This window comes from Nycticebus coucang, chromosome 23 (assembly GCF_027406575.1).
Source record: "Nycticebus coucang isolate mNycCou1 chromosome 23, mNycCou1.pri, whole genome shotgun sequence".
NCBI classification, from domain to species: domain Eukaryota; kingdom Metazoa; phylum Chordata; class Mammalia; order Primates; family Lorisidae; genus Nycticebus; species Nycticebus coucang.
In genome coordinates this window covers 27,706,898-27,851,076 of record NC_069802.1, presented here as the reverse complement: position 1 = coordinate 27,851,076, position 144,179 = coordinate 27,706,898, and the positions used below count along the sequence as shown (strand labels likewise).

Below are 144,179 nucleotides of genomic sequence, written 5' to 3'. Positions count from 1 at the left end.
ACTCCTGTATTCAGATCATCCTCCTGCCTCAGCCTCCCAAATAGCTGTAATTACATCTACTTGCCACAGTGCTAGGCTAAATTTTTTTTTTTTTTTTTTTTTTAGTGGAGATGAGATCTTGTTCTTCCTCAGGCTGGTCTCAGACTCCTGAATTCAAGCAATTGCAATCTTCCCCGAGTGCTGGGATTATAGGTGTGAGCCACTGTGCCTGCCCAGGTCCTACTGTTAGTTTTTGAGGAATGTTTATACCATTTCCCATCATGGCTACACTAATTACATTTCTAACAGCACTGCACAATGTAAGTTCCCTTTTCTTTGCATTCCCACCAATCCTCATAATCTGTCATCATCTTGACAAAAGCAATCCTAACAAGTATGAAGGATATCTCATTGGGGATTTTTCGTTTTGCTTTTTTAAAATAAAAATTAGAGATAGAGTCTCACTGTCATCTCAACTGTAGTATAATCACATGTTCATGGTGCACTGTATCCTTGAATTCCTAGGTTCAAGCCCCCTGAGTAGCAAAGACTCTGAGTGTGTACTATCATGCCCAGCTAATGTATTTTATTTTATTTTTCATAGAGGTGAGAGTCTTACTATGTTGTTCAGGTGGGTCTTGAACTGGCCTCAAGCCATCCTCCCGCCTTGGCCTCCCTGAGTGCTGAGATTATAGGCATAAGCAGCATGATCAGTGCTGCTGCACATTTGTTCATGTACCTGTTGGCCATTTGTATGTCTGCTTTTGAGAGATGCCTCTTCTGGTCTTTGGCTCGTTTTTAAGTTAGATTATTTGTTTTCTTGTTATTACGTTTTTGAGTTCCTTACATATTTTGAGTTGCAAACCCTTACCAGATGTATGGTTTACAAATATTTTCTCTAATTCACGTGTTTATTACTTTATTTTTGTTAAGGTATGAGTTCAAAGGACAAAAAAGAAATCAATCATTTGAGATGGTAAATACATCATTTTTTAAAGTCTGGTTTTGAAATAGGAATTATCATTTGCTGAGCATCCACTACGTAGTGGGCATCAACTAAATATTTTGTGTGAATTATTTCATTGAGGTCTGTCATCTATCCAGAAAGGAGTGTGTTTTCCCATTTCACTTTCGGCTGGAAACATGACAGGAAGAAACAGCATAGGGAAGAGAATTAGTCTATAACACAGCTGGTGACTGGTTCTCACCCATTTTTCAATAGAAGGATTGTAGTATTACTATATAATGCCACATTTTCCCCTTTGCCGTCAAAGAATGAACCACGGTGCTGCATTTGATTCTCTTGAAGAATGAATTTTTCTTAACAGTAGGAGTTTTAATTCTTCATTTCTTATAAAAGATATTCTTTAGCCCTTAGCATTTCTTTCTTTACATCATCAATAAAGAGCTGGATAAATGAAGACTTTTTTGTCATGTAAAATTCTAATAATTAAAACCATAATAATTCTTTTTATCTTTCGCTTAATGCAGGCTGGATAAATAAAGTTGAAGAGCATTTCGTATATAAAAGCATTGTTAAAAATGCTTCCTTTCAGGAACATGAACTGATCCCTGGCAGATGAAATGAGCCAGGTGTGATAGCTTTTAGTTGTGATGATAACGGGCATATGGGAAATAGCACAAATATTTTGTGTTCTATCTTGAATTCTTTTTGCAGTTTTTGGCCTGGGCTGGATTTGAACCTGCCACCTCTGGCATGGGGGGCCGGCACCCTACTCCATTGAGCCACAGGCGCTGCCCTCTATCTTGAATTCTTAAATAAGAAGAGAGAGAGAGAACCTGACTACCTCAAGGATAAAAAGATGGAATTCTTTATGCCGTTGTGGTTCACCTGTTGTCTTCATTTTATTGTAATTTTTTAGGATTTATTTTTCATAGAAGAGAAACGACAAACTTGTGTGTACGCAAGTACATGTATACGCACATAAGCATGAAACTAACTACATAAAAGAATACAGATGCCCTCTTTTTCAAATTCACATTTTATTTTTTTGTTGATGCAGGTGCGGTTAAAAACACAAAAAGCATTCAATTCTCAATTATGATTTTCACAGAAATTGCAACATAGTTCTATCTCACATGTATTTGTATTTTTATAAAACATATAACCATTTCCCAAACCCTGGGTATAATAACATATTTTAAGAATACCAGCACAATTACCAGGCTGAAAATGAGCACTAACTAGTAGGCATTTCCCCCAATGAAAACCATTTCACAAGTCTACTGAGAATTGCATATTAAGCCGGGAATTTTATATTCCAAATATACAAAAGAAAAAGTGATCGTTTCTTTGGGGGTTGTAACTTTAAATTTTAGACTTCTGTCCGTTTAACACTTCAGATGTACAGCATTTATGTGTGATGTTTTTTTGGAAGGGTATTGAATATGTGAGCTTTGATAATAAACTGGCTTCCCTCCATGTCCTTGAAATCAACACATAATTACATACCTATTTCAATATGTGTTCAGCTTCCTGTGTACACACAAAGCATCACTAAACAATCCCAACTGTGCGTTTTAAAAAATCAGCACAGTTCAATGTTTTCCTCATTCTCTGAGTCTGGGGAACATAAATAATCATTTTAATTCCCTGGTAGACACTGAATTACATAGTCAATTATATCAATCCTAGGAAAACTCTATTTTTTACAACTCATATATTCATTTTATATGAAGAATCTGAGCTGTGATTTAACTTACATGATATTTAAAGTTTTGACTAAAATTAACTGTAGCACTTAAAATGATTCCTACTATTTAAAGGAAAAAGCTCTGGAGACCATTTTTTAAAAGGGACTAAATTGAAGAAGACAAAGGCAGATAGAGGAGAGAGAGATAATTATTAGGATATCCTAGAGATGAATAACTAAATGAAAATATGCAGATCTGTCAGAGCCTAAAGCAGTCGGAAAAGTATTAATCAAATCCTATTGTCTCTTAATTGGAATAATTAGAAAACATTCTTAGTCTGCTTGATCATGTTGGCATTTTAATTAAACTTTCTTGGATCCCAGAGAAAACAATAGTTCTTTTTTGTTGTTGTTGTTGTTGGAACTCTTTTTGTTCAATTGTTACCAAAAATACTTTTGAAGGTAGTAACCAAGTAGTATAATTGGGGTCTTTATGTACAGTAACAAGGCAGAACAAGTTGCCATAGACTCCCAACTTTGGCTTTTCAAAAAAGTTGTCTGTAAATCTGCAGCTGCAAGAAACCCCAACAGTGAACTGTGGATTTAATTAGAACAAACTTTCCACATTTTCAGAGATAATGCTGTGGTTATTCTTCTATAGCATGTACCTAATAGAACAGTTCTGGTCTAGTGGAATAAAGATTTTCAATAAATAAATAGCTGACAATTTAATATATATTTATATAGCATGCTAGGTGCCAAAGGCAATGTTCTCGGTCCTCAAAAAATATTAACTCACTTAATCTTCATAACTACCGTCTAATATTGCTACTATTTTTATTCCCATTTTAATTACGAGGACACAAAGGAACAGAAAGGTTAAATAATTTGGCCTAGATTATATAGTTAACTAGCTGCAGAGTGAAGATTTAAAGTAGGTAAAGATTTCAGGGTCTCCGTGTTCACTCCCCTGCGCCAAGTCTGCTCACATTTCTCTGAATGCCTTTCTCACTCTGATTCAGCAGTAAGCACGTACCCCTTTGTTTCATTCCCAAAATAATTCTGCAAAGTAAATATGATTATCATCATCTTACAGATAGGGAAAATGTGGCACATGGAAATTCAGCAATTTCGTCAAGTTTACACTATTAGGAGAAAGACTGTAAACCCATTTCCATCTGGCTTTGAAGTATATACTCTTTCCAACTTTGTCCCCATGTACTAATGAGGTTTTTAAAGATTCAGGAATTTCATTAAGGCAACTCGCACTTTTAATAAAATTAAGATATTGTATCAGGTGAATTGAAATGTATCTGATCATGGGAACTTATTCAATCTTATACCACATACGGGAGAACCTCCATAGTTGAGCACCTCCCTACGTTTGCCACCTACTTAAGTTGACCTAGTTTTTATAGACTGGACAAGCACCACATGTACTCGATGGAAGTTCCTTATATTGACCACCTCTGTATATTGACCCATTTGTTATAGTCCCCTGGGTGGCCAACTTACAGAGGTTCTAGTATATTGACTGACCGTCCTTTAGGGACATTTCCGAGCTTTATGGGGTTAGAACCTTATATAGTGTTGGAGACCTTCTTCAGCATAAAGAATATAAGTAGTGCATGTAAAATTAGGTCTGTAAGTAACTTTACATTATGAATGGAAAAAAAACCTAGCAAATTATAACACCATCACACCATGGTGCAGGCTTCTATCCTGACCATCATATTATCAAGCTAGATAAATTTGGATAGTGGACATAAGTTATTTCACTGTAAAGTTAACAGAAGCTTAATTGTGTAGATGGTGAGGGCTATCCTAGCCTTTTGAAATAAATCTGTGCAAGTGAGGGGTCATGAAGACAGCTTCATTAGCTATCGGTAAATCTAGATGTGCAAGACATCTTCCAGCAAGAGCTCACCATCTTCTGGTAAGCAAGCAATGTGAATTTCCAGCCTAAAACAACACTAGGCCAGTATGTGGAAGATGTGCATCTAGTGGGGATAGGAAATGTAGTTACCAAGAGGGAGAAAACTATGTTCTTCATTTTTGATTCTCTAATCTGGAAACATTAGAGAAAATCTGTAATCATAATGTTTCTCCCCTCAGTGTCTCATGCAACACACTCTGCCCCTTTCCGTCCCCCTTCTCCATCACAAAGAACATTGATCGGTAGAAACCCTGCTTAAGAACTTGATGTAGACCAAGAAAGAAGAACACATTTCCAAGCTTCTCTTGAGGCTTTCTAGAATTAAGAATGGTGAGCAAAAGTAAGAAAGTCATTGTACAGGTCCCTATTTCTTTTTCTTTCTTAATTTTATTTGTTTAAATAGACAAATAATAATTTCACATACCCAAGGGGTAAATAATGACTTTTTAATACAGATAACATATAGTGATCACCTCAGGGCAATTAGCATGTCCACCATCTCAAGCATTCATCATTCCTTTGTGTTGGAAACATTCAGTGTGCACCTTCCAGCTAAGAACCCTCCATTTTAGTTGGAGAAGGAAGAAGAAGTAATCAGAACTGAAACTCTCTGCTTCGTCATGGAAAAACATAATCTCCACTGTGGGCTGGGAACGCTTTGGAGATTCTCTTGCTCTGTACGTAATTCTTGTTTTTAATATGTGGTGATTGATTTGCTTATGTGCTTCATAGAGTACAAAAGTCATAAAATGAAGGAAGTATGAAAGTCCTTTTCCTGGGGCCATTTCCCTGTCCGCTCAGTATGTATTTGCATTGGCTGTGGGAAACCTGAAGACTTTAGGGGAAATGGACAGTTGTTCTCTCACCTCACACTGGTCTAGAGACAAGAAAGAGAGCAAGAGCTGTCCTGTCCAGGGGAGCACTAGGTTGCTCCCAATTTCTCCTCCAATATTTCTGGTTTAGGGGCGCATGGCAGTGCTAATCTTTGCTCCTCTAACATGTGTAGAGCCTGAGGCACAAGCACAAAAGGGGCCCAAATACCATTTGTCCGATTATTTGAAAGTTGTAAATCAAATAACAAATCATTAAATAAAAAATATAGCTTTTCCTACCATGAAAAAAAACCATGCCTTTATAATGACAAAATGGAAAAATATGCATAAAGCTATGAATTTCAGATGACTGAAAGTTGGCCAAATGTATCAAAGATAACTGATTTTATTATTTTTGCAAATGACTGGATGTTCTGTTGATAGACCAAAGATGTGTGGGTAAGTAATAAATATGCACCTAATTTATACCTGGTATGCTTATTTTATAAAATTGATTTGTTTTGCCTACATTTCAGCAAAAATCACTATGTTGTTGTAATTAAAATTTCACAAAATTTGTGTTCTCTTGGTAAGAAGGATCTAAGGAAGAGGATGGCAAATATCTCAAAGAAGCAGATACTAAATATTTTAGGTTTTTCCAACTATCTTGTCTCCATCAGAAGGGCTCAATTCTGCCATTACAGTGCTGATGCAACTGTAGACAGTATCTAAATAAATGGAGTAACTGTGTTACAATAAAACTTTATTTATTCATGCCATAGTGTGTTTACCCCAATCTAAAGGCTGTAATAGTAAAAGGAAATTTAACTTGAGTAGAAAATCAAATATATTTTTATCAAAACTGTAAAGTAAAACAAATACTAAAAGAAATATTAAAAGAAAAACTATTTATACATAGTTATATTTATTTATACATAGTTTTTATATGTATAAATAGTTCCTCCCTAAAAAACTAAAATTATGCATTTAATTAAAAATCAAATTATGTTCATTAAATTATCAATGACATCAAATTTATAAAACAGATTAAATTAAGCTTAAGTTTTTAATTTACTCTTTCAACATTTAATTTAATTTTATTAAATATGTTTATACAAAATACGTATATTTTTTCAGTTCTGGTATTCGGTGTCCATCTAGTTGCCAAGGTAACCAATTAGTAATGCTATTTATAAATGTTATATCTAGATGTGTACTTAAGCAAATTTAAATATATCATAACTGTTTAATATTATGGAATAATCTTTACTTACCTTTTGCAACAGTTGCAAACACTGAGATAATTCAGAAGTACGCAGGAACTATGAATTGAATCTCAAGGAGAAGCAAAACAATAATTTAATAGCATGAACTATGCCTTATGATTTTTATTGCATTCATTTTAGGGAAGAGAAGAATTTTCCAAGTAAATTAATTGGTATTTTCCTCTGCTGAATTTCTTCTTTTGGGAGGTATTTGTTCATAACTTTGTCCATTTAAAAACAACTAGGTTATTCATTTTTCATTATTGATTTGTAGGAATTCTTCATATATTTTGTTTACAAATCCTTTGTCTGATATATGTATGGTGCATACTCTGTGACTTGCCTTTTCATTTTCTAAATATCTGATGATAAATAGAACTTTAAACTTTTGATGACCCATGTGTTCTTTTTTTTTTTTTTTTCCAAGTTACACTGATTGCATTTGTTAGGTAAAGTCCCTCTTACAATCCTGTCTTGCCCCCAAAAGGTGTGGCATGCACCAAGACCCCAGCCCCTTCCCTCCTTCCCTCCTCTCTCTGCTCTTCTTTTCCCCACCCCTCCCTCCTTCTTTCTCTCTCTGCTCTCCCCTTCTCCCACCCCCACCATGTCATTAATTGTCCTCATATAAAAATTGAGTACATAGGATTCATGCTTTTCCATTCTTGTGATGCTTTACTTTAATCATTGCTGTGAGGATGAGTTTACGCTATGCCGGGGTCCCTGAAAACTGCTGGTGAGATTCGCATTCCCTCTTGCCCATGTTTAACCCTGCAATGGCTCTTTTATTTATTTATTTATTTTCAGTTTTTGGCTGGGGCTGGGTTTGAACCCGCCACCTCCGGCATATGGGGCTGGCACCCTACTCCGTTGAGCCACAGGGCTCTTTTATTTATTGATGATGGCTCTCAAAGGAGATTCATCATACTGTTGAAATTTTTCAAACCCTTAATCTCTCTGATCTGTGCTCTTCACACTAATTCTAAAGGGCCATGTTACACTCAAGCCTTGTTGAACGACCTGGATTTAAACTGCCTGGGTCCACATATGCAGATTTTCTTCCACCTCGGCTTCTGCGTCTCTGAACACAGTAAGCCCTCTCGCCTTCCTCCTCCTCTTTAGCCTGCTCAGTGTGAAGATGACCAGGATGGAGACCTTCACGAGGACCCTCTTCCACTCAAGGAATAGTAAATGCATTTCTTTCCCTTATAATTTCCTTGATATTGTTTTCTTTTCCCTAGCTTGCTTTATTGCGAGAATGTAGTACATAATATATGTAACACACAATATATTAATTGACTTTATCTGTAAAAAGTAGGTTATTAGCAGTTAAGTTTTTTTGGGGGGGTCAAAATTATATACAGACTTTTGACTGTATAGGGGCCAGGGCCCCAAATTCCTGCAAATTAATTTCCAAGGATCCACTGCATTTAATTTACCAGAATATGAATGGGGAAGAAGATAGAGTATTTCTTGCTGTGATGGCTTCTTAAAGACAGCGTGTGTTTGAATAAGACAAGTTACTTCAGGCCTCATATATGGGCTATCATTTCTTTAGAATGAACCCAAAATATGTTTTGGGCCCCCATATCTGTGTCCTTTAAATTTAATAAATAGTTTCTTAGTACTCTCTGGACCTGTTCTCTACAGAAGGCTAGATGTGAGTCTAACAGATAGGACAAAGTAGTTTGGGGTAGGTACTTCAATGGTTTTTTTTTAGTACCTTTCATCCCTACAGTCCTTGCCAGAGCATTTGTTCCATGGACACTGGTTGCAAGCCCTTTGAACGGGTCTACACACATCTGAGATCCAAAATTAGAGTTAGTTTTATATTTATGGACTATAAATCTGAGTTTTGCAAATAAATAGATAAGAATTAAAACAATTAGAACGACAAATCCTTGACTCCTTCTACCCCTTGCTTTCTAACACTGACCTCCTTGGATTTTTCCTTGTTTGTAAATACATCATCATTTCTCTCATCTCAAGATATTTACACATCTTCCCCCTCCTTTTCTAAAAATCTCTCCACCTTCTCTTTACTTAACTAGCTGGAACTGTCTCCAAACAACTGCCTTTGGTCTTTATTTCAATTTTTGTAAAACTGACATGAATGCTGTTGACATAGTAGAGTAGTTTATGAGAAGTGGCATTTTATTAGGACTTCATCACACTGCCCAGTAATTGCTTCCTTAATTGTCTAACTCTCCTGAAAAATGACTCAAGCTCAGGTACTAGTACTATGTTTTGTTTATTAGTAAATCCCAGCACCTACCACCTTGGTATGATCAGAGGGAGAGATTTTGAATTAAGCTTCCACCAGGACAGCGACACTCCTGCCTAAGGCTCCACAGTCATTTCATGTCCTGGCTGCAGTGTTCACATCTGCACTGCGATTCATAATCAGGACTCACTGGAGCTCTCAAAGAATCCTTCCATCTCCCAGGGTGCCTGAGAGTCTCAGATATTGTTTTTAAGGTACCCATTCTATGCATTTTTTTTTTTTTTGAGACAGAGTGTCACTATGTCACCTTGCCCTCTGTAGGGTACTGTTATGTCACAGCTCACAGCAATCTCCAACTCATTGGCTTAAGCGATTCTCTTGCCTCAGCCTCCCAAGTAGCTGGAACTACAGGTGCCCACCACAATGCTTGGCTATTTTTTGTTGCAGTTGTTGTTTAACTGTCCCGGACCAGAATGGAACCTGCCAGACTTGGTATATGTGGCTGGCACTATAGCCACTGTGCTATGGGCACCCAGCCGAGTCTATGTATTATTTATTATTTATTTTTTTTTGTAGTTGTTACTATTGCTGTTATCATAACCCAAACAGACTAATACAATTATCATCCCCATTTTATAGATGAAAAAACTGAGGCTTAGAGAGTTTGTAAGCAGATTGCTTGTAATCATTCAGCTTACATGTCGTGGGGCAAAGATTTGAACCCCAATCTTCTGATTCCAGAGTGTACGCTTTTAATCACTACTTATATTATCGATATTCTTATTTCTCTCTGTTCATCAATACTGAAAATCCTTTTGGCTGTCATGAGTGAAACTAGTTATATGAATGCAGAAGACTGAGAGGGAAGGTTGGCAAGGTAAAAGTCTGTTGAATAATTTGGGCTCCCCGTTTTGAGGAGAGATGTATCAATGCGGGTGATCTAGAGTTTGGGGAAGGGAGAGGTGGAGGAAAGGAAGTAACTTATCTTCTATCGTGTGTGGCTCTCTGATCTCTAATTCCTTTTGGGGGGTTTATTAGGGAAAGATTCAGGAAGTAATAAGCAAGAAGGATCATTGATGTTCATCTTTCTGCTCCCTGTTCCTGAGAACTTCCAACAGGCCATAGCCCTGCTGGTCTGCACGCCCCCCAGGCCACCCGACTGTTATTTGGGGTCCTATGTGTTGTCGTAGGGCCAAGTGAGCCTTGCTAAAATTCCTATATGTGCTTCCAGGGGACTGCGGCGTCGTTTGGGAGGATAAAAAGTGGTCTTCACTCTTTTTGCTTCCCTTCCCGCCTCTTAGGCCAGTTGCCAGGCCGACTGGGAGTGGTAACTCCTCAGAGCACGCGCAGTAGTGTGGGCATGCTACAACGCAGAGCAGAATTAGAAAACGGGAGGATAAGGGGGGAAAAGGGTTTCACCTCCCACCAACCAGGAAAGGCAAAGGTAAAACTTGCCTGGCAAAGCTAATGACGTGCTGTTGTTCATCTAAACATCTTAGATATTTGGGGAAAATGAACACAGACATGCAAGTTCCCACAGGCACCACAGGAAATTCCACCCTTCATTAGCTGTGTTTTCTAGCTTTTATCTCTCATTTCACTCCAGATTCCTTTATTCTCACAGCTACGCTTTCCAGCAACCAATTAATATTTTCTCTGATAAATGTTCCTTTTTAAGTGTAATCTATCTTTGATGTTAAGCTTAACATTCCTCTTCTAACTTCTAAGAGACTAAGAGATATATAAAAGTAAGGGGGTGGTATACCATGTGTTACCTGACCAGATCCTGAAATATCAGTTCCAACTCCTTGGATTTAAACACTTGCAACTTTTCTGTCTTATTCATGTCAGTACATTCATAAAGTCGGTTAGGATTTTAATGTACGTCCACATAGGGGAACATAGGAGGGACAAAATTTGCGATCCGTATTCAAACCTGATTTTACCCCCAAAATGATGAACTTTTAGTAATGCTCAGTGTTCTTCGAGATAATTTAAATACCAAATAGAAAAAGGATACTTGACAGGATGCATCAGACAACACTGTGTTGAGTGTTAACATTTGAGCAGGTTGCAAGGGAAATGGTGGGATATAATATGCGTCTATCTATTTAAAAAAAAAAAAACTTATGGTTGTTGAATATATCTTTATATTTTTGTAGATTGAATATATCTTCATATTTCAGCTTCTAATTCTCAAAGGAATTGTGAAAAACAATCTCCAAAATAATTCTGAGATTTTGTCTCCTTTTTGAAAATATATTTGTAGTTTTGCTTTCGTTTCATGGGTGAAGTATGTACTGATCACTACTTTACTAGGCTGGGTTTTGAAGATGTTAGCTAAGATGGAAGTACGGAACTTCATTCTGGGTGGCTTGTGGTGCTTCCTGATCAGAGAAAGCAATGATGCCACCTCGTTCACCACTTCATTGCACATGGCGGAGCATGGCGGCATTCATTCTGTCCTTCGATGATACATTCCGGAAGTTACGACGACTTTGTAAAAATCTATGCCCTTCCTTGCTTTTCATTAATTTTTCGGTTTTCACATACAAGTATGACCTAGAAAAAGTGGAGTTAAAAAATAAAAAGAAAACTCTGGAGTTAAATGCATTTGTCAGCCTGTGGGACCATCCAAACAGGTCTGATGATGTGGACACAGAAGGGTTCCATTCCTTTGGGACACATTCGATCATTTCCATTTCATCAGATACTTCCTGACAGAGGTTCTCAAAGGATTCAAGGGTGAAATCCCCACAGTATTGACATGGGTAATGTTAGTCTCACGTATGATCTGGCAGCTATGAGGCTATTCTCACACTCTTAAAATTTGATCAGCTATTTGTATATTTCCAAGCCAAAGTGTATATATGTGTGTGTGTTTGTGGGGGAGGCCTACCTAGGCCTTCTTGTCTTTTTTTTTTTTTTTGTGGTTTTTGGCCGGGGCTAGGTTTGAACCCACCACCTCCGGCATATAGGACCGGCGCCCTACTCCTTGAGCCACAGGCGCTGCTACCTTCTTGTCTTCTTGTTTGTTCCTTTCACTTTCCATTTTGAAGGCCCAAATTAAATACTGCTTTTACATCTTTAATGATATGAGCATTAAGGACACAATGAAAAATAAAGGACTTCCTACCTCATAATGTGTTTGGAATGGAGCATAATTACATTTGGTTGATTAGCTAGCTATAGTCATCGCAGGACCATAGAAGGGAGGGTTGACATTAGAAATGCAAAAGATACATTGGGTATCATTATCTTTCTTCCTGTTAAGGCAAGATTGTATTTTCTTTTTTTTTTTTTTTAAGTTTTTGGCTGGTGTCAGGTTTGAACCCACCACTCCGGTATATGGGGCCAGTGCCCTACTCCTTGAGCCACAGGCACCACCCAAGGCAAGATTGTTCTCCGAAAGTCAGTGTGTCTATGTCTGTGTGTGTCCTACATTTCTCTCTTAGCTATATAAATTCACAATTTGATACACTTGTTTAGCTAGAAACAGTAAAATGTTGAGGAAAGGCAAGGAAAAATAACCACAGTAGTAATATCAGTAATAGCAGCAGTAGTTAAGTGTTTTTGGAACAATACCTGTATGCCAGACATTAGACTTATCTCCAAGATAAGCATCATTCTAATAATATCCAATCAGATATTATTACCCCCATTTTGTACAAAAGAAAATGAAGATTAAACAATGATAGATGATTTGCACACGATTCCAAAGCTATAAGAAATAGATCTCACATTCCAACTCTGATCTCCCTACCACCACGCCTTCTGCATTCCCCCGGCCATGGAAGTGAGGGGAATGGGATGCCTGCACATGGCAGCTGCTGACTGCCACAGCTGCTGGGAAGTTCCACAGTCTAAGGCAGAGCAGAGAGTTTACCTGATGAAGTCTTGCTCCTTGACTAAATTGGAATCAGATTCCTCTGAGTCCTCTTCTTTACCAGTTCTAGACCTGGGGCTCTGTTCTTCATCTGCTTAGTCCAGTTTTAGCAAGAATCTTTCTGGGCTGGTCTAGCAAAAATTCCTTGGCCCTCCTGAGCTCAGGCAATCCACTCTGTCCAAAAAAAAAAAAGACTCCCTCTGCCCTGATGTCTCTTGCCAGCAATTTCCATCCTCTGACTACCCCTCTGCTCTTTGCCTATATATGATCCATGCAAAAGTCAGGCTCTCTCCCAGACTGCAACAGCCCCAGCCCATAGTCACCCTTCTTGAATAAAGTCTGACTTTCCATCTTTAATAAGCATCTAAATGTTTTTTTCTTTAGCAGATTTGTGTCCCAGGGGGCCAAAATTGTACCCAAATGGGCTAAGGCTGTGGTTTTACCAGGAAGGCATTGGCAGGTTGGATCTTGGGGAGCAGGGTTCTTATGGGTGGGTTCTTTGGGAAGGGGTGGAGCAGAGATGTGAGGCTGTCAGCAGCTTAATTCTTCCCCGCTTAGTGCAGGGTCAGAAGTGTGACCAGAGGGAGAGGCAGCTGCGGGAGTGCAGCGCAGCCGCCCTGAGTGGGGTGAAGCACCTGTCTCCACTCACACATTCAGGCCTGGCCCCGCTCATGCAGGCTGCAGAGGGGACGGTTCATGGAACATAGCTCTGGAGCAGCCATTGCTGGGAGGCTTTCCTAGATCAGGAGGAAAGATGGTTCTGAGACTACCACAAAAATTCAGGTCAGCTATGAAGCACTCTAGGGAGTTTTGCACAAAGTTAGCTTTAAAAAATTACTTTCAGGCTCAGCGCCTGTAGGTCAGTGCGTGTGGCGCCAGCCACATACACCAAAGCTGGCGGGTTCGAGCCCAGCCCGGGCCAGCTAAACAATAATGACAACTGCAACCAAAAAATAGCCCGGGATTGTGAGGGGCACCTGTAGTCCCAGCTGCTCGGGAGGCTGAGGCAAGAGATTCACTTAAGCCCAAGAGTTTGAGGTCGCTGTGAGCTATGATGCCACGACACTCTACTGAGGGCGACATAATGAGATTCTGTCTCAAAAAAAATTACTTTCAAAATCATCCTAATTTTGGCTTCCATTTCCTATCCCTCTGTTCTCATGAGAAATCCAATCTCCACTTCTTAGAGACCTGGGGAAGAGGGGCTCTTGCCCAGGGCCTCGGGCTATAGACAGACCCACTCTGACCTCCCTATGCTATGTCTGAATACCTTGTTGGGTGGGGAAGCTGGAGGTGGCTACCAAATATCTTGGACTGAAATTTCCCCTCATGGATCGTGTGTCCTCCCTTTGTAAACGTGCTCCATACCCCGGGCCCTCAGAGTCGGCGCCTCCGGTTTGCTGGGCTTGGTGGGAATCTCCTTCTGGTCAGTCTGTCTGGGTGTGCTATCTGGCCAGTGTGTGTTGTGAGAATAAACGCAGGCCACCCAAATGAGAAATGCCAAGGCTCTTTTTCAGAGCTTGCTAGAGCAAAGGAGCCAGCGCCCATCACTGGGTTGGGCAGAGACACAGAGGCAGGTGGCACAGTGGGACAGCTTCACAGTGGGTACAAAGGGAAGGCTTCTGGTGTCCTCAGTGGAAGGCTATTGGCCTGGGGAAGCTGGAGAAGCCAGAGGTGGCTAACTAGAAGCCGATAGCCTATGTGATTGATTAGGGGGACAAGACTGGCTCCCTCTGGTTTGCCTTAAACAGACAGTGACGACAAAAATTAAGGAAGCTGTCAGTTGTGAGTCAAGTCCTGGACTTTGTGGGCTGATTGTTATAGGAGTTACTGTTTCGCTTCTTAGGTTTGCAATAGAGATAGTGCTCTGGCTTCCTCCAAGGCTGACTTCCGGGGCTATTTATTGTCCAAGAGTGGGGTGGTTTCCTGGGAAGATTGCTGTTGGTGGTGGATCAAAGTTCTACTGTTACATATGGCTACCTGCTATGTGCTTTAGTATTTAGTGTTTACATCCATGAAGAAGCAAAGGGTGGGGTGTTTGACGGTGTAGGTAGAGCTTGAATGTGGTGTCTACATGTGCTGGCATGAGGCCCTGTTAGTATGGAATGAGCCTGTAGGTGTAAAGAATGTGGGAGCCTGACATAGCTGGGGATTAGGTGCCAGGAATGCTAATTCCCATCTCTGCACATCCACAGCCTGGAACAGAATTCTGAGAAGTCTTAGATTTTTAAATTTGCATCTGGCCTTCCAGTTACAAAGAACTATTTTTTTCAATGTGAAACAGCAGAAAATATTTCACTTTTTAAAAGAGTTTGTGAACATGTTGTGCATCTTCTGATAGTGTTTGTGACCTTCCATTTGTCCTGTGCTCTGCTAATGCAGGGAACTGGGCTTAAACACAAGTCCGTGGTGTGAAGTGTAACCAAGAGAGTGGGATAGCCATTCTGCTTATCAGTATCTGACTTCACTTGTCCTACCCGAGTGCTGTTGTCTGAATCAAAGTGCTTCAAGTCATGGCCAGCCACGAACTTGTGAGGTCTGGTGCAAAATAAAAATGCAAGGCCCTTTGTTGAAAAAGCTGGAAACATTTGTTAAATATGCTTAAATAAAGTTTTCTCCTGTCTCCTTTATAAAGTTTTTAAGGGGCCATTTCATGTTATTTTAAGTTAAAAAAAATTAAATTAGCATTGACTTAACCATTTGTCTTTATGTTGTCAATGCTAATTTTAGATGCAACTCTGAGAGCATTGAATGCATACGTGGAATCACTAAAATGACATAATTTGTATATAATAGTTCATACATGTATATCAACAAAGGGAGTTGGACAACAAAAGAAAGAACATAGTTGATTCCACAAGGTAAGTTTGAGCCAAGAGTCCAGTTTATGAGCCCAATGAGACACCCACCTGGACTTCTGGGATTAAGTATGGAAAACTTTGCAGGAAGCAGAAAATCCCATAGCAATGGATGGTTCTAAAATTAGGAAATTTGGGCCATCTGTTAGTATGCTTTTTACCTACGGGATATTGAACACTGTGGTAATTTGAGACAAATATAAAATTAAAAACTGAGATAATAATCACTTCCTTTTATTTCTTCATAGATTCACCATCCCCAAAGTGTGTGTGAGAGAAGCACAGCCCACTGCTCACTTTTTTGCATGCCTTGAGAATCTATTTTTTAAAAGCTTTATGGAGGTGCAATTTATATGTCATAAAATATACCTGCTATAACTGTACAACTCAGTGATTTTTATTAAATTTATACAGTTGCGCAGCCAAGTACCACAATCTAGCTTTTGAAACTTTTTGTGAAGCTAAATTAGTTCCCTTGTGTCTCTTTGCAGGCAATCACCTGTCCCAAGTCTAGCCCCAGGCCACCATTAATGTGTTTGGGGTCTCTATGAATTTACTTTTCTGAACATTCCATGTAAATAATACAATGTTTGCCGTCCTTTGTGCTGGCTTATTTCACGAAGCATGTTTTTGAGGCTCATCCACAATGTAGTATGTAAAAACAATCATTCCTTTTTTTACTGACTACGTATTCCACCGTATGAATGTATCACATTTGCTCATTTGTTCACCATGCGATGGATGTTTGGGTTGTTTCCAGTTGGGAGCTATTAGGAATAATGATGCGTGATCATTCCCATCTTTGGGTGGATGTATGTTTTCATTTCTCTCAAGTAAATACCTAGGAATGGGCTTGTAGAGCAAGTTTAAGTTTTTAAGAGAGTGTAATACTATTTTCCAGTGAGATCAGTTTTTCAGCATCCTGGTTAACATATGGTAAATTTGGGTCTCTCGATTATGGCCATTCGGGGTGCTCTGTATTTGTATCTCCTTGTGATTTTAATTTGCTTTTCCCTGATAATTACTGATGTTGAGTGTCTTTTCATTTGCTTACCAGCCATGTTCATATCTTCTTTTACAGTGACCCAAATCTTTGGCCTTTTTTAATTTTAAACTCAGGATGTTTGGTATCTCATTGAGTTATAAAGATTCTTTTCTTTTTTTTTTTTTTTAACTGTGAGTATAGGTCTTTTGTTAGATAAATATGTTACAAGTATTTTATCTTAGTGTCTTGCCTTTTCAGTATTAGATTGCATATTTTGAAGGGCAAAGATTTTAAGTTTGATGACATTTATGAAAAATATCCAATTTATCAATTTTAAATTTTATGAATTCTGCTTTTGGTGTCACATCTAAGAAATATTTTTTATTCCAAGGTCATAAGGATTACTTTCTTGTTTTTCATGAGAAGTTTTATAGATTTAGTTTGGATATTTAAATTTGTTATCCATTTTTAGTTAATTTTCATAGCTGCTATGAGGTGTGAATCAAAGTTTATATTTTTGGCATGATAATCCAATTGCCTTGGCACTTACCTTTACCCAAAGATGATGTGACATTGAGATCTTTGCCAAGAATCAATTGACAATAAATGTAAGGATTTTATTCTTTGTATATTACATTTATTCTCCTTTCTTTTATATCAAGAAGTGATTGGAGGACAAAATGGACAATCTAATAGTAATGAACTTGGGGAAATTTAGGAAGGCCGATTTGTTCAGATGCTTCTTGGCCTCTGAGTATAGGGCAGAACCCATCTGGAATGAGGGTCTTATGATATATTTTCGGGGAAGTTAGTTGAAAGAATTTTTTTATGATCTCAGGGGAGAAAGGTGGGAGAAGATCAGAGGAAAAGAAAGAGAAGGTCATAGAGACTTATCTTCTTCTGCAGTTTACTCAATTTCCTTCTGTTAGGATATGCTGTGTGCCCAGGTCCATATTTTGGGGATAGCATTTCCTATACTTTATTACCAGTCACCTTTAAAAGTGATGCCCCGAAAAGCTGACTAGAAGCTTTGGGTAAGAGTGAAGCTTCTCCAAGAGGAGCTCCCCTGTCATGTGATGGAATTGGGCTGTTTCACCAAGGAACCCAAAATGCCATTATCTACCATATTTTATTTTCAGTTCCCCCCCAGAGAGACTCTCCAATCTTTATCCAAACACAGTTCTGAAAGTCAAAAGGCTGTCTGTAAATATATTTCCATGTCTTCTCCCTTTTCCTGGTGTACCTCCTTTTTCTTCTTTTTTTTTAGTTAAGTCAAATACACATAGATCATGAATACATTTATGCATATGTGGGGTACAATGTGTTGATTTTTTTTTTAATACAATCTGACATGGTTAGATCAAACCAATCAACATAGCTTTGACAAGGGTACAAGTCAAATTTGTCAAGTGTAGAACACAAATGTCTTAATACAATAATCAAGTAAATGAGGTGAAAGCTATGTACCTGCTACTTAAGTAAGCCTCACGTCCCTGAGTCCTGTGTCTCTCTCTGAAATTTCTTCAGAGAATAAGTAGCCATTCTTTGGCTACAGAAGAAAAAGAGTAATTGCCCTACTGCTTCACAGAATTGAAGAGTTGTCCTGCAGCCAGTTTGAGCCAGTTCTCTAGAAGACATGGTGTGTTCATGCTTTCCTAATTCTGTGTAGCTTGAAATTGCCCAGGCTGGAATATTTACACCATAAGAAATTGACAAACAGGACTTTTTATTGAGGGGTGGGGGCGTAGTTACCACACAGAGTTTGGATTTTGCTGCTTGTGAGATACATTTTCAACAAATCTTTCACTTATGATTATATTGCCTTACCTGCAGTCTCGTCTTCAGAATTTAGAGTTCCAAGGGCTAAGTCAGTTTGCCAGTGTTTCTAGGCCATCTCCCACAAGCAGCTTTAGTTTTGTTTTTCTCTTTTTTTGATAAATCTGTTACTACTTGTCCAAATGCTTTCCATATTCTCAAAATTTTTTGCTCTTCCAATTATTTTTGATCTTGTGAATTTATTATAACATTATTTTAATGGAGTATCAGAAACAAGAATGAGTTGAACAGGACGTATAGGCAGGCCTCGAGTTACGAACATTCGACTTGTATATAACTTGTACTTATCAATACAGGCTATTACAGGCAATAGGTAAATGTACCTGTTCCAACTTACATACTAATTTGATTTAAGAGCAAATATACAGAATCTGTCTCATTTGCAGAGTGTTTAATTTTAAGTACCTTTAAGTTTTAAACAATTCTCTTGGACTCTCTATACGTGAAAATGTGTACAGATGTGTTTTTCCCTCCTTTTTTTGCTCCATTAGTTCTAGTTTACATATATTAAAAATATGGGTGGTGCCTGTGGCTTAAAGGAGTAGGGCACTGGCCCCATATGCCGGAGGTGGCGGGTTCAAACCCAGCCCCGGCCAAAAACTGCAAAAAAAAAAAAAAGAGTTTAAAAATAGCCATTCGTGTCATACTGAAGAACATAATGAAGAATGATGTATGATGTAACACAAGTAAGATGGACTTCCCACGTTTTAACAAATAAGATACGACATGGTAATCAACAGGATGTACTGTCAAGATGTTAGATGTTAATTACTTCTGGGAGTGGGGTTCTTAATTTTTCTTTTTTTTTTTTTTGTTTTTCTAGTCTTTCTAGTGTATCTACGATAGTTCTGTATTACTTTAGAAATAAAAAGGTAAAAAAAAATCATAATACTTACCTTACATTGAATAAAACTCACAGATGAAAGAAACTCAAAAGTATTCAGATAAAATTATTTCAGAAGTCTCCAATTTACTGAGTTGGGAAAGGCAGACGTAACATCTGAACATACCCTAATTCTAACAGCTAATTCCAAGGCATGTTGTTTATTTCTGGCATATCATTCCTCAGACATGTATACTATTTGGGGTTTCTAAAAGTAGGATTTTGTTGCATAGATTGTGTTGGGAAGGGGTGAGTTGAAAACTGTTGTCACTTTGAGTTTTACATTTCTCTGTGTAATGGAGAAAGGCATTGCTCTGCCTCACCAAGGGAAATATTCTATAAATCCTGAGCACACACATGTGAACAATAACACAAAGGCATTCATTTGTCATTATATACTCCTATGGTGGCAATTCCACTATCTCCTTTTTTGTTTGCAGAAGTGTTGGCTTTGGAAATTCAAGACCTTGTTTCCTATCCTGAAGGAAAATTAGGGGAAAAAATTAAAAGGACCCTCTAGTTTCCTGTATATTTCAATTTCTTAGCCCTTGTTTTAATAGTAACAGACTTGTGAGGCATCCCTGCTAGCTACTGATCAGCCCACCAGTGACCACCACTGACAGATTTCTCCTCACTTGTTAGTGTTAGGAGCTCCAAATTTGAGCCCATTTGGTGCTGGATTGACCAGGGCATTAGTGCTAGAGTACATTTGGAGTGAATTGTAATGCTTTTAAATTCTTCTGAAGGCATAAAACTCAGACATAAAAGCAGGTAGAATTTGTAGAGATTGAGGAATACAGATTTATATGCCAGGGTTCCCAGAGGACCCATCTCTGGCACACCTGTCCCCAGAGGACGAGTTGCTGACATCCTACTTTGACTATACTCCTGAGTCCCAATGCTCAGTCAACTAGCTCTGAGTAGCACTGGCAGGAAGAGAAGTGTATTTCAAAGAATCTGCACAGTCTGCTAAGGATTCCAAAAGCAAGGATCTTGACATAGGGTAAAATTCTCAGTTAAAAGTAACAAATCTCTTACTTAAGTAAGAGGTGGTTGAGATGGTTACTTTGGTCTCAGCACATTTCTAAAGATAGGAAAAAAAAAAAAAAAACAATTCGCCAGATCTCTAGGGGCAGAATTAGGCTAAATTCCATATGCTGAGGTTAGGATCGAAGCCCTTAGTGGCCGAGCAAGACAAGGCAGAAAAATCACATGACTAACAGAGGACCTCCAGGCTCTGAACGGAAACATGAAGCTTAGTAGAATCACTCCTAACATGGGTGTGCTTGGCCTGAGCAGGCTGACCAGGCTCACCTGCGTAGCGATCGTGATCTATCATGACAGATGCGGTCAAGGTGAAGACATCGTGTTGTAGCAATGAGCAGCCGTCTTCTGCCATTTTGATACGGGTATCGGAGGGGTCCCTTTATTGGACCCCAATCTTAATCTTTTCTTTTTTCTCTAAGCTTTTAATATCTTCTTTAAAGTCAATCTTAATTGCACTTTTTAATCAGGTTGGCTTCTTTTCTTTGAAATTACTTCCCTTTGACAATATCTTAATAGTAACTAAGGCATCCATGCAGAAAATTAGAAATGCATTGCCTGTTCACCTCCCGTTCTCATCCCCCACACAGAAAGCTGGGGATGGTGAATGGGTACTGCTGGCTGGAGCTCGAGGTTTTGTGAAGAAGGGAGATGGCTTCCACAAGAAGAAGTGTTATTGCAGTCCTTCTGAATCCATCACCCCTCCTCATTTTTACTCCCTTTCTTTCTTCTCTTCCTGTTTCTCATCCTCTTTTTCTTCCTCTCCTCAAATATCTAGTAAGAAGCTACCAGGCAAAAGGCTCTTGTTCTGAGTGTTAGGAAAAGATATACGAATTAGAGCAATACACTGCTGCTTTTCTACAATAAGAGCCAAGCTGTTGGAGTCACTGCTAAGATATAGAAAGTAAAGATTTAGCATTTGCAGTCAGAAAAAACTGAGCACTGAGTTCCAGTCCTGGCCATCTCTGGGAAATTATATGTGCTTACCAAACTTCTATTTTATCATCTGTTAAGATGGGGTTAATACTAATAGCACCTTTCTTAAATGATTGTTTTTAGAAGATTAAATGACATAGAATACCCAATACATAATGAAGAATTCTTAGCTGTTTTTAGGGGGAGATACAATAAAGATAAAAATCACTTAAATAGTTTATATGGAATTAACATTATATGAGTAAATAATGATGCAAAGACATTTGTTATTATGAACATTTTAAAGAAGGCCATAGAAGCAAAAATTCTGTAAAATGGGTAACTCCTGTAGCTCAGAAAATTCAAAACTAAATTAAGTGTCCTAAAAGCTCTACCAAGGAGAATCAAACATCTTACAAGGGTACATGTGAAACTTAGTAAATGTAGAATATAAATGTCTTAACACAATAATTAAGAAAATGCCAGGAAGGCTATGTTAACCAGTGTGATGAAAATGTGTCAAACGGTCTATAAATCCAGTGTATGGTGCCCCAGGATCGCATTCATGGACACAGCTATGATTTAATAATAATAATAAAAAAAAAGAAAAAATCTCAAATGAAGCCTCCTTAAAAAAAAATAAAATGATGCTTCATTTCCTTCTTTTTAATACCCAAACCCACTGTCACCTTTAATGCTGACATATTCAAAGTGGGTTGACAGACGTGTGTCTGAGATAAAGTGATGCTGAGAAAGACATTAGAACCGGAGAAGGTGATGCTGTTGGGCCGTCAGCAGCATCCATGAGATAAACGACCATCACTCACAACACGGCCGATGGAAAATGCCTTGCCTGTAACACTGGGAGTTGAAATTGCATACATTGTCTTGCAATGCCTGGAACACTGGGGACCAGAAGACTCCACTCACAATGGAAAACAGTGGTCCAGAATAAAAATAGGCTGTTTTCTGCTTTTCCTCCCCCGCCATAACCTTAATTGTCATTAATTGTCTTCACATCAAAATTGAGTGCATAGGATTCATGCTTCTCCATTCTTGTGATGCTTTACTGGAGGGAGAGGGGTGGGGCCTTGGTGTGTGTCACACTTTATGGGGGCAAGACATGATTGCAAGAGGGACTTTGCCTAACAATTGCAATCAGTGTAACCTGGCTTATTGTACCCTCAATGAATCCCCAACAATAAAAGAAATAATAATAAGTAAACTATTAGGATACAGAATGGATATTTGAGAATCTAGTGTTATTTGTTGTTTTCTCGGATTGAGAGAAACAATAAAATATATTTGCAACTAAAAAAAAAAGTAAGTTACTACAATTACTGACAATAATTCCCTAAATAAAAAAAATGATAACGTTTTGTAAAAAAAAAAATAGGCTGTTTTCAGCCTTAAGCCATCAGGGTCTGATTCTACTCAGTAGCTCACTTTCTTCCTTATTTAATTTAAAAATATTTGCTGCACATTCTATGCTTTTTATAGGAAAGAAATATACCTCAGACATCCTCCTTTCTCCATGGAATAATGCTGACCAGGAAGATTTCTTAGAATACGGTTGGCCCTAAGTTCTTGTTCTACAAATACTAAATATTAGACTTTCAATTAATGTATGTTTGTTGACTGTGGGGGCTGAGAAAGGTATTTAGGAAAAAGAATCTTTAGAAGATAAGATCTGGCATTCTTTGTTTTGACCCACAGATGTCGCTGATAAATGATTTGGCCTCTTAGGTAGATTATCTCATCACACACACAAAAAAATGGATAATTATTGAGGGATATCACATTTCACCATTATAAGAGTGATACAATTTTTTTAGCTGAATGATACAGTTCTAAATGTTCTCCACAACTGAAGTGACTTAATTGTAATAACTCTCCAATGTAGGCACTGTCCCTATTGTATAGATAAGAAAAGTGAGACATAACTTGCCCCTAAGTACCTACAGTTTATTGAATGTTGGAGCCTGGATTTGAGGATTCTTGGAGTAGAGCCCATGCCCGCAAACTTGTAACAACTTCCTCTGACTATTTTTTGTCAAGAGCAAGAGATTTGGGGGGGCTTGGTTATGTTTAAAGATAATTTTAAGACAAAATACATAATAGCATTTATTTGGGTATTAAAGGATTCATGGATTGGGCAACACTCACAAGTGGAAGAGGTTCAGAGAGCTCTAGGTTAGCAGCATGAAAAGCAGGATTTTGTAGGATGAACATGGAACAAAATAAAGAGATTACCTGAGTGGCTGGAAATTAGATTTTAGAGCTGAAATAATTACATCAAGGCAATAATCAAAATAATTATTCATATTTGTATAGTGCTTTATAGTCTACTCATTTCTTCATTCAAGAAACATTTATTTAGCCTTCTTTAGGTTCTATAATTAGTTACTAGCATTACAAATAAATAACTGTCATATTTAGAGAAGTTGTATGTCCTAGATTTTTTCCCAGGTTATAGATACTCATCATATTCTTATGACAACCTTCCCATTAGTTAATATTATCCGAATAACACAGGTAGTACAATTTAGGCATAAAGAAATAAAGTATCTTCCCTAATGTCCCATAGCTGGTAAGCTACAGAGCCAATTCAACCCAAGTGTCTATTTACCTCTCAAGCTCTATGCTCCCAGGATAGCTGTCTTACAGGGCCCGTGGTCAAGAAGGAACATAAGTATAAAAGCATTTGTGACATATGATGATGGGAGGGAACGTGGAGTCATGTGGAGTATTTATTCTACAGATGTGCCACATGCTTTATTCACCACACTGCGAGTTACTGTAATTTCTCCCCAGTATCAATGTTCTCTCTGTCCTCCTCCCTCCTTATGTTTCCCTTTTTCATTTTTTGATGTATGAAGCTGGAATTTCATGACTTAAGAAAAATGTCCAGATTGGTAAATGGATGAGCTAGGATTAGATTACAGGGTTGTTACATAAACAAACAAACAAACAAAAACCATTATACCGTCTACTGATTCTTGAAGTGTCCAGTGTCTGTTAGGTGCTGTGAGATTGTGTGAAGAATCTATCTCCCCTGCCTTAGAGAGTTCTGGCTGAGAACATAGCACTTGGACTGAACTTTGTAGGATGGGCGGTTTGCTAAGTGAATTAAAGGTTGGAGGGCATCTTAGGTTGTAGAGACAGAATGTGCAGACACACCTGGGATAGAAAAGTAGAGTGGATTTGGGGAAGAGAGAGTAATTTGCTATGGTTGCTGACACACAGTGGCATGTCAGATGAGCTTTGATTTCCCGTGATATTTTAAATAAGGCTCTAGTTCAGAGAATGAAAAAATAATGTTGACTCTAGGGAAATTAGGTTGGATCTCACAGGAGTGATATTTGAACCTTGAAGGATGTGTAAGAATTGGACAGATAGAGATGGAGAGGAAAAAGCATTCCACCTGGCAGGAATAGCTTTAGAAAACTAATAAATAAATATTCAGTCTGTGACCAGGAATCATGAATAATTGTTCAGTTTGACCCGACTTGGGGAAATATGTCTAGGAAAGGATGCTTTGCTAGATCCAGAAAAGCCTTGACTTCTAGGCTAAAGAATTTTATTTTACTTGTAGGAACTAGTGATAGAGAACCACGATCAAAACTGTGCTTTAGGAGGTTGGAAGTTGATACAGAATTACTTTACAAGAGACTTTGATAAAAACTATATTGCATTAATTTTGGTCGAAATCAACACTAAGATAGATAGCCAAATTTCCTTTTGTATTATGTTTTTCATTTTACCTTATAAAAGGTAACAGGTTAAGATTTATTTGATCCCTAAACAATTATGGAGGTAGGCAGATGAGGAACTGTGAGAAACCACAAATGTTGGGAGGTGCTCCCAAGCCCATGCTGTTCAGCCATGGCTATTCACATTTGACTCGAGGCTTGCAATATTCTGAGTATCCTTATGGTAGGTAAGCCCTGGAAGGGTACATTTCTTAGTTTTCTTCTTTATGTCATCTAGTCCTTTTTCCCACAAGGAAACAGATAACAATGTGAGGTATCTGTTTTAACAAGAATAATGATCGCTAATGTTACGATGCATATAAATTCAGCATAGTTCTAAATGATCTCTGGGAATGAAAATGACTTAATTGAACAACTCTCTGAAGTAGATAGCATCACTATTTTATACCAGAAAATTGAGACATAATATAGTTTGTCCCCAAGTACCTATAGCTCTTAAGTGACAGAAAATGGAATTGAATTCAGAAGAAGGGTACATGTTTGTAAGCTGTCACCAGAAGACCCTACTGTTTTTTGTCGAGATTAAGGGTCTTTGAGGAGTTTGGTTATGTTAAAGGAAAAATTTTAGACAAAATGAATTGAACAGTTTATTTGTTCACTAAAGGATTGATGAATTTGTTAACACAGCCAAAAGAGGTTAAGAACTCTGATTAAGCAGTGTGAGCTACAAGTTTTTAGGCTGAACACAGAAGCAAAGTAATTACCTGATTGGCTACAGGTGGGGGGTGTTTGCCTCATTTTGGTATGACTCGATAGAGTATCTTTAATTAGAGGTTAGTTGGCTATTTCTGATTGGTTAAGCTTCAGTTTCATTTTACTATTTATACTGGGTCTTGGTTTGTTTATGCAGAATTCCAAGGCACTGAAATTGTTTCAGTCTAAAAGCCTGCTAATTAATTATTGTACCAGTTAATATAAATGCAAAATAAGTGGCATTTTTAAGACAACAGAAGTATTGCTGGGCTCGACCAGCTATACATTGTGATAGCAATCACAATGCAAATCAGTACAGTGATTTATTTGAAAGTGATAATTCAAATTTACTGGCTTCCCAGTGGTTGTCAAGATGACCTTTATAGCATTCGAATCCCTTTATGAGCACCCTGCAGCTGACCTAGAGCTGTTCATGTTTAGAGCAACTAGAAAACAATGAATTCTGGAACTGACTGTCAGCAAGTGTCTTAAATTCTCATTTATAAACTAGAGCAAGCAGAATTAATCTCAAAGAAATTTTCTGATCTTAAATAAGAACAACCAGTGTTCTCCCTTTCTTTGCTTTCTCTTCATTACTTCAAAAGGCTCATCCACTGGCTGATGCGATACTGTTTGTCCTTTAGCACAGAAGAAGAGAGCCCTGGGTGTCAGGCTCAGTGTGTTGAACCATTTTATCGGAGAGACTTATCAATCATGAACAGGTCACACATCATGAGGTCTTGGGGTCTTGATTTGTCCATCAACAGAAAATAAATTTTGCTGATTGAATACATTTCTGCCACAAGCAAAGGACTGTCTATCTAATTTATGGATTTTAAAGAGATTAAAGGAGACTCAAGATAAGGAAGGAAATGACCAAGATGATTCATGGAAAATGGATTTGCAAAGATGTGGCAGAGCTGGAAAAACCTGGAGAATATTGCAGTTAGCTTGCTTGTCTCCCTCCTTCCCTCCTTCCCTCCCTCCCTCCCTTCCTTCCTTCCTTCCTTTTCTTTCCTATTGTGTGTTTTTTTTTTAGACAGATTCTTGCTCTGTTGCCCCAGGCTAGCATGCCATGGCATCATAGCTCACAGCAACCTCAGACTCCTGGGTTCCTGCGTTTCTCCTGGCTCAGCCTCCCAGGTAGCTGAGATGACAGGCACCTGCCATGATGACTGACTAATTTTTCTACTTTTAGTAGAGACAGGGGTGGGGTAGGGGGTTAGGGGAGCTCTTACTCTTGCTCAGGCTGATCTTGAACTCCTGAGCTCAAGTAATCCACCCACCTTGGCCTGCCACAGTGCTGGGATTACAGGCATGAACCACCATGCCAGCCCTCTTTCTTCCTTGCCTTCCTCTCTCTCTCCCTCCCTTCTTTCCTTCCTTTTTATTTATTTCTTCACTGGCCAAGACTTACCTGTTTTCCTCTAATGCTTCCCCCCCACCCCCCTTTGTGTGTCTTAAGCAATGACAAATGAAATGCAAAGTCAAGTTCTTTGTACGTGTCAAGATAGATGAAACAGGCCATAGGTATTCAAGGAGCTTAAAATCTACCTGTTGGGGGTGGCGCCTGTGGCTCAGTGAGTAGGGCACGGGCCCCACATACCGAGGGTAGCGGGTTCAAACCCGGCCTCAGCCAAACTGCAACCAAAAAATAGCCGGGCGTTGTGGCGGGCGACTGTAGTCCCAGCTGCTCGGGAGGCTGAGGCAAGAGAATCGCATAAGCCCAAGAGCTAGAGGTTGCTGTGAGCCGTGTGACATCATGGCACTCTACCGAGGGCGGTAAAGTGAGACTCTGTCTCTACAAAAAAAAAAAAAAAAAAAAAATCTACCTGTGGAAGGAAGCATTCTCTAAGAGGTCCAGCTTTCTGCATGAAGATGTTAAGGTCTAGGAAGTCAGCTTCAGTGAGTGTCCAAAGGAAGGCGAGTTATCACTCCTAACTTTTTATTTCCACTGCTTCCAACACAGGAAAACCATAGCTCTCATAGTCAAAATGACTTTCCTTTCACCTATGGACGTGAAGACCTAATCTCCACATAGTAAGATTCCTTCCCACTCATTATTTGTTTAAAAAGTCTGAATTTTTCCTAAATGGAAAATGATGATTTTTTTTTTTTTCGTTTTGATATTTTGGAATATAGCTTCAAAAAAGTAAGAATGGGTGGGGCCTCAAGTTTTGTCCTTTTGTATAACAGTAAAGAGGCAAAAACATCACACCCTCACATACTGGAGATTAGCTTGAGTATTTAGCAGTTTAAAGAAGAGTCATGATTTGGGGAAAAGCCAACAGATTTTGTTGTCAAATCCCCATTCCACTCTTTTTTAGTTTTGAATTGAGCAAATTGCTTAACTTAGATGATGCTCCATGTCTAAGTCTTTGAATAGAAAATAAGACTTTTTGGCCTTGAGGACTGTTGTGGAGAGAGGCTGACTCAGCCTGGCATAGTGGATTCATAATGCTCGGTTACATGTAACCCTCCTCCACCTCCCTTGTAAATACCTAGTCTCACTGTGAAGGGTGGGAAATACTTAAACACAAATTGAAGTGATTGAACTTGTCCTAGACCTGTGCATTGTGAAACCAAGTCCCGTTCAAATTGTCAGCAGTTCCTACAAGAAAGACATGTTCCCATATCTGTTTTTCTGATGTGTCCCAACCCCTAAATCATCTATAGTTTATCTATGAACCTGGTGTTTGGGAAGAGAGAAAGGAGAAGACACGTAAATGGTCAAGTCTTGGGTTGGGAAACCTATTCTTGTCCAAATCTGACCTTGGGGTATAGGTCTCTAGAATCAGGCGGTGTTCTGAAATATGATGTCCAAGTTGAAGTGGAAAACTCAAGTGCTAGAGCTGATTTGATCTAAGACAGAAATGACTTTTTTTCTACCTGTTGTTGGAATTCAGACCACGATAAACCTGAGTCTGGAACCTTGGTGTGCTGGGTACTTAGACCTGAAGGCGATTGGGAGGCCCAAAAGCAAGGTCTTTGTGACCTCCTACCACTCTCCTGTCTCCGGCTCCTCTTTTCCTCTCTGAATTAATTCAGAAAAACCAAAATTCTTCTCTGTCAAAGCAGATCGTAGAAAGTAGAACTCTTCCCCAAAGCAAACCATAAACCCTGAAAGAGTCACTCTCTACCTTCCCTTCTTCCTTGAAGACCATCACTGCATCATTTCAGAGGGGGCTTGTCTCATTCTAAGGAGTGAGAAATGATACAGATAGCCCAAGAAGAACCTGAACAGAGAAGCTTTGCTGGGTCCCCTCTCAGTTTATCACCACTAGATCCTACGCTTTGGTTCAATCCCATTTTATACATCTATCCATTCTTCGGTGAATCTCAGGATAAAAATAAAAGTTTTTCCTGGGTGTTTTGGTCTTCAAAGTTTCCCATGTCATGGAAAACATGGGAAAGTTTTTTTGTTTTTTGTTGTTGAGACAGAGTTGCACTCCATCACCCAGGCTAGAGAGCTGTGGTATCAGCCTAGCTCACTACAACCTTAAACTCCCAAGTTCAAGGGATCCCCCTGCTTCAGCTGAGTGAGTAGCCGGGCCTACAACCACCTACCACAATACCCAGCTAATGTTTCTATTTTTAGTAGAGAGAGGCTCTTGCCCAGGCTGGTCTCAAACTCCTCAGCTCAAGCTGTCCTCCTGCCTTGGCCTCCCAAGAGTGCTGGGATTATAGGCATGAGTCACCATGCCTGGGTTACCAAATTATATTAAAGAAAAAATTTTCATGATTTGCTTTTCACCAGTCTGTCCTGGGTTGCTTCTGATGATGGCAGAGTCCCCTGGATCGGTGATAGCCAGTGTGCACATTCAGTAGTATTTTCCCCAGGCTGTGCCCAAGTCAGTATTTTTGGCAAACTTGGCTCAGCACTCTAGTCAGATTGCCTCAAAGCTGGGCAATTGTTGGTGCAGCTGACCAATTTCACTCTGCCCTGTCTGATCATCTTCAGTGTCTGCTTGTGCCCCACACTTTGTATTTTTCATAATGAGCTGGAGCCTCAAGTTGATCAACTTCAGGGACTTTTCATCTTTTTTGTGGCCACCATTTGACCTTAGGTGCAGGACGGCCCCCAACCAAGACCAGCAGCAGATGGCTGGGGAGCGAGAAAGCTTGTTGTGTCTTTCTTTTATTAATCTGCCTTTTGTTTTATTGATCCACATACATATAAATATATATTTATGGAGTATATGGTGAAATTTCGATACATACACTGTATAGGGCTAGATCAGGGTAATTAGCATAGGCATCATCTCCAACGTTGATCATTTCTTTGTATTAGGAACATTCAATGCTCTTCTTCCAACTATTTGAAACTCTATGATATATCATCGTTCACTATAGTCATTCCATGGTGTATAGAACTTGGAGCTCAATCCTTCTATTCAGCTGTAGTTTTTTTTTCCTATTAACTAACAGACTCCCTTTCTATCTCTGTTTCTCCTTCCCTTTCCAGCCTCCCTCTGCTCGATTTTTTTCTTTCTAAGATCAACTTTTTTTAGCTTCTGTATAGGAATGAGAACAAGTGGCACTTACTTTTCTGTTCCCGGCTTATTTCACTTAACCTCGTGTCCTCCAGTTTGTTTATTTACCTGTCCTTTGTTGTAGGAGTATCTGTCATGACTCTTAAGACCACTGAGGAAAGTTATCACACATTTTTGCCCCTGTCAAAGGCATGCTATCTTCAAAAAAAGCATTATTCAAAGCTATTTATATTAACCCAAGTAGATTCTTTGTCTTGTTTTTATAGGATCATTTAAATCATGGGAAACTTGGGGGGGGGGAGCAGTTTGGTAATATTTGGTTTTTCTTTTAAGGATGAAGCTGATCCAACAAAATGGAGTGTCAGAATTCTGATCTTATGTTGGCCTTGGCAAGAGATATTTGTCCAGAGCAAGGTGATCACTAGAAATCTCGCTCTTAGTTGGAGCCTTGGCTGGCTGTTTTCCAGGGAATATGCGACCAATTCTTTTTATGTTTGCCAGTATCTCGTGGGTTCCCTTCCTTGTGCTAAGCTCAGTGCCACGGGTATATCAACACATACTTCCAGATTTGTTTCTTCTTTTGTCATTTTTATTTTATATCAGAGAGAGAGGAAAAGAGAAGAGGGCTGATTGTGTTTATTTTTTATTTTTTTTAAAGAATGGAGTTAAGGGTTTTTGGCTGGGAGTATGATTTTTGTGATCCTCTTGGTTACTATTGGGTATACGATTTTTGGAAAGTAGACTACCAAGTAGAGATAAGTATGTGCCTACAAAAAGAAAAAAAGAATTCTCTGATATCCTAGCAAACTAAACTACCAGAGTAAATTTGAGGAACGTTCTTTTGGTATATGAACTCTAAAGAAGAAGTGTGTTCTCCCTTCCAGAATAATAACAGACTGTGTCTTCAAATGGAACGAAAATACTGGAAAGAAAGGTTGAACTTGGAAGGGAAAAACTTGGACTTGAGTCTTGGCTTTGCTGACTCGGGATGGAGCTTCTCCAGCAATCCTCTGGCTTTCTTCTCACTTTATAAATGTCACACTTTACTAAATGGCCCTTAATGTCTTTTCCATCTCCAAAGACGCTATGAACTGCACTGAGGATTCCTCTCCAAACTCCGTGAATAGGGCCTTTTTAGTTCTATGTTTTGTGATGATTCTGAATGAAGGTCTTCCTTCCACTTATCCACTGTAGAAAAAGAGAGAGAGTTGCAGAAAGGGACAGTAGGTAGTTAACTGCTATAGGTATGGCACAAAGAGCAGCTGTACTGCAAACATTTCTGCTTCTTAAAAAAAAAAAAAAAATTGCTAACGTGGACAAAGAAAAACCGAGCAGGAGAAGGGCCAGAGCCTCTGGAATGTGAGCTTTATTTAGCCCCCCATGATTGGCAGCCCCTTGTGACATTATTCCTCAATACATCTATGTTGCCTTTCCAAATAGTTGTTGCAAGTGCTCCAGGAAGAACAGTAGGCCTGTGTAGTTCTGTTTTTTCTTCTCTCTTTTAGCTGCGTGGAGAGAAATGCTCATATAATCTGCTTTGAGGATATTAGTGTTTAGAATCAGGGCCTGTTGATCTCTAGAATTTACTCCTTATGTGGTCTCATTTTGAAAAAAAAGAAAATGTCTTCCCCTTTCTAATATATAACACATACTTTTTGTAGAACATTTGTAAAAACACAAGTGTCGATGAAGATCAATATCATCATAACCTTGACGCCAAGACATAACCACGTTCTGGAAATGTATCTTGTAAGAAGCCAAAGGGGAAAGGGTGGCAGGAAATTCATACATATGGAAATTGAGATCGGGGTAGTAACCTGTGTGGCATCTACAGAGTCTTTATATTACACTACACTTCCTCTGGGGCTCAGCTGAAACATTTCAGAAGAGAGAAAGCGTTGTTGACATTCAAAAGCTACAGTATGAGCTTGGGATAAGGCAATTTTGTTCTCTGTTTCTCAGAGAAGGAAACGCAGTGCACACCAGGAAAATAATTTTGGAAACTCAGTTAATTGTGAAGGTGAAGCAGAGTCAGCTTGTGGTTAAAGGTACAAAGGAAATATTGTTCGCTTCCCATAAATGATTTCCCATATGTAAAGTGGGGCCTATTCTAGCAGGTGACTTCAGAGATGTGGAACCATTTAAACACTTATGAATAAATCTTGCAAATACATTTAAAAAAAATGCAAAGTGTAACCTTTAAAATAAAATCCGTGGCTGTCACATTTAGAGACTGAAACCTCAAAAAGCAAGGCTTGTTTATACCAACCACAAAGGCTAGGAACCTGTGGTTTTATTGAATTTCTCATCCCAAGAAAATATTTACGCTTGGAGGAGATGATGGTTTTTTAACTATAAAAGCCATACATAGTACATTTGTGGAGAATATTGCAAATAAAAATGGTTTTATTCCTTAGCCTGACAAAATTGACAGTTCTGCTTAAGGCATCAAAAAAAAAAATACGTAAAACAATCATAGTTCTTTTAGATGTGTGAAGCTTTTTATTCCTAGTGGAGATGATGTATATGGGTGATTGCCGAGAAGGAAAAAGATCTCTGGTAAATGTCCCACTTCTGCTGCCACAAAATCCCAGGCACTAAAGTTTTTGGAAGCCTAGATCTATACACATGAGAGGCAGAGAAAATAAAACCACACGAGAAAGCCAGATAAAAATATTAGCATAGACAGAGTTCAACACACCAGGGGCAAAATGGAATAAATTAACATGGTTGGGAAATAAAGACCATGGTGGAGAGTTGAACGATGTTTTCTGTTTAATCATTGATGATTCAATTATTTAAAAAAATGATCGATTTCGGGGTCAGTTGGTTTGAGGCAAAAAGCCCCTCTGACTAATCTTTGCCTCATGCATTAGCCATCATGCCGTAAAACCAAGTTTTTATGTTGAGTTGAAGCTTTGCTGTTTCCAAACCAAAGACACAGAAATAAAACAAAAGCTGCCGTGCAAACTGGGGAAAGTGATCCAGAAATGGTTGTGGCAACACAGGGTGATCGTTTGTCATTAAAGTAAGATCAGAATGTACAAAAATAGTATGGAAGAAGCCAGACCTCGTCCTTAATATTCTCTCTCAATCTCTTGTCTCATTTTTACAGTTCCTTACTGTCTCTCTAAAGATATATGGAGAATTCCGTGACAACCGTATCAGAGCCTTTTCAACTCTACCATTCACTCTCAAATTTCTACGACTGAAATTTGATTGCAGCAAGCGTAGCACAGGGAAGGCAAAACTTCACCTCCACCTGCTTCATGTTCCGGCTGGGTCTGAGAATAAACTTGACATCTGACACAGAACGGGAGAAGAGCTCACAAACTTTCGCAAGGAGCGGGGCCCCTTGAGCACCCAGAGAAGTGGCAAAATCTAAATCCTCACATAGGACGGCCGGACAGAGCAGGCTGATTGTGGAAACTTAACCAGAACACATGAGGAGGCTGCAGGAAGGTTAGAGTTCTACTGACATCTGTTTGTACTGATTTTGCTCAGCTGTGACTCCAAGCCTCTTGTGACAAAAATGTTCATTTCTCCTGCACAGGAAGTGAACTTTTCACGTGGGAGTTCCTCCATCTCTGCTGACATGTTTCTTTTTTCCTGGTACAGAGACCGCAGACTGTTTCTGTTTTTTTTATGTGACTTTAACTCAAAATAATCCTTATGCCAAAGTGGTACACCTTGAGGTGGCATGTCATGCCTCCATCAGTGGCAAATACTGGTTGGAAATGAGTGACTTCAAGAGTTCAATTTCTTTGTTTTTGTTTTCATAAGGTTATGATGGAGTTCGGGACATACTACTTCAAAATGTGACAACTTGGCATTTGAGAAAGAAGCACACACCGAAAGGTCCCTCACCCTTCTCCCTTGCAGTGGGTCATAAAATCTAGCAAAGCCATTCTCTGCCCTTATCTGCCCTCTCCCCTGAAGTAGCTCAGAAGGCTTTCTGTGAGAGGCGCCTTTTCTATACCCAGGGGAAAGGAAACTTCTTTCTGAAGTCACAGGGATATGGATAAAAATGTCACCAAATATGACTTGTTAAATTTCCCCTACCGTATTGCCAAACTGTTGTCAACTAGCTTATCTGTTCTAAGGAAAAGCATCTCCGTCCAACCCAAGACAGAGGAAAATCAGACCACTATTTTGAATAAATAGTGACGTCTTAGCCTATTTTTCATGAGGTGCCGACTCTGGGCCGGGCATTATTCTTGGGGCTTCACGTGTGTTATCTCATTTAATCCTCACGACAGTCCTCAGAGGGGAAGGAGGATGGATCACTGTTTCACAGTTGGAAGTATTTTCACTTAGAGCACAAAATGTGTTCAAGCTTATTGCAACATTTAGGACACAACCAAACTATACCTCCTGTCTGGCCTGTCGGGGGACCCCCAAGCCTCTAGCTGTCAACATTCTAGGAAAGACACGTCACATGTAATTTGAAAATACTCAGTATTCTGATCAGTTTGCCGATAAAAATGACCAGCTCTTCCTTCGGTTTGAAACTTCTTAAGTTTCCATCCAATGTTGCTTGCTCTTCAGGCCTTTCAGAAAGGGTCAAACTCTAAACCTCATGCCACACAACACATGTTATATTTAGAGTTTGCAACTGAAATACCTTTCTGCCATTATCAGGAGCTAGAAGTTTTCTTTTTTGCCCTGGTTGTGATTACATTTTTGTGGGCTTTTCCTTTTTGTCAGCATCTTTAATGCCTGCCTTTTCAATAAAACTCTAATCACATGACATACGTGTCATAAAACAAAGTTTTTAGGATGATCAACACTTGTCACAACTTCCCTCCCACTGGTTTGGCCTGCCACTTCGTATTTTATGAACTCATCTCGATTTCAGGAGGAATACTAATATATCGCTGATTCCATACAAATTTGGATTGTTGTATAAGAAGATTGCACTGCAAAACAGAATCTTTAATCGGAATGCAACCACACAAAACTGAGGGATGAAATGAGAACATGAAAATCTGTGATAATCACTTACCATGGACAGATGATGTCATAGCTAGAATAGAGCAGACAAGAATAAAGTAAAGTGTGATGTTGTGCCACATACATTGATCAGTACAGTTGTCCCCAAGTAAAGGGATGAGAGGACAGCGGAGTGACGTCTTGTAGAGGGTGGGGGAGAGGCTTCCCTGCTGAGTGCAGGCTCGTTTCTGAGAGTACCCCAACTCAGTGGGCAGATCTCCACACCAGCTACGCTAGGAATAAGAAACTGCACATTTCTAATGGAGTCCTCTGAGGAGCATCTTTTTTTTTTTTATTTTTTTTTCCTTTAGGCCACAGGCTTGGGCTCAGTTCTGCTATAGCCAGAATCTTTTTCACTCTCTCTGCCAAGTCCTTGGTCTTGGAGATTTGAAGAATGAATCCACAGACAACATGAGTAAAGGAAAAGACAGATTTTATTGGTAAATAGGGGGAGGGAAAAAGAAGGAACCTCCAGCCCACTGCCGGGGGTGCCCCAGTGGGCAGTCCCCAGGAGCATTTTGTTGTCAGCTCCCTGAGCCTACATCCCAAAGTCACGTCGGCCAGTCCTCTGATGACCTCAGGGGCACAGCAGGGGAAGGCAGCGTCCATAGCGTTTGGTACACTCTTTCCTCTGAATCTATACACTACTGGGAGAAAGGACAACTCTCTTCTTACTCTGAGAGTCTTCGCTCATTCTCAAATGAGTTGCTATTAAAACAAAGCTGGGGAACTTTAATTCGATCATAAGAGAATATATATATTTTTAAACCTAGGCCATAAGTTCAGGAACTAACTGGGTCTACTTGATCATCCTAGAATTTAGTCTTGAGCCTGACTTCTAGAAAATATTTCATATGGAGATATGTTTGGTGAAGGAATTCATGAATTAAAATGAAATAAAAAACTCAGATGAACATTTAATTCTTAACTTGGCTGATGAAGGCAATCCCTATTAGTAGGGAATTATACATTGATGGGGAAGACGGGCAACTAAATAGATTTTAAAATAAAATTCCATGCATGTTATGCTTATGGGCACACCAGGGACAATGGACACACAGAGCAGGGGGCCCGACTTGTCCTGGGCAACGAGTTCCTGAAAAGTAAGCTTAGTCTGGTCAATGGAAGGTCAGGGGGAGTAAGCCCAGATGAGAGGACAAAAGTTCTAAGAGGAGGAAACCTCATTTGTGAAGAATCAGTGCTAAGAAAGAAGATGGAGTATGGTAGATTTGAAAAGGAGAGAAAAGTTAAAATGAGTTTACAAGAGGACAGAGTGTGAAGGTAAATTGAGATAGACAGAAACTAGATCACGTAGGCTTTGTAGATATAAGAAGTTTAGGTGTCTGGGGCAGGAACTCTCAATGAACAACCTGTGTTTTGGAATGATGGCCCAGGCTGCAGTGGGGTATCTTGGATGGAATTAAACTGGAGCTTGGGTATCTGTAACCTTTCCAGGCTGGAGAGGATTTCTGTTGGTGGTAAGTGGACAAGAGGCCACAGGGATGAATGGAGACGTATATGACTTACTGAGGCTTCAGAGGCCACAGCGCTAAGGATGGGGCTGCATGAGGCAGGAGGGAGGGAGGAGGACCACGGAAGGTCTCAGAGGCTGCACAGCAGCCCATCCTTATGGATCCAGAAGAGGAAGGTCCAGAAGGTTCTCCCCCATCTTCACATGCTGTAAAGTTGTGCCCACTTTCCAATCTCATTGATCTAAAATAATTTTATTATCTCTCAACTTGTTCTTTTTCACTCTGGTTTTACATCATTTGGCTTAGATTCTGCTCTTTCATGCTTCCTTCCCAGATCAGGAACGTATCTCTTGACACATTGTGGGAAGAAAGTGCTTTTGAAGTTGCAAACCCAATCCCTGAAGCGAGATTAATAATCAAAGATACTTTCCAACGTGCGAACCCTTGTGAGACTTAGGAGGATTAGCTACAGCCTAGTCCTGAGGCATATGGCACACCTGTGAGTTGCCACAAACAGTTCGGAAATAAAACCAGCTCATCACCTGTAGCAAGGCCTTTGAACTTGGATATAATCTTCTGATATTTAACACCAGGGCTGGCACTGAGAGCAAAAGCCTCCTTAAATTTGGTCCTGGAGGCGCCTCACTTGCTTCACCCTCCCTCTAGCCGCTTGCTACTTTCCCAAAGTATTGTAGAAATACAAGTGCAGTTAGGTTGTTCGGGGAGAGTTTTTTTTTTTTAATGGCGGTCTCACTTTTTCTTTTTTTCTTTTTTTTAAAATTTATTTATTTTTATTGTTAAATCATAGCTGTGTACATTAGTGCAATCAAGGGGTACATGTGCGGGTCTCATATACAATCTTAAATATTCTCATCAAACTGTTCAACATAGCGGTCATGGCATTTTCTTAGTTACTGTATGCAGGCACTTGTATTCTGCATTTAGTAAGTTTCGCCTGTACCCATTCTAAGATGCATTGTAGATGTGGCCCCACCCATTACCCTCCCTCCACCAATAGAGACTGGGTTGCGGGGGGCGAGTCTCACTCTTGGCTTAGACTAGTCTTGAACTCCTGAGCTCAAGTGATCCTCCTGCCTCGGCCTCCTGGAGTGTTATGATTACAGGTGTGAGCCACCATGCCTGGTCTGGAGAGGGCGGAGATGGCCTGAGGGGCTAAGTACAAGTTTGTGGAGTAACGTATCTCCTGGCTGTAAACCACACTGCGTCATTGGCAGCGGTGCTGTGAACAGTGTTCTGAAGGTGCTGCTAGAACTTGATCCACAGCTGTGGGTATTTGTTGGAAGACTCCCAAAAGGAATTCCAAGGGCTCTGCCTCTGCTGAAAGTCTTTTATTCTTAAAGCGCTAAGCTGGAGAGTTGAGCTTTGAGTGGTATTGTGTGGGTTTTGTGATTACTTGTATGCTGTTGTTAGTATCTGCCTGTCAATGCCTTGAAGGGCAGAGCATTTTTTCTTTGTTTTGAAAATTACTCAGTAGTAAATCCTTAATTATATAGCAGTATGGCTTTTTGACAGGTTGAATGATACACTGCTGTTGTTGTATATTGCTTTCATGCTAAATCTTAACGTGTTATATAGCCTTTAGTAAATAAATGCAAATAATGTAATTGAATCCCACTTGAGCCTGCCATTAATTACCTCACATATATCTTCATTTCCAGGCTGGTGATGTGGGCCAGCACTCAAGACAGCTAGAAGAAATATCCAGTAAATATATCGAAGTTCTTTTTTGGAGGAATTTATGATTCACAGACACATATCCATGCAAGTACGCACACAGCTAATTTCGTCTCTGTACAGCTGTATCTATATAAAACGGCATGTGAGGGTAGACATAACACAGGCACATATGAATATATCACACGGATGTTATATAGACATGCCCGGACATATATGCACATATGAATATATCACACGGATGTTATATAGACACACCTGGACATATACGCACACATGAATATTTCACACAGACGTTATATAGACACGCCTGGACATATATGCACACATGAATATTTCACACAGACGTTATATAGACACGCTTGGACATACATGCTTATGCCGTATTTGAATTTTTTGATCGCAGGAAACAGCAAACTAGCCTCACATAGACTCCCACCAAGAAGAGAATTCATAGATTCCCAAAGGTTTTCTTCTCCCATCTTCCTGTGTACCCCAAGGCTGGTCTTCTTTATATTTATGAAATGGCTACCCAAAACTTTCATGTGGCAATGTAGCAGAAAGAGTATTTTTTTCTTATTCCACTGCAGATTTTATTTTTATTTATTTCTTTATTTTTATTAAATCATAGCTGTGTATATTAGTGAAATCACGGGGCACCATGCAAGAGTATGTCTTTTTATTTTTTTATTTTTTTGCAGTTTTTGGCCAGGGCTGGGTTTGAACCTGCCACCTCTGGCATATGGGGCCAGCGCCCTACCCCTTTGAGCCACAGGCACTGCCCTTGACTATGTCTCTTTAAATAGCTTCTTTGGAAGAGTGAGAAAGCTTCTTTCTCAGAAACCCTCACAGACTTTTTCTTACTTTTCATCTTCTGAGTTGGGTGTCAAACCCACCTGTAATCTGATCCCTGTAACCAATCAGGTAAGATATGAAAATGGTGTTAAATTAATCCCTGGAATTCCTAAATGATTGGGTGGGGCCCAACATCAGATTTTCCAGACGCATTTAGGCTACATAGGGCAGAGGCAGATACCCCATGGAAAATCAGATTCTGTTATTAGGAGACAGGCTGAATGAGCTGTGGGCGGCCCATTAATAGATGTTCCCACCCCCTTGTTCCACACACATACAAGGTCTGACAATTAAGTTCTTGAACTCATCCTTGACCTGATGGCCAAGGAGCATAGATCGCACTTTTTGTACATACAATTAAGTTCCCTAACTTAATTGTCTGAACTCATACACACACATTGTGGTTGTCAGAATTTTCTCAGTTTCCCTTTATTACTGATTTACTTTCTGCACTTCATGTTTAGACAGATTCTGTCTACGAAGAAACCGAGAACGTTGTTATAACTAATTCATTTTTGCATTTCCATGCATGAGAGACTGGTATTACCTCAATGAGTTTACATAATTCCAGCCTAAAGCAATGAAGTTGATGTTTTAGGGAGCCTGAGAGATGGTACAGGAAGGAAATAAACAACAGCAATTAGAATGATTGAAACCTTAAAAAATAGCAGATTGCTTGTAGGAGTCAGGGACCTTGTTTGGGAAATGCTTTTGTAAAATTTGCCTTCTTAGGTAAAAATTTGACCTTTCTCGACAAATACAGAAAATCCAGAGGTATGATCCATTGCACAAACAGCTGCAGGTAGATTTGCTCTCTGGTTGCCTCTCCCCACCTGGCTATCCTTCACTTTCTCTTTCACTCCCTTTCTTCTCTAGTGACTTGATAACACTCAAGAGCCTCCTGATGGAGAAAAGAACATTGATCTGCTTTGCTGGGTCTTTGTTTGTTTTTTACTCTATTCAATAAAAGGTGCTGAGAACACTGAATAGCCACATGTTAAAGATGGAAACAGACTCTGTACCTCTCACCACTCACAAAATGAATTCATGATGCATAAAAGACTTAAACCTAAGGCATGAAACTATAAGAATGCTAGAAGAAAATATTGGAAAATCTCTTATAGATATCAGCCATTGGAAAGCATTTTTGAGGAAGACCCCAAAGGCAATCACAGCAACAGCAAAAACAAACAAATAGGACCTGATCAAATTCAAAGGTTTTTTTTCACAGCCAAGGACACAATAGAGTCATTAGACAACCCACAGAAGGAGGGAATATATTTGCATGCTGTACATTCGATAAAAGACTGATAACCAGAATCTACCAAAGAACTCAAGCAAATCAGTGATAAAAAATCAAAACTATTAAAAAGTGGGCAAAAGATATGAATAGAAACTCTTCAAAGAAAGACGGTCTGATGGCCAACAAACACGTGAAAAAATGCTCAACATCTCTAATGATTAGGGAAATACAAAACTGCAATGCGATATCGCCTAACCTCGGTGAGAATGGCTGTTATCAAAATGTCTCATCAAGTGATGGCAAGGATGCAGGGAGGAAGACACACTTATACACTGTTGACGGGACTGCAGATGTCTAAGGAAAGTAGTATGGTGATACCTCAAAGAACCAAAAGAAGACTTACCTTTCATTCCAGCAATTCCACTACTATGTAGTTACCCAAAGGAAAAGGACATTTTATCATAAAGACACTTGCACTTGAACGTTTATTGCTGTACAATTTACAACTGCGAACATGTGGAAACATCCCAGCTGTCCATCAATACATGAGTGGATTAATACAATGTGATATTTGTATACCATGGAGCACTACTTAGCCATAAAAAATGGTGGCCTAGTATCTTTTCTAACAACCTAGATGGAATTAGAGACCATTCTTCTAAGTAAAATATTGTAAGAATGGAAAAAAATAAACACCCCCTGTACTAATACTAGTAGTCAACATTAAATTGGAAATAGTTACTCACCACTATGTGCACATAGGGGAGTCAAAATAGGAATTATTTACATGGGTGGTACAAGGAGGGGTTGGGTTAATTCATACTTAATAAGTATAATGATCACATTTTAGGTGAAGAGCACATTTATAACTTTGACTGGAAATGTACAAAACAAACTATGTAACCAATATATGTGTGCCCTGTAATATATTCTGAAATTAAAAAATAAACAGTAAAACAAAAACCCTTGTAATTACTCAAAGAGTATGTTTACCACAACTCCCCAATCACAGTGGTTTAGGAAAGTAAAAGTTTATTTCTTATTCGTGCCACAGTCCAAAGTGTGCTGAGCCAGTTCTGGGCTCTGCTCCATAGAGTGATACAGGGAACCAGGCTCCCTTCATGTTGAAGTTTCTCCCTTGTGTCTGCAGCTAGTGGGTGAAAGAAGAGTGATGATACATGTTGGAAACATGAATGATTGTGCAAGCAGATTTTAGTGGCCTCGCCTGGAAGAAGCACACATTACTTCTGCCCACTTTCTACTGGCCAGGACATCATCAAGTGGCCACCCCTGTTTGCAAGGGAGCCAACAAATGTAGTCTAACGGTGTGGCCAGGTGGGAGAGAAGACAGGATGGGCCAAATGCACAGGAATCTGTGTTACAGACAGGTAAATGTACATTTAGAACCTAACACAGATACCCAGGGACATTTTGAACACCAGAGTTTTTGAATCTTGATAATTCAAATTGGGAGGGTCAAAGTCATGACTAATGGGACTGAATCCTTATTAAAGAACAGTTTGTTCTGCAGCCAACAAAGAAACAGTTTTCTACCAGCTTTTTTTTTTTTTAAATCTGGAGGGGCCTGAGTTTACAGTCTCTTAGCAAGAGCACACCTGTGGACAAAACATGATGCAAGTAACTTACATTTGCCTCCCTGTTGGGGAGTAGACAGAGGTTGGTGGCCGTCATGAATAATGGAGTTAGCCCTGCTGTTCAGAGGTAGTATCTTGGGACCTCAAATGGATTACTATGTGGTTGTGATGAGGGTAGTTGAATATAAGACCTCAGATTTTCCATCTTGGAGAAAGATTCTCATGCCTAAAAATCAGAGGATCAATGGACTTGAAGGGACCATGGTTGGTTTGGAGAGTGGGTATCCCACCATCATCTAGTATGAACCATGACTGTAAGATAGGAAACCAGCACATCCAGTTGACTTTTCATTTGGTTTTTATAAAACCAACTTTCCTTGTGTTGCACTAAAATGAAGTTTTGGGCCCCCAATATAGTAATGATACTTTAAATTACCAGCCGTTCTTCTGGTTGGGGCCGTGAAAGTCAGAAATCATTTTGTGTAAAGAAAATAAACACGGTAATTCTTTCCCACCTGAGACCGTGGCTGCAAATTCATGTCTTAGAGCTCTAAGGGATGTGGGGAAGGGATCACTACTGAAATGAGCTCTCCAAAAGGTGAAAGGATGCAATGGAAGGTCCTGGAAAAAAGGGTAGGGCGAGAGTACCAGGAGAGCTACAGTTCTCCGAGTGTGGTCTGTGGACTCCTGGAGGTTCTCAAGACCCTTTTTGGGGGGACCTGCAAAGTCAAAATTAATTTTTATAATTATGCCTAGACATGCTTTGCCTATTCCACCCATGTCTTTAAATTCTTCTTTAAATGGACAGTGGCATTTTCCAGATGCAACAAATTGAATAAGAGGCAGCTATGAGGATCCAGCTGTCTTCTATTAAAGCAGGCATAAAATACATTTGCAAAAATGAAAACAATGCTACTCTTCTCACTAAACACTTTTTGTGTGGGGTTATATGTTGATTTCTCTATTAACATACTTTTTTTTTTTTTTTGAGACAGAGTCTCATTATGTTGCCCTTGGTAGAGTGCCGTGGCGTCACAACTCACAGCAACCCCAAACTCTTGGGTTTAAGTGATTCTCTTGCCTGAGCCTCCCAAGTAGCTGGGATTACAGGCACCCGGGTATTTTTTGGTTGCAGTTGTTGTTGTTTAGCAGGCCCGGGCTGGGCTCAAACCCACCTTCGGTGTATGTAGCTGGCGCCCTACTCACTGAGCTATGGGTGCTAAGCCTAACAAACTTTTCATTGCTATTTTAAATGAAGTCAATAATAAATATATATTTTTAAATAATCTCAGGTTTACTTTCCAATACAGCAAATATTGATAGATCTAGCCCACATTAAAGAAAACAGAATGTTCTTTAGGAGCTTTAATTATTTTTAAGAGTGTTAAAAAGTTCTAACGTCAAAGAGCTTGAGAATGCCGTACAGAGCTGAGAAAAATTAAATTCTGGCATTTGTGGAAAAATAACATCAGAAAATGTCAAGTACTCAGAAGGTAGGCTGTTCTTTCTGGAGAGGAATTTTTAGAAAAGTAGCAACAATTAAGCTAGGGGCTACTGGGCTGGACAGCCATTGGTGGGATAAATGAATTTTAACACCACTTCATACAGCAGCTCATGAATCTAAAAAAATTGCAATACTGCCATCTAGCGTTCTATCATGCAAATATTTTAATTTTTTTTTTTTTTTCAATTTACAAAGATTGCTTCAGACCTATAAATGACTATAAGGACTGATTTTAATAATATGTCCTGAATTTTTAAGGTTTATGTCACCAAACCCATGCCTTTAAATACCTTAAATGTCTTCTTTTTAAGATATTTAATCACTTCTCTCTTCTTAGGGTCAGGGTCACTAGAGAGGGTAGAATTTCAACCTGGTTGTACCTTGTCCCAATCCTTGTGTTCCTGTCATTATACAATGTAGGATGCTTTAGTGTGGTCATAGGGAAACCTAAAAACAACTTTCTTCACTTTGATTATTTCTTCACTTTGAAAATACCAGTCCTTTCTCCACTGGTATTTTACTTTAACAACTTTTTATTTTGGATCAGTTTTAGACTTACATAAAACATTGAGATATTGCAAGAGTTCCCAAGGTCCCTTTCTCCTGGTTCACCCTATTTTCCAATTTCACATTCTCCAGGGTGCAGCCAGTGACTACCTGACCCAGCGGATGACAAGTGCCACATCAAGGCACAGGACTGTGAAATTTCAGAAACAGAAGCTCGAGAATCAGAGAGGGTGAGGTGGGGGAACAAAAAGAGCTCGAAACAAAAGATTAGGACTGGGGTCATCATGGAACTTCTCAATAGCCACACCAGAGGCCAGGAGACTGAGCACCAATGCCTTCCAAATTCCCAGTGAAAATTATTTCCATCATAAAAATCCTGTACTAAACAAACCACATATTCAAAGCATTGTTAGGCAAAAGATGATTCTGTAACCACAGGGCTTCACCATATTTACCTCCCACGTCCCTCTCATCAGAAGGTTGTTTGAAGATGTGCTTCCTTCAAAGGGGAGAAGAAACGAGAAAGACCAGAGCAGAGACGATGGTGCCTCTCTGAATGATGCGAAGGAGATTGTGGACTCTGTGAAGGCCTAGAAAACAAACAGTGCAGAATGGAGCAGGAAAACAGAGTTGTTTGAACAACGCAGAGGTTTATACTTCTGTCAGAATGTTTGGGGATGAATTAGTGATAGGTGTACAGCAAGTTAAATAAATATAAAGAGCAGACAGTGGCTTAATCCAAGAGAAAATAAAACTTTGCATGTAAGAATGGTATACCACGTGACCCAGCTCTGAACTGTACCTAGTCCTGATAATGTAAATATCAAATTTATTTAAACAGAAAAGGTAATCAGATCATGTTGGATGGAGGGGCAAGGTGAGCTGGGAGCAGAAAGGGAGAGAGGGCGAGATGGAAAGAAGGTGGTAGATCCTCTCCATCTGTATCTACAAGTCAATGATTATCTAAAACTGGAAGAAAAAAAAAAAGCAACAGTATCAAACTGTTATTTAAACAACCTGGGAGTGAATACCAAAAGAAACAGCTAAAAATGGTTATTTCTAGGGAGTCGGAATGCAGGATTAAGCTGAATTGCCCAAGGGGAAATTCTAGTTAGGATTGTTTCACTTTTAAAATCAAAGTCTTCTTTTTATTTAAAATGGAAAAATATCAAGGGACTAGGTGCCCTACCTAGCAGGAATTTAGTACCCTAGTACCCGGGCTGGTCCAACTCCATTAACAATCATCGCTCACCTGGTGCAAAGTGTCTTTGATTTCTCACCAAGGCTGTGGCTAATCAAGTGGGATCTGTAACCCTGCTCCCTTCTTGTTTGCGATACATTTGCATTTGGAGACTTCCGCCTTCCGGTGGGAGACTGCTCCACTGCGCTGCTCCTCTGGGCAAAAGGGGTGCTGAGGCCTTGTGAGCTGAGGCTGCAGGTGGCTGCTTCTGGAACCATGGCTTTTCCTGCAGGATTCGGATGGGGGGCAGCCACGGCAGCTTATCAAGTGGAAGGTAGGAGATGCTTCTTGGCCTTCACTGCTGGTGTGTTCTATGTGCCTGGGGAAGGTGTGGGGAGAAAGGAGCAAGAAGAAAAGAAGGAAAAAGACTGAAAAGTCCCCATGGGACATGGGCATGGCTTCCCTTTTCCAGTGTGGTGGGGTGAGGGGTGAAGACCTACTGCAGCTGCACTTTCTCTCAGGCCAAGCTTCTCTGACACATCGGCTTATATTGGACTAGCTGCTGTTGTACCTGGTTTCTTTTTTTTTTTTGTAGAGACAGAGTTTCAGTTTATTGCCCTTGGTAGAGTGCCGTGGCCTCACACAGCTCACAGCAATCTCCAACTCCTGGGCTTAGGCGATTCTTTTGCCTCAGCCTCCCGAGCAGCTGGGACTACAGGCGCCCGCCACAACGCCCGGCTATTTTTTGGTTGCAGTTTGGCTGGGGCTGGGTTTGAACCCCCCACCCTCGGCATATGGGGCCGGCGCCCTACTCACTGAGCCACAGGCGCCGCCCTGTACCTGGTTTCTTAAACACACTTCATTCAATTCCCCTCAAAAAGAGCGCAATTTCTGCTATTGGCTGGAAAAATCCTGGCTGAATTCCTGCAAAGAGCCCCTCATTCATTGGGAAAAGCGGCGTGTTCTCTCTAGAGAACAAAGCCAAACCTATTCCCTCCCCCCACCCCGATTCCAGGGGCAGCCAAGAACTAAATGGTAGAGAAAACCCTGAACGGACTCAAAGCCTGAGTTCTGGTCTCCACTGAACCACACATGAGTTCTGTCAATCCATGGTCCTCCCTGAGTCTCAGTTTCTCCATCTGTAAAATAGGAAGATAAGCTTAATTTTTCTAAAATACTTATTTTTCCCCCTATGGAATTTGGGGTTGTTAATAATGATCATGAAAATATTATTTGGTCAAATAAGTGGGTAAAGCCCTGGGTTAAACAAAGCCACATGAATTTATTGTGGTAATTTCTTTCCCAGGGTCACTGCAACTGATTACCGTAGACCATGAGGCTTTAACAGCAGAAATTTATGCTCTTACAGTTCTGGAGACCAGAACTAGGCATGTGAGGAGGAAATTAGCTAAAATGAGATTATACAGGAATAGGTCAGATCTAGTAGGACCAGTTAGTCTAGTAGGACCAGTGTCCTTGTGAAGAAGGAAATCAGGACACATGTGAGGAGACTGTGACAATTTAACAGAGCCCGGGATTGGAGTGATACAGTGAGCTAAGGAATGATGGGACCAATGGCAGCTCATGGGACAGTTTCTCCACGTTCACTTGTTTTCCACCCTACAAGCTCTTGCCTTCTGTGCTGTGTTGAGCTCTAGCTCAAGCACTTAATAGCAGAATGACTTTGGGGAAATAATTTTTTTTTTTTGCAGTTTTGGCTGGGGCCGATTTTGAACCTGCCACCTCTGGCATATGGGGCCAGCGCCCTACTCCTTTGAGCTACAGGCACCGCCCAAAATAATTTACTTAAGTCTCAGGTTCCTTACACGTAAAATTAGAATAATGGTCATGCCCCTTCATTGATTCATTTTGGGTACTAAATAGGTTAGCATACGTAGCTGGAGCAGCAGAGTGCTGGTCTCACAGTGCTCTGTTAAATGTTAAAACTGATCTCAGTGCTATCAATGATAGTATTGATCAATTGAAGGCTGCCTTCTCCATCACTCTGTACTGATAAGGAGAGTCAGATCGTCTACTCCATTTAGAGGGTATGTATATTTTTTTGTTTGGAATGCTAATTGGGATTATCCCCTCCATGCTCATTCTTTTTTTTTTTTTTTTATTGTTGGGGATTCATTGAGGGTACAATAAGCCAGGAAACACTGATTGCAATTGTTAGGTAAGTCCCTCTTGCAATCATGTCTTGCCCCCATACAGTGTGACACACACCAAAGCCCCACCCCCTCCCTCCTTCCCTCTTTCTGTTTTCCGCCCCCATAACCATAATTGTCATTAATTGTCCTCATATCAAAATTGATCCATGCTCATTCTTAACTAGTTTTGCCAGCAGCTGCTGGGAAAGTTACTGTTTAACCATCTCTTCCACCACTGCCGGGATTACAGTGCAAGAGGTCAACACACGACTTTATTGCATTAATGTGGCCTGGTTTTGAAAGCTGAGAACAATTTGTCACTTTTCGATTTTGTTAATCTATGGACTTTTGTGCTGCCATTACCTCTGAAAGTCTACAGAGTCTTTGGAAATCACACTCAGGAGAACTGAGGACAGATCATGAACTGTATTTGTAAAAAAAAAAAGGAAAAAAATTAACATTTTGGTTGTTTGTGGTAAAACATTGTCATATATCTGTTTCCACTGATTTTCAAAGGACAGTTTTCTGTGTAGGTATGAGAGAGGAAACCCGAGAAGGGTGAGGTCCAGGAGAACAGGTCTTCTCAAGGAGATCACAAGGATACACCTGCGGGGTCCTCTCCATGGTGACTCAGCTCTTGGGAATTTGTAGACTTATCTTCCTGGAACTTGGAAATTTCCACTTCTGTGAAATCCTGTAGTGCTATGGGGGCTGGAATAGCATCTCTGGCTTGATTCAAATGGGCCAATGAGAAAGTTACTTATGGGTTGCAACTTTTTGACTGGAGATAAAAAGGAAAAGACCAAGCTAGTCAAGAAGCGCAGCCATTTGGAATTCTTCTATGCTGTAAGCTCCCGGCTGGTGAATAAAGCCCTTCCTCTTATAAACATGGTGTTTGGGTGCTCTTTCTCTCTGTTGGGCCTCTTCTTCCTGCAACAAGTATATTTGTTTTTAAAAACCCTCTCAAAAGCCCTGAAAAATAACTAGCATACCCTCCCTCACTCTTGCACAAAAGTGGAGACATTTTGGCTCTGTGACTTGGAATAGAAGGCATCGTGAGAGTCTTTGCAGGGGGACCACCAAGAGGGGCAAGGTGTTCTGATCTATAGAACTCCTGACGTGGGGACTACTTGGTTGCTTAATTCCCCAGAGTCATGGTCTTTCCTTCTTACTGTCCTGTGCGTATCCTTTCTGCGTCTCCTCTGCCTCTGTCACTGTTTAGGGTTTTAAAGAATAGTTTAATGCTCATTATATAAGGGTTGGCTGTGTGGTGCCTTGAGGCTTTTGGAGGAAAGTGGTATATAAATCTATTAAATAATAAATAAGGGGCATAAGCAGGGGGAAAATTATGTGTTTTAGGTGAGTTGTAAAGAATCTTGTAAAATCTATAAAATGTGTTTGTTAGACCAAGATACAGGGAAGAAAATACAGAAAGTCATGGAACATACAGAAGTGAGTCTCATGCTGTGTTTTTAAGTACAGAAAAATTCCCATGATTTTTAAAACTTGGTGAAGCTGGCTCTGTCCTCTGTTTTTGGTTGGCAGGAATCAAAACAACAGGTGGCCAAGTGGCATTTTTGTTTACTTTCTTGGTAGGCCACAGAGGAACTATGACTATGAATGACATTCAGGATCCGATGCCACAGTTTCCATGAGTTTGTAATTCCCAGTGATTTCAGGGAAGGCCCTCAAAGGGTGAGCACATCTGCAAAATTCCATAAATCCTAAGCAAAGTCCAAACTACTTCATTAATGCTTCCTAGTGGGCTCTGAGTTTGGGGTGAATGGGGAGCCAACAGTCTCAGTTTTATGATGCTGCTATGAACCTTTAGCAATGCTTGATTTTGATTTAACTTTGACTTTGGTTGGCAGAAACTGGGTGTTGCCTCAGACCTTTGGCCATCTCTGTTTGTCTTAGTACATTACAAGCAGAATCTTATAGTTGAGATTTTTTTTTTTTTTTTTTTTTTTTGCACATGGTAAGTGCGAAAGTGAACAGGGCAGCTTTATTTGGTGGTTTGGGGTTGGGTTTATGGTGGTTCTATACAGGCTGTTTCTTCTGTTTTTTTTTTTTTTTGACATATACATGTGTTTATTAGGTTTCCATTTTTTGCCCTCACACAATTAAAGAGGCTTAAAATTTAATAACAATAACAATGTTTAAGATAAGGACTAGAAACAAAAACCTCATAAAGAATGAACATAAATACATTCAGAAAAGAAATGAGAATTGCTGCGTCGAAATATTAAGCAATAATAATAATAATGCAAAGAAAGTAACATTCACATTGTCAGATAAGAGTATGTCTGTTACAGAATGCTTTGACTCTGAGATTCAGTATGGACTCATCAGTTTCTGGTCCTTTTTAAAAACTCAGCTGGTCCGTACAAACCTGGGCTGGAGACACATCTCATCTACCTGCTGTAGGTATCAGGAGGGGCCGCCCCTTTCTCTTGGCACGTCCTGTCCCATTTGCTTTCACTACCCAATCTCCTTTGACTGTGTGTCTTGGTCCCTGTTTTCTACTAACCCCCACCTGGATCGATCTCATGGCTGCTTTTGGTGATTTTTTTTTTAGGACTAGAAATATAGATCTACTTCTTATATGACCCCTTAGGAAAGAAGGAGGGGGAACAGATTTAAAGTATGGTGGTTGATTTCTTGGTTTATAAGGAAAAAGTGAGAATTTACCCAGGAAATCTATCATAACTTAAAAGTGGGTTTGACAAAAATCACCTTTATTTCTTTTCTCTGGTCTCAAATTTGAGATCCACAAAAAAACCCTCAAAAACTGCCCTCCATTTTTATTGTACCGTGTAATTAATGATGCAGTCATCATGGAAGCAGCACAGCTTAGGGACGATATGAAAGAACTCTTGAACTAATGCACTACCCACACTAACCAATCAGATACCAACTTCAAATGCTAGGCAGAGTCCATCCTGGCACTTGCATAGAACAGTCAGGGTGGATGACAGCTATAAATAACCAGGGCCACATTTATATGTACAAATTGAGTTTCAGCCTTAGGCGTAGGAATGGAACACAACTGGAACATGCCAGATGCTATTTATGGAGTACTGGAGAGTTGAATCACTTTTGTAAGCCTAGATTTCTCTCTCTCCCTCTGTTTTTTTTTTTTTTTTTCATCATTTGTTACCTCCCTCTATTCTAAGCACACAGATTCTCCAAGCGCCAAGTTTTCCGGTACCTGAATTGGCTTCATGGGCAGTGATAAAAGAAAGATACCTACTTCCATCACTGTTGGGATATGTAGGTTATTTATGAGGGTCTGGATTGCTTATCCGTGCATTCTTTTGTATCAGCAAGGCTTTGAATAGAGTAGATGGTTATCACACATATTTAGAAGTTCTTTTTGGTATTACAAAAGTAGTACAAGATAATGGTACAACATTTAAAAGATACAAACACACAAAAATAAAATAAAAACCAACCAGAGAGATATTTTAAATTTTGCCTATGTACTTTGACTTCAGTCCAAGTATAATACTTTCAGTATTTTTCTATATATTTATAGACTTACATGCACACATATACTGTTTTTTACCCTGATAGGAGCTGTTTTGTAAATGGTTTTGTTATTGTTAAGATACTTGCAAATATCGCGATAAGTTATAACATATCTCTGTATCTTTTCTCCTCTTCCTGTGCCCTCCTTCCCTTATCCACCTTTGCACAAGCCACACGGATGCTACACAGAAAGCTAAATGTGAGTCCATATATTTAACCTTAAGAAACAAGATAGAAATAGAGATATCTCAATAATTTGTTTGGAATATGGGCTCTATATAGTGGCCCACATATATGTGCATCAATTTTTTTGTCACCACTAATCAGTCAAGATAGGACATTTGTTTGTTTCGATGAGTATGTGCCAGCATCATATTGGAAATCAAAGATACCAGTTGTGCTGTTTCTTCCCAGGCCTGCCCATCTGGTAGAGAATGCTTTCCAGCTAAGTTCACTAGTGCACAAGGTTATGTGATTCTTTAAAAATTATTAGGCCATCCCACAAGTGCCCAAGCTAGAAATATGGGTCTCGTACTAGACCCTGCCTCCTCCTGTCTCCTTTATTTAACTAATTACGACTTAGTCCATGTCCTCTAAATCTCTCGATTACACCTCTCTTCCTTATTCCCGTGACCATTCCTCTAGTTCTGGAACATGCCACCCTTTGTCTTCTTAAATCTCCTCCCCTCCTCGCACTGTCTTCTGATCTTTCCTGCATATTGCTCATAGCATGGTCTTTTACAATTCCGACCACATTATTCTATTTCTTGAGCAAGAGCATAAGCTCTGAAATCAAACAGACTGACTTTCTCACTTATGGTTCTGTGTTCGTGAAGAGAACTGAGTTTTGCAGGCTCTGCTTTCCTTATTTGTAAAATGGGAACAGTAGCCGTGCCTATCTTGTGGATGTTGTAAGTACCAAGTGTATGCGTGAGTATCAAATGCTTGGAACAGTGCAATGCAAACTGTATTCAATAAATGTTAATGATTATTTAAAAATTTCTCTTTTGCAGGAAAATTTCTTCTTCTATCTAAGTACAAACCAGGCCCAAGCCTGTTTAGCTACTGAGATTAGGCAAGTTCATGTCCAGTCAGGGTAGCCTAGCCATAGGTGGTTTGTAGTTTAATTTCTGAACTTCTTGCATGGCAGAAAAAAAATTTCTTTGCTACATCCTTACTTTTCCTTCTTGTTTCTTCCCCATTTATGTCATATCCTTTGACCAAAATGAAGCGCATACAATTCCTTAATTGTGCCATAACCTTCATGCCTCTGTACCTTTGCATTTGATGCTTGGATGCACTTTCTGACTATGGACCTGAACTGGGACCAACGGGGGATGGAGTTCCAGGTTTCCTGACTTGTAGGCGGAGCTTTTCTGCAGCTTGCTGCCTTCACTCCACTCCTTCAGCTATTACCATGAGGCCTGGCGGTGGTAGGAAGAGGTTCAGTGTCTGATGGGGTGAAAGCAACCCCCCAAAGAGGTTTGTAGTGCATATGTACAATTATTACATTACCTGCTTGGAACAGTAATAAGCCTTTTTACTGAGGGTATCTGAACATAACCCTGTGTATCTGATTAAAGATGGCTCATCTATCCCACTTAGTGGGCACAATGTTAGGGCATGTGGCACACCTCCTGGGGACAGGACACCAACATACGAGGGACACTACCTAACAAATGCAATCATTGTAACCTAATTCTTTGTACCCTCAAAATAACCTGCAAGACAATAAGAATGAAACAAAAAGATGACTCATAGAAGGGCAAGTGTTGATATGACTATTGTAGCTGTGTGTGTGTCTATTTTGTAAGGTGTGGGGGGTCACCATGACAGCAGCTGGGTCCCTCTTGTTCTTCTTCTGTCCCTCTTCCTCAGGGTGCCCTAACCCAGCTGAGCAGATCTATATTGAATTTGGTTCTTTCTCAAGGTGTCTGGTCTTCCTTTCATTAGTGTGGATAATCAGAATTTGATTGTAAAATATGCCCGGGCCAAATACAAGGGCTTTTAAAATTGTCTGCTGTTTAGATTATCCAGGCCACTGATCCCCCTTCCTTACTGTGGATAATTGAGAGTGGACTGGGTTGAAAATGTTAAGCAGAACCAATTGACAAAATAAATGAGATTTAAAAATCCTTTACATTTTAATAATAGAAAAAAAAGTTTTTTTAATCTGATAGGGCTTATTTTTCATTTTGAAACTGTAAAATCGTTTGTTTTTAAATTATATCAAAAATAGGAAACTATTTCTTATAATCCACCCATTTAAAACCTATTCAGAATGTATACTAATTATAACATGCAGCTAATGGAATTAAGAGTAAAATAGAATATATGGACATGAGGTTTTATAGTTTCAGAGTCAATCTTCAATCTTCTTATAACCATCTTTATGTTTCAACGAGGTTGCAAAGAGAGGATGGAAGTCACTTCAAATTCTGAAAATCTATCTCTTGATAGGGGAGGCTGCAAATTCTCTGGTCCTAATGAGAAACAATCATTTAGAGAAAAGCTTTTTTTTTTTTTAACGTATGTATGGGATTAACTAGACCCAGATCCCTGGGAATATTTGATCTCATTCACTTCCCATTCTTCTCTGTTCTTTCCCCATGCACCTCTGAATGCAGGTAGAAATGTATTTACAGGCCACCTAACTGGGAATTTAGAGGACATTTCCCCAAAGGAACAGTGTTGTAAATGGGTGCAGGTGTCACTAAATACTCTTCAGGTGTGTAATGAGATATAGATTTGGGGGTCGGCCTGGGAATTTGGAACATAATGTAAGAGGCAATGGTGAGTTTCTGGGCAGGTGACTCATAAACAAGGTTTTTGAAACATTATCCATTTTTACATTGAGAATTGCCAGGCTAAGGCTTAACGTTTCCCACACTACCTATGAATAATCATTTAAATACAGGCTTTGAGACCTGGGGAAAAAGTGTATTATTTACTCTAAAGACAATAATCTTCCTTGCAGTCATTGTAGTCCATCATACAGATGCATACTTGGGGATCTTTGAAAAACCAACATTTTCTCTTGATGGCCCATTGCTTCATCTATCTTATAAATTGTTACCCAGGACTAGATTGCAGACACAGGTTAGGGATGCACATCAGACTCTATAATGCCGTGTGGGAGACTAAGGCTCTTTCACAGGATGAAATATTACAGAGGAGCTTTGCTTATTGTCTATTGTTTATGTGAAGAACGGGATACAGTGATGGAGGTAATGAGGATTTTAGTATATCCTTTGGTTCCCCACGGTGCTGAGAATTTGGCAACTGTAGACGCAAGTGAGTTCTTGTTGTCCAAGAACTGGTTTGATGAAGGGAGAGCTGAGCTGTTTTCAGCATGGGTATTATACAACTGAGGCCACACTTCCCACCAGGAGCTTCCTCGTACCCTCTTCAGAGCTCAAAGACTAGGCACAACCATACTCAAGCTGTGACAAGGTAGGCTTTTTGTTGGGTGATGACTTTTCTCTTGGTTGGAGAGAAATTATGTGAGAAGGCCCAGAAAAGTTGTGTCTTCATTTTGTACTTAGAGACCTTGTTTCCCTGGGCATGAGATAAATAATTACATTAAATTGAATGGTTATTTATTTGAATTACTGTTGTGTAGTTATTAGTTAATCTCAATTAGACAATTATCTACCATGGATGTAAAGGTGAAGAAAGAGATCTCCTAAATCCATAGTAGGGAAGAGAGGCACGCACCTGACTATGATATGAAGAGGTTGAGGGCAGAGTGGAGACATAGGAATGAAGTGTGTGTGTGAGATTGTATAGGGTATTGAGTCTGGGTTTTGGAGAGAATTCGGGGTTCTCTTTATTTTTGTTTTTGGGCAAAGACAAAGGAAGGGGATATCAGCAGAAGAAACATTTTGAGCCAAGGCACAAGAGCATAAATATTTAATGTTGTATTTGGACAATGGTATAGTCATGACCAGTAAGTAGGTAAATAGTGCAGAATTCTAATACTTTGGAATGTATTAGAATCACTTGGTATTCTCATTAACACATCTATTTGGATCCTCAGATGAGACTGGAGAATAACCGTATTTGCAGATGGCGTCTAGGGGTTTACATTTTTTCCAGACACCCTGAATGATTGTTTTATAGAGGGTGCATGCTTTGATCAAGGCTGCTGTAGGCTATATTTCCCAATTACAGGGTGCAGAAACGCTGGGAAGGCAGAACAGGTCCAGGTTATAATGCTCATCAAGTACAAGACTAGTGGGATGGTGTCAGGATCATGCACGTTAGGTATCTGATGACCACAATACATTCTTAATCAAAGGGCTGTATATTGGAAAGAGTTTGACTGCAGTGTAGAGGATGAAGTGGGGGTAAGAAGCGAGGAGACTTGGGAAGTTGTCATATGAGGCTGATAAGGATGAAGACCTGAATTTGGGTGGTAGGGATGAAGCAGAGCAATGAAAGAATAAAGAGACATTGAAGGAGAATCAAAAAGGTATGTTCATGGATACAATGTAGGGAGTGGAGGAAATAGGAAGGCACTAGGCTGACTCTTAAAATTGGTGGTAGGAAATAGAAGCATAAAACACTACAGCAGGAGTATATTGGGAGGTTGTGAGGGAGAAATAAAATTGGTTCAATTTGAATTTAAGATGCCCTTAGAGTATTTACCAAACATGTCTTCGAGGCAATAGAAAATGTGTACCTCCATTTCAGGTGGAGTTTGCTGATATCAGCCATGGCTGATAGTTGAAGTCACAATGGAAGAGAACGCTTAAAATAGGGCTATGGAGGGAAAATAAGAGTGGCAAGGTTGAAACATTTGAATTAGGTTTGTAGAAAAATTCAAAAGACGCATTAGAATCCCGTAGAACTGATATTCCTATGGAATCTTAGAATGATTGCAAATAACTTAGAAACCTTCTACTCCAGTGACATGTACATGTGTTTTAATGCAGCAAAACCAGGTTTTCAAGAAAATCTAACTTTAATAAATAAGAGATGCAGAAGGACCTTCTTTGTTTGAAGGAAAGGTGGAAGAACTTGAGCCTATCCACTCAGTAGGCCCTTCTTCATTGCTCCTTTCCTGGGTGGCAACTCTTGAATCCTCTCTAGAAAACATGGTTTTTAAGACATCAATATACTAGCTGGGTGTTGTGGTGGGCGCCTGTAGTCCCAGCTACTCAGGAGGCTGAGGCAAGAGAATCACTTAAGCCCAGGAGTTGGAAGTTGCTGTGAGCTGTGTGAAGCCACAGCACTCTATTGAGGGCCATAAAGTGAGACTCTGTCTCTACAAAAAAAAAAGACATCAACATACTTTGCTTATTTTAGAGGCTGCAAAGTGTGATTGACATGATCAACGTCACCCAACTCCTTAATGACAGAGAAAATATTGACATGATAAGCTCCACATGAAACCAACAAAAGGAAGTGTATAACTCACGGCCAAAATGAGGGATACAGACAACATGGCTTCATGGGACAGAGTTAACATTCTGACTTGTAACATGTATGAAAGGAGCTGTGGAGCTTGGAGATTTTGAGAAGCCAAGGAAACATTGAAATTTCAGTTTCTTGCCCATTTAAAACTTCAGAGCTAAAGGTTTATGCCAGATTGGAGAAAGCTAGAAAGTGGATCTTTCCAACATCTACAAAATTGAGGCTGTTGTCGTATAAGTTGTGTCTTAATTATTGCTCAGACTCTAACCAAATTTCAGTAGCAGCAGAAGTGTACGGTGGGACATGCTGATGAGGGAGAGTAAAGCTGGGCAGTGGTTTTCTCTCCCATATGGGGGCATTGGGAAGGCAACTTGTTCAGGAGGTAGGATGTGTCTTCAGGTCATCTTTGTAAATGAAGTACACTTTTTAATTCAAACTTGTATTTATTTATGAAGGGTCTTTTGAGCTTGGTGGTGGAACAGTCCTTTATAGTGCCAAATAGGTAGGTTGATGATAGAAACCACTTGTAGCTACCACAACCAGAGTTTGGCATGAAAAGCCCAGAAAACTCTGCCCTTGGGGAGCTGTTTTGAGAAATCTTGCCACTGAAGACAGAATGATTCCTGGAAGACCTTGAGAAAAGTCAGTTTGCGAGTCAAAGGAACTGCAAATTATTCTAAATGGCCTTGTTGCTATCAGAAGTTTCTGTTCTTAATTTAGTCAAACTGCCACCAGTTCCAAGCCAATGTTCTTTCTTAGAAAGATGCTTATGGGATGTAAATCTTTTAAGTGCATTTCATTGTACCAACTGTCTCACTTAGAAAAAGCTCATTGGTTTGTTATTAAGTGGCCTATTTAATAGTGTCAATAAAATCTAAAATTGAAGACCGAGCATTGTTATTTTAGATGTTTTAATGATCCCAATTGTCTAAGTTACATGGCCCTGGCTCATTTGTTCGACCTTTGTTGGTTTTAATGGCCTGGAAAAATGCCTTCAAATACTACAGAGTTGACATAGTGTCTTGATATATGTGATACAAATCTGGAAATACTTTATTAGGATAAGTTTAGTATCAGTACTTGAATGATTGAATCAGGTCTACCCATCCAAAAGAAATGGACAGCTACAAATTTCAGAGAAATCAAAAAGTTCAAGTAAAATCCAATGTCTCGCAAAAAAGGGCTCAAATTATTACATTTATTATTTTGAGTTCATTGTATCTAAATAATAACTATGTGGTAAAAGGAATGAAAGCTTCTATGGTAAAATATTAATACAGAGAGGTCATAGAAGGTAATGATTGCTGGCACCAGTGCTCTACTATCTTCAGGCAATAGGAAAAACAAAAATTCAAATTTGACTTCTTATATTTATAAGCAATGTGTTTTTTTTTGTTGTTGTTGTTTTGTTACTTAACCTCTTCATGACTTACTTTCCTTGGGTAACATTTATCTTTTGGAGTTTATTGGAATATAACATGAAATAATTTAGGCAATCTCTTACCATAGGACTTGGCACTATTTTAAATTTTAACTCGATAAATGCCCTTATCAGTATGATTTTCATCATTCTTATGACCACCACCATTATCATCACCCTCACCATGACTATCATCGACATCATCACCATAATCACCATCATCACCATCACCACCACCATCATCATCATTACCACCACCATCACCATAATCACCATCATCACCGCCACCACCATCATCATCACCATCATCACCATCACCACCGTTGTCAATATCACCATCATCATTGTTATTGCCATAATGTGGTGTTAGTACAGGGCCTCTAAAAAACAGATACCAAGATGGTATTGAGCATGCAAGAAGTTTATAAAGTGAAATGCCTATGAGAGAAAGTGGGGAGGGATCCTGGAGAGGAGGGCATACAAATCTGACAAGTGAAGGAGGAAGCAGTAGACAGTGAGTTTGGGCAAACCATTTAGATTGCAGTAGAGTTCAAAAGCAAGTTCTGCAAGATGCCTGGAAGTCCTTGAGCCAAAGTCACTTGCCTGAGGAACTGTGCCTCTCCCAGGAGAAGGCCTTCACTTGCATGAGGAACCATACCTGTTCCAGGACCAGGCCTACTTGAGCAGCCTTGTGGTGCTCAGCACTGGCTGAGATCAGCCCAGGGAACTGGGGCCTCAGCACTGTGACGGGTTTCAGGGTTCAGTGGCTGGAGCCCTCAGTCTGCAAAGTGTTTTCTTACAGGTATCACAGAAAAAAAATTATGGGTGATTTAAAAAATCTTCCCATTTTGGGTTATTTTATTAATGTTCTACATTTAACCCGCATTATTTAACATTTGGAGGAAGCGGTAAAATAAATGATTGGAATTATTTCCTCTTGCTTGGGTAACGTGAACTGTCTGAGACTGGGCCAAATCTCAAAGCAATGGCTCAGCTTTCCACTCTGCTTGAAGCTCCTGGGACAGCTCTGTTCTTACTTCAGTAAGGCCTGTTCATGAAAAGTTTTATTTATTTATTTATTTTTGGTTCTAATTTTGTTTTCCACTTAGAAACCTGACTTGATTCAAGTGTTAAAGTTTAAGTGTTTGTAACGGGATTCAATTAAAGTAGGTCCTTCTTTGGGGCTCTGAAAATGGTAACCGGCCTTGGGCAAATTGGAACAAAAGTTATAAAATTCACTTGGATGCATCACAACATTTAACATCTTTAAGGAAGACATTTTGTTTAATAGATTCAATTTAGAAAAATTTAGTGTAGGTCATCTGCATAAGCACCTCAAAAATGTATGTGTGTTTTTGTTTCCCCTTTTAGTGATATCTCGGATCAGGACACCTGGACTCTAATCTATAAAATAAACAATTTGTTGTAGGACCTTGAAGAAAGTCAATTAGTTTCTGTGACTTTACCAGTAGGTTGAAAAGGAGATTGTAATATTGGTGAATAATGTGCTCAGAGATGTTTGCATAAAAGATGCTTTGTCTTTGTAAAGTATTATTGAATATTTATGGTCTACCAGACTCAGCCAAATGGCCTAGAGGAAAAAACAGCCAGATTTATGTAAACCTTGTTCAGTGTTCCAGATACTTCAGGATGGGTGCTCTATCCATGAATGAATAAATAAATGGTATAAACATTATTTTAAATTTTGAAGGTACATCAATATTATCTGGGGTGTTAGCCAATGTGTCTGACCTATGACATTGAAATGAAATGTCTGTCTCCAGGTAACTATTCCAATCTCATAAATATTTTTAGAGCCAGAGGCATTGACGGCAAGTAATGTTTTCTTAGAGTTTTGTGTCTGCAAATAAAGGTAAATTATATCTTTACCTAAAACCTACAAGAAATGATTGTCTCTCATCCACTGGGTTGCTCTGAGAATTCCCAGGCTGAAATTGCATGTGTTATAGTTCTTCGTTTTTTTTCTCTTTAAAAAAAGTGTTTTACTTATAGTCTGCATGGAAATTTTCTATCACTTTATTGTGAGAAATCTGAGCCTCAGAAAAATAATAATAAAAAAAATAGCTGCAAACACTGCCCAGGAACTTAATGGATCTACCGATGCACACAGGGCAGGTGTATTGAAACGTAAACAGGTGACAGGAAGTAAGAGGCACAGACCCGATTTGTTTGGGTTGGGTCACTGCTTAATGCAAATGGGTTCAGCGAAGGAATTCATGAAACATGACAGTGGGCCAAGAGGAACTTGCCGTGACATTTCAGATTCCCTTACCTCTTCTAATTAACCATTTCAGGTATAACAAAACTTACAGCACACACAGATCCGTTGAGTCTCATCTTTGTAGGGATGTGGGGAATGAAGTCTGCCAGTTACCCAAGGCCAGTTACCATTTTCAGAGCAATTTTGCAGTCACTGGGGAACGGATGACCCTGTTCTCCTTAAGCACCAGGCTATAATGCAGTCGGGCCTCATGCTAGGCCTTCAATTTTTTTTTTTTTTTTTTTTTTTGAGACAGAGTCTTACTATGTCACCTTCAGTAGAGTGCTGTAGTGTCACAGCTCACAGCAACCTCCAACTCTTGGGCTTAAGCAATTCTCTGGCCTCAGCCTCCCAAATACCTGGGAGTACAGGCACCCACCACAACGCCTGGCTATTTTTCTGTTGCAGTTGTCATTGTTGCTTAGCTGGCCCTAGGCTCAGTTTGAACCGCCAGCCTTGGTGTATGTCGCCAGCACCATAACCAGTGTGCTATAGGTGCCGAGCCTGGGCTTTCAATTTCTTTGAGGCATTGATTCTGAACAGCATTCTACTGAAAAGAGTTGCCTTACGACAGAGCCTGTCATTAAACACATTTGGATAAATTGCCTAGATCTAAATATACTGCAAGTCTAATAAGATATTTGAAAACATAAAAATCACGTAGAAAAAAAGCTTGCCATCACGATAATGATGGGAATAACAATAATATTAATAGCTACCTCCTTTTTTTTAAACAACTATTATTTGCCAGTCACTAGATGAAACATTGTGCACACATCTTCACAAAAAAACTTACAAGGTAGAGATAATTACTGCGTTTTTACAAAGGAAGCTGCAGACTCAGAGAAGTTAAGTTGTCCAGGGTAAATTAGTATGTGGGAATGGTAGAATTTTTTTTTCCAGTTGCAGGAAAAAAATTCCATTTTAAGCAAGTGAGGAATTTTTATCTCAGGTGTTGGTGGGTTCAGAATTCTTTTGGATGCTAAAATCTGGTTATGCACCATCTCCCTTTATGCCAAACCTCAAAGTTATGCCTTGGTATCTTGGGCCTTGTAGCGATCCATAAATATTTGTTGATGTGATAAAAGAAAGATCCAGCTGCTTCTGAAGCCTGTGGTTCCCATTAGTCAAGAAAATATGGCGTTAGCCCATTTTCAAGAGTATCAAATTTATATAGGTGTTCTTGAAACACATATCAAAGTGGAATTATTCAAAATAAGATGTCTGTAATTATCTGACATGCAGTCTATCCTTCCCAATTCAGATTCAGGGAGCCAATTTTTGTGTATAATTGCATTTTACACATGAAAATCTGTGATTTGTGATTGATAAGGAAATAGTGAAAATTGAGTTAGTGCTTATAAAATTCTTGGTTTATTTTGCTTTTGGAATCAAGCCAGGCAGATTCCCAGGGCTTGAGGTTTCTTGGGGATATTTTATATTTCATATGAGGTCACTAAAAAGTTACAGATCAATGGCACTTGATAATTTCCACGTGGCAGAGGGAGGAAAGCGTTAAAGTATTTGAGCATTGCAAGGAGCACTTCTGGGTGAGAGAGGTTTGAATGTAGGGCACCTTTTGCATTTTAAGCACTGGTATTTGGACCCTTGTCCTGTAGTTATATAATAAAGAGAACCTTTTTTTTTTTTTTTTTTTTTTTTTTTTTTTTTAAGGGAAACAGAGAAGTCCACTGAGGAAAATACTTACTGTCCTTGGGGACATGTTTTACAGTGAATTTTGTACAGGAACCCTTTTCTCCTGTCTAAAAGTTCTGGAACAGGATGACTGTCCTTCTCAAGGAGCTTAGGCCCAGAGGAAGGGCTGAGTCCAAGTGTCACAAGGACCGCAGAGATGTGCAGGCAGCATTCGGGGGGCACATCCTACACATTTGGAGGAGCACAGAGGCGGGCATCAATGCTCCCAGGCCACTGGCCAGTCTAGAAAAAGGGACCAGGCCTGCAGTTTCCAGGAAGGCAGCTAGAGTTTCTAAAAGGACTAGTTACTCTGAAATCTGTTTTTAGGGGATGAAGCCCACAAGAAAGCATAGCCTCGATAGTAGGGTCTAAACCGTTCATTAACTTTGGCAATTATATCCAGCTTCCAAGAGAGTCAGTTTTAAGTGCTTCTGCTACTGTCAAGCATCCAATAAATTTTCTCAACAACTCTGCAAAAAAATACGAATGCCATTCTATTTATTATCATTTTTATTTTATAAGTACGGAAAATGAGGGACAGAAAGGTTGAATGATTTTCTTAGGATCACAGTGATAGTATGTGGTGGAGACAAATTAATGTATAGAAAATATTGACGGAAAGGCTGTAGTTGTTAAAAGCACAAACTTTGTTTAGTCACATCTGCCTTACAATTTTGGTTCTATCAATTGTTAGCTGTACGACCTTCTCCAAATCCTTGAACTTGAGGAAGCTTCAGATGTCTCATATTTAAATGGTGGTATCCCAGTAGTAGTTACAGAGCGTGTAAAGTGCTTAGCCAAGAGCTTACCCCATTATAAGGGGCTCAATACATGATCAGTACTGTTGTTATCGTAATGTTTTTTTCATCCTTCTTTCATCCTACTATGCGGTCCTCAGATTAGCATAGTAGAAATTGGAACCTGAAACCAGCACAGAGTAATGCTCTGATGGGTGAAAAGGAGACTAGAACTTCCCTTGCAAAGATAGAGAAAAGTGTCTTTCACTTGATAGTGTGATTCGATGCATAAACGGCTGAATGCAAAGAGACTTAATTGAAAGATAAAAGAATAATTGCACTAGAATAGCAGAGGCAAAATCAGTTGAGATAAAAAGCCACACATATTACAAAGGACTAAAGTAAATGAGGGAAGAGTCTTCATAACCAAAGACATTGTGATCATCAGAAAACAAACTCCGCAAATGCACGGTTGGAGTCCAGGGGATCAAGTCCCAGAACTAGGATTAAAATATTTCCTCTCTTTTGTTATATTTAGAAGAATTGATCACTTTTCTGAATGATCTAGTCAGTAGTTAAATTATAAGCATATTCTGTCACATATCAGACCAGTATAGTCAACAACGAGGACTCTCAAGAAACATAAAAGTCACCTTGTTTTTGTTCCCTGATGTCCCTCTATCCTTGCTTAGCAGGCATAGCTCTGCCTTTCCCTTTAGAAGCAAACACGGTTGAGCTCTATTTCTCTGGTCACCTGAAGGCCTGTTGCATGCCAGGCACACACCACTCTCCATCCCTCTCTGCTCTCAGCGCTGGGAGACCAAGCCTAATGGACCTGTGTGCGCCTGTGCCCGGCACTGCTGGGTCCCATTGTCTTTTATCTTCTGTTTGGACATGATCAATGGGAAACATCAGCAAGAAATGGCAGAGCAGAGTGGGAGGAGAGAGGGTATTTATTCTCCTGGTTTTCTCCCTGCTGGATTGCTGCAGGTTGGCTCTGTCCCTCTGTGAAGACCTCCTCCCCTGCCAGGCAGCCCTTGGCAAACTGCTCCTCCCTTCAGGCTTTGGAAACCAATCCTGCCCCCAGCCCCTGGGCGGGCAGCAATGCTGTCCTGCTGTTGCAGGCCCTGAGGTGCACGACCATCACTTGCTGCTTCCCCCAAACCCTGCTCACGCCATTGTAAATAGTCTTTTTATTAAACTCTCCTCAATTACCGAGTTTGAGTGCCATCTGTTTCCTGCTGGGACCCTGGCTGATACATATGGCCACTCTGAGTTGCAAAACACAGCCTCATTTTGGTATTTGGAATAATCACACTAGGAAATAGTTAAAACTCCAAATCAGATTTGGGGTTAAGTCTCTCTTCCCTCTCTTGGAGGAGGGGGTGAGGTCATCTTTTGTTCCCTGTGTCTCTTATTTCCACCTGTTTACCATGACTTCTGACTTAGTTGGAAAAAAGGTAACAAAAAGGAAAGTTCTTAAGGTGGCTTCACATTCTCTGATTTTGGTAGCTATTTAGAGTTGATTCTTTTTCTTATGGGTGTTTTTACAGACTGCTGCTAAGGAGTTTTCTTGTCTGTTAGATGAAGGTGATGCTGGGTCCTCCAGCTCAGCACTTTCTCTGTCCTGTAGGCATCTGGCCACTTCCCTGAGCTTCACCTGTTCAGGGAACAGTGGGTTGAACAGTGGCTCTCAAAGGTATGCCCAACTCCTAAGCCCTGAACCTGGGAAAGCAACCTTTATTGGAAATACGGATTTGCAGTTACAATGAAGAAAAGGATCTTGAGTTACAATCATTGTGGATTGAGGCTGGCCCCAAATCCAAAAACAATGTCCTTATGAGAGAGGGGAGGAAGACACAAAGACACGTGAAGGGGAAGGACCTGTGAAGAAGGAAGCTGAGCTGGGAGGGATCCGAGCATCGCTGGCAGGAGCCAGGAGAGAGGCAGGGAATGACCTCCCCCTTCAGTGACTCCCAAAGGAACCAGCCAACCCTGCCCACATTCTGATTTCAGACTTGTGGGTTCTAGAACTGGGAGAGGATACACTCTTATCATTTTACGCAAACAAGTGCGCAGTAATTTGTTAGAGCAGCCCTAGGAAATGAATGCAAGATGTATGTGCCCCTTTAGGCATTAATGGGCAGGTGCTCAGACAGCCATGTCTGTAGTCTCACCTGTGCGCACGTCGTGTCTCGGGCAAACACACAAGCGTCGTCTTCTCAGTCCGTCTCTGGTTTGCAGGAGATCCTACCCAGCTGCGGTTTTTCTGTCTTTTTCTTTGCTGCTTTCTTCTTCCTTGGGTTCTAGATTCACTTAGAAGAAGGTAAGACTGAGTTCATCACATCCCTTTAACCAAAGGGAACACCTATCCTGGCTTTTAGAGCATGTCATTTGAGTGCTCTAAGTCTCCCCAGGCTGCTCTAGCAAGATGCCACAGCCTGGGAGGCCCAGGCAACAGAAACTTCATTTCTCACAGTTCTGCAGGCTGTTAAGTCCAAGATCAAGGGGCCGGTAGGTTTGCTTTCTCCTAATGCGGTGTTTTCCATGTTCCTGCATCCTTGGTGCCACTTCCTCTTGCCAGAAGGCTAGCAGTTGTATTTAATTGGAGCCCTATCTACTTCAGTGGCCTCATTTTAACCTAGTCACCTCTTTAAAGGTCATATCTCCAGCTATAGTGATATTGTAAAGTACTGGGTGTCAGAACTTAAACATACAGATTTGGAAGGAATGGCCTTCAATCTGTAGAAAGATTTTCTTTTTTCAGGTTGAAGGGAAAGGAGGGTAATCTTCTTCAATCTTCTTCCTAACTTCTTTAAGGCACGAGACTCGTATTCCACAGACATTCCACAGTGGAGATTCCCTAATCTCCACTTTCTTGACAAATTTACATACTGGATGTGGGTGAGGAAGTTCAGAGTTGTGACCCCTGTTTTGGGATAGCACTTTGGAGCATTTGCAGCTTTGCCCAGCAGCCCCAATGACACTCTCCTTTATCATCTGTTAATTAGATGTGTGTCATATCAGTTACATCCGGTACTCACTGGATTATTAGTAATCATTCAGTGTTTCTTAGTATTATTCACCTTGGTGTCCTTCTGATTTATTTTAATTCTGTTTTCAAAATCTCAATTTTGAGTCTTGTTTAAGTACTGTTAAGGAGGAGTGTTTTATAGAGTGAAGAAAAGAAGGAAGGGAGGGAGGGAAGAATGAAAAAAGGAAAGAAAAAATAAAAGAAGAAGAAAAGAAAGAAAACACAAGTAAATTCAGCCATATGGTCTACTTCCTTGAATCTGCCAGAGTACCAGCTATATAGATTATCTCTGAGCTCAATAAATATTTATTTCAATTTGATCAGTTTTAGTGACAATTTCTTTTAAAGGGAGCAAGTTGTCGGGTGGTGCCTGTGGCTCAAGGAGTAGGGCACCGGTCCCATATGCCGGAGGTGGCGGGTTCAAACCCAGCCCTGGCCAACAACCACCAAAAAAAAAAAAAAAAAAAAAAAAGTGGGGAGCAAGTTGTCAACAAACTATAGCTCAGTCTGCAGAGGGAATGGGGTACGTGTGTGTAACCTGGGTAGATAGCAGGGGAAAGAGCCCATTTCAAGTCAGTGCTCTCAAAATATTTGAGAAGAGTTTGAGTGGTGATATCTCATGAAGCAACTGTAAAACTGTCTAATTTCACACATGGTCACTGGTACCTACTATGAAGAAATAGTTAAACATGGTGACAAAGCTGAATTCTAGCTGCTAACATCTGTTAAGTTCCACAGTGATAGAAAAGCAACATTTGACTGTGTTTGAGCCTTTCAGCCTGGGGGCGTAATCTGCGTCTCAAGTCCTAGAGATACTGGTCCTAGGAGGACTGGGGAGCGTTCTTTCTTAGCAGAGATGTCTTAAGGAATGTTATTATTTTTTTTTTTTAGGACCATTCCTGGCTGTGAAGATTCTTGAAATGCTGAGTTAATTTTACAGTTTTATTATATCTGTGTGAATGGAATGCTCTGCCAGCAACAATGTAATCCATAGACAAATGCTTATCTAATTTTCTAAAGTAGCAGTTTCTCCAAATTTGTACAGTGAACTCTCCAATTTAGAGAAAGTCCATTTTAAAGTCTTTAGCTGCATGGAAGGTGTTTATTTTTAGGTTTTTGCTTTTTCTTAAGACAATTCTAGTAACACATTTTTCTTAAAAAATCATCTTGTTGTGTTTCTTGTTTAATCTGGGATTTAGTTAAATTTAAACAAGAATTCCAAATGGATAGATTAGAGAAGGTGGTGGTGCGGGGGCTGATTTTATTATTGTTATTATTTCTTTTTTCTTCCATCCTTATCTCCCTCCCTCTCTGCCTGCCTTCTTTGACTTTGTTTCCTTCTTTCTCTTTTTTTTTCTCATTTTGGTTTAGTTGTCAGATGAATTCCAATATTTGCAGATACTTAAAGGGTATTTGAAAATAACTTTTTCACATATACCCTTGTAAGATGCACCGCTGGTGTAATCCCACCAATCCCCTTCCCTCTACCCACCTCCCCCACCCTCCCCTCCCTTTCCCCCTTCCCCCCTTCCCCCCTATTCTTAGGTTGTAACTTGGTAAATGTGGAATGTAAGTGTCTAGGCACAGTAACTGAGAGAATGCCGGGAAGGGGATGAAAGCGGGTCAAACGGTCTGTGAAGCCAGGGAATGATGCCCCATGATCATATCAATGTACACAGCCGTGATTTAATAAAAAAAAAAATACATCTTCAAAGCTGGAGAACAGAACACGAAAGGTACATAAAGGGAAAAAATGAAATTAAGAATTAAATATTAAAAAAAATTTTTGTTGTTGAGTACCAATTTCCGTCTCTTGTACTCTTCCCTGTGGGTCTCATTTCTATTTCTGCACATATATATTACACATACATACACATGCACATTCATATACGGTACTATATAGACATTACAGGCACAGATTATAGAGAATAAACTTACAAACGATGTTAATCACATCCCCTTTTTCTTTTGTTAACGTTTGAGAAAGTCTCAGACGGATTTTTGATATATCCCTTCATTTATGGTTGTTTTTTGTTACAGATTTCAAAACTATTGTTAGATGCATTAAAGTTGATTATTATTATATAGTTTTAGTAGACTGCTACTTTTATTAATATGAAAATGCTATTCGTTTCATCTAATCCTTTCTCTTTCTTTTGTTGTAAAATAACATTACTATTGCTAAATCTACTTTTGTAAATATTTGTATGGTAAATACTTTTTTTTCCTCTTAACCTTTACCTTTGTTCAAATAGGAATGTTTAACGAACTTACACATTTTTTGATCACTCGTATGTTTCGACTTTTTCCTGCTGTGTTATTATTTCATGTTTTCTAATGCTATAGCTTCCTTTCCTTTCCCCCCTCCTCTCTTCTATCATTTCCTTCCCCTTTTGTATTTTTCTTGATTCTTTTTCTCATCTTGCGGTGTTTCCCAGGGGACATGCTAGTGGTATTTGACCTGGACATTTCTTGTTGGTGTTGCCTCCTGTGCCTTTGGGAAGCCTCCTCAGTGGCCACTGAACACCAGTCGCTTCCCAGTCATGGTGCAGGACACCAGCACATTTTCCTATGCTTTCTAGAATGTTATTCTCTGAACTGAAAATCAATGCTCACTAGCTAGGACCTCTGTGATTTCTCTTCTCTTGTAGTTATCTTTATTTTATCTCATTTAATTTTCAGTTTTCTCTTTCTAAGACATATCCATATTTTAAAGACAGAAATGATCCTATGATCGCTCCACCACCCCACAACAAAGAAAGGGTTTCTTATATCCCTCTGCCCTACTTCTTTACATTCTCCCAAGTGATTCCTGGCCTTTTATATTCTTCAAGGCTAACACCTTTGAGCTGCAGTTACTTCTCTGTTTCTAAATAGCATGCACCTGCCGTTATTATGTGACTTTTCTCGTTGAACCGATAACATTGACTTCTCATTATGTGAAATGAATTCTTTCTGGTCTGATTCGAACATGACACAAAGTGAACTTTCTTTTCTCCATCATTCTAATTTGCTTATGTCACAACTTTTGTTTAAGTTGTTACTCGGCTTTTACATCGTTTGTAATGTAAATATTGTCTGCAACTCAAGGATGAGAATGTCTTGCTTTGGTAGCTTTCTTTCCTTCTACTTTCCTACTCACCAGCCCCAGATGAGATCCCAATCCTGTAATGCCCACAGTGTTCTCACATTTTGGTTAGTAGTCAATGTTTATGATTGAAACTATTAAAAATTTATAGCTGAACCATGTAGTATATTATCATTTTTATTTTCCAGAAAGCCCCTTTCCTCCAAATTTAATATTTGCCTCTCATTCGTTCATTTTGTTTCTTGTGTATTTATTGCTAATTAAATCTATTTATGTGTGTGATTTTTCTCTTATTCCAATATACTAGGTAGCTCTAATTATTAGTGATGTTGAGCATCTTTTTATGTGCTTATCATTACTAATTATTAGAGAAATGTAAATCTAAATCACAATAAGATACCACATCATACTTAATGTTATGGCTACCATTATAAGAAAAAAAAAAGGCAGAAAATAACAAGTAATAGCAAGGATATGGGAAAACCGGGACCTGTGTCCAGTTGATGGGAATGTAAACAGATATAGCCACTATAGAAAACAGTACAGGTCCTTAAAAAGTTAAAAATAGTTATCACTCCAGCAATTTCACTTTGGGGCATATACCAGAAGAAAATCTCTGGAGATGGATATAACTGATGGTTTCAAAACAATACAAATGTACTTAATGTCAGAACTATATTCTTAAAAGTGGTTAAGATGGTAAGTTTCATGTTGTGTATTTAACTACAATTAGAAAAATATTTTTATCAGAGATGTACACTGAAATATTTATAGATTGAATGAGGAAGATTGGCTGGAATAGAGACTGATATTCTGTGTTTGTGCTGGCTGAAAGTTCTGTAATAATTCTTTTATTAATTAACATATATGTAATGGCTAATTTTGTGTGTCAACTTTACTGGGCTAGGGATGCCCAGATAGCTGGTAAAACATTATTCCTGGGTATGCCTGTGACGATGTTTCTGAAAGAGACTGGCATTTATTTTGGTGAATTGGTGGTCTAGGTGAAGATCATCTTTCCTGATGTGAATGAGCATCATCTGATCTGCTGAGGATTTGAATACATGTAGGACAAAAGGTGAGGAAAGACAAATCTGCTTTTTTTGCACTAGGACAAGCATCTCCTGCCTTCAGATCTGGTGCTCCTGATTTCCAGGCTCTTAGACTTGGACTGGATTATCCCACCAGCTTCAGACTGCAGATGGCAGGTTGTGGGACTTTGTGCCCGCTGAATCGTGTGATCCTATAATAATCCTAACTAATACAGCCTATTAGATATTCTATTCATATAATCTTGAAGAACTATTTCTCATAGCCGGCCACATGCTCTAGTGGACTAGTGACTCCCTGGGTCTGCTGCTGAGCTGTCATCCTTTGTGACCATCTGCCTGTATTAGTTTACTATCATAACAAAAATGCCCTGGACTGAGTGGCTTACACAGCAGAAATTTATTTTCTCATAGTTCTGGAGGCTGAAAATCTACTACCAAGGTGTCAGCAGGGTTAGTTCCCCCCCCAAGTCTGCCTTCTTGCTGCTTCCTGACGTGGCCTTTCCTCTGCACACACATCCGTGGTGTCTTTCTCCATCTCTCTTTATAAGGACAGCAGTCAGATTATAACCCACCATTATAATCTCATTTAACCCTAATCACTTCCTCAAAGGCCCTTCCCCAGATATACTCCCATTAGGGGGTAGAGATACAGCATAGAAATTTTGAGAGGACACAGTTTAGTCTGTACACTAGGGATTCCCATTTTCAATCTCCTCGGCTGAATTTATTTCCTGGATATTAATTCTTTATTTTTCTTGGTTTACATCATTGTTTTTGGTGCAAATTTATCCTCCAGTAACATCCAAAGAGAAGAAAATCTCCCCATATCTGAAAATCTTTTTTTTTTTTGGTCCATTTTTCACACTTAATGGTTTGATGGCTGAATTGTGGTTACAAATATTGACAAGTAATTTCCCCCTTTCACTCAAATCTGAGTCAAGCTAGTTTCTTTGTTCTGTTTTTGTGCAGGCAGAGAATTTGTCCCTTGTTTATTCTTGCACAGGGTGTGGAGTCCTTGCACCGTCAGCTTTATGGGAGCGTATCCATTTATGATTCCCATCTTTATTGAGCCTTACACTTTGTCTTCTTTTCCCCTTGACCCTCAAGGGAGATCATCTAGACTTGGCAGCTGCTCTCAGAACAAAAGCCTGAATCACTACTAACTTATGCCACTGAATTACCCCTCTCACTTTGTTTTTGGGTTACCTAGCTTCCTGTCAGATTAGCAGTGCATTTCAAAATATATTTCCTATATTTCTCATCCAGCAATTATAGTTTGGAGGATAGCTCAGCTTCTGTAGTCCATCTGGAAATGGTAGACATAATTGCAACTAGAGAAATTTTCCAATGAACAAATGAGTCATTAATATGATTCACTCAGTGAAGATTTATGTGAAACTACTAGCAAGAAATGGCCTTTCAATTTTTTGGTCACGTTTCAGTTATCATTGTTAATCTTCAACTCACAGCTTAGTATCTTCTAGAAACAATGTTGTTTAGATATGCACTGTGCTTAACCAACATCCAGGCAGAACGAACTATGCCACCTGAGTACATTTTCCTAAGTAGCATTTACCTCCTGAAATTGTCAAAAGTTGTTTTAGGCATGTGATATGGACCACCTTTCAAAATATATAAATTGTGCTTTTCACTTTTTAGCCTTGATAAATGAAGTAGCATGGACATCAGTTAACTCTTCATACCCAGAGTCATTATTACTCAGAGCAACATGGTCCAGTGGAGGAACTTGGACTTCTAAGATTTGGATACAAATCTTGGTGGTGTCACTTACCAACACTGTGCTCTCAGCCAAGTTACTTTATCAATGATGTGATGATGCCAGCTAGGGCTGGCTCATGAGAGCCTATTAAGTTTGCGTAAGTTGATCTAAAACATGGGTGTTATTTAAAGTTAAATGATATAAACTCCTAAGTAGGTAATTTTATATCAAAAACAAAGTTAGTAAATATTCAAACTCACTACTTCCTAATTCTCCTACTAAATTTTACCTTTTTCTATGGCCTTGTGGCCACTTAGATTTCTTGTATGGGTACAGGAGAAAGACTGTACAGTGGTGGGCTACTGCTGATCTTTTCCTAAGTCTGACTTCAGTCCTATGCTGCTTGCTTGAACCTAGCCAAGGTGGGTGTATTTCCACCACAGAAATTGGCAGGTGCTACAGGTCAGTATTTGTTTTATGGTTTTGTTGGTTGTCTATTTTGTTGGTTGAGATATAGATATGGTTAAAAGAGAAAGTGCTAATAAAGCATATTAAAGTTAAAAATGGGTAACATCTGTGGCTGTATGATTGTCAGTAGCACACAAAATTGAGGACATATCCTTTCGGTGCTCGACGACCACCTCAGTGAACAAGTGCAGTTCTGCTATGTCTTTGTTATTTTTCTTTCTTTTGTTTTTTGGTTAGTTTCAGTAAAAATAGCATCCAGAAGTCGCGTGAGAATGACATTTGTCAGGTTGGTTTCTGATACAGGAGTCTGGCAAAGTCTAAAAGAGGACTCCATGCCCATTAATTGGTTATGGAATTTGTAGAAAAAACATTGCAGAATTTTTTATTGTTTATAAATTCTGCATTGCATATACTTTATAGCAGTCAGCTTGATAGTAAACATAGAGGGGTCCATGCATTTTTTAAAACATATAGCCATTTACCTACACTAACACACCCCGCTTAAGCTCTCTCAGACTAAGCTTTTTCATTTATTAATCAGTCAAAACTATGTGTGCCATTCTTGAAAAATTACATGTTTGTGTTCATACCCATTTCATTCTAAAATTGAATCCCAGTGTTCTTTCACCCCATCTCTTACCCCATATGTGGAGATGTAACTTGAGAGCTGGTGGAATGTATAAAATTATTTGATTCTACAATTGCAAGACTCTAAAGTAAAATACTATTATTATGCATGGCTTTTTTTTTTTTTTAGAGAAACAGTCTCACTTTGTTGCCCTTTGGTAGACTGCCATAGCATCACAGCTCACAGCAACCTCCAGCTCTTGGGCTTAGGCAATTCTTCTGCCTCAGCCTCCTGAGTAGCTGGGATGACAGGCACCCGCCACAACACCTGGCTGTTTTTGTTGCAGTTTGGCTGGGGCCAGGTTTGAACCCGCCACTCTCAGTATATGGGGCCGGTGCCCTACCCACTGAGCCATAGGCGCTGCCCAATATGCATGGCTTCTTTATATTGATATTTGGTTCCTACCTGGATATCAATGGTCATTTTTTGTTTTGTAGGAGCTCCTCCTGTTCGCAGCCTCCCCGGTCCCTGATGATCCCACTCTGTAACTTCTCATTTGCTATCCCATCTTTGGACTGGAGCATATACCTTTCCTTCTAGAACTGGGCCCCAAATCTGAGCACTTGGATGGTCAAGGAGGACCTGGCAAGCCTTTCCATACTTGCTTTCTTCTACATTAGCTGGGACCTCTTTTCTAATATAAAAATTATGATGAAAATATTTTGGGTCTATACACAAGGATGCAGATAATAAACAGACCCCGGGTACCATCTATCTAGTTTAAGGAATGAAACAAAGAGCTGTAATCAAAGGCCCCTCACCCACCTCCCTCGTTCCATTTTCCCTCCTTCTCCCCCAAAGTGACCACCAAATTGACTGGATCATTTCCAAGCCTGTTGCTATACTTCTACCTCATAAGTATGTTTTGAAAATACATGGATTTTTTTTTATATAGTTTTACAGATACAAAACATGATGAACACACTGTATATATTCAATTAAATGTATAAACATTATATTTTAGGCCTGTTTTAGGCTTGCAGGAAAACTGAGCAGAAGGACGTGTGCTGTGACTCTAGCCCGCATTTGGGTGAAGGCCCTTCCCTGGTGTCTGTGAAGGAAAAGGCCGTTACCCTGGCTGTTTTGCAATTGCCTATTAGCTGAGTTCCCCAAGAACATGAGGCCTGACCTGGTTCACCCTGGTGTCCCCTGGGCTTCGCACAGTGCCTGACACCTACATTCGTTGAATTAAAGAAGTATGAATGAATGAATTTCAGATCCACTAGCACGTCAATTATGGTGGAAACTAGCGCCCCCTGTCCTGCGCATAATAGACTGAACCATCACAGGCTCTACTGCCAGGTGACAGAACAGGGCTGATGTGTTCAGGGCCAGTCACACGGTCCCAAGACTCCTTGTATACTCTGTGTGCAAGGACAAGGTGTGTCAGGAGTGGCTGGGGAATTTCCACGAGGGGGAGGCGTTTTTGACCCAGGCATCCCTGAGCTGGGGCCTGCCTCTGTTTACCAGCTGGGAGATCTTCAGATAATGAGCCATGAAAGCCGACTCTGGTACAGCACTATGCAATAATTTTTCATTTGCCACCAGTCAGCTCCAGGGATCAAGGACAGCTAAACACATAACCCACTCATGCATGTTATTTTAAAGGCATATTTTAACGTTATAAATATGGTACATTGAGTTAATGAGGTATGTTCTTTGGGTGACAAATATTGACATTCCACATACACCTCTTGATGTCAAGAGTGTAACTGTTTCATTTTCTTCTTTTTCTCAGGAGGCTGGGATGCAGATGGAAAAGGCCCTTGTGTCTGGGACACATTTACCCATCAGGGAGGGGAGAGAGTTTTCAAGAACCAGACTGGCGATGTAGCTTGTGGCAGCTACACTCTGTGGGAGGAAGATTTGAAATGTATCAAACAGCTTGGATTGACTCATTACCGCTTTTCTCTTTCCTGGTCACGTCTGTTACCTGATGGGACGACAGGTTTCATCAACCAGAAAGGCAAGTGTTTCTTAAAAATAGAAGGTTGCAGCTTTAATTCAAGGTTATTGCTGCAGTCTGGCATAATTAATCCAGTGTGGTATTCTGTAGGTTAGCTTTGAAATGGCTAGTTTTTGGAGTGATTATAGGATAAATTTTTTGAAATGAGTTCGCATTAGCTTTCACAATAATATTTTGGTTTTCCTTAACTTGAAATCTTTGTTGGGGGTGGGGAGGGTAGAGGAACAGAAGGAGGATACAGTAAGTGTTTTATTTACGTAAGATGTTATCTGAATGTTAAGCTGAAGATGAATTTTTAAAAGTTGTTTTATTAAACTCTTTTCAGTTGTGTAACCCTGCGATGAGTTATGAAAAGCCCTGAAGAACTCGAGATGTTTCTGAGCATTTTAATTCGAGTTGAATGAGTAGAGCTAATTGCTAGCGTAGGAGTTAGTACCAAGGCTCCTAAAGTCCTCGTACTTGGGGTTAAGTGCCAGCTGTATCACTTTCTATCTGTATAGCCACCTCTTCCTCATGTCTGGTGCCTCAGTTTCCCCAGGAGTAGAAACGAAACCTATAATAGTCACTACTTTAGGAGTTTTTTTGAAGACCAAATGGAATAATCTTGGTAAAGTGCTTGGCACAGTAACTGTTCTTATTAGGCCGTGTAATTAGAAAGACCACTCACTGCCCCACTGACACCCATTTTCTCTAATCCTCACAATCAGTAAGGAAGAAATAATGACCATATCTTATGGATATGGTCAAATCCTGTCCAAATCCTTATTTTTAGTAAGTGGTAGATTTGGAGTTTAAAGCTAAGGCTTATTGATAATTGACTTCCACATAACAGGATTGGTTAAACTATGACCTGAAGATTGAATCTGGCCTGCAGTCTAATTATATCAATAAAGTTTTATTAGAACTCATCCATGCCCACTGGTTGCACCTTGCCTGCTATTGCTTTCCCACTATAATGGCCAAACTGAGAACCAGGGGAAGAGATCACCCGGCCTGAAAAGCCTCAAATATTTACTATTGGTCCTTTCAGAAAAAGTTTGCCAATCCCTGCACTACAACATAAAGCTCTTAATGATGATTTTTTTTTTAATTTTTTTTTTTTTATTAAATCATAGCTATGTACGTTAATGTGATCATGGGGCACCATACCCTGGTTTTTGTTACTATTTTATCCTGGAAAAGATTTCACACTAGTCTTAGGGCCAGGAATAAGGAAGGCCAGGGAGGTGTCTAGAGTATAAAGTATAAGGATGGTCTCAAAGGCAGGATGAGCATTCACCTGACCTGAGCAAGGGGCACCTGCTTGGCTCCCCACACTTTCTACCCAAGAACATTTATTAATACAAGAAGCTGTTTTGGAATAATCTATGTGATCCTTACATAGAACCATTTATGACAACAATTTCCAGGTAGGCTTGTGCACTTGCAATGCTCATTTTGGGCAAGGTGGGACAATCTGCACATTGTGAAACAGAATTTCAACTCACAGACTCACAGGTGGCATTGGACTTCAAGTCGCTGTCCTCAAATAGGGACAGTGGAAGATTAGCGGGCTCATTTTTGATACTAAAGACATTAGCCCATGAGTAATTGCTGTTGGTTGAACACACTTTCTTGACGTCACTGGCTGGTTTTATTTTTTGCATTGAACAGGAGGTAATTTGCCATTCAGTTTACAAGTGGACTCACAATGTGCCACCTTCCTAAGCCAACATCAGTATTCTCCCTTCTCTCTGTTACCTCATACCCTAAGTTTTAAAAAACAAAAATCTTTATATCTTCTATTTTCTTTGTTTTCTATATCTAATTGGTTGCTGAATACGCATATGGTGCATTACACTTGCCTTTTTAACTTCTTCCCCCATAACCATCCTAGTTTAGGTGTTTTTCATTCTCATCAAAGACTTTTTTTATTTATTTATTTATTTTTTTTTTTGTAGAGACAGAGTCTCACTTTATGGCCCTCGGTAGAGTGCCGTGGCCTCACACAGCTCACAGCAACCTCCAACTCCTGGGCTTAGGTGATTCTCCTGCCTCAGCCTCCTGAGTAGCTGGGACTACAGGTGCCCGCCACAACGCCCGGCTATTTTTTGGTTGTAGTTCAGCCAGGGCCGGGTTTGAACCTGCCACCCTCGGTATATGGGGCCGGCGCCTTACCAATTGAGCCACAGGCGCCACCCTCATCAAAGACTTTTTGATACATCTGTGACAGATCTATTTTTTGCTTCCTCGCGCTCTGTCCTTTAACTCTTCCTATAAAATACTACCACAGCAATTTTCCTAAAGCTTGGCCCAAATTATATTGGCTTGGATTATCTCCTGAGAAAAACAGAGGAAGATCAGAAGCAAATTTAGTCATTGCTAGCTTGAGTATATAGTCCACTCTCCTGCATATACCACTGCAGGTTCCACTGACAGTCTTTTTTTTTTTTTTTTTTATTGTTGGGGATTCATTGAGGGTACAAAGGAGCAGGTTACATTGATGGCTTGTGTTAGATAAAGACCCTTTTATAATAGTGTTCTGCCCTGCGCCCCCCCCCAAAGTGTACCACTCCCCATACCCCCCACTCCTCCCTCCTTCCCCTCTCTCTTCTCCCATACACCCACCCCTACCATGTGTTAGGTCATTAATTGTCCTCATATCAGAATTGAGTTCATAGGATTCTTGTTTCTTCATTCTTGTGATGCTTTGCTAAGAACAATGTGTTCCAGTTTCATCCAGATTAACACAAGAGCTATAAACTCTCCATCTTTTTTAGTGGCTGAATAGTATTCCATGGTATACATATACCACAGCTTGTTAATCCATTCCTGGGTTGATGGGCATTTAGGCTGTTTCCACATTTTGGCGATCGTAAATTGAGCTGCGATGAACAGTCTAGTGCAAGTGTCCTTATGGTAAAAGGATTTTTTTCCTTCTGGGTAGATGCCCAGTAATGGGATTGCAGGATCAAATAGGAGATCTAGCTTGAGTTCTTTGAGGGTTCTCCATACTGCCTTCCAAGAAGGTTGTATTAGTCTGCAGTCCCACCAACAGCATAAAAGTGTTCCCTTCTCTCCACATCCACGCCAGCATCTGCAGTTTTGAGATTTTGTGATGTGGGCCATTGTCGCTGGGGTTAGATGGTATCTCAGGGTGGTTTTGATTTGCATTTCTCTAATAATTAGGGACACTGAGCATTTTTTCCTTGTTTGTTAGCACTGTGCAATTTTCCACCTTTTCAGGAATTTGGTTAATCTCTTCCTTCTTCCTGGAACACCTTTCTTTAATCCCCAAGTGTCCCTGCTGAAGGCCTGTCTGACTGTTCAGGCCTAACACAAATGCTTCCCTTCTTTAAAGTATTCCTATGTTCTAAGCCAGAAGAAATCTTTTTTTTTTTTCTTTATACCTATTCTCAGAGCACTTTGTAAAGCTCTTGAGCTATTTCTTATATTGTTTATTGTTACTATTGCTATATCCATGTTAGATTGTAAGCACCTTCAGTTTAATTTGATTCAACCAAAGTGTCTTGAAGGTTTATTGTGTATTAGGGACTGCTAAGTACTTGTGGCATAGATGTAAGAGAATCCCTTGAATTATTTATGGGGGAATAGGCAGATAATTCTGCTTTCTTTACCTTATAACCTACTCTAGTGCCTTGCGGGGAGGGATTCAGTAAACATTTGCTGAATTTAGTTGAATTAAGTCACTGACTAGTATAACAATCATAGTAAGGATAAGGATAAGTGGGTGCCTTTTACTGAGCGTGTAGCATCCGCAGCTCACTCTGCCAAGCCTCACACTTGCTTCTGCTGCTTTAGTCCTCACAGCAATCCTACAAGTGAGGATTTTCTCTAATCAGAAGGAGTAATGATAACTTGGGAAGGAAAGCAGGGCATCGATTTCCCAAGATGGCAAATTTGGTTAGACTGAAGTTAGCTTGGGTCTGTCTTAATGTCAGAAATCCAGTATCTGACCTAGACCATTGACAGCTTTGCCAAACCACTTGAACTTCTTGTGCTACAACTTCTCTGTTGGTTTAAAAAAAGAGAGGTCTCACATCATGTCCTTGAAACTCTTTCTACTGATTCTAGGAATTTGGAAATTGTACTGAGCTTCCATTTGGACAATAAACAACTGGAAAAAATAAAACCACCCAGCTCCACCAACTTGTAATATAGGTACACAATCCCTTTTCTGAAATTCTAAAATCCAAAGTGCTCTGGCTACTGAAACTTTTAAAAAATAAAACTGGCAGCCAAAGCCCTCCTGAGTCATTGTGGAGTTTTTAAAAAATAATCTAGCTGAGAATATGTATCTATTTTACTGAAGAAATATTGAGAGAAAATGACCCAAACCTACTGGGAGTGTTAATATAAGGTATACGTTCTGTGTTTCCTTTGTAAACCCCCCAAATCCTGACCACATTTACCCCAGAATTTTCAGTTGAAAGATTATGCACCTATACCAATGCATCAACATGTCAGGCTTTATAAAACTGACCTAAGAGAGACAGAAGTTCACGGAGGTACTGTGCAGGTCTGTAGTCTAAGAGCAAAAGAAGCAGAAAACCTGGGGGGTGGAGGTCTTGGTACTGGGGCGATTGGAGTCACCAGAACAAGGTGGAGAAATTGCTCACAGGAACCTCACGTAGGGGTCATGTGCCCGTAGCACTGAGGTTTTGTGTTTGGCCCCAGCTTTTTAAAAGCCAGAGCTGATTAATATTACAGACTTGGCTCTGAGTGAGAGGGCACCAGAGGTGCTTCCAGGAGGTGGAATTTCAATAAGCATTTGCTCACCCTTGTGCGATGATCTGTTGAAGCAATTGAAACGGTTTTAACACAGAAAGGCCATCATGATTTGTTTTCTCTTCCATTTAAACATTTTCTGGAAGACCATGTAAAGAATTAGAAACCCCCCATCACTGTCCTTTCTGAGGAATCCCCTCATTTGGGTTTCATTACCCCTTTTAAAACTTGCTTATAGGACATTTGGAAATCTGGGAAATTCTACGTCCCCCAAATCGGAGGAATATTTTACAAAGTGGAATTGTTATATAGCTTTTCCCTTTCAAGCATCAATTTTACAAGATTTAACCAGAAGAGGTGTAGCTGGCAACTGGGATCACGTATTTCTGCCTTTCTCAACTGTTCAAGTGCATTTTCATAACTGCCACAAATGTAAATTTTGGGTGATTAGTAGGAGAATCAAGTTTGGAAATTTGAAAAAGAAAAGAATATTCATGCAGAACTTTTCGTTCACTTTAAGATTTAAAATATGAGTGCTCTTAGGATGAGTGTTTTATGTAAATTAACCAAACAAATGTTAATCTTGCATTCTATGTTAGGCACTATAGTAGGCTGAATAATGACCCCCCCCACCCCTCAAAACGTGCATGTCCTAATTCTCAGAAATATTCACTAAATGATAAAAGGAAGTTTATGGATGTAACTAAGAATCTTGAGATGGGAGATCATCCTGGATTGTCTGTGTGATCCCAATGTAATGATGTAGGTCTCATAAGAGGGAGGATGGAGGCTTCAAGAGAGGAGATATAAGGACTAAAGCAGAGGTTGGAAAAAGAGCTGAAGATAAAGATGGGGAGAAGAGGTCACGTGGGAAGGAAGGTAGGTGACCTTTATGACCTGAAAAAGGCAAGGAAATGGATCCTACTTGAGAGCTTCTAGAAGAAACATACCCCTGCTAACACCTTGATTTTAGAACAGGGAGAACTATTTCAGACTTTTGACCCCCCAGAAGAGTAAGACATTACATTTATGTTGGTTCTGCTATTCAGTTTGTCGTAGCTTGTTACAGCAGCAATGGGAAACTGATACAGACAGTGTGGCAAGAAAACGTAGGGCAATTAAAGCCATTGGTGGGGTGAATCGAAGTGAACCAGAGGGAGTGATATACTTGACACATGGTAGGCACAAGTTTGGAATGAATTCTGTGTTAATGTTTGTAGTTTTATGGAGGAGGATTGTAGCTCAGTTATTACTACTATTACTATTTTATTATTATTTTTACTGAAGATATCCTTTTTTTGTAAGTTCTAGCCACATCCTAGTCTAAGGAAATCCCCCCATTTCTAAGTTCTGTATTATCCTATTCTACTCCTGGCTAGAATGAAGAAAAAGCTTCTTTCCCTGTGATTTGTAACTAGGTGTGGCCTCATCGAAAACGCTGAGTCTGCCCTGTTATTTCCTTCTGTCTGGGATGTTTGGAAGTGAGGAACAGAGAGGATGAGTTGGTTCCTGGTTGGCGGTGGGGGGGTGGGGCACTGAGTTAGCTTTGGCAGATAGGATGGCCATTTTGAAACTGTAACAAATTGGGTATGTATAAGGAAACTACTTCTGAAAGAAGGAGAGAAGTAAAACAGGTGTGTTGAAAGAAGCTGGGATGGGAGAAACCAGTTTTTCCCAAGAAGTAAAGGTTTTCTCAGCTCCCAACTTCAATTCCTTTGCGTTCTCCCTGAAAGTATAGAGAGGCCAAATGATTTGTTCATGATCCTTCCACTGAGTTGTCGGGGTGCTCTACTCCTAAAAAATCCCACTTTACTGCCTCATGGAAGTTTCATTATAGCGTCGAGTAAACTGTACACATGAAAAATAAGGTGCTCAATTCCAGAACATTAAGTATTAAATATGCAGTACTCTGTTGCTCTGCCATGCAGATGAGTGATAAAAATCTTTACTTAAATTTACGTATCTTCATTTCAGCTGACGGTTCTTATACTATTTGAATTACACCAATTAGCAATTATTAATGAAAAAAAAAGGGATCTTATATTACGATCATGTCCAAGGTGGGTGATTACTATAAGCTAGTAAACCAGAGTCACAAGTTTCTGGTACGGGAACATCCATCAACGTGGGAAGTGGTCATGCTACAGCTCAGTCTTTGTAGTGAGACAGACTGGGCTGAAATGTTGGTGTGCTGTTTGACCACACTGAGACTCTTGGAATCTCATTTTTCTTATTTGTTTAATAGAGATAAAAATGCTCATCTCTTGGGTTTAGTGCTAGGATTAAGCAAAATGGCTGACATATAGTATGAGTTTCATAAATGAAAGCCAATATTATTTTTATGTTCAAAGCCAATTAAAAGAATCGGCTATGAAAATCATTACATAACCATATCAAGATTATTCCATCCTGCCATCTTTGCATATCTATTTACATATAAGGAAATGTGGGCTCACAGGGGCCCAGAGATTGAATGGTAGAATTGTCTTTCTTTGAGACAGAAAAGGAAAGTACCACATATAACTTTTGATGAGTGTGTTAGTTCTCTATTGTTACTCAACAGATTGTCATAAACTTATCTGCTTAAAACAGCACACCTTAGTGTTCTTCAGGTCACAGCCCTGACATTGTTCACTCTGAGGCTGAAATCAAGGTGTCTGTAGAACAGCATTTCTTTATCTAAAGAATCTATGAGAAATTCTTTTTTCCTGGCTGTTGGTAGAATTCAGTTCCTTGTGGTTGTATGATTGAGGCCCTCATTTCCTAGCTATCAGCTGAGACCATAGGCAGCTTCTAGAGGGCACCTGCATTCCCTGGCTCAGGGACCCCTTTCTCCATCTGGAAAGCTGATTGTGACAGGTTGACTTCCTCTCACGTTCCCACCCTCCACCTGTTGTTGCATCTTTCTGAGCACGCTTCTGTCTTCCTCTTCCACTTCTAAACACTTGTATTGGATCCACCTGAACAATGGAGAGAAATCTTCCCATTTTAAGATCCGTACCTTAATCCCACTGGGAATGTCTCTTTTGCCACGTAGAGTAACATATTCACCCATTCTATGGATTAGGGCACAGGCATCTTTGGGAGGGGAAGGGATATTCTGCCTACCAGGTGAGAAACAGCATACAAATGTACCTTCTAAATACGGAGTTGCTGTGTACGATTCACATTATGTTACCGTTTACAAAATATACGAGCTGATATTAAAAATACCCACTTACACACACAGAAGGACAAAATACGATTCTGCATTTTGACTTCCTCTTGCCCTGCTTGCCTCTCACCATTCTTGTTCCTCTTCTGATGAGCTGTAATCTTAAAAGGAACTTCTAGTTTACAGAAAGAGAACGAATACAAAAACAATGGCCAGGCCACACATGACAATAAAACTCTGACACACATGAGAAGCCCAGGAAGCCAACCCATAACCTCTGCAGCAATCAGCCCAGAGTACTCAGGGCTTGGTCAAAAACCATCATCGGGGCTCTATTTTTTTTTTTTTTTTGTTGTTCCCCTTGCTCTCTTCTTCAAATCAGAACCAACAAGAGAAAGCCAAGTATGTTCACCAAACCAATCACGTTAGATGCTCCGCTTCTAGTTAACCCACCTCCAGCTTCCCTGCGCCCACAACCCTCCAATCAGAGGACCCCTTAAGCCTTCTCTTCTTTTACTTTTACTATGAAGTTTTCCCTCTCCCCCCACTGCCTTTGAGTATTGCCCAGTACTGGTGGGTGATTCCCTTGCAAACACCAGATAAATAGACGATCTTCTCATTGGAGTAGTCTTTATTTCCACAACTCCTTCAGTCTTTCGCTCATTTGTTTCTCTTCTTTGTCTTCCTGGATCTTTTCTATTTGCCTTAGATGGATAATTTGTATTCATCTTTTAAGGATTGGCTTAGATGTCACTAATAACAACAATAACAATAATAATTATTTATTACGATGATAGCTAACTGGTACTGAGCCCTTACCATATGCCAAGAACTGTTGTAAGCTTGTTCAATTTATCAACTCATTAAACTCTCATAATAATTAATTGAAGAAGGTTTCTATTATTATCCACATTTCAAAGAAGGGAAAAGATAATTCAGAGAAACCAAGGAACTTGTCCAAAGCGAGGAAGCTAGCAGGTAAAAGTGTTGGAATAGAATTTAGGTGACCTGGCACCATGGTTCACTCATGAAACCATTATGCTACATCACTTTCAGAATGTTTTCAAATGCCCTGAGTTTGGGGTGAATACTTCTTATCATATGTTTAAATAGGACTCTTTACTAGTAGTGCTGTGTTGTAATTATTGACGATTCTTATCTGTAGTCCCTTTTAATAAGCTCTTTGAAGACAAGGATGGTGTTTATCATGCTTGCTGTACATCTAGCCTAGTTTCTCTATCAATGTATATTAAAGGAACACACAAATGAGTAACTGAATGAATGTGATACACATAAATGTCTGAATTATTATTTTTTAAATTAAAGGATACAATTTAAAAAAACTCCCCTAGGCAAACTTTCGATGCAGCACAAGCCTACATATGACTTTACAATCTTTATTCAGGAAACAGCCTCTTGAGGAAGCCTCTCTTTTCTAAGCTTAGTTTTCCACTGTTCTCATTTGATTAATTAAATTTCAAAATATTAAGGGGTACAAATATTTTTGTTGCACGGATAAATTGTATCCTGTTGAAGTCAGGGTTTTTAGTGTGCCTGTCACCACAGTAGTATACATTCTACCTGATGGGTAAATTTTTAGCCCTTACCCTCTCACTCATCCCCTGTTCTTAATTTCTGATGTCTTTTACATCACTTTATGACTGTGGCTACCCATTGTTTCATTTCTACTTATTACTGCGAATATGTAGCGTTTGTCCAATCCTGAAATACTTTGCTTAGGATAATGTTTTTCTTCCTTGAAATGGCTGTGTTGTACTCCATGGCATGTATATAACAAGTTTGCTTCATCTGCTCATCAGCTGATAGGCATTTAGGTTGATTCCATGTCTTTGCAATTGTGCACTGTGCTTCAATAAACATTCAGGTGCAGGTGTTTTTTCATGTAATGACATCTTTTCCTTTGGGTAGATACTCAGAAGTGGGATTGCTAGATTGTATGGTACATTCACTTTCAGTTCTTTGAGGAATCTCCATATTGTTCTATAGAGGTCGTACTAATTTACAGCCCCACCAACAATATATTTCTTTTTTTTTTTTTAACCTCATATACACTAACTTTTTTAAATTTATTTATTTTTTATTAAATCATAGCTGTGTACATTGATATATTCATGGGGCATCATTCACTAGCTTCACAGACCGTTTACCAAGTTTCACATATACCCTTGTAAGATGCGCTGTTGTGGGTAGAGGGAAGGGGATTGGTGGGATTACACTAACCTTTTTAAAAAAATTTTTTTTGAAAGTGGTCACTATGATGGAAGGATAAGGAGGTAGCTCACTGTGTTTTGATTTGCATTTCCCCTGAAGATTAGTGATGTTGAACATTTTTTTGTATGTTTATTAATCTTCTGTCTATTTCCTTTTGAAAGAAAACCTATTCATGTCTTTTGCCCACTTTTTCATGGGGATATTTGCTTTTCTCTCATGGATTTGTTTGAGTTCTTTGAAGATTCTGGATATTGGTATTTCGTTGTATGTATAGTTTGTGAATATTTTTTCCCATTGTCTGTTTACAGTGTTGGTTATTTCCTTTTCTGTGCAGAATTTTTTTAATTTAATTAAATCTGATCATATTCATTTTAAATACAAAAACACATGAATGACAAACATCAAACTCTCCTCAGTCTCTTCTAAGTTAAGAGTCATCTTTAGGCTGGACCTAATATCTTCTTGGTTTTTGTTTCTGAAGCTGTGCATCTTTAAATAAATAACATTAATTTTAACTCTGCTATAATTCTAAAAACTCTTACAAATATGAAGTCCAGGCAGAATTGGCTGAGATCTAGGGGTGGCTATGTTTTTCCTTGGTTTAAGTTGGAATTTTAAAGCAAACACCCAGCTGAGTACTCTTAATGTCCCAAGCCTCTTACGAGCTCTCTTTCTATCCCATCTTCTGGGACAGAGGCTGAGCTTATGTTCATGCCCAGTGGGTTTCTTTTCGTAGGCTTGTGAGACTAGCAGATCTGGAAAAGCATTCAGTAGTCATCTGAATCAATTCCTCTACTTTATATTTAATGTAGTGGAGAGCTATTCATTCACCAATTTTAATTCACTAAATTTAACCAATATTGATCTATAAGATTTCTTTTATGGTTTTGCGATTTGGAGACCCAAGCATCAACTAGATCAACAAGACCCCCCACTATAATGGGGCTGCATTCTAATGGAGGTAAGAGAAAAATGAGCATACACAAAAATAAATAGATTTCAAAAGTGTGAGAATAATGCAAATTTAGGGAATAATGACTTGCCCACATATCCATTTCAGAACATGTACCTTCTGATCGTATTGTTCCATCATACTCTTCCTAATTGATCAGCCAGCCTTCTTTGTAATTCTTCATGTTTTCCCTTATCCTTTCATTGATTACATCTAGGACATAATAACCTTATTTCAAGTAAGTGATTTAGGACATTATGACTCATCTTATCTCTTGTAAAATAATAAGAATAACTTATATTCTGAAGAATAATAAGAATAATTGTTAATAAGAATAATAAGAATAACTTTTCTTTTCATACTTCTATTTTTTTTCCTCCTAGGAATTGACTATTACAACAAGATCATTGATGACTTGCTAACAGAAGGAGTTACACCTATAGTGACACTCTACCACTTTGATTTGCCTCAGGCTTTAGAAGACCAAGGTGGCTGGTTGTCAGAGGCAATCATTGAATACTTTGACAAATATGCTCAGTTTTGCTTCAGTACCTTTGGGGATCGAGTCAAGCACTGGATCACCATAAATGAGCCTAACATTTTTGCCCTGATGGCATATGAGCTAGGTCAATTTCCTCCTGGTGTACCTCACATTGGGACTGGAGGTTATCAGGCAGCTCATAATTTAATTAGGGCTCATGCCAGATCCTGGCACAGCTATGATTCTTTATTCCGAAAAGAACAAAAGGGTATGGTGACCCTATCAATTTTTGCTAGCTGGTTGGAACCAGCAGATCCCATGTCATTGTCTGACCAGGAAGCTGCTAAAAGAGCCATCAGTTTCCACTTGGATTTCTTTGCTAAACCCATATTTATTGATGGGGATTACCCAGAAGTTGTCAAGTCCCAGATTGCCTCACTGAGTAAAAAGCAAGGCTATCCATCTTCAAGGCTTCCAGAATTTACAGAAGAGGAGCAGAGCCTGATCAAAGGCACGGCAGATTTCTTTGCTGTGCACTATTACACTTCTCGCTTAGTCCGGCACCAGGAAAACAAGACAGGTGAACTAGGTTTCCTCCGGGATGCGGAGATTGAAATTTTTCCAGATCCGTCTTGGGAAAATCTGGGTTGGATCTCCGTGGTACCATGGGGGTTACGTAAAGTACTGAAATATATTAAGGTAAATGCATGATTTGTTTTGTGCTTATGTGCAAAAAAATATGTGAAGGTGGTGAGACAGGCATATGTGTGTATACGAACTTGGAAAAGAATTATTTTAGGTGATAGCATGTACCTTTGCTGTCCTGGGAAGGGAAGATTAGGATTTTAGTTGGTGAGCAGGTAATTAGCCAGTGCCAGTAAAAGGCCTCAAAAACAGTAGTCAAAATTAGGATTTGTTGTCAATGTCAGTTGTGGCTACAGGAGTGGCTTGAACATAATTTTTTTAGGCTGGTATTGTGACGGTGATTATAAAAGGTATTTTAAGAATTGAGGTAGGTGGATTGTTTTGGTGTCTCTCCTATGCTGGATGGTGTTTGGGTAGCTGAAATTAAAATTTCAAGTATAGGTTTATAGGACTCCCCTTGTGGAGGATACAGAATGTAGCTGCTGGCAGGTCCAAGGGGTTAAGGAGCAGTGACAATCAGGAGATGCTGATGAAAGAAAGACACTTCTGTCTTCTCATTGTAATGTGAGTCATTTGACTCTCTTCAGGGATATTTGCACAGTTTTGCTTTTTCATTGTCAGTCATGGAAGGTCAGTGCGTGGGAAATTAAGTTAATAGTGTCAGTATGATTTGATGAAAACTAGTTTGTTTGGGGGTTGTAGCTTAGAAAAGATAGAAGGCAATGCACCTGATTTTATGAACTTTTTTTTTTGTTGTTTGTTTAAAGATCTGTTTGGAATAAAACTTCTGTTCTTCTTTTCTAGGATACTTACAATAACCCTGTAATTTACATCACTGAGAATGGGTTTCCCCAGGGTGACCCTGCGTCTCTTGATGACACTCAACGCTGGAATTATTTCAGACAGACATTTCAGGAAATGTTTAAAGGTACCATTTGAAATCAAGAAAGATCAATTGTACAAACTTAATATAATTTTCCCATTGGCTTATCTGTATTAGGCAAAACCAATGATTTTTGAAAGATGAAATTCATGTAAATTGATGTAAAACTGCAATTAGGAGAGGGGAGAAAAAGTGTTTAGGGAAGGAGGAGGGGAGGATTTTGGCCTTTCCCTCATGGAGTTGAATCAAGTAAAAAGTGACAATATTCAGCGTTTTATGACTCCTGGGTGAAGATGACAAGAACAGAAGGAGTGGTGGCTGTTGAGAAAGAATATTAGTTATTACCGAAAAGATTAGCACTGATCAGTTATATCACATTTATTTGCATATTTTAATATTCTACCAACCAAGAAATGAAGTGACATAATTTTTAAAGGACCAAATTAAAGCATTTGTGCAATGTACTTCAAAATGGCACGAGTCTCCATCAACGTAGGGGGTATTTATGCTGTAACTAAGCAGCCCAGTTAGAAACCGTTTTCTGTCATACAGAATATGTGAGTTGTGACTCAAGGCAATATTATTATTCTGGTATTTCTTTTCCCTCTACAAAATTCTGTTCGCATTTGAAAACAAATATGAGTAATCTTTAACTGGTAATACAAATTTTTAGACCAGTTAGCCTCACTCCCATCTCTTACCCTTTAGCTAACTCTCAGAACATAGTGGATTGCTTTCTCAGTTTAATTCCTTCTTCCTGAAAAGGAATCACGTCATAGAGACCAAATCCGATGCAAGATGAAATTTTCAATTCTCTTATTTTATCCCAATAGCCACACTTAGCTCTTATCATCCCCTTTGAAAGATTCTGGAACTATTCTTTCCAAAATGATCCAATATTACACGAGCAAAAGCCAGAAGGAATTCTGGAAAATGATACAAAATATTCTTTTCAAAACCCGAAGTATGTTGACTGGGTCCTTCACTCAGGCCTGGAGCTTATTGGTAGAGAGCAGTTAGGTCCCTACAACTTGACCCAGTTGAATTAATTCTTTTATAGTATACATAAAATAGATTCTTCTTCTGTTTGGGAATCTGCTTTCTGGCAAGAGAGGAAAATCTCTAGTTTTCTGAGATTCCTCCATACTTTTTCCTGTAAATGAGTCGTGTTTTGGGTTAAGCTGGAATTATTTCTGGGCTTCATCTTGAGGAGCAGTTAGACTATTTACTAGCAGGCAGATGCATGGGTGGACAAAGCGAATACACAGGACTTGTCTAAAATTGTTTTGTGTATTTTTGGGGAAAGTGGGATAAATAGAAATGGTTTTGTTTTGTTTTTTATTCCCTGCTTGGTGCTCTGTTTAGTATGAATCAGATAATGTCATTTTATTGCTTCTTAAAATATTTTAAGTACTTTATACCTTCCCTTAGATCTTTTATCCTAAAAACTCAACAGTGGGGCCACAACCTAAGGTAATTTAAAGATGGAAAAGTAACAGAAGACAAGAGTAACAAGTGTGAAAATATTTGGGACAGGAGAGGAGAAAAGGGTTAAGATATCAAATTTTATTTTGCAATTTGTTGAATTTCTATTGTGTCTTTAAGTTATGTGACAGAAGATGTTTTATATATTTAAAATAGTAATTGTTCATAACATTTATATTCTGTTCTGAATCTTTTTTTTTTTTTTTTTGTAGAGACAGAGTCTCGCCTTATCTCTCTCGGTAGAGTGCCGTGGCATCACACAGCTCACAGCAACCTCCAAATCCTTGGGCTTAGGCAATTCTCTTCACTCAGCCTCCCAAGTAGCTGGGACTACAGGCGCCTGCCACAACGCCCGGCTATCTGTTCTGAATCTTAACAATACTCTATGTTGACTTGGCACAGTGGCTCATGCCTGTAATCCTAGCACCTAGGTGGATTTCTTGAGCTCAGGAGTTTGAGACCAGCCTGAGCAAAAGTGAGACCTCATCTGTACTAAAAATAGGAAAAAACAAAACTATGTGAGCATGGTGGTGGGTGCCTGTAGTCCCAGCTACTCAGGAGGTTGAGGCAAGAGGATCTCCTGAGCCCAAGAATTTGAGGTTTCTGTGAACTATGATGGCTGACAACACTCTACCCAGGGCAACAGCGTGAAATTCTGTCTCAGAAACAAATAAACAAATGAACAAAAATATCTCAATAGACTATATTCATTGAAATTGACACACAATGCTATTTTTCGGCTTTCAGAAAAGTAGACTTTTAAAATGTGCACAAGCCTATATATTGACAAAAATAAACCCTAAGAAGTTTATGTATTTTGAACTGGGTATACTTTTCCTTGCGGACACCAATTATTTTCTCTGCGGTGAAACTCTTTTTTTCTAGTAACCAATCCCCTTTCTGCTGTGAAATATCCACCTCTACCTAGCGGCAACTTCCCACAGGGAAAGCAATGCAGGAAGAATAAAATCCTGCTCCTTGTTAGCTGAAAACTAAGTGGTCCAGATACAGGCATGTGACATGAGCTGGGCCAATCCCAGTTCTTCCCTGGGGTTTAGAACATGGACAAATTAATTTGTTAGTTTCTTAGTCTGAGATAAGAACACACACTTTTATTTATTTTTATTTTTAAAAATTAATTATTTATTTATTTTGTTGTTGTTGCAGTTTTGGCCAGGGCTGGGTTCGAACCTGCCACCCTCGGTATATGGGACCCGTGCCCTACTCCCGGAGCACAGGCAACACCCCCCCACCTTTATAATTCATTGGTGGATAAGTTCTACCCTATAAACTCAGGAGTAGTGAGGAGGGAAATACCCACATACTAAGAAGAGTAGGGACAAAAGACAGGGAGCCCTTTCTCATGGCACCTGAGCCTCTGGTTTTCGTTTTTGTTAAGATCCAACTGTATCCCTGTCCTCGTCAGCATTACTTTTATATAGAATGAAGTGCTCTTTCTGCTTAACCATATTCTAATTGGACTTTTATCACTTGGGACAAAAAAGTTTCAATTGATATCATCATCTTATTTCTTTCTCAAAATGATGATAGAGATCATTACTCCTCCTTTACAGATGAGGAAACTGAGTTTCAAAGATGCTCTGTTATTTACTCACCATCACAGAGTTACTAAATAGCATTTCTGGAAACACAGAAAAATATGTGTGGATTCTTATTGATATTAATTATTTTTTGTGTTTGATATGACCTACCAGTTCAGGGCTTCCTGAGCCAAAGAGCTTGTTTGTCTCAACACACAGAACTTTCCCCTTATATTTGGTGTAGTTCTTTGTAACTGCTTCATGCTGTCTTCAAAAGAGCCAACAGGTTCTGTGACCTTGGGCAAAGCTTAGCCACGATCATATCCTACTTTTCAGAAGAGCAGAGCTGAAATTACTCACCGATTTTCTGAGACTCCTCCGAGTTAGCACTGATGATTTTGGCTGGCAAGAACTTCACAAGTAAGAAGCACCCTGTGAGCAATTAAAAATAATAACAGACCACTTTATGGGGGCAAGACATGATTGCAAGAGGGACTTTACCTAACAATTACAATCAGTGTAACCTGGCTTATTGTACCCTCAATGAATCCCCAACAATAAAAAAAAAAAAAAAAAAGTGCAATTAAAAAAAAAAAATAACTGACCAACAATGTTCATGGGCAGTCTGGTAGGTGACATCTCACCAAAACTGAGGGAGTCAGATGGAGGTTGGCTTCATGATCCCCACAAAGCCTGGCCTCCAATATCTCACATAAGGACAGGCATAAGGACACTGTAACTGAACCAATGATCTCTGCTTGGAGGTCTTACTGCTATCTTCAGGTAAAATCCCACAGCAACTAGTTGAGCAATGAAAAGTAAGCTCATCTTTCTGTTTTCTTTTGGGAAAGGAGAAATGAAAGACAGGACAAATGCCATCTTAATTAAAAAAAAAAGAGAGAAATCAGCTAGTCCCTTTGAAAGCACTGCATTCTTTAATTATATATACATGCCTTCAATAAGCTATATTTTAATTAACATAGCTATAGATAGGGGTAAAAGAATCTCTAAAGCTTGAAACAACCTACAGCTAGATTAGCATTTCAGCTTTGCAAATAATTCAATGAGGGGCTTTTGGTAAATTCTCAACCTGTAAAAAAGGGGATGATGCTTTTCTTTCCAGGGTTGTTATAAAGATTCCATTTAATGAGCTATTGAGTGATCCTCACTCCTCACAGTTGCCCAGCATATAGTATTACAACCATTACTCTTAAAAACATAGTTACTGCCGCAAGATTTTTTCCTTGTCTTTGGAAAACATGTCTTTTCAAGAGTTATTTTTCTGTTCATCTCCCACTCCCTCTAAGTTATAACAAAATATCTCCCCACATCTGTATATTTCCCCGTCATTGTTTTTGGTGAGCCACTGGGTGTGTGTTGTTACATTGGTCCTCCGGCTAGTTCCGGTCTGAATTATGCGGTAGAGAAACCAACAATTCCATCCATTATTTCCCCCAGAGAGGAGACGAGATTACTGGAAAAGTCAAATCATTGACAACATAAACAGTTGTCAAGCAACTGGGACTTGCTCTGCCACATGAATCTTTGTATAAATTTGGGCTTAAGTGATCTTCAAATAGTTCCCCTTTTCTCACATCATAGGTATATTTAATGTCATAAAATGTATGCCTGTTCTTCATATTCCAGAGCTAGTGGGCAACCGTGAGTTTGTATGTAAAGGCACACACCTGGATACCTCTATAATCTAAACGTTATTATGGAGGGGAGGGAGTGGGTGGAGCCACAGGGCGTTGGACCAAGGGGCCAAGCTCCACCCACCACCTAGATTTCCTTGCACAGGGGACCGGAGCTGGGTCCAGCCTGTTTCTTGTACGTACCCAGCCCGTGTATGATTTTAGCCTGCCCAGGGCCCTTTTGTCCACCCAGACGATGCCCAGTGCATTTTTTGCCTTCTTCCTGGCCCCCATGTACACTTGACATCTCAGAAGACCTGAGCTTGATACCTGGTTCTTCTACTTGGAATCCCAATCACTTTGGGAGAATTCTGAAAGCAGGCATCACCTTAGTCCTCTCAGCTCTAAGATGGGGATAGAAAGAACATCTATATATTCTATAATATGGTCAAAAATGAACAAGAAAATGCTTAGGAGATCTGACAATTAAATTCATGAACTCATCCTAGAAAAAGGATACATACCTTGTTGCTGAACATCCCTACAGCCACCTTCGAAGTAAACCCCCTGGGAAGCTATGCAGTGAGGCCAGTGCCTTGTCCACCTTTCAAAACAATGTTGGAACTCTTTTTTTTCTGGAATGGTCATCAGAGCTGTCCTTGTACGAAAGTCACCTTGGAAGTACTCCCCTTGTCCGTTTATTTGGTGACCATAGTGATCTGTAACGCATCGGCAAAGAGGTACGTAGCACTTTTCCCAGGATGGGTTTATGAACTTAATTGTTCTACCAGGTATGTGCGCCTAAAAAGAGTACAGCACATTACTAAGGGTTCTGTAAATGAATATTTTTGCAGGTGGGGTGGGGTAGACATAGTGCCTCTGAGGGTTGGCACTGTGTCTCTTTATAATTCTGTCTGCAGTCCTGAGCACCACGCCTGCTCTCTGGTAGAGTTCTACATGTGTTTGTTGAACTTGGCTTTGTCTATCAGGGAAGGGTTAGTTCATAGATAATGAGAAATAAATGATTAAATGATCATGAACTATATTTTCTTTCCCTAAAGAAATATACATAGCACAGGGGGAAAAAATGCAGCCTTCTGGAAAGTTTCTGAGGCAGCTCAACTTTTCAGTCAGATCCATGCCTGAGTTAGCACAGCAGTAGATGATTGCAGAGAAGGTTTGTTAATGACCAGCTTTAGGCTTTTAATGACAAAACCCCTCAGCAAGATGTCATCGAAGTTATTGAAGACTTCACTGAAAGTGTTGAAGCTGATACATTGTAACAAGAAGGTTATAAATCTTGCAGTTTGGATAGAGGGCCAAGACAAGATGCTGAGCACAGAATCACCCTGCTGCTGTCTGTCAGCGCTCTCCCTCCCCAATGCCTGCCCCTTCCCACCGAGATCCTGTAAAGGAGAAATACATCCATTTCCCGAAGTAGTGCAGACGTGGCAGCCACCTGCCTACGCCAATTTTGGATCGCAGAGGCCCATTTAACTGGACAAAATGTGTTAAGCACCTGTGTTGTTCTAAATGTGCATAAAAAATACTGAGAATTAAGGAAAGAGCTCAAAGGTTAATACACTGACCTTTCGGAAACACTAACCAATTAAAAATCAACTGCAAGCTCGGAATGTAGATTCCCACTCTGTGTCTGTCCTTTCATTGCTTCTCAAAGGATGCCTTTATCATCTTGGCCTCTGTAAAGCAGTTCATCTCATAGCTTGCAAAGGGCCCACAGGAAATATGCTTGTTTGGCTTTGGATCCCTGTGGGGTAGAATTTGGGTTGACTTGTCCCTGCTAGTAGGGCTGATCCCAGCTGCACTGCATGGCTGCTAGCAAGGAGAGGCCATGTCAGAACACAGATGAGGTTCAAAGGCTGGGTACAGGAATTGTTAGTGGGTGCTAGTGTACAGATTTGTACAACTTGTGGTTTTTAATTTCTTACTTGACAACAATCGTATCTATCTATTTGTGTGTATAATGTGCTGGTTTGGAATCTGCCTACCATCTGTAATGGCTACATTGAGCTAATGAATATAAGCATTACCTCATACTTTTCATTTTTTTCATAGTGAGAACACTTAAAATCTCCTCTTTTAGCAATTTCTAAGAATATAACACATTGTTATGAATTATAGCCACCATGTTGTATAATAAATCTCTCGAATGTATTCCCCCTCTCTAACTGAAATATTGTATCCTTTGAAATAACATCTCCGGAGTCCTCCCACCTCCAGCGCCTGGTAACCACCATTATACTCTACATCTAGAAGATCCACTTTTTGAAGTTTCACATACAATTGAGATCATCTTTCTGTGTCTGGATTATTTTATTTAAAGTAATGTCCTCCAGGTTCCTCTATGTTGTCACAAACAACAGCGTTTTTTTCTTTCTCAAGGATCAGTAGCAGTCTGTTGTGTACGTAGACCATGTCCTCTTTATTCATTCATTTGGTGATAGATGCGGAGGTTGATTCCGTACCTCGGCTATCGTGAAGAATGCTGAAATGAACATGTGAGTGCAGATAGCTTTTTGACCTGCCAATTTCATTTCCTTTGGCTATAGATCCAAAGCATATAGTGGGATTGCTGGATCATGGGCTAGTTTTATCTGTAGAATTTGAAAAGTGATGAAAAAAAAAACAATTTCCAACGTTTGTGTCCTACCAACTTACATACTTAGAGCACACTTAAACTGAGACAGCCGGACGTGACGTGGTATTCATCAGCAGGGACGTGCCCGGTGGCCTTCCTCTCTCTCTTCCCCCCGCTTCCACATGGTGGCATCCTCGCCTTGTGCTCTCCATTTTTGTCATAGTAAAGTGTGACAGAGTAGAAAGTATGGAAGTAGAAAGTTGACAGGGTAGGCAGGGAAAAGACTGGAACTGTGTCCTGGGTTCCAGTGGTGACCCTTTGGGTCAGTCAGCATTAGGACTCTGAATGTCAACTCCACATCTGCAGACTGGGACAATGTTAACTGCTACTCTGCCCAACCCAAAGTCAGTTGTGAACGTAACATGAGGTCCTTTATGTCTACTTGTGCACTGGACACCTGCCCTTGTTAGATGTTATTCTCATCTTTGATTGAGGTACCTTTATACTGTCCATCACTGTGGTCGAAACACATCTGGACCTCAGCGCCCAGGAAAGGGGCTTGTGCTCCCTCCCCAGGTCGTTTCAAAATCTCAGATGCTATGGTTTTGTTTTCCTGTGCATTTCTAAACTGCTGTGACAGAGTGATCTCTCTCAGGGTTTTAGAGAACAGGTACTGTGAGGAAAGAACGGTGTAGTGTTCAGTTAAGTGCAGACTAATACCCCCCACCCCACACACACACAGATATACACCTATGCATGTTTTTTGATAAGCTACTTCACCAGACTTTTCCAGGCGAGGTTCATGTCGATGTGACCGGAGACATCCTCATAGAAACATAGTTGCCCATCTGAGAAGCAGATCAATCACACACCAGGAAATCTGCCCTGCCCCTCTCTGATTGGAAGCCACTCTTTATTTTGTGTCCGCAGCCTTCTAGTAACTGTGTTGTGCTGACCTGATGAACACTGTTTGGGTTTCTTTTTAATTCTGTTTGAACTGCTCCCATCACCACGGGCCTATTTAAGAGTACTACAAAGTCTTTTTGTTTCTTAAAAAAAAAAAATTTCAGATGATTCTAAACTGATTCTCTCTCTTTTTTTTTTTTTAGAGACAAAGTCTCACTTTATCGCCCTTGGGAGAGTGCCATGGTGTCACAGCTCACAGCAACCTCCAACTCCTGGGCTTAAGCGATTCTCTTGCCTCAGCCTCCCAAGTAGCTGGGACTACAGGTGCCCACCACAATGTCTGCCTATTTTTTTTTGCCGTTTGGCTGGGGCTGGTTGAAACCATCACCCTCGGTATATGGGGGCCAGTGCCCTACCCACTGAGCTACTGGTGCCAGCCTATTTTTATTTTTTTTACGAGAATCTTCCCAGTAGTTTTTGTGTGATGTGGCAGCAAGCAGAAGCTTAGTTTTATTTTCATAACTGCAGAAGAAACCTATAACTCCAATAATTGAAATATAAATTATCAGAAGAAAATCTCCCTTTTCAATCTGAAAAGATGACTGAATGAAAACTGGGGAAAGGGGAAGAGGAAGGACTCAATAATGATTTTTTAAAATTATTTTAAAATTTTTAATATTTTTAAAATTTATATAAACTTATTTAAAATTTATAATATTTTTAATTTTCAAAATTTTTAAAAGAGAGAGCCCCATTCCAGTGATTAGAGGCCTAGGAGAGTTGAGGGAAGGCGAATTCCTCAGATCTCTTGCAGGGTACGATGAAGTGGTCCTCAACCATCTGTCTCTATTAGCAATTATTTTCTTTTTTTTTTTTTTTTTTTTGTAGAGACAGAGTCTCACTTTATGGCCCTCGGTAGAGTGCCGTGGCCTCACACAGCTCACAGCAACCTCCAACTCCTGGGCTTAAGCGATTCTCTTGCCTCAGCCTCCCGAGTAGCTGGGACTACAGGCGCCCGCCACAACGCCCAGCTATTTTTTGGTTGCAGTTTGGCCGGGGCCAGGTTTGAACCCGCCACCCTCGGTATATGGGGCCGGCGCCTTACAGACTGAGCCACAGGTACCACCCTTAGCAATTATTTTCTAATCTCCAGAATACCCTGATTAGTACTTGCCTCTTAGTTATCTTGGAAGTGAAACAGCACTGCTTTGGAACGTGGCTACTGGAGTTCATGTTCGTGTGATTGATGGGGATGCCTGAAGAAACTGTGTTGAGCAGGATTCTGTTGGCCAGGTGTGGTGGCTCACTCCTGTAATCTTTGCACTTTGGGAGGCTGAGGCAGGTGGATGGCCTGAACTCAGGAGTTCTAGACCTGTCTGAGCAAAGTGAGACCCTGTCTTACTAAAAATACCAAAAATGGTCAGGTGTTATGCTGGGCATCTATACCTCTAGTCCCAGCTACTCTGGTAGCTGAGGCAAGAAGATTGCTTGAGCCAAGGAGTTTGAGTTTGCTGTAAGCTATGACACCAGGGCACTCTACCCAGAATGACAGAGTGATCTCAAACAAAAAAAAAAAAAATAAATAAAAAAAGAAGGATTCTGGCTTCTGTTGGATAGTGATGCAAAGAAGGAAGACAAGTCGAAGACCAAGTGTTAGCTATTCCTGCTCAGGAGTGTATTGTTAAAATTCAATACACTGACATTATTGGTTTGTAAGTGAAGATCCTGTGAGTTCATCAGTTGGGTTTAGGTCTGGGTGCAATTAAAAAAAAAAAAAAGAATTTCTAAGGATTCTCATAATTTCTGGTTATCAGACCTTAAGCCAGCAGTTCTCAACCTGTGGGTTGCGACCTCCAGGAACTGTATTAAAGGGCCGTGGCTTTAGGAAGGTTGAGAACCCCTGCCTTAAGCAGTATTGATCCTGTCAGCTCCCTAGCTTCCCCTGTGGTCTTCTTTTACCTTTTCATGGCTTCGACACAGATGGTGCTGGAAAATTGCTCTATAGTGACATAAATATCGTTCCTGTTGAATTTCACAAACTTGTAATTATACAAATTATTGGCTAGCTACATCCTATTTTTTAATAGTAAGCCTATTGTATAGCAAAAAATTTAGCAATGTTATGAATAAAAATATTAAAACATTGTTGCCAGCTCGGTGCCTGTAGCTCAAGCGGCTAAGGTGCCAGCCACATACACCAGAGCTGGTGGGTTCGAATCCCGCCCGGTCCTGCCAAACAACAATGACAACTACAACCAAAAAATGACCAGGCATGTGGCGGGCACCTGTAGTCCCAGCTATTTGGGAGGCTGAGGCAAGAGATTCACTTGGGCCCAGGAGGTGGAGGTTGCTGTGACCTGTGATGCCATGGCTCTCTACTACCGAGGACGACAGCTTGAGGCTCTGTCTTGAAAAAAAAAAAATTGTTGTCATAACTTCATATGTCCCCTGCATAACTGTAAGCTATGTTATCATTTTATAGTTGTCGGACAAGACAACTGAATTGATGGGACTTAAGAGACACGTGGATTCTTAAAAACAATACCCATTTTAATGCTTGAAAAAAAGGAAGAAAACCATTTTTAGGAGAAAATAGAAGTTATTAAAACATATAAGCACTCATTGCCAGGAGCAGTGTACATAAAGATTTTATTCACCATTTTTCAAAGATAAAATTCTGATCAGAATAAAATTCTGGAGTTTTGAGCAATATACTTAGCATTCAGTAAATGATCAGTAAATGTTTAATGAGTGACAAAGAGATTGAGTCTAGATTAGCAGGAAAACTCAATTACTTCTGGGAATTTCAATGAAATATTTGATTTATATCACCATTATACTTTTTTTTTATTTTTAAAGAAGTGGCAGATTGCTTAAACTATTATGAATGATTTTTATGCACTGGTATTAAACGTGATACTAATTATTCCTTTATGATAGTCAACTTGGGTTTGGGGTACTAATAATTTAAATATGTGCTGCAGTTTTTAAGCTGTTTTTATGTAAATGCTTTTAACTTCTCTGTGCCTCAGTTTCTTCATTTAAAAGATAAAAATTAAGCTAGCTGATCTTTTGGAATGCTTCCAGCTTAAGAATTTTGTGACCTTCTAAATATTCTTTCTGAAGGAGTATGTCACGGATCACATTTTATTAGAACTCTTGATAATTTCTTAGGCTATAAAATTAAGTCTAAGAAATTATAATTAATGGCCTTAAAGAAAAAAAAAAAAAAACCCTGTCTTCATTTTTCTTATCCAGCTACCTACTTTGAAATTTAACACCTTTCTCACAGAGACATAAAATTAGACCTTTCCCTTCAATGCACTGTTTCTATTGATATTGATTCAGGTTCTAGATAACATTCCCTTGACCTTCAATCCGAGCGTTTCTTTTTCTGTTCACTTGTATTGAAAATGAACGTCCCTTTTTCCTTGAGAAAGTTACTCCTTGGAGTTTATAGAGTCAGGGCTCTTCACATTCAAATTTAACAAAATTATTAGGATAAGCATAAAATCTCAGAAAACTGGGCAAACAAATCAGTTCTTGGCTGAACGATTGTACAGTAGTTACCCTCCCCAGGAGCGAAACCACCTTTCTAAACACAAGTCTGGCAAGTGGCACCTTATCTATTAAGTTTTAAGACCTTTAAGTATAATATTTTCAATATCATTAGGCTGTGCAGTAAATTTTTCTTTAAATTTAACTTAAGTATGAAACTTTTGTCTCTGGGTAAGAACCTGAATTAGATGGAGGAAACCCAGTTGCAGCATACTGGTCAGAATTCAAGCCCCACCAATTCTGTGCAGAGACTGCACCTACCGGAAGCCTGTTTTTCTGCTCTAACTTATGAGCATACACCTTATAGCAATCAGGGTTGCTTTTATACCAAGTTATGGTTTAGGTAGCATTGTCTGCAATATAATAAAAAGATCAGCTTTGTGCTAGAAATGAACATTGTTTCTTTTGGAATAGAAAGTAATTCTCGAGACTTATCAGGAAAGCCCATGTGCAGAGGTAGGGGAAGGAGGCCTGTCTGCTGGCAGAGGGTCATTTCAACAACAGCAGAGTCTCCTGTGTGTGAATGAGATTAGCTAATGAAACAGTATCATGGCCAGAGATGATTTTATGCCATTCTAAAGTTCACCCCCACCCCCCATCCCTTGTTTATGAAAGTCCATTATATGAATCACCACCTTCTTTTAAGATAAGTGAAACCATCTGGGGTGATGGAAGAAAAGGCATCTGAACTTTGAAGAATTTTAATTGGTGTTGGAGGGTGAAGGTGGCCCAGAAGCCTTGACTGTTTAAGGTGATAACATTAATAAGCTGAGGATAAACTGTAGATATTGGGAGTAGGATGAAAGGGGGAATGTACGACATATACCGATGAAATAACCTTTTTTCTCTCCTGACAGCAAGTGGAATTTGTTTCTTTAATAGATTTAAACCCAACCCAAAGTCTTAAATAATTATAAATGACCACGTTCCTTTATGAGTAATAGTCAAGCCTTTATGAGTAATAGTCAAGTGAAATATTTCATAGGTGAAAATGAGCAGAATCATAAAAAGAATTAGATCTTCACATAAAATGTGAGTAAATGAGTCTATTTTAAGTGTATACATTTTTTAGTAGATCCTTTTTGTATGGCTGAAGTTATGGCAGTTTAGCCTCTTAAAATATTTTTCTTCCATCGAGGTTTGGGCTACATTCTTAATACTTTGAATGAACAGCCAGACTTCTATTTAAAAATAAAACTATAAAATATTTTATGACTGTAATTTACTGCTGTCATGAATACATGGCTCAGAAAAAAAGCCTTTAGCACTCCTGGAAAAACAAACTGCATGACCTATTGATTGTGTTCAGATTTTGTACTGAAAAGCAGAAAATTTTATGAATACTTTTTACGCAACAAAGATTTCCTCACTTAATGTAGTGAAACAGCATATTCTACAAAGACAGATCTGTGTTCAAAATCTGGCCCTGGCACTCTTTCATGCTGTGCATCTTAGGCAATTTACCTCTCTGAATATCAGTTCATCATCTCTGAAAATTTATTTTTGGCAAGAACTAATGAAATACTTGGTATCCTAGAGAAATGCCTAACACGTAAATCCTCCAAAGAATAACTACTGCAGTGAATTCTTTGTTCCCCAGCATCTGTTAACCAGGATTTTAGAAAAACTGTGACTTCCTGCATAGCCATCAAGCACTGATAATTTATGCTTCTCTTGATGACCCTGAAATGCATTCTGAATAATTAGGGAAAGATTAAATTATAATCAGTTTAGTTTCAGTGTTAAGCGTATTTTAATTTATTCTCATTCTTTAAAAATTTGTAATCTTTCTGCATGTGGTAACAATTAACAGAAGCCATTTGATTAGCTGGAGCACGACATTTCCTGACTGTCTGACTAAGGCAGAGTTTATTGTATATTTTTAGTGTCTACACTGCCCTGTGGACAAACTGGGAACTCTCTGGATGGATTCACTTCATACTGGTCTTATATTCATTCTCGGGGCCACTGTGTTCACTGCTGGAAATTTTACAATTAATCTTTAAGCATACTTGGACAACTGTCTTAGAGTCTTTATGGCATTTTTGCATCTTATTTTGATAGCCTGGCTCTACACCTGGTCACCCCTTCTGATATGGTACAGATGAAAACATGTATCTTCTAGTCCGGGTTGAGGGTTCTTTCCTTGTGGATTTCCAGAGATGGACGTCCTAGTCTCAAATGACATCGGCAACCCATCCATCTTGGTGTTTCATCTACTTTTTCCCTTATCCCATCATGTTTTACACTTCTTTTTGCTAGGCTCTTCATGTTGTATAACCTTCCTGATGAAAACTTCACTGTGGTTTTTATCATCTTTGTGGTCCTCTGAACTTACAACCTTTCATTCCATTTGTCTCATTCCATGTACGCACCCCCCCCCATGTCATATGCTGCCTTAAAAGGTGGCTTAACACCTGTGCTAAAAATAGTCTCCTCAAAATTATACCAGTACTATTGTTGCATTGTCCTCCCAATTATTTTGATCCTTTTTCAGGCGAGCAGATTGATTTTCGTGGCTCAATTGATTCATGCAGGACGTGGTGATCATCTGTGTCCATTGTCTCCCTCACTCTACCTTCCTTTACATCCCTGCCCTACCCTGAAATCCCTCTTCCCAGCCTGACAGTCTTCTCTTCCATCATGTCCTTCATTTCAAAGCTGAAATCCTCAATCCCAACTCCTTGGGTGAAGTCAGGAAGAGGGTGATTGTTTCTTTTAAAGGAGGAGTGGGGGCAAGGGCAAAACAGCTGATGAAGAGTTAATTTTACACCCCAAACCCAGGCAACGCTTGACCTTGGTGTGAGGGCAGGATCTGAAAAAATGTAGATCCCTTCCTTAGCAACATGTGGGTAGGTACCTGGTTACTCACCAGCAAGCATCAACTGGCATTCTACTCTGAGACCAAACTCACTGGGCAGCACTGGGATAGTTTTGCTATTCTGGTAAGTTGTCTGTTACCGTCGCTGTGTACAATTTCTCCTCAGAGTGGTTTTTCCCTTTGTATAGACATATGGGAAGAGTCATCAGCTCAACTGTCTAGCTCTAGCTATGGCACATCTCTCTCCACTGACTACTGAAAACGTGTTTCATACATGACACAGCGTATTTATGTTATTGGCGTATTTTGAATCTTTGGGAACCATGAGTTTGAACCTTGGTATGTTGGAAATCAATTGCAATGCTTTATTGAATAGGATTCTTTAACATAATGTGAGTTTTTAATAAGTATATCATAAGATCTCCTGGCAGAACAGATGAATTTATGGTAATGTAGAAGATGGAAATTCAGGAACAGTCACGGAATTGAAGAAATATATCTACACTAGCTTGTGACATAACACTGTACAGATAACGGTGGTGGTGGAAAGAACAATCTAGTGTAAAGATATGTTATTTTCCTGGAAAAGCCATGTTAAATATATGCGTTGGACAGTAGTTGAAGGCCATTTATCTATCTCATTCTTTAACTTTGGACATTTCTCATGTTGTATTCTCATAAATATGTGTAACCACATGCATCTTAAGGAATGCAGTGCTTTTATTTAAGGTCTATATATTTTTTTAAAAACATGTTCTTTTTGTGCTTCTATTTTAAAAATAAATTTTTGGTTAACACAAGCACAGGAGTCATCTGTGGTTTTATTTTCTGTGGTTTCAGCTACTTGAGATCCACAGCAATGCAAAGTTAATAGATGGAAAATGTCCACAAATACACAATTCCTAAGTTTTAAATCATTCACCATTTTGAGTAGCATGATTGAATTTTACACCTTCCAGCTCCGTCCTCCCTAGGATGTGAATCGTTCCTTTGTCTGGGTTATCAGATACTGTGCAGGTAACACACTGCCTCTGTTCAATGATCCCTTATTTTCCTTACTAATGACCTCCAAGTGCAAGAGTAATAATCCTGGCAATTTGGATATGCCAAAGAGAAAACACAAAGTGCTTTCTTTAAGTGAAAGAGTGAAAATTCTCCAATTAATAAGGAAAGAAAAAATACACATGTTTGCTGATGTTGCTAAGGTGTATGGTAAGAACGGATCGTCTATGTATGAAACGGCGCAGAAGGAACAATCTGCATAGTACACACAGTTGGGGATTCTCTGCCACATTAGTGTTCACGGGGTCTTGGTGTGTAGCCCCTGCAGATAAGTGGGGACCACTTTACCGTAAAGCCTTTGTTACTCAGAATAAGGGAAGGGAGGACAGTAAAGAAATATCCGTCTAAATTTGTTGAGAAGTATTAATTTTTGTCAATTATTGAGGATGGACCATTTCATTATATTCAAGTTCTTGATAAAAAGAAATACAGCTGGGCGGCGCCTGTGGCTCAGTGAGTAAGGGCTCCGGCCCCATATGTCGAGGGTGGCGGGTTCAAACCCAGCCCCGGCCAAACTGCAACAACAAAAAAAAATAGCTGGGCGTTGTGGCGGGCGCCTGTAGTCCCAGCTGCTTGGGAGGCTGAGGCAAGAGAATCGTGTAAGCTCAAGAGTTAGAGGTTGCTGTGAGCTGTGTGACCTCAGGGCCCTCTACCTGAGGGCGGTACAGGGAGACTCTGTCTCTACGAAAAAAAGAAATACAACTACTACACCAGGACCGGGAAAGGGAGAAAACAAGTGTCCTAACCGTGGTTGTTGGCATAAAGCTTGAACACTGGCGCATTGCCGCATACAGGATGGAAGGGAGTCACTGTTCATTTTCAAATTGTGTTCTCTGGAGCCTTCTGTTCCATGGAGGTATCTGTTAGGTTGCATCGAGGGAGGGTGAGAACGCAGAGCTTCAGGGCACCTCAGCTTTTATTGGTTGCATATATTAACAGTCCATAAAAATTTTCATTTGAAAGGAAGACTCTGGTGCTAAAAAAGGAAAATCTGGAAAACCACTGAATAATAGGGATCTCATTATCTGGGGGAAAGAAGCAGAGTAGCTCCATTGGGGAAATAAAGCTTAAGTTCTTTTCTCTTTAAATTTAAAAGGAAATGAGCAATTTCAAACATACAGAAAAATACCGTTGCCCATATAACAGTGCCTCAGATTTAACAAATGTTAATATTTTTCCCCGTATATTTTATATGAAAAAAGAATTACGGTATTATTGACCCAGGCAAACATCTTTTATGCCTTTCCTGAATCTCCTTTCCTTCCCTCCCCCCCCACTTGGGGTAACTCTAATCTCGAAATGTGTCTACCTGTGCGCTGGATACACATTTTGCTACAAATATGAATGCCCATGGCTTATTTGTATTTTACTGAATTTTACTATTTATATAAAATGTGGCACCTTACACATATCTGCCTTTAACATTATGTTCATTGAGATTTACCCATGTTGATAATGTTTAGCTATAATTCGTTCTTTTCGGTGGGTCTATAGTATTCTGATGTTTGAACAAATCGTGTTTATTTATCCATTCTCCTGCGTAAGGATATTTGGGGTCTTTTCAATGTTTTCTTCACTTTTTACAAACAATGCTGCACTGAATACGCTTTGGTAGCTCAAATACTTAAAAGGCATTTCCTATAAGGGAGTTTATGGAGTAGCCCTACTGCTGGCCCACGTGACGTCTTTGTACAGTTAGAATGAAGACCCCCTTTCTCAAAACTCTACATGTTCTAGAAAATGGTTGCAAAGACTGTACAGCTGTCAGTGGCTTTATATCAGGGTGTCCTCTAGATTTGTGCAAAGTAAAACCTACAGTTTCATAAACAGCAGTCCTGTAAAGAGGAGAAGCTGCCAGGTAGGAAACTGTAGGGTATTTGGAGTTTGGGTGAAGTAGTGTGCTTAACAGGTTAGACACTAATCTAAATGCAAGGTCTTTGCTTAGTCTTTGCATGAGGTTTTCTAGCTAAAGGAAGGGCCTGGGGAAATTACATCTTCTTCAAGATCACACGTTGCAAATGGAGAACACCAGTCAGGTGGGTGAGACTTTTGACTTTCCGCATGTTGAAGGCCTGGTGGCGGGGCTGAGTGATGTTTCAGGGGGGCCTGATCCAACAGTTTTGTGCTATCCAGAGCATAGTGCTCTAGCCCCTTCTCTGTAGGCATGTACAGGGCGGGCACAGCCTGCAGCTGTCAACAGTACACTTTCAAGGAAGGCGTGTAGCCTAGGGAAGGCAGAGGGAGATTAAATTGCATCCAGCTGAGGTAGCAAGCTGTGAGCCCCCCACAAGGACTGGTGCTGCAAGCCCTAAACACAGAAATGTGTTCACGTTCAGCTAAGTCCCTTTGCTCCCCATGAGGCAGCTTTGCCTGGAGAGGGAAAGAATCCCCCAGTGGGCAGTGCAATACCTTCTCCACTGTTCATGGAAGTTCAGTGGGGGAAATTCTGCTCTGCATTAGAAATCTGGAAAGAATATTATTTGCTCAGCAAAGTCCTTGTAATTAGAAATTACACAGGACAGTCTAGGAAGAACTCTCTTGGTGCTCAAAATCTCTTTCTTTTTGACTCTGTCCCATGCAACTTATTTTTTTTTAATTTATATTTTATTAAATCATAGTACAATAATGCATTTATAGGGTACAATGTGCTCGTTTTATATACAATTTGAAATACAACAAACTGGCTAACATAGCCTTCACTGCACTTGCTTAATTATTGCAACATTTTAATCAAAGATTTGGATGAAGAGTTGAGAGGATGCATTTCAAAGCTGCAGGTGACAAAACTTGCAAAGGTCAGAAAGCTTATAAAATTAGGAGAAAAAGTTAAAATATGCTGCTGTTTTTACTATGGTTTGTTCAGTTTCATCAAAGAAATTTAGCTTGAATTTCATCTCTCAGAGGCCTTTCTAGGGATCTATGTATGGTGGCCATTTTTAATTAATTTCTAGCTATTTTTCCTATTTGAAATTATATTTATTGTATGTTTACTGGTTCCCCAATAAACCTCCATTGATGGTAAACTCTGTGGAAACAGGGAACAGGATCTTGCTGCCCTTCGTGCCACCCCAGGACATAGACTAGTTCCTGGCCCACAGTAGGAATGTAATACATTTTTGTTGATTTAATGAAAATAGTGGGAATTACTGAAGAATATTGGGCAAAGAGGTGACATGATCTGATTCTTGGCTCGGAAATGCAATTTGGAAGTAGTGGTCAAGACTAGAAGCCTGGTAGAAATGATTGAATATGCTTCATGGAAGCAATCATACGTTTTATAGTTAAAAATTTGCATGAATTAAGATGTGATAATATCATTCTGTGTTTATATTTGAAATATTATCTTTCATGCAGGTATTACTGAGCCTTAATAGTCACGTTATAAATCACACCCAGAAGACAAGGCCTAGGATGATCTCATATATGAAGAACACTGTTAGTTTTTGTTAAATTTTTTTTTTTCAGAACTATCAGAAGACTAAAAAGATTCATTTTCTGTTATTGTAGAGGGCAGAACTCAGGCCAGTGGGGACCTATTACATGAAGACAGTTTTTAGTTCAGCATGAGACAGAACTGTCTAACAATTAGAGGGGCTTGGTAAGGGATGGAGTGTCCTCAGGAGGTCATTAGAGACCTGTCAATAGATGGCAGAGAGGCAGATGCCAGACTCCCATCTGTCAAAGATGCTGTTGGGAGGATGTCTGCCTCACGTGGGACGGCTCTGCACAAGTGTATGCATGCCCCGTACTGTGTCTACTGAGCAGTCACTGTGCACTTCAGCCCGGGAAGAGGTGGGGGCGGGATACAGAAATATAGAAGGTGCTGTCTGGGTGTGATCACTTTCCAATCCTAAATTCCGTGAATCTCCGGGAGTTTTAGCCCAGGTCTATAAAAAATTCTCAGAAATTCCACATAAGAGCAGTCAGTTGGAAGGAGGGTTCACAACACTGCCACCTACTGGTAATACTCAAGATGATGCCCAGGACGGAGGGTAGAGTACAGAACATCACTCCCTACCCACAATTTTATCACCAGATTTAAATTTTGCCTTGGCTTTTGTGACATAACAGAATACAGCGTATAGAAAGTTAGTTTCTTATCTTTGGTTCACTCCTAGTGATGAAAGTTAATATAACTTCTGAGCTTAAGATGACATGCGTTGGCTGTACTTCATCCAACGGTCAAGATACATATTTTCACATTAGAATTGAATCTCTTGTCATTCTCATTGATGACAAAGCATGAATTATAAAATAGAGACTCTGTGGAATTATAGGTAAATACACGTCATTGTTTTAAGTCAAGTCTGTCCCAATCAATCACAAAGTATTTGACTTGAAAACCTCTTTCAGTGCAGTAGAGAACATTAGTAAGTCAATATGTGGGGTCAAACAGTTTTGGGAGTTAGATCTGGGTATCATACTATGAAGTCTGAATTCTCTTGCCTATACCAAAGACATGACCTTGGCAGCTTCTAGGTATGACCTTTTTCTTTGACATACTTCAGAAACCAGTGTTAGAATCCCACTAACACATGGAACGTCTCCTGCCAGCTACCGCAAGGTAACATCAGGAGCCACTCTGATGACAATGACCCAAAACACACTCCTCGTTACATCCTAATCCAAACCAAAGTGGTTTTTATGATTCTTTAAATTTAAGTCATTTTCCTTTAATCTTATAGACATATGCCAAAGAGAAGGCAAACATAAATACCCTGTGTCATCCTTTTCTGGAGGTGCGTGATTCATGATCTCTCCTGGGGTAAAATATGTTCATAGGATTTTGCAGTTATGATAAATGGAAGGTGTGATATTAGACACTAGGTAGGATGTGGAGCAAAAAAGACTCTGAGAACGTTTCTGTTAATAGGCAAGATATATTTTCAGTTGTCACTGGTCTTTTCAACCAACATTCAAGGTATTTTAGTGTAAAAGATTGAATAATTTTTCAGTTCTCTGGAAAATGATAGCTTATTTTAGCCTAATTTTTATTCATGTTGCTCACTTTTTAATGATGCTTTCATTTCCTTGCTACCCCCTTTCCTTTTCCTCAGGGACCCTTCTCTGTTCTCTGTTTTTTTTTTTTTTTTTTTTTTTTTTTGGTACCGACAGCGCACCATTCAACCTAGCTTGGAATAGCTTTGTGTAAATAAGGGAATTGTGTTATATACTATTCAACCTTAAAGGATAAAAATGATTTTCACTTTAGTGAAAAGAAGCAGCACCATGTTTTAAAATGATAGGCTTCGAGAGTGGGAAGGAGCCATTGAAATCATGGAGTCCATCCTTCTTGTTTTATGGGTGAAAAGTGATCGCGCAATCATTCTGTCACAGGTAAACTGCTCTCTGTACTCAGTTAAAGGGGCCTGCTTCGTATTTTCTCACATTAAGTTTAGCTCAAGTGAGACAAAAGCCTGATAGTTAAGAGCACAAGCCTGGAGGTAGACAGGATCTCTGCAAACCAGTCCTCCATCTTTCAGCACTTAGCTCTGGGACAGGGTACTTCACTCTCTCAAGCTTCAGTTTTCTCATCTGCAAAACAGGGCTGTCACACCTACCACACTGAGTCATTGCAAACATTGAATCATGTTATTTTTGTAGAATACTTAGTTCAGTTCATGATACAAAGCAAGTGTCCAAGGAATGGCCATTGCTTTTACTGACATTTCTTTTACTTATTTGTGTCCCTTTATAGACTATGAGTCCTCAGGTGACCACATCTTGTTCATCTCCGGATACCCAATGCCTTGGCTCATTCAATGGCAGTTCTAAACTTTCAGTTGCCAGAGCTCAAAATTCTGGAGTCAGATCTTTAAAAAAAGATGATCGTTAGTCTACCCACATATACTCTGAGTACTACAAGTTAGCTTCTGCAAACCATTATGTATTTTTGAATGGGTATTTTTCCTGTGGGAGTGGAGGGGACTTAAAACTAATGTAAAAATTAAACATATTTGTAATCAAGTTGAAGAAATAAGATGATTGTTTAGAAATCTACACTGGTCTGGGAAATCCATCAATAGACTCATAAGCAAGATGGCAGAACGTGCTTATGTAGAGGTCACAGCATAACTGCCCTCACTGGCTCCTTTCTTCTTTTCCAGACTTTGACTTTGCTAACTCTAGCCAACATCTTTTTCATTCCTATTGTATTGTTGGCCATTTCTCCCTCCATTTTTTTTTTTCTTTAGTTTTTGGCTGGGGCTGGGTTTGAACCTGCCACCCCTGGTATATGGAGCTGGTGCCCTACTCCTTTGAGCAGCAGGCACCGCCCTCTCCCTCCAGTTTTAATCTCCTGACTTTACATTTTACTACGATACTAGTTAGTTAACTCATTCCAGATGTGGCAGGGTTGACCCATTATCAGACTCCCCACTCTGTGATTTGTTCTCAGGCAGATCTGCCTGAATGTGGCCTGAGCCCAGCAAGGCTGGCTTGGAGAGAATGATGTGACTATCGATGTGACTATCTAGACTCTCGATCTTTTATTTCTGAGTCACCCGTAAGCCAATCAGCCATAATAACAAGAAAAATACTATGAGCTGCATAACTTTCTTCATTTAACAGAAGAATGTGTGCCAGTTCTTCAACAGGCAATAACAGTATAATTTCCTGATACCAAAAAGAAAAAAAAATATGGCACTTGACTGTCTGTGGATTTATCAGTAACTTGCTGTGTGTCATGTAAAAATGAGAACTGACATTTAGTTAATAATGTATTAAGATCAAGATTTCAGTTGATCTCTATTGAAATTTTATATAAATCTTATGATTGCCATTGTAAAGAAATGGAGAACCCATAAGGGTGATTGTTTAAGTTTGTTTAAAAACTAGGCTGAGTGTTTTTGAAATATAATAAAAATTTGTACAATACTTGGGGGAGGAAGAACATAGACAGGATTGACTACATTTGGAAATTTAGTTCATTTATAGTAACCGGATGTGGGGACTGGGTGCAGTGACTCACTTCTATAATCCCAGAGCTTTGGGAGGCAGAGGCAGAGGCAGAAGAATTGCTTGAGGTTAAGAGTTTGAGATCAGCTCGGACAACTAGCAAGACCCTATCTCTTCAAACAAGAATAGAATGACTAAATGAAAAAAATATTAGAACCATGCAGTTTTGTGGATAAGATGATAATTCTGATAGTTTTAGGGGACCATTGGAATGCAGTATAAAGAAGTTTAGACTCAAACCAAGGATCCTGGGTTCTGCTTTTGACAAAAAGATACGATCAAAAACAAATCACGTGGGACAATTTGTCATCCCCTGCTAAATGGGGGCTTGCTAGAGCTCTTAGATTCTGTATGGCATTTTGCCTTTTGGTTACTTCGAATGAAGAAGTCACAGTCTTTCAACACACAAAGGACTCTCCCATAGTTCTGATTAGAATGGAGGCTGATCCTGGGCAATCAGGTTGACCTGAAGACTTGAGCTATTACATGTTAAAAGGCGTGAACGAAAGAGTTCATAGCTAGAGAGTCCAGCTAGACAGCAGAGTCATGCCCCTGGAGGACATTTTTGTGTCTGAGACCATACTTCTCAGCTTTGTTCAGAACTAAGGTGCTCTCAGCGTTCTCAGAGTGCATCAGTTTCTCATGGCACAGACTCAGGTCTAGTGACTTGTAAGATAGGAACATGTAAAATAAAATGTCAATTTTAAAATTTATGATTGAAAATAAAACTGTCAAGGACGTGGACTATTTATATCAATTAGGCAACATGCATGTCTTCCTGGAAGAAGTCTGCAAGGGAAATAGAAGTAAAGCTTAAACAGTGGCCAGACGGTTGTGACGGGGGGACGGGTAAGAGTGTTGTAATCTGTTAGTCCACTGTCCCCTGATATACTCATCACTAACACACGGTTATTTCTACTCGGGGGCACAAAATATTGTTCTAGTTGCTCAGGGCATTAGGTCTCTGGATGTGTCAGATACACATTGACGAATGGCCCAATTTGTCTGTTTCGGGGTGTGGCCACACCTTTATTTCCAGTCAGCCATGACCTGTACAGCTGAAAGTGCTGTTCAAGAGGATCTTTGCATTTTTACACCAATGAGGTTTTTCTAATTCACTGATTTTTGGGCATGCCTCTGTTCCCCCGCCCACATCATGCTGCGTGACTCATCCTACTGTATGTTTTGGCAGGAACAAAAGGAATTGGCTCCAGGATCTGCATTCCCATTGCATGAGTTACTTCCAGGCCTAAATGCGGGGGAGGGGACAGGGAAATTAGATGGAAGGGGAAGAAGGGAAGTCTGGAGGGGAGTGGCTACTCCCAAAGCCAGCTAATTTATCTTTGCTTTGTCCTTGCTGGGCTCCAGCCCTGCAGGATGGCTGTTTGGTGTTTAGTTAACACTTGCAGCGGTCTGGGACTCTCTTTTTGCAGACTTTGAATATTTTACCCCCTCAGGGAAAACTGGATTCTCAAGAGTAAAATGAATTATCTATTTAGCTAATTAGCTAGAACATAACAAAATTCTCAGGAGGATCGTCCCATCTGAGGATTGCTATAATGTATGTCTATTTTTTGCAGAGTCTATCTCTTCTCATTTTGCAGCCTGCCCATCCTATAGCTCATGCCACATAGCAGAGGCAAAATTGTCAAATAGGCAAAATCTCTTTCTTTTTACTGCTCTTTTCTGCCTTCCTCCCCTTGCTGTGTCTCATAACTTCTGATGCTCATGGGTGACCTCAGGCACTTGGCCCTTGCATTTGCAAGTTCCACCAATCAATCCCTGCAGGAGATAAAATGTGCCCAACCCCCAATGCATCTCAGACTAAGATTCAGAGGCTGAGGTGGGGTTTTGGAAACGTTGGTGAAAGGATACAAAACTTTAGTTAGGTAGGAGAGGTTAAGTTCCAGAGGTCTAGTATTGTATACCATGGTGACTATAGTTAATTACAATGCATCAGTCTTTTCTTTCTTTCTTTATATTTTTACAAAGAAATCCATGCAAAAAGATAGACAGAGAGAGAAACAGAGAGAGAGAGAGAGAGAATTTTAACCATGTTCTAGAAGGCAGATATAGGAAAATAACTTGGTACAAGTTGATTTTTTCTTCATTTATTTTTTTCCAAAGAAATCCATGCAGAAAGATATAGAGACAGAAAGAGAAATTGCATTGTATTCTTGAAAATCACTAAGAGAGTGATTTTAAGGGTTCTCAACACAAAGAGTAAGTATGTACAGAAATATATATATTACCTAGCTTGATTTAGGCATTTCTATAATGTATACATATATCAAAGTATCATGCTATAAACCATACATAGATACAATTTTTCATTTGTTAATGGAAAAAAAAAAAAGGAATAGTGTACAAATGGTTCAGGGTAGGGGAAGGAAGTGGCATTCTCTTCTCTCCCCCAAGGCAGGTGGAGACAGTCTAAGGGGGCAGTTAAGACCACAGACTCAGAATAAGACAGTGTGGGTTCTACAAGGGGCCCCTCCTCTTTAGGCCTTACTGAGCAAGGGAAAAGTAATTAAATCTTTCATCCCCCGGTTTCCTCATCTGCAAAGTGGGGATAATAATGATACTTACTCAACAGGGACGGGGGAGCAGAGATGCAGGAGCTGAGAGTTCAGGGGTTGGGGTGAAGGACTGATTCCTCCCCTGTCTCACCCAGTAGGGTCCTTTGAGGACATGAGGTGCCAGAGAGTGGAAACAGTGCAGACATTTGGGGGAAAGCTTCCAGACAGAGGAGCACAACAGGGATCTTTGAGGGGATCTGCCCTGGCATGGCGCAGGGACAGCAAAGGGTCTACTGTGGCTGGAGTGACCTGGGTGAGGGGAACAGGGTGGGTTTGGGGGCAAGAGCATCCCAGGGAAAGACAGAGGCCAGTGAATGTTCTACCTGGAGCTCAGCTGTTCTGCTGGGAAGAGAGGTGGAGAATGTTCATTTTTCTAGGCGTGCTGTGACAGAACACCACGAACTGGCTGGCTTAGCCAACAGAAATTTATTTTCTCACAGTTCTGGAGGCTGGAAGTCCAAGATCAAGGTGCCAACGGGACTGTTTCAGGTTCGGGTTTTTTCCCTGGTGTGGTTATGACTGTCTTCTCACTGCGTCCTCACATGGCCTCCCCTCTGCTGTCCCTCTTTCTTATGAGGACTGCGGTCCTACTAGCTTGAAGCGCACTCTTATAACTTCATTTAACCTTAATTACCTCCTTAAAGGTTCCAAATACGGTCACATTGTAGATTAGGGCTTCAACATATAAATTTAGGGCAGACAGAATTTGGTTCGTAACAGGTAGCATGATGGTTAATTTTATTTGTCAACTTGGCTAAGCTACAGTGCCCAGATGTTTGATCAAATATCAGACTAGATGTTGCTGTGAAGGTTATTTTTTTTTTAAGATGTGACTGACTTTGAAATCAGTAAACTTTGAGTAAAGCAGATTACCCTCCATAATGTGGCTGGGACTCATGCAATCAGCTGAAGGTCTTAAGAGAAAAAGACTCAGGCTCAGAAGGGAGGAGGAATTCTGCCTCCACCCTGGTTTTGGACTGGAGCCACATCATCCATTTTCCCTGAAGGTTATGGACTTTTTAGCCCCTGTAATCACATGAGCTAATTCTCTAAAATAAATTAACTCTTTCTCTACCACTCTTACCCTCCCCCTGAAACCCTGTTAGTTCTGTTTTTCTGACTGATGTGGGTAGTGAGGGCATAAGTTGAACAGCTGTTACATATAAGTTGGACAGTGCTTAATCGAAACCAATGGTTGATGAGATGTCTTAGAACAGCACACTTTCCTTGTTAATTTGTATGACTTCTTGTGTATGTTACTTTATCTAGATTTTTATTAAATGACTATAATATAATACTATATTATACAATTATTTACATATGCATGTTATATTGTAGTTTTAATTATTCACATCTGTAAGTAGTTCTGGAGATATTATAAAGTATCTTTTACAGATATCTGGACTATATTCTTGAAAAGAACTCAGAACCCTGAGAGAAACAAAGTGACCTATTTTTTTCTGAATATAACATGGATAGGCTTATATATTGTTTTGAACTTGGTCCCTTCTTCAAAGTTTTAAAGGCACAAAATATTCAGCAGTTTATGATTTTATCTGTCTGTGAATCACACTGGGCTCCTAGTACACACTCCATGCATAGTTCATAAATACATATATGAACTATGGGCTCGTATACATGGGCTGGTTAGAGAGGAAGCTCTGGGGGCCTAGCGGGTCATGATGGCTGCCAGTGATGCCTCCTTGCTGCATTACAGGCTGGTGCTTTAGGGGTGAGTAGAGGATCAGACCTATTTTTAGTTATCAGGTCCCCCATATGTATCATTCAACCCTCTCTAAATCTTGTATTCTTGCTAAGCTTGTCCTTCAAGTAATTATGTTTCGAAAGCCTCACAGCACAGTTATTTTGAGGAAGGAGACAGAACCCAAGATTATCATTTCTATCAGTGAGACTTTGCAAAAGTAGCCTCACCCTCTTTTAGGCTGTGTGTCCTCATTTGTAACATAGGGAGAATGTAGAACCAGTCTGCAGATTTGTGAATTTGTGGTTACCAGGGGCTGGGTAGAGGAGAAATTGAGCAGTAATTATGGAATGAATGTTATTTTCTTCTAGGGTGACACAAATATTGGGAACTACATAGAAGAGCTGTAAGGTTTGGGGCATCTCATCGCAACAGGAAAAGCGTTGAGAATGATCATAGTACTCACCACACAGGGTTAAAATGAGACCTACGGTGTTAATACTTAGACGTGGTTAATACTTAGCACGTGGCAACCAGTCAAAGGATGTTAGCTCATCTGTTTCCTTCTCTTTCCTCTCTACTGCGCTCATGTCATCACTGACAGACTGTTCTACAATCAGTTTCCTCTCAGATAAAAATGACAACCTGCACCTATTATCACTCAGAGGGGATATGGGGAGATGAGACTGGGAGGTTGGGTTGGGACCATATTATCCACATCGGACACAGATCCAGAATGTGTGTCGTGGGTAGCAAGAAGCCACTGCAGATGCTTGAGCTGGGGAGTGAAGGGAATCAGACTGTGCTTTCAACCAATCAGCCTGGGAGCCACGCGTGCGGTGGTTTGAAGGCACAGATGCGGAAAGAGGGGGACACAGTCAGCAGGTTACTCTCGACCGGGTCCTTGGACTTCTCTTTCTTATTTCCTCCTCAATCACCTTGGGTTTGGCTGGCTTCATAGCAAATGCTTGATAAATACTTGTAGCTTAGTTATTTTACACTTGTTTAATGCCTTCCTTTGAAGTACTTCCAGTGGAGATTACTTCTTCAGATCACATAATGCAAGATAAAATACCCCATATATCTGTCAGTTTTCTCTAAGATTGTTTTCTAAGTATTATATGTGCTTGCTTCATGGACTGGGCATTCAGTTGCTGAAAAAGAAAAAATAGAAATCACTCCATTAGTCATGCATCCACAAATTTCACATTTTATATTCCAAGTTTTGTGGTAGGTGATATTTAAGGCTTTATTTAATTATTTATCTTTGGCTGGCTATTGTATCACTACAACTGTATATTACTGGTGGACGTTTTCATCTAGGATCCCGGAAAAATGATGATGTTCCATTTGTTATCTCTTTGAGGGAAACACAAAAAGACTTTAAAGTGAAAAGGATAGCTTAATTAGCACATTGGTGATTTATATTACCCAGTGTGAAAGCTCTATTAGTACTAAAGGAAGGATCAAAAAAAACCAAAAACCCAAAAAACAAAAAGGCATCCTTTGGATTTTTAATTTTTTTTGGTCTTATGCAGAATTCACAACCTGATTTTCATGCCTCTAATGTGCAAAAGCCAAAATGTAACATCATTGTCTCAAAGTTATCACATTTCATAATATCAGAGAAAGAAATATCGCCGCTTATTTATTAATCTCTGAGGACAAATGTCCTCTGTACCATTTTATGTGCAGGTTTATACCTTGATTTATGGAATGCAAAAGCTCTTAAACATCATAGAGTTTTAGAATTTGAAGGGACTGCTGAAATTTTCTAGTTATACTTTTACTCTATGTTGATTGAGAAAATCCTAATAAAAACACTTGTAAAAATTTTACTCAAATTTAAATTTTATTTAGGCCATTATCTGCATATATATTATCAAATTATTTGGATGCTGTTTAGAGTGAATAATCATTCAACCTATGGACAGTGTATATCAGAAACATCTCGTTCAGTTACAAAAAGCAACAGAAACTGGTTTAAGATACAGGGAAATTTATTTGCTCAAGTAACTGACTATCAGCTCCATAGATAGTTCTTCAAATTAGCAGTACTCAATGGCTCCAAAGGTTCTGTTTCTTTTCCATCTCTTGGTTCTGCTTTTCTGAGGATTTTCTTCAATTCCCAGGCTCTGTCTTGTTGGCTGCTGACAGAGTCAGGTTTACATCCTCCACTCCCCGAGGAGTGTCCTCCTTCTCTGGACACTACTTGGCTTAGCTCTGAGTCAAGAGCTCATCCGTAGACCAATTTAGTTGTGGAAAATAATGATTGACCAGCAAGGAGTCTTGTGTCCACACCTAGACTCAGGGAAGGGGACAAGTTCCAATCAAACCACAAGTACCTAGTGTGGGAAGTATAGTTTCTCCAGAAAATTGGAGTGGTCAGTGGGAGACAGGCCAGGTAGGCACCTTGAACATCTGTTGGGATTTTCATAAGAAATTCACAAGCGGATCCAGGACAGCTTTTGATAGTAACAGGCTGGGAAGGAGGTGATTTTAAGAGGGACCCATCCCAAGGGACTGTAAATCGATAAATTAGGAGCCTTAATACCTTCCAATTCTTTATATACCTTCTGGATATAATCTCAGAAAAACAAAGTAACATGTCCACAGAATGATAGTTTAAAAAGTCAAGGTAGGTTAACATTGCTCTAATTCTCTTCTAAAAGACAAGAATATTTCTTAGCATAATCACGGATATGATTTAAAAGTAAATTGTCAATTTTTGAACGTGATCTTTGTGCTTAGTTTCAAAAATTTATAAATTTATAAATATTCTTTCTCTTTATACATACATATATACCTGTACATCTATATATTTTATATATAAATAAAAATGCATGCACATATACCTACATATATGCATAAATATTGAGAACTGTCTATGAAAAATTTCTGTTAAATTGTTTTGAATTCCATAAAAATAGAGCGTATATTGCCTCCATTTAACCAGAGTCTCTCACGATGGTGTTTTTAATGTAGACCATTTCTACCAGGTTATCTTCATAGCTCTAGCTGCTCTAATGGAAAACTGTGTTTGTAAATTCCTCCATGAGCTATCAGTAGAATTACATTATTATCATCTAGAAAGGGCTAGTTTTAGGGTCAGGGGTTTCCTGCAGGCTTCCTCAGAGCCTCTCATGTGTGTCCCTTTGCAGGTGGGGTGGGTTCCCAAAGGGCTCCCTTATGTGGGTGCTCAGGGGAGAGCCCACTTCACACCTGTCCTGACCTCTGCCTTCCAACTTCAGTGTTTGGTACGTTGGTACGTTGCCCCTTTTCCCCTTGATACAATGTCTTCCTTAGGCCCTAAGAAGTGATTCAGTCTCTCAGTTCTCTTCCTGCTTTGCTGGCAGCTTCTTCTCTACTTCTCTGTAGATCTTCTTGACCTCCAAGCGCTGAAATACACTAGGGCTCTGTCTCTGTAAATATTCTTTATCCCTGCTCAATCCCAAGGTGGTCTCACCCGTCTTGTGGTTTTATTTTTTTCTTATTTTTCCGTTATTATTATTGTTGTTCTTTTTATTATTTTTTGAGAAAGAGTCTCACTCTGTTGCTCCAGGTTAGAGTGCTACAGTGTCATAGCTCATAGCAATGTCAAACTCCTGAGCTCAGGTTATTCACCTGCCTCAGCCTCCCAAAGTGCTAGGATCATAAGCATGAACCAGCAGGCCCAGCCCAATCTTATGCCTGTACATAACATTCTATAAGTTGGTGATTCTCATTTGCGTCTCTGCACTGTAAAGTCTTGTCTGCCCTCCAGGCTTGTATATTCAACTGCCTACCCAGCACTCCCCCTTGGAAGTGTTCCAATTGGCATCTAAAATGTTAACATGTTCTCAAGGAATTTGAAAATTGTCAAGGTCACAATAAATGACATTTCTGTTTGCTCAGGCTAAGAAACCTGGAGTCATCACTGACTCTTCACATTGATTCCCCTAAAACATGTCCAGGTTCCCCACTATCTCCCTACACTTCAGTACACTTCATGATCATCTCTGCTTGGACTACTGTAATAGCCTCCTAAGTAGTAAGTAGCTGTACCTGCTTCCCAGTGGTCCAGTTTTCCCAGGGTTGCCATGTTCCCGCATGGTTTTCCACCACACTCAGAATTAGATCCAACATCTTTGCTATGGTCTACAAGACTCTTGCCTGATTTGGTCCATAACTCCTCCTTCCCACCTGTTCTACCATTCTTCCTCCAACCTGGCCTTCTTGTTCTATGCACATGTCAAAATGCTTTCAGCTGACTGTCTTTGTACTTGTTTTCTCTGCCTGGAATGCTCTTCCCACATATTCTCACCTTTGCTCCCTTTTTTTGGTAACTCTCATCTCCAATGACACTATCAGGGAGGTCTTCCTTCACCATTCTCCATAAAATAGCATCTTCTGACAATCTCAACCCTAACCCTGATTTCTGTTTCTTTACCTCTATCATCTGTTACCACCTGACATACTTGTTTATTGACAGTTCTGTCCCAGGGACTTTCCCTGCCTGATTCATTGCTATGCCCCTGTAGCCAGGGCCCTGCCTGACACTTGGTAGCTCTTGATAAACATGTGTTGACTTAATAAGTGAAAGGCAGACAAATGCATTAAGGATGGGCATGGTCAAATTGAGACAAAACAAAGAAACTTATTTCCAAGTTTCAGTTGACTGGTTCTAACTAAATGCAAATTTCAAATCCCCAGCAGAAAAGCCAACTCCTCTCTTAATTTTGACACAATAGTTTTGACTGTTTCCATTTTTGTAAGGAATTACCAGGGAGCTGCACATGCGGGAGAAGCCCTGTGGGCATCTGGCACCATGCATTCATTTCTTCTTTGCCAGTGGGGCTGTTTTTGCATTCCACAGTTTTACACCCACACTCTTGAGTGATGAAAGCTACAAGACCAGACTAGGTAACTGGTTAGGTCTCTTTTTGCTCTAAAATGTATACCCTGTATATTCCTCTGTCTTCCTTTCCACTCTGTGTGCATTTAGCACAGACATTATTCTTTTTTGCCTCATTGGTATTGTTCACCTGCTCATAACTTGCAGATGAGGCTATTGTGGGACATGATTTGGAAGAATGATCTTGACTATGTCTTTCAAATGTGAGTTAATGGTGGCTGTAGAGGCCGCTAATTTAGGAATATGATTCAAGTAGTGCTGGTGATGCACTTACTGCTCAGACGAAGGCTCCACTTGACGCTATCCGTTTTAATCTGTAGAGCTGTGTGGAGTTCAGGGATCCAAAGGCTATTAAAAAAAAATGGCTTCTCTCCCATTAGTCGAGGAGATTTAAGGTGATTTCCCAATTAGTCCCTGGAGTTGTTGACAGAAAGCAAACAGACAGGGCTTTTTTTCTATACATATTTCTCACCAGAATTTTCACGCTCTCCTTCCTGGTATAGGATTTTAGTCTCACTTTTGCCTAAAATCCATACAGTTGAATTTGCTTGGGTGTGGCAGGATTTTACGTGTGTGTTGGTTGGTTTTCATTTCAAGTCATGGAGGGTGGGATAAAAATGATTTTATGGCTAGGATGACAGAATGTTTGGGGTGAATATGGTCTCAACCCAAAAAGAAAAAAGAAAAGAATATTAGAACTGGAATTAACCTGTCTTGAACATGATCAATACCATGCTTTTCAAATGTTTGTTATGAAATTGATTTCTTTCCATATGTTTCTGGTGCTCTACGTTGATTGGCAGATCAAGATGTTGCTCAGGGAGGAGTAACTTCTAACGAACAGGACTATAGGTATACATTTCATTTGTGTTAATAATGTTGAATGAACTGCATTTAAATGTTGGGTTTATTTCTGGCTACTGTGCTACTCCATAATTTGATTGTTCAGTTTTCAGACATGAATTTAAATCTTTACACAACTGGGAATTAAACAGTCACATTATATTTGGTTCTGCTTGTGGAATCAGGAAAATGACCAAACTAAAGGGAAGCTATTTCAAGGTTCTTCTATCTTTTTTAAAGTACAAAACTATTTCCACAGAAACTTGATAACGAGGAGTACCTGAACTCTTTCCCTGAGTCTGGTTGAATGCTAAGCATCTAGTTCTGACTTTTTCATTCAGTTACTACATATGTTGCACAAAAGATGTGACATAATTTTTTATTTTTCCTTTAAACAAATCAATGTATTTTAATTCTTTTAAGAGAAATTAAGTAGCAATCATTGGCTTTTACCACATTATAACATAATTATTTTCAATATATAACTTGACAGGTATAATTTTTCATTAATGATCATTAGGTACTCAAATCCTTATAATGGTTACAGAGGGCATGTTTTAAGAGTACTAAATGTGTAGTATTTATGTATAGTAAAATAGATCTAAAGTTTTATAGATAATAAAATTATTTGATCAAGTTTGTCTGACTTCAAGGACAATTACAGTTAATCAGGTAGAATTTCAATTTACTTTTCAGAGTCTGTTCTATTTCTTGGGCTAACCATTGCCCAGCTCTGGGAGAGTTAAGACCATGAAGGCTTTAGCGATCATATACTTTAACTTTGTTATGAAGTCCTCATAAAATAATAAACTACTAGTGGCTTAGGTGTATTTTAGGCTCTTGGCTTGGCTTATTTTATTGCTATTTTGTTCTATGGGTCTGTTATAGTTTGATTGTGTATGTCCTTCTTAAATTTATGTATTAGAACTTAAGACCCAATGTGATTGTGTTAAGAGGTGAGGCCATTAGGAGGTGATTAATTCATGAGGGCCCACCCTCATGAATGGGGTTGACAACATTATAAAAAGGCTAGAAGGAACTAGTGAGGTCTTTTATTTGCCTTTCCTTTTTTCTACTATGTGAGGACACAGCAAGAAGGCCCTCACCCAACACCATATGCTGGCACCAAGATCCAGAACCATAGAAATACATTTCTATTCTTTATAAATTGCCCAGTCTCAGATATTTTTTCATAGAGCTACAAACAGACAAAGACAGGGTATGACTACATGTGTGTCTAATCTGCCACTAAAATATGTTTAGAATTTAAAATGGTTGGAATTGTTCAGTCTTAAAGGATTAGGTATCATAGATAGTAAAGATAACTCACCAATATCCAGTCCAATTGATTTAATCAGGAGTGACAGAAATGTACTCAAGCATATCAATCAACAAACAAATATCTACGGCGTATTTGGAAATTGCCAGGAGCTATGAAGGTATACATGGAAACTGTCTTCTGGGAAAATAAAATGAAATGGATGAGATAACTGTATCTAATACTCACCTAATGCTTGAATATATAAAAAGTTGCTACACAATAATACAAACTAATAATGTATTGCTTTATAGCAGATACATATAGCAGATACGACAGATGCCCTGTGTAAGTTTATTTATTCAAATCTGAGTGATCAAACTTGAACACATTTATTCTTTCTTACCCCCACTTTTTAAAATATCCACTTCCTTGGATTAAGGTTGGCTGTTTCACATAATAATCAAGGTCAGTAAATGACACCAGCTAACCTCTAGTGATTTGTCCTTCCATGTGGGGTACAGGTCTGTTACCTCACTTGACATCCCCAGCTCCCATGCAACAATCCCCATATTATAGTTGAGGAAACTGAGGCCAGAATGACTCACTCAAGGCCACCCATCTGCTGAGTAGTGGATCTGGGCTTTGATGCTGAGCAGCCCAGAGTCAGAGCTTGTATTGGGCACCACTGCGCCATCCAGCCCGTCCGATGTACCTGATTCTGTGATGTAACAGGGAGGAAATCTGGCCGTGGCTGGCTAGCCTCTCTCTGCAAGTTTACCTTCACTGGGCTCCAATTAGTACACCGAGAGAGCTCATTTACTAAACAGGCTCTGAGTAATTGGCTAATAGGCTTGGGGTGAGTAGTGTCCTCTGGAGAGCTGTTTCCACAGCCTGACATATTGGGCAGTCAGATCTGTGGCTGTTTATTCCGCTCCAGGTTCACACAGCCCAGCACATTAATGCTGCTGGAAAATGATTCCCTATTTAAAACTAAACTGGATGAACAGAGCTGGGCTCCAGCTTTTAGAAAACAACATTTGGAGACCAGCAAGGAGGTGCTGAGAGTAGTTGGACGTACGTTGGGGGTGGGGTGAGTAAGATCGTTTTTAACTTAACATAGCGGTTTAAAAAGGGGGGTCTACGCCTGGGTTTTTCTCCTCAGTCTACAGGCTCCAGAAACAGTGTAGTCTCCAGTGAGAAGGGTCACGTGGCTGAGGCTGTCCACTGTCTTCTTCCACTTGTCCTGATCCTAGCTCCTCCCCGTGGGGGAAACGGCAAGATGTTGATTATTTGCCTCAACAAACAAGGCTTATGGGGACCTCTGTGTGTCCCTTGTGTTCCAACTCTAAAATGGGGCTACCAAGAATGCCAACCTCATAGGGTTGTTGTGACTATGAAATCAGTTGATAAAAATAAGGTGCATAGAAAAGTGGCCAGGCCATAGTCAGCATTCAACACATGTTAGCTGTCAACATTATTATTTGACTGCTATTATTATTTGTATCAGATTCATAGTGAAAAGAAATGGAATTTGGAAAGAGTTCAAGTTCTGGTTCTTCCCTCTGCTACTTTTGGGAGCTTGGGCAAGTCGCTTGCTCTCTTGGCTGTGTTCTCATTCCAGATGAGGAAAACATCAACCTCATAGGGCTGTTTAAAGGAATAACAAAATAATTAGTATCTGCCACTTTTGTTTATAAGTCGTAAAGCCTCATGTTGATTGTCATCATTCATTCCCCAAACCTGATCTTTCTATCGAATTCACTTCATGCCAACCCATTGACATGGCTGTAAAATTCAAGACATCGTAAGCTCTTCTCTCCAACGATTTGGCCCTCTAGATTTACTGCTGTCTCTAGCATCTTGCCCCTTCTTCCTATGTTGCTGCAACTTCCTTAATGTACACAGACTTTATCAACTTCTTAATTGGCCTCCTGCCTGTGGTCTCCAGGCTGCTGGCAGGATGATTGTTCTAAAGTGCAAATGCGATCTTCTCCTTCCCTCCCTAAAACTCCCTAGTGGTTTCTGACTGTGTTCAGCATAAAATTTCAATTTCTTAGCATGGAAGCAAGGATTTCATGATATGGCTTTTATATACTTCCCCAGGGTCCCTCTCATTCTTTTGCCTCAATCAAGGGCTCAGGTCACACCAGATTAGATGTGCTTCCCAGAATGCATCTGTGAGGGTTAATTTTACACCTCAAACTTGACCAGGCCATGGGGTGCCCAGATATGCGGCTAAATATTATTCTGGGTGTGTCTATGAGAGTGTTTTTGGATGAGATTAACCTTCGGTCATGTCCCGAGTAAGGCAGATTGCTTCTCCAATGTGGGTGAGGATCTTCCAAGCTGTTGAAGGCAAGAAAAGAACAAAATATCTGGGTGAGGGAGAATTTGCTCTCTCTGCTTTTCTTTGAGTAGGAACACCCATCTTCTCCTGCCTTGGGACTCAGAGTGGAATGATACCACTGGCTTTACTGGGTGTTCAACCTGGCAGCCACAGATCTTGTGATTTCTCAGCCTCTATAATCATATTGGTCAATTTCTTAAAATCATCCTTTCACACTTGGTATTTGTGTTTGTGTGTGTGTGTGTTTGTTTATGGAGACACACACACACACCCACACACCCACAGAGGCAGAGACAGAGAGAGAGAAAGATGTCTCCCATTGCATCTGCCTCTCTGGGGAACCCTGACTAATACAATGTCCTTGTATCTTTCTTATACTTCCTGGCCTTTTCCTCCTCATTCTCTTCAACTCATCCTTCAAGATTACTCTAGCATCTTACAGGTAGCACCTGCTGTAAAGAGCCTTCTCTGACATCCCCTTCCAAGACCCTCACTGAGTTAAAAGTCCCTCCTCTGTACTCCTGGGGCATCTGGCATTTGCTCTGATCACATGTCATAGCTGCTTCTTTATTTATCTGCTTCATCATGAGGTCTGCCTTGAGGATTAGAATCTCATCCTACTTACTTCTGGATTTCCAGTAGTCCAGAACAAAAACAGCAAATGTTGATTGAATGGAAGTATAAATGTTATACTTAATGAAAATACGACAATGTAGTTGTCCTTCAAGAACTATCTCCAACTCGTTAATCCACTCCCTTCTACAAGAGGAGACTACACTTGAGATTTGTTACCAAATGAATGGTTTCATTTTGAGGCCTCCATGTTCTCATTTCATAAAATAGAAATAATAACAATATCTTTCTTATAGGAATGCTGGAAAGAGCAAATAAAAACATGCATTTAAAACTCTTGAAACAATGCTTGGCATCCTGTAATCACTCACTAAAATAAGTTTCTACCATACATTTTTTTTTCTGTTCTTATTTTTCTTTTTCTACTATCTTATTAGCTCAAAAATGGCAGTAAATTTGTCCTTCCTTCAAGAAAGTTTCTATTGGAGTTGGTAAATGAAAGGTTGGTAAGAGGTGACTGTGGGTTTCCATGACTATAAAAAAGTAGCTCCTTATAACATGGATTTATTAAAATCTAAATGAAGCAAATATTTATAAGATAAAACTATGGAGTTCAAAGACTTCCAGGGTACTGGCATAATCCCATAAAATCAAAATTCTCTTGATAACATTTTCCTTTTCTATAGTGGTTTTCTCTGTTCTGTAGTACACAGTAAAATGTAAGCTATTCAATTCCTATGCACATTCTTGAATCTCTTTTTTTTCTGCTGATGCATTTTAGGGACAATTTTGTCTTTTTAGTATTCAAAACAAGGAAAGAATAACTGATACACGAAAGACAGTGAGGTCACATTAGGAGAGACTCTGGTTGGCACACCGCTGTCAGTCACAGGTTCAGTGCAAGGCAGCTGTCCCGGCTTCCTATGTCACCTCGTTTGCTGTGGCCACCTACTGTGGTGTGATCAACAGTCTTTCAAAGCATAAATAAAATAGAAAAAATGATGGCTCCTCTCCACCTCTTAAGCAGAGGTTTAAACTCTGATGAAGATTAATCAGCAAAAGGGCAAGCTGGTGTCTTAGAGCCTGGACTTTGGCAGCAGATAGATAGCTAGATCTTAACCCTTTCTTTCTCACCTATTTCCTTAATTGCTTTGAAAATATTGACTTTGAGCTTCATTGAAGGTTCAAGGGGAATAAGACAATAGAAGGGTTCCAAATGAGCTTCATTTTCATTTGTGTCTATTATATGGACACAACAGCATTAATCTTTAAGGGTTTCCATGAACAACATAGTTTTTAGCAATAAACATCTATTCTTTTTCCCATGTGCAAGGGAAGTATCAGGCCCCATCTTTGGTAATCTTCTGCAGTTCTCCTTGAACTTGAAAAGGCTTGAAAGATAACTCCATGCCTATATATTTGTTGAGAGCAGAGAGATAAATACAGTTTAGAGATACTGTTAATTATGTAAGTAAATTTTTCTCCTTCCTTTTCCCCCTCCTTTCCTGTCTTCCTTTCTTCCTTCCATAGCCTCAAATCACTTGCCAAGTAACAGCCCCTTGTGAAAGAAGCTCATTTCTTTCATTTTACTGATGGCATCGCCAGCAGTTCTGGGTAGATACAGAGCTCATGTGTCTCCAGTGTTACCTTGTAATGTTGTACTTAAATTCTTCATTTCTTGTGTTGCTCTTAGTTCTATATTCTTCATTTTGAAGGCCAAGGATGATCAAATCTTTCCATGATACAATTAAAAGGTTCTTTTGATGTTGAACAAGAGGTTCAAGGGGAATAAGACAGAATCTTAACAGGCAAGACAAAGCCACTGTGTCATTCTGCATAATGATTAGTTAGGCTAAGCTATCTTATATGAAAACTACTCATAAAATCCTAAGGGGTACCACTGTGCACTGTTTTGGAGAAGATAAATAGAAGGGTTCCAAATTCTATGCATATGTGTAGTTTGAGAAGATGACAAGATTCTATTGCCAGTGGTCTTATAATGATGGTGTGAAGATTCTCCAACAGATGGCTTGCTCATGCTTTAGCTAATTCGTGACAGAGATGGAGACTTGGGGGTCTCAAAGTACCTTACACAGCTTGGGGGCCTTGGGAGAGGCCCATGAAAATGACACATGAACATAGTTCTAACTCCAATATGGCTCCTATCTTCCCTTTTGTGGCTAGCCGATGAACTCTTATTTACTGGTAAAGTTTCTAAAAAAGTGTCCTTTTTTTCAGGAAAGCTATCCCTGAACTTTCCAGGAGAGTTAAGTCATCCACTCTCTTGTCCCTCCAGTGTCTTTTATAGCCCTGTCCCTTGGGGTTTCCAGACTAGTGCTTTTTGGGTCTTTCTTCCCAATGAGAACATCCTCTTCAGAGGGCAGAAACTATGTGCTATTTTTCTCAAAATCACCACATTCAAAAGCCTGGAGTCTGGGACATAGTAACTTCTCAGTGGCTATTTGAGTGAATAATGAACAAGCTGTGCTTCCCAAGTATTTGGACCAGATGTGGAGTCCTGGGGCTCAGTTGGGAAGGAAACCTATTCCTACCCCCTCTGCCTGATGTTGCCGTGACTGATGTCCAGCCAAAATTCATGCTAAATGCTCTTCTGTCTTTGCAGGGCTGTGTGGTTGTGTTACTTCTGTTCTTTTGGGGAAGACTGGAGGGGTTTTTTGTGGAATAATGGCCCCAAAGTGAGGAGAGAGGAGAGATATTTCATGACCCTCATTCTGAGGTCTATAAGGAGTTCTATTTTCTGAATAAGTATGGATTGCAGCTTACAAAATATTTCAAACCTATATAATTAAAAATAATGAGACCAGTCATTGGTGGCAGTGCATGGCTAAGTATAAGAAAAGACAAATTCTTCAGGTGCCTGCGATTTTATAATTGTACTTGCTGGGGAAGCTTATTAAAGCCTTGCAGGTGCAATGTTTCATCACTGAGTAGTGAACCTTTGAAAGATATGCATAATAAACAGAGTTTGAAATATGTTTTTATTCCAGGCCATATGGTCCTGTCTGGAGCTTTCCTGGATCTTTGGGTCAGTTCACTGTTGAAAGATGGGCTTGCAAGGACCCACCTCTCGGAGCAGCTGTCAGAGCCCTATCAGAGCAAATCTGCTTTCGCATGATTATTTATTTGATGTGGCTTTCAGAGATGAGCCCAGCCTTGCTCGGGAGCTGAAATGTGCTGAGCAAAGTCTCTTCCCTGAACAGCTTGTGGCCATATCACCAAGCAGTGTCCTTCCTTGTCCTTAAACAGTAGACTAGCGAGACTTGCACATTAGGGCAGGGCGGGCAGTCTGGGTGAGCTGTGCCCACCTGGGCTTGAACTTGGTGCCAGCAATATGAAAACTTACACGGTAGCATTTTAAAGAGGTGTCATTGTTCTTGCTTCTCAACTCTGTTCCCCACTTTCCCATCTCGCTCAACTCTAGGCACTACAGGGGCTGTTGTATGCACAAAAACACTCAAGGTGTTTTTGTGGTGGTGTGGTGAGAATGATGCTAATGCTTGCTGCCCTCTTGCCATGAACAGAAGGTGGCATTGACTCCTCTGAGATTGGCTTTTTAAGGGGCATTTAATATAATTTATTTGGCATTTATTGTATATGTATAGAAATACTAGACAAGAGACGTGGTCGTGGAATCACGTGACCATAAGAAAACATTACAATTCCTAGCATACAAAGTGAGCAGTGGACCGATCAGAATGGAAGAAGATTAAGCCTGGTATCTCTTTTTCTTTATTCAGAAAAGTTGAGCTTAGAGTTGCATGCTAGCAACTTGGACAAAACAAAAACAACAAATCTTGCCTTCGTATGAACTATCTTTTTACTGATAATGTGCTCCATAATTTATTATATCTATTAGTAGCCATTCACTTATTTAGTAATATTTATTAGGCACCTATCCTTTACCAGCCACTGCTAAGTCTTGCCCTGCTCAAGCTTGGAGTCTGGAGCAGAAGACAGACACTGAACAAATACTTAATGAATCACATGTCTTCCTCATGTTCCAAAAAGGAAGTTAAGAGTATTGAGTAAATGCACATAGCAGGGAGACCTATGCATGGTCATTGCACTTCTATTCGCCTATTTAAAGCCTAAGGGCAAGGTCAAATATTTTTTTCTTCTATAAGCATCACTGTGCCTAAAATAATAGCTTGTATATATTATAGTGCTAGAAGCTTGTCTTAGCCCACAATCTGCTGCTATAACAGAATAACTGAGACCAGGTAATGTATAAAGAATAGAGATTTATTTCTTACAGCTCTCATGGCTGGGAAGTCCAAGGTCAAGGGACTGCATCCAGAAATGGCCTGTGTGTTGTGTAATAACATGAAAAAAGGCATCACATGGTGGAGGAAACAGTGAGACAGAACAAGAGAAGAATTCTCTCAAGCCCTTTTATACCCAGCATCAATCCATTCGTGTGGGTGGAGCCTTCCCGGCACTGTTGCATTGAGCATTAAATTTTCATGCTTTTGGGGGGATCCTTTCAAACTATAGCAATGTGGAATGAAATATTCATGGTTGTAAGAGAAGACTGAAAGAAAGAAGTTAAGAGGGAAGTGTTAAGATTAGTCCATTCACTCAGGTTCCAGGATACCAAACTATCATTTGAAACCCCTAATCAGTTCTACAGTGATAGTACACATTTTTCTTTTGCTCCCACATTCATGGCTGTCATTTCTTAGTCACTCATGGTATTTACTCTTCCATTTCTAGAGCCATAGAACCTAGAACTTAGACTTTTACCTGAGCACAGAAATATATTACTCTGATATTTCTATTTAGGGTTCTAGCTGCTACTTTCTTTGCAGTCTATTCTCACTTGACTGTAGTTGATAGGAATGAACTATTTCTATATACAATTAGATGGATATTTTTATGGACTAAAATGATAGCTATTTTAATTTCTATAGCTCAGGTGTAAGGATAAGATCACAGGATGAAGATATTTTCTGCCGGAGCTCTAACATCGGACCCTAAGGGGTTCCAAGGACCAAGGACTGGCTACTGAAGTGTAGTGCTATGCCTCAGAAGAGTTCAGAGAGTTGGCTGCAGAACCTTTGGAGCTTTCAGAGTTAACCTATCAAGGGGAAAATACTCAAGAAGACTGCCAAGGAATGTAGCCAAGAGCCTGCCTGCCTCCCTCCCTCCATCCCTCCCTCCATCCCTCTTCTATCACCTCCCCCATGTTCCTTTTGTTCCTTTTCTCACTCATTCCTTCAAGAAGTGCTAAGTTAGCACCTACTGTGTGCTAGATGCTGCTCTCAGGATGGGACAAATTAAAAAGCACAGACTGAAGAGGTTCATTTTTCTCATGGGACTATAGTCTACTTGGGGAAAGATACAATTATAAAAAGAGTAATTACATGAACAAAACATCTTGATTTAGTGATAAGGGCCATTTAGTGACAAAGCAAATAATACATGATGATAGAAAGAATGGGCCAGTTGGGAATAAAATTTTAAATTGGGGAATTAGAAAAGACCTTTTATAAGGGTTAATTTGAAATAATACCTGGATGGCAATGAAGAACCATAGAAGAAGATCTAGAAGGATGATCCAAGTGGTTGGAAAAGTCAGTCTCATGGCCATGATATATGCACAAGGGCTCCGTAGCTTCCTAGAAGAACAGAATCTAAGTGCAATCTGGTGTATGTCAAGTAGACACAGGAAGAGCTGGGAGAACTGGGCCTAAAAGGTCATAGAAGGGTTTTTGTTCTTAGGGCACTGATGTTCCAGATGCTTCCTCCACCTGCGCCTACTCCGTGCTCTCCACGTAGTCTGGTAATGTGGCTTTGAGTCTGACTTGTTAACTGTGTTCATTATTTTCTAAATTTGGAACTTTTCCTGTTATCCTGATGGAAAGACCATAGGCTCTGGAGTCAGACAACCTCAGTTTCACCCCAAAGTTCTCCCTTTTTGTCTGTGCAACTTGTATAAAATTACATCCACAGACATGTCCCTTGAGATTTTATCAGGTCAAGCATGTGGGACACCGCTGGCCCTGTTTCTCTGTCTCCTCTTTCCAGCTTACCTTTAAAGGGTGGAATGCTGTATGGCTTGCACCAAAGTCTCTTGCCAAAGTCGTCTTCTCTGAATTTTATTCAACAGCAATGATTTCAAAGACCATCTCTATATGATGACTCCAAAATTTATATCCCCATTAGGGGTGGGGAACCTGCAGCCTCAAGGCCACATGTGGCCCTCCAGATCTCCAAGTGAGACCCCTCAAAAGAACTCATACTTCACAGAACAAATCCCTTTATGAGAAGGATTTATTCTGGAAATTTTGGATTTAGTTCAAAAAATGTGCTTAAGGATCCAGAAGGTCAAATGTGGTCCCAAGACTGCAAGTTCCCCACCCCCTGTATGAACTCCAAGTCTTCATAACCAAAGCTTGATTCATTATTTTCCCTGCCACTCCTCTAAAACTAACCTATGTCCAGTATTCCCTAACTCAGAGATGAACAATGTTATTCATTAACTTTTTCATTTTTATCTCCTGCACTGATAACCAGTGAATTGCTAAATCTCATTGATTTTCATCTATCTGTTGAATCCATATGGTTCTTTCCATCTTCACTGAAGCCACCCTAGACCTAGCTGCCATCATCTCCCTGGCGATTTACTGCAATAATGACTCCTAAATGCATTTCTGGTTCCATTCTTGCTACACTCAAATCTATTCTCTATAGAGGTCACAGTAATTTTTTTAAAAGACACCACTCTGCTTAAAATCCTTTGGTGATTTTTTTTTTTTATTGCTGTTGGAGTAAAGATCAAAATTCCTAAAATCTTAAAAGAACATGTATGTCTTCCTTGGTGCTACCTTGTGCCTTCCTCCCATGCTTCCTACTGCTGAACTCTCTTGTTTGCGTTCTGAGAACCCTTCCTGTGACTGAGATTTCACTAGTACTATTCCTTTTGTTTGGATTGCTCTGGTCCTTCTGGCTCCAGTACAGTGAACATTTTCACATTTACTGGCTGCCCAGCACTTGTTGAACACTTATTACCTTTGAGGGATGTCCAGCCTTACGAGTTTTGTTGATCCAAGGTAGAGAGTGAGATTGCCAGGTTTCTTTGGAGCAAGGGCACAGACATGAGATTCACTTATCAGTCTTGAAAGTGAAGGGCTGGACAAAGGTAGGACTTATTGCACTGGTGAGGATGGCAGAAGAGACAGTCAGCTCTTGACAATGAGTGTGGCTCTAGGATCTTATCTAGTTCTTGGTGCTGAAGTAGCTGAGAGGTTGGTGCCTAATGGGGTTGTGAGAAAGATTTTGGCAATCATAAGCGTAGGACATTGTGCTGCTTGGGTCATTAGCAGTTGGAGAATTTTTTCAGTCTGCCCAGATTTCATTCATTGCCTTTCCAGACTCTGAGAGAAATAAAAGCAACAATAGCAATATTGAAACATTGCATTATGGAGTGTTCGCTATAAACCAGGCATTGTTCCTAGAGCTTTATATGTACTAATTCCACAATCCTGTGAGGAAGATACTATTACTTCTATTTTACAGAAAGGGAAATTAAGTCCCAGAGAGAAGGAAAGAAAAGAAGAAAGGCAGAGGGAAAGGGGGAAGGCAGGTAGCTTTTCTGGTGGAAGAGAGCTTCTCTTGTTGAGAACAACTTTAGTTCCCATAGAAGTGTCCCTGTTAGGGAGGAAGAAACTATAAGAGTAATATTGATGGAGAAGTTCTAGAATATGACAATGAATGTGTACCTATCTTCAGACCCTTTACCATTTAGGTATTTTTATACGATTCCTTTCAACTGCTTGCTATATGCAGCTTCCCCTCAACAGAGTCTAATGTAAGTGGTAGAAATAATACAGATAATTAAGAAATCTGTGCAGTTCATTTCTGGTTAATTGGCATTTTCTTATAAAATATTTAACAATTAGCTCTCCGTTTTCAAGTATTCTCTTTTCAGAGAGTCATAGTTTTTGCTACCTAGAGGTCCCATCTGCAGGTGGGGCCTCCTGCATTGGGATTATTTGGGCATTTTCACAGATGTTGTCCAGCCACTGATATTCAGCTGGAGTTAGGGGGGCTTATTGTGCACTTTCTATGTTTAGATCTTCCTGATGTTGTTCAAATTTCTTTTCATCCAAAGAAAGAGAGAAAGAGCCTGTGTGCCAGTTTTCTTGCAAAAACTGTTACCCAGCTAAAAGACATCCTCCAACTGTAATGTCCTGGTGCAGTTCACCCAAACTCAGAGAAACACATTTTCAAAGTCCGTGTAGGGTCTAATTGCCAGAAAATTGGCTTCAAACTGGGTCCCCAGAAGGCTTTCTCTCTCCAGCTCTGACAGGCTTTGAGAGAGATTCTCCTAAGCCCCCAGCAAGATCAGGTGGGTGGTTTGGGACTCAGAGCCCAGTTGGTGACCTCTCTAAAAGAGCATGGTACATTAGTTTCCTGGGGCTGCTGTGAGAAATTACCACAAACCTTGTGGCTTGAAATAACAGAAATTTATTCTCCCACAGTTGTGGAGGCCAGAAGTCTGAAATTAGGGTGTCAGCAGGGTTGGCTCCCTCTTGAAGCTCTGAGGGAGAATTTATTACATGCCTCCCTGCTGGCTCTGGGGGCTGCAGGCTGTCCGTGGGGTTCCTTGGCTTGTAGACACCTCCCTCCAGCCTCTGCCTCCCTTTTCTCATAGGCTTCATCCCTGTGTGTCTCCTCCCTTTTTGGATCTAGGGCTCACCGTTATCTAGGATGATCTCTTCTTGAAATCCTTAGTTGAGTTATGCTAAGACCCTTTTCCAAATGAGGTCACGCTCACAGTTGGGATGGACATTTACTTGGGGATGTGTGTGTACCATTTAACCCACTACACAGCTGGATTTCAACCAGGCAGTGGGATGAAGGGACATTTGGCATTCCCGAGTCCTCAGCATCTCCTGAGTCTCTCAGGGGTCATCTGTGTCTGTGAGCGAGTGCAGCCCAGCCCCGACATGGCTGTGTTGCTCAGCACAGAATTCCTCTGGCTCTGACTGTTAGGGAGAGGGGGAACTGAGAGAGATTCTCCAACATTTATAATCCTCAAGAGAGATTCCTCTCAGTTTGGAATTACATTAACACATTGACTGCCACCCTGCAAAAATATTTTTTTTTTCCTTGGGGCCCACGTGGCTCCCAAGGTATCCAAGGTAAACAGACGTGTGAGTTATATATGCGTCGTGAGGTTCTGGGCTCAAAACTAGCATGAGTTAAAAACAACATACGTGGCAGTTAATGTGTTTAAAAATGTAAAAAAGAGAAGTTCTCAGGTCTCATCCCTGCCTGTGTTAGTTTGCTAAAGCTGCCATAACAAAATACCGTAGACTAGGTGTCTTAAGTACTTCCAGTTTATTTTCTCACATTTCTGGAGGCTGGAAGCCCAAGATCAAAGTGGCAGCTGGCTTGGTTTCTTCAGAGGCCTCTCTCCTTGGCTTGCAGATGACCAACCACCTTCTCTCTGTGTCCCCTCGTGGCCTTTCTTCCGTCCGTGTGCATTCCTGGTGTCTTTCTCTCTCTCCTTGTATTTTGACCTTGGATTCTGCATTCTTCTAAGAAGTGGCCAGAAAAGAAAGCAACGGAAACCCATGGGCTGAGTATTGCGCTGAGGTCCATGTTATTCCATTTCATCTTTACAGCATCGCTGGAAGTAGACATTAATGTCTCTATTGTACTCATGAGAAATGGGAGGAGCCTTTCAGCTGGTAACAGGTGCACAAGGGATTAAAACCCAAGCCTGTAGAGGTGTCTTTTCCAAATATGCCTCATTAGTTTCTGAAGTTCCTAAACCTTGAAGAAGGTTTGTCGCTTTGCTTTAACTTATTTCAAGTTTGTTGCTTTGCTTTAAAACATCGTGAATATGGCATTTATGTAGTTCATATGACAATAACTGACTGCTTTGTGGGTTTGTTTTTTTTATCTGTGGATTCTAGTGATTTCTGTTTTTTTTTTGGTCATCCTCTTTCTGGGTCCATCTGATTATATTTCATTAGATGCTGATGATTGTACTTTAAAATGCAGATTTAAAATATTGGTACCTCCCTTCAAATAGAGTGTAAATTTGTATTTCCCAGGCACTTGGGGTACTGTCAGTCTGGAATCACCTCAGGCCAAGATCCAGACTTACTATTTACTAAACTACTGGGAAACATGTGATGTTCCAATGACCAGTGTGTTTCTGGCTCACTCTCACCATTACCCTAAGGGTGAGTCTTTTGGGTTTTTAGTTTCCTCGGTGTGGGTTCTTTCTTTCTTTCTTTTTTTTTTGAGACAGTGTCTCACTTTGTCATCCTCGTTAGAGTGCTGTGACACCATATCAACCTCAGACGCTGGGGTTAAGTGATTCTCTTGCCTCAGCCTCCTGAGTAGCTGGGACTACAGACACCTGCCACAACACCTGACTATTATTATTATTATTATTATTATTTTCAGTTTTTGGCCAGGGCCAGGTTTGAACTTGCCACTTCCCGTACACGGGGCTGGCTTGAGCCACAGGCACAGCTGGCTATTTTTTTGCTGCAGTTGTCAATGCTGTTTAGCTGGCCCGGGCTGGGTTTGAACCTGCCAGCATCAGTGTTTGTGGCTGGCGCGGTAACCACTGAGCTAGGGGCACCGAGCTGCTCAATGTGGTTTCTCATACTAGTATGACTCCTCAGATGGTGTGACTCTGAGTTATGACATCTGTGCTCATTCTAGAAGACAGAAAAAAGTTTAGAGTTCCCAAGATTAGAGAATTCCACCAGGCAAAAGTGGCAACTGTGTCTACCAATTTCAGTTTCCAACTGGTAATTCAGTATTAAATTTTTAGCTTTCCATTGCTATGAAGATCTATGAAGAAATTGTATTTAGCATTTTTTACGTGTTTTCATTGAGAAAATTTACTTGAATAATATAGCTTGCTATTACTTGAAATCTAGAGGCCAATTTTTTTCTTTGTACTTCTTTCTGGGGCGATCTTGCTTTCATTTTCTCTTCTGTGAGGCTGATGCTTTTTGCCTGTTTGGAAACTTTCTACTGGTTCTTGTCATGGCATCTGGGGTTTCTGGATTAGTGGTGTGTTTGATAGTGCGATAGTCTTGCCACATCCAGAGGCACCTTTCATGGGTACTATAAGGGGTGTCCAACCTGTAGCCTGTGAGCTGCATGCTGATTATGGGAGGACTATTTTGCTCAGTTCTCAAACATCCATGCCATGATATCTGTGGGGTTGGATATCAGAAGAATGATGTACAGCTCTTTCCTTTGTTCATCAGCTTTCATTGGTGTTTGTGTATTTAATGTAGAGCCCAAGGCAAATTGTTCTTCCAATGTATGGCAGAGAAGAATAAAGGTTGGACAACCCACTTCTTTCTGACCACCATGAATACAAAAGCTATCTCTGTCTCTGTTTATAAATGCGGAAATATAAATCTCATCAGAGCTCCCTGTTTCTAGACTCTTCTAATCTGACAAAGACAGGCAAAATTGTGATGTTTCATAGAGATGATTCTGTGCAGCATCTTCTCTGTGTGTGAATGTATAGTAAATACTTTAACCTTTCCTTATTATGCACATGTCTTTGGCTCTTGCCATCAGCTTCTGGGATATATGCCATACTTAATAAAAATGAATTTGTTTAGGGTGGGGGTTATTTATTCTAGAAAGACCAACAATGTGATTTGAGGTGGGGATTTGGGGTCACCTGATTTCAGTTGACCAGGGACCTGAGTTCAGGCACATGAACATTCAGTCAACCAATCATGCCTTTGTAATAAAGCCCCCAATAAAATCTCTGGACACTGAAGCTCAGGCGTACATCTCTGGTTGGCAATAATCTGTATGTAATATTGACATTGGTACCAGGAGGGAAATGTGTCCTGATTCCTAGAGGGGAGGATAAGGGAAACTTCATGTCTGGAATCCCTGAGACCCTGCCCTCTGCATCTCTTTCTCTTTGGCTGATGTTAATCTCTGTCTTTTCTGTAATAAATCATAACTGTGAGTATAAATGCTTTCCATGAGTCTTGTGAGAACTTCTAACAAATTACCCAAACTGAGAGTGGTTTTGGGAACCCCTGAATTGTAAATCCCATAAATGCTGAGTCATTGTCAGAAGTGAGGGCAATTTTATAGTCGAGGCTGTGCTTTCAACCTTTTCAGTTTCTGTGTGTATGAGTGTGTATGTTTGTGTGTGCTTGTTCATAGTACAATGCTAGTAGGGGGTTCTTATAATTAGAACAGCCTGCCCAAAGCTATAATATGTTTGCAAGGCTTAGTTTTTTTTTTCCTCCTTGCATTTTTAGCTTCCACCTGCTGGCAACAAGACCCCTTTACACCAGTCCCGCACTCTAATACCGAGCTCTGACTTGGTGGTTGGTGTCATTGTTGTCCAAGTGCGCTTTGTACCAACCCAGAGTTCCTGTCACTCTGCGTTTACTCTCCTCCAACAATAGTTAAAGAAAGAAACTGAACCCATAGAAGTGTTTTTTCCCTGCCAAGATTTGGGACCACATAAATCATGGTGACAAGAAATGGGATGGTGGTCTCTTTCCATTCTTAAGAAGTTTGGAGCGTGCAGGTTCCAGTGTAGTTTTGTAATGTTTCCCAGTGGTGGCACAGTGAGGATTCCAGCAGGCTAGTTCCTCAGTCCTAACTAGGTAATTCTCTACTTGAATGTTCCTGAAATGGAAATGCACAGATATCCACCAGTGTCACTCGGGTCGTTTAGTGCCTGCTGCGGAACTCCTGGCAGTTAACAATGAAATTGTCAAGATTTCCCTTTTGTTCCCATCCAAGCAGACAGGGCATCATTTTTATCCCCTGGTTTAGCATATGAATCAATCCTTTTATATGTGATCAGTGGGACTGTGTGTGGCTTTATACCTGGCAGGCTTTCTTGTTGGGCAATAGTTCTGCAAATGAGAAAGAAAATATGCAGAATCTTACATGTCCCTAGATGGAATAACAAGACGAAAGAGATTGATGGTTTTTTCTGGCTTGGAATTTGGCTTTGGTAGTTTTGATTCTTAGAGATATGCTATTCAGTACTTAAATTTTCTGTTTCATAGAAATTATTAAAAAGCTGATAATTTCCAGTTTATAGCTAACAGGGGAGGAAGGATGCATGGCAAATGTGGACAGGTAAAAGAAGAAAAAGTATCTAGAAAATTTTTCTATTTCTGCACAGCTTAATGTGCTTGAATACTATATTTGTAATTTCCCAGCAATTCTGTGTTTACAAAGAGCCAATCCAGCTTGATGTATTTCCTGTCTTAAGGACATTTATGAGGCACTCTCTAAGCAAACCACTTTGTGTGCCTCCAAATGTTAGAAGGGATATGTGTCCCGTTAAGCACCTTTTGTCTATGGAATATCCACAGTCAAAACAATAAAATTTTAATAATATTTGAAGATCAGAATATGTGTAGTAGACTGAGTGTGGCATTTTTAAGAGAACTGATAAACACAGACTGACACCAAAGGAAAAGTGAAAGGGCAAATCTAGCATTGCTAAATGTTTAGCTAGAGGAATCATTTTGGTGGAGAGCAATTCCCAACACAATTAAAATCTGATTTATTATATGAATGCTCATTTTTGATCAGAAATATATTCATCTCATAAAGTAAACCTGCTTTTTCATTTAATTTCTGCACTGAGTAATGGATATTAGTGCATTTCGTATATTGGGTTTATTTATACTGTTTTTTTTTTAAAGCCCAAATGCAAAGATTCATATGATTTCAATTTTGCCAAACTTAAAATACTAGTAATAAGAGAGCTCAGTTGTCTGACTAACGTGATGGAAATCAGTGTAAAGCTAGAGAGAATTTTCCACACTTACATGTCTTAGCATGTAGTCCCCATGGATGTGCTTTAGGGTGTCCACGAATAAAATGATGTAGAATCCATATGCATCTGTGTATTTTGTGGGTAGGCGATTCACTGCTTTTCCACTTAAAGAGAATGTGCTATGAACTGAAAGTTGCATCCATCCAAATTCATGTTGCTATTCTAGCTCCTTATGTGATGTTTTTAGGAGGTGGAGTCTTTGAAGGGTGATGTCATGAGGGTGGAGCCCCAATGAATGGAATTAGTGCCCTTATGAGAAGAGACAGGAGAGAGCTCCCTCTCCCCTCCTGCAGGATGCTGCCCTACTCTGTCTTCTATGTCACATGGTCATCTGTGAACTAGGATGCAGCTCCTCATAAGACGTCAAATCTGCTACCACCTTCATTTTGGACTTCCCAACCTCTGGAACTGTCTGAAATAAACTTCTGTTGTTTATAAGCCACCCAGTATATAATGTTCAGGTATAGCAACCTGATTGGACTAAGATAAGGCGTTGTAGCATTTCTGTGCTCACTCAGTCTAGGACACAGGCATGGTCAGAGTTGTGTGCTGACCCTTTTCATTTTGGAGGTTCTGTTTCCAGAATCATTAGACATGTCTCAGTTTGGTCATGATGACACAATGCAAGTGCTGAGGCTTCCTCAGGCATACTGCTGTCATCTCTTCCAACTTATTAATGGATGTTCTGGAATATCGAGAGGCTATCTAAAAACTGAACAGTATTTTTAGTGAATACATTTCTAGGTACTAGAAAGAAACTTGTGTGTGTGTGCATATGTCTTTGTGACTGAAAAGTGATACGTATTGAAAAAATGCTCATTGAGTAGAAGAATGAGGAAAACAAATGTCCCAAAATGAACGAATGACCAAATAATTAGAATGATATTGTAACTTAATTTATTGAATGAACCCTCTACTTGGTTCAAGATGAAAACAGGCAAGGGGTATTTTTTAAAATTGACAAAAATAATATAATTTATAATGCATTACTTGATGCTTTGATATATGCACACATTGTGGAATGGCTGAGTGGAGCTAATTAACATATGCATTGCCTCACATACTTACCCTTTTTTTGTGGAAAAGGGGATAGAGGGCAGGTCTTGTCTGTTCCAACTGTGATCCCCTACAGAGCAGGAGAAAGAAATCCAGACTGCTCATCAGTGATTTTGTCTGTGTTCTCATAAAACCTTCACAGAAATGGTAATTTTTCTGTTTTTAAAATTTTAGCTATCCAACTGGATAAAGTCAATCTTCAAGTGTATTGTGCATGGTCGCTTCTGGATAACTTTGAGTGGACCCAGGGATACAGCCACCGGTTTGGTCTCTTCCATGTTGATTTTGAAGACCCAGCAAGACCCCGAATCCCTTATACATCAGCCAAGGAGTATGCCAAGGTCATCAAAAACAATGGCCTAGAAGGGCATCTGTAAAAAAAAAAAAAAAAAGAATGGCTGGGAGAAGAAAAAAAGTCTGCTTTGAGGATGGTCTCTCAGGCAACCTCAAGTTGCTTCTGCACTCAACGGAATGGCTTGTACCAATGGCTCTGTGATTGTGATGATGAAGTCTTAATATGTAATGCCCAATGATACAGTTAATGATGGCCTTTACTTTATTTGTATTTGGATCAATGAACTTTTTAGAAGAGTAAAAGAGAAAACCACTGAAATGCACTTTTATATTAAAAAATAAGATAGGAATTAATTTAAATCCTTAGAAATTCTCCTAGAAAAAAGTGCAAAATGTATGAAGATTATACACTCATTATTTGCACATGTAACAACTACTTATTATAAGAATACTTGTTTATGAGTCTACTTATTGATTCAGGGGACATAGCTACTTTTGCTTAGTAGATTGATTGTGGTGTGAGCCATGGTTTTTCCACTATCTTAATTCTAGTATAAAAAAAAAAGAAAATCAAAGTGCAAGGCTGGTCCACATTCTGTAGTTATCCATTTGTTAACAAGAGAGTTAATTGGCAACCCATTTGATATAATGTATTTGTTAATACATTTGGCTTTTATTTTATGTATGCTTGAATAAGTACATCTTTCTCTTGCCTAATGAATCTTTGGAAAAAATAATAAAATAATTGAATAAATTAGAGTTTGTATAGCAGAAAATGTGTTTAAGTGTTGATTTTCAGCAAAAGACAGGTTCCTACTGCAGAGTGACACAAAATTTTAAGCTGGTTATGGAAGGATATGGTCTCTATCTTTGGGTAGCTCTTTAAAGGTTAAATCTATAAGAACCTCATGAAAAAAAGTATTAATTGAATGACAACCTGAGTGTAAGCAAAGGTCAGGAGGACATTCATGACACTGGTAGTTGAAATGTCTGAGCTATGTATGGAGTCGATTGGAATTGAAAATGTTACTGAGCCTCTTTAGTTGAGGTCAGGAATAGATTCAGGGCTCCCTCTGAACTCCATGTCTCCCCTCTAGGAAAACTTTAATAGATATAGAATTTGTTCACATCCATATTTCAGTAGTATTATGGATCAGCCTTGAAGGTAAGAGGTACTACCACCTGCACGTAGCAGACTGAGAAACTGAGTCCACATGGAGTGCATTGTTCTCAAGTTTATTAGTGCTTATTAACTGGATCCGACGCTTCCTTGACGTTGGCCTAATTCTTACACCATAGCACACCATACGCTGAGGTGCCATGAAAGACCTCTCTTCATTTTTTGGTAGAGGAAGAAAGAAATAAATTTGGGGTTGCCTTATGCAGGAGGAAGCAGGGAAAGTGGTTTTCTGTATTCTCACTCTGCTTTCCCCAGGAAACCGCACATAACTTTTGGCATTCTCAGAAGGCTTTGGCCCTGAGCAGATGCTGCTATTTTTTCTTTTATAAACTGCGGTCAATTTCTGGATCGTTTTCATGTTCATAATCAGAGAATTATTTACAGCAAGGAACATACTCTCAGTAACTTTGGACAGAGTGAGAAAGAAATGGTTGTAGTAGTTCAATAAACGTGGCTACTCTGGGGAAAATTATATTAAGATTAAAATGGTATACAGAAGAAATTCTATTACATCTTTGCCACTGGTTTGTTATTTTTATTGTTCAATGAGACATTATCTCACAATTTGTGTTCATTTAAGAAGCACATTTCCAAATCTTATTTCATTCCTCTCCGATCCAGCCTGTCTTTTTCATTTTTAGCATGTATCTTATTTACAAGTTATATGCCCTCTTATATTATCTTGCAAGACAACTGAGTTTTCCTTTTAATTAGGATGCTGCTTTGAATATTATTTATCCTACGGGGCATATTTACAAGTTTTACAACAATACAAATGAGCACTGTATTTTGGTTACCAAAATCAGAACATTAATATTTACATGGTAAATAAAACTATCTGTCACTTATGGTCTGCCAGGTGAAATAAACATCCCCAATTCCTCACAGCGTGGTAGCCCTTCAAAGTGCAGTTCTCTGCTGAGTTTTAGAGGCCAGCTCTTTGTCCCAGAAATGGATCACACACAGGGTGTTTCACTAATTAGTCCTGTAAATTAGCATTGCCAGGAGGTTAAGGTGAAGGAAAAAATAAATAAATAAATGAAACAACTCACCAACCCCAAACCTAACACCTCTTGCTCTATTTCAATTAATGTTATTTTTAATTGCTTGTATTAGCATTTGAGAAGAAGATTGATTGGCTTTTGAATGTCAAGGTAACAGAACATGAATTCTTTAAATGGAAAAGCGAGAGTTGTTAATAATACTTAAAACTCCATAGATACTGTACTTAGATGTCTTGAAGGTCATCGGAGGCTTGTAAAGCGCATGTTTTATGTCTGTGTTATCTAAGGGAAAGGTGGATATCACAATGATGGATTGGATCTGCTTGTATTTCTCTATTACACCCTTCCTTTTATTTATTTATTTATTTTTTGTAAGGAAAGTATGAACATATTTATACATATTGTTTATACCTTGGGAATCATCATTTCTAAGAGAATTGTTTGTTTGGTTTTCCTTTTTTTGATAGTTCTTATTTTAGGGCAAGTCATTTCTGAATTGCTAAAAACATACATAAAATAACAGTCATCCAGTTTCTTTTTTGATGTTTAGGGTATTAGCTTTATAATAAGGAGTTACGCTGGAAGTTATAGTCGGAATTCCAGGAGGAATTGTCCGCCTAAGCCCGTCTATTGAAATGAGCAGGTACAAGTTCTCATTAGGAAACCCGTTAACTAAGGACCTGGCAACCTTGGTCTTTGGCAGTGGAGTGCTAGTCAGCTTTTTATGCTCCAGAAATTTGTATTTGGCCTATAGCTTTTAATTATTTTTATGAACTAGGGAATTATGAATACATTTGTAATATATTAAAACAATCCCTAACACTGATTGACCAAAAAGTAGATTTATATGATAATTCTTAAACACGAAATCTATTGCTCAGTGCTAGGCAGAATGAAAATAGAATACTGAACCTTATAACAGAGAGAGAACAGAATGTAATCAAAGCTGATGGAAGTAATGCTGTTTAATTACTAGCATTGCACCTCACCTAGAGAACACATATCCATCATCCATCACAATATTTTAGGCTCTGGTTGTCCTGGGAGGCATATAGTACAAAGCACAAAGCCTGATAAGCCTTAAAGAATGACATTAAAAAAAAATTGACATGGGCATTTTATGGTGGCCTTTAAAAATACTGGTTATGGTGATGTGATGGGGAAATAAACCTTGTTGACTACGGCAGCAGGCGGGTGGGGAGGTGGGGCCGTGATGCCAGGTTAGGGTCGTGGGGAAGAAAGTTCATGAGTGTTTCTTGCAGAGAGTAGACAGGGCCTGTTGTCCCAGGCTTTGACAGTGTTTGAATGTGACACCTGACCGATGACACCTGACGACCTGGCTTATGTGACCCTACTGGAGCCACCATTGGTATCCGATGTCTGGGAAATATGGTATCATCATTTTTAAGAATGTGGGCTCTGGGGCCACTTTCACCTGGATTCAAATCTTGGCTCTGATATTTCCTAGCCAAGTGACATTAAGTACCTAAGTGAATTGCTCTTGCCTCAGTTTCCCCATATGGAAAATGGGGATAGCCTTCCTCAAGAGACTGTTGGGAGTGTTAATCAAATCAGCTGACAGACATAACATGTTAAGAGATGCTCCTGAAACATAGTAAAGGCAAGGTTGGTGTGAGCCATTATTTAAGCTATCAAATTTATCCAGAGTGAGCTGCCAGAAATTCACCAATTCTAAGTGTAGACTTTTTTCTGTTCTGGGACTACCTTTCCTTTCCACAGTCTGCTTGTGAGTTTCTGCTCTGGTTGGGATTTGCTGCCTTGTCTGTCTGCCACTCCAATTTCTGTGGCAGTGGTTTTTCCTATGATGTCGATTCTTTGTTCTACAAAGAGATGTTCATTTTCGGTTTGTCTCTTTTTGTTGTTAGGATGGGAATGGCAACTTGCAAGCTCCTTAAATGCTTGCCCAGACGTTGGTGCCATTATTTGCACCACTAGAGTTGAAGGCATCCAGCAGCTGAGTCAGTACATACTGATCAAACTCAACTTTGCAGTATTTTGTAGTGATACACTATTGACCAGACATTTCTTCTCCAAAGAAACTAGGATAGAGACTTAAATGATAGTACAAACTAAAGTTATTCCCCTGATTAAACTTTTACATTCCCAGTTTCTGGTTGAACAGGTATGTTAAGCACACAGGTGGTGGACATAACACAGGGTTTGATGACCATTCCACATTTTATGAACATGTGACCTCAGGCAATTTAGTCATATCTTTGATTTTCATTTCCCCCACCTATAAAGTGAAAATAAACTTACCTACTTTATAGGACTACAGTGAGAATTAAATGAGATGTAAGATCACTTAGAACATCATCCACTGAGTGGGAATTATAATACCCCTTCAAGTAGCTATTATTATTTTTTACTCAGATTAAAGACTCTAAAATTTAGGAAATAATTGTAGACAATCCATTCTTGCTACATGGCCACCTTACTTCCTTATTCCCCCCATCTGCATGAAATAAATTAATTTT

The 144,179-nt window shown here is 39.7% G+C and overlaps 1 protein-coding gene across 2 annotated transcripts; it reads left to right on the top strand.

Moving 5' to 3' along the window:
• Window positions 1-45,197: 45,197 nt before the first annotated feature.
• Window positions 45,198-139,607, top strand: LOC128575913 (cytosolic beta-glucosidase). 2 transcript variants are annotated; one of them, XM_053577724.1, is made up of 6 exons: window positions 45,198-45,610; window positions 74,240-74,467; window positions 85,917-86,713; window positions 87,464-87,587; window positions 127,313-127,350; window positions 139,378-139,607. In XM_053577724.1, exons 1-6 carry the CDS (start codon window positions 45,553-45,555, stop codon window positions 139,564-139,566), a joined length of 1,434 nt encoding a protein of 477 aa, XP_053433699.1. In that variant the 5' UTR covers window positions 45,198-45,552; the 3' UTR covers window positions 139,567-139,607. The 2 variants fall into 2 exon arrangements, with proteins under 2 accessions (XP_053433699.1, XP_053433700.1); XM_053577725.1 differs by lacking the exon at window positions 127,313-127,350 and having other exon boundaries at window positions 45,207-45,610.
• The last annotated feature ends 4,572 nt before the right edge of the window (window positions 139,608-144,179 follow it).

Coding starts and splice junctions, on each gene's coding strand:
- LOC128575913 (XM_053577724.1), top strand. CDS start 45,553: ATGGCTTTTCCTGCAGGATTCGGATGGGGGGCAGCCACGGCAGCTTAT. Junction 45,611..74,239: donor GGCAGCTTATCAAGTGGAAG/GTAGGAGATGCT, acceptor TCTTTTTCTCAG/GAGGCTGGGATGCAGATGGA. Junction 127,351..139,377: donor GAGCTTTCCTGGATCTTTGG/GTCAGTTCACTG, acceptor TTAAAATTTTAG/CTATCCAACTGGATAAAGTC.